Raw genomic sequence first — 144179 nt, 5'->3', positions numbered from 1 at the left:
GTATTCTAGCATCCTGAAGATGATTCCAGCATTAATTTCATCGTGCTTATGCTCATTTTGAAGATTTTGACATTTTCACCTAAAGTGCACAATCAGGCTGAAAACGCATTTAAAGCAATAAAAAGTTCATTTTGGCTCACACACCTAAAATAAACGTTGTAGACTCAAAATTTTTGCTGTATTTAGTGTATTCTAGCATCCTGAAGATGATTCTAGCATTAATTTCATTGTGCTTATGCTCATTTTTAAGATTTTGACATTTTCACTTTAGGTGTACAATCAGGGGCTGAAAACGCGTTTAAAGCAATAAAAAATTCATTTTGGCTCTCACACCTAAACTAAACGTTGTAGACTCAAAATTTTTGCTGTGTTGAGTGTATTCTAGCATCCTGAAGATGATTCCAGCATTAATTTCATTGTGCTTATGCTCATTTTTAAGATTTTGACATTTTCACCTAAAGTGCACAATCAGGCTGAAAACGCATTTCAAGCAATAAAAAGTTCATTTTGGCTCTCACACCTAAACTAAACGTTGTAGACTCAAAATTTTTGCTGTATTTAGTGTATTCTAGCATCCTGAAGATGATTCCAGCATTAATTTCATTGTGCTTATGCTCATTTTGAAGATTTTGACATTTTCACCTAAAGTGCACAATCAGGCTGAAAACGCATTTAAAGCAATAAAAAGTTCATTTTGGCTCTCACACCTAAACTAAACGTTGTAGACTCAAAATTTTTGCTGTATTTAGTGTATTCTAGCATCCTGAAGATGATTCCAGCATTAATTTCATTGTGCTTATGCTCATTTTGAAGATTTTGACATTTTCACCTTAAGTGTACAATCAGGGGCTGAAAACGCGTTTAAAGCAATAAAAAGTTCATTTTGGCTCTCACACCTAAACTAAACGTTGTAGACTCAAAATTTTTGCTGTATTTAGTGTATTCTAGCATCCTGAAGATGATTCCAGCATTAATTTCATTGTGCTTATGCTCATTTTTAAGATTTTGACATTTTCACCTAAAGTGCACAATCAGGCTGAAAACGCATTTCAAGCAATAAAAAGTTCATTTTGGCTCTCACACCTAAACTAAACGTTGTAGACTCAAAATTTTTGCTGTATTTAGTGTATTCTAGCATCCTGAAGATGATTCCAGCATTAATTTCATTGTGCTTATGCTCATTTTGAAGATTTTGACATTTTCACCTTAAGTGTACAATCAGGGGCTGAAAACGCGTTTAAAGCAATAAAAAGTTCATTTTGGCTCTCACACCTAAACTAAACGTTGTAGACTCAAAATTTTTGCTGTATTCAGTGTATTCTAGCATCCTGAAGATGATTCCAGCATTAATTTCATCGTGCTTATGCTCATTTTGAAGATTTTGACATTTTCACCTTAAGTGCACAATCAGGCTGAAAACGCATTTAAAGCAATAAAAAGTTCATTTTGGCTCTCACACCTAAACTAAACGTTGTAGACTCAAAATTTTTGCTGTATTTAGTGTATTCTAGCATCCTGAAGATGATTCCAGCATTAATTTCATTGTGCTTATGCTCTTTTTGAAGATTTTGACATTTTCACCTTAAGTGTACAATCAGGGGCTGAAAACTTGTTTAAAGCAATAAAAAGTTCATTTTGGCTCTCACACCTAAACTAAACGTTGTAGACTCAAAATTTTTGCTGTATTTAGTGTATTCTAGCATCCTGAAGATGATTCCAGCATTAATTTCATTGTGCTTATGCTCATTTTTAAGATTTTGACATTTTCACCTAAAGTGCACAATCAGGCTGAAAATTCATTTAAAGCAATAAAAAGTTAATTTTGGCTCTCACACCTAAACTAAACGTTGTAGACTCAAAATTTTGGCTGTATTTAGTGTATTTTAGCATCCTGAAGATGATTCCAGCATTAATTTCATTGTGCTTATGATCATTTTTAAGATTTTGACATTTTCACCTTAAGTGTACAATCAGGGGCTGAAAACGCGTTTAAAGCAATAAAAAGTTCATTTTGGCTCTCACACCTAAACTAAACGTTGTAGACTCAAAATTTTTGCTGTATTCAGTCTATTCTAGCATCCTGAAGATGATTTCAGCATTAATTTCATCGTGCTTATGCTCATTTTGAAGATTTTGACATTTTCACCTAAAGTGCACAATCAGGCTGAAAACGCATTTAAAGCAATAAAAAGTTCATTTTGGCTCACACACCTAAAATAAACGTTGTAGACTCAAAATTTTTGCTGTATTTAGCGTATTCTAGCATCCTGAAGATGATTCCAGCATTAATTTCATTGTGCTTATGCTCATTTTGAAGATTTTGACATTTTCACTTTAAGTGTACAATCAGGGGCTGAAAACGCGTTTAAAGCAATAAAAAGTTCATTTTGGCTCTCACACCTAAACTAAACGTTGTAGACTCAAAATTTTTGCTGTATTCAGTGTATTCTAGCATCCTGAAGATGATTCCAGCATTAATTTCATCGTGCTTATGCTCATTTTGAAGATTTTGACATTTTCACCTAAAGTGCACAATCAGGCTGAAAACGCATTTTAAGCAATAAAAAGTTCATTTTGGCTCACACACCTAAAATAAACGTTGTAGACTCAAAATTTTTGCTGTATTTAGTGTATTCTAGCATCCTGAAGATGATTCCAGCATTAATTTCATTGTGCTTATGCTCATTTTGAAGATTTTGACATTTTCACCTTAAGTGTACAATCAGGGGCTGAAAACGCGTTTAAAGCAATAAAAAGGTCATTTTGGCTCTCATACCTAAACTAAACGTTGTAGACTCAAAATTTTTGCTGTATTTAGTGTATTCTAGCATCCTGAAGATGATTCCAGCATTAATTTCATTGTGCTTATGCTCATTTTTAAGATTTTGACATTTTCACCTAAAGTGCACAATCAGGCTGAAAACGCATTTAAAGCAATAAAAAGTTCATTTTGGCTCTCACACCTAAACTAAACGTTGTAGACTCAAAATTTTTGCTGTATTTAGTGTATTCTAGCATCCTGAAGATGATTCCAGCATTAATTTCATTGTGCTTATGCTCATTTTGAAGATTTTGACATTTTCACCTTAAGTGTACAATCAGGGGCTGAAAACGCGTTTAAAGCAATAAAAAGTTCATTTTGGCTCTCACACCTAAACTAAACGTTGTAGACTCAAAATTTTTGCTGTATTTAGTGTATTCTAGCATCCTGAAGATGATTCCAGCATTAATTTCATTGTGCTTATGCTCATTTTTAAGATTTTGACATTTTCACCTAAAGTGCACAATCAGGCTGAAAACGCATTTAAAGCAATAAAAAGTTCATTTTGGCTCTCACACCTAAACTAAACGTTGTAGACTCAAAATTTTTGCTGTATTTAGTGTATTCTAGCATCCTGAAGATGATTCCAGCATTAATTTCATTGTGCTTATGCTCATTTTTAAGATTTTGACATTATCACCTAAAGTGCACAATCAGGCTGAAAACGCATTTAAAGCAATATAAAGTTCATTTTGGCTCTCACAACTAAACTAAACGTTGTAGACTCAAAATTTTTGCTGTATTTAGTGTATTTTAGCATCCTGAAGATGATTCCAGCATTAATTTCATTGTGCTTATGCTCATTTTTAAGATTTTGACATTTTCACCTTAAGTGTACAATCAGGGGCTGAAAACGCGTTTAAAGCAATAAAAAGTTCATTTTGGCTCTCACACCTAAACTAAACATTGTAGACTCAAAATTTTTGCTGTATTCAGTGTATTCTAGCATCCTGAAGATGATTCCAGCATTAATTTCATCGTGCTTATGCTCATTTTGAAGATTTTGACATTTTCACCTAAAGTGCACAATCAGGCTGAAAACGCATTTAAAGCAATAAAAAGTTCATTTTGGCTCACACACCTAAAATAAACGTTGTAGACACAAAATTTTTGCTGTATTTAGTGTATTCTAGCATCCTGAAGATGATTCTAGCATTTATTTCATTGTGCTTATGCTCATTTTGAAGATTTTGACATTTTCACTTTAAGTGTACAATCAGGGGCTGAAAACGCGTTTAAAGCAATAAAAAATTCATTTTGGCTCTCACACCTAAACTAAACGTTGTAGACTCAAAATTTTTGCTGTGTTTAGTGTATTCTAGCATCCTGAAGATGATTCCAGCATTAATTTCATTGTGCTTATGCTCATTTTTAAGATTTTGACATTTTCACCTAAAGTGCACAATCAGGCTGAAAACGCATTTCAAGCAATAAAAAGTTCATTTTGGCTCTCACACCTAAACTAAACGTTGTAGACTCAAAATTTTTGCTGTATTTAGTGTATTCTAGCATCCTGAAGATGATTCCAGCATTAATTTCATTGTGCTTATGCTCATTTTGAAGATTTTGACATTTTCACCTTAAGTGTACAATCAGGGGCTGAAAACGCGTTTAAAGCAATAAAAAGTTCATTTTGGCTCTCACACCTAAACTAAACGTTGTAGACTCAAAATTTTTGCTGTATTTAGTGTATTCTAGCATCCTGAAGATGATTCCAGCATTAATTTCATTGTGCTTATGCTCATTTTTAAGATTTTGACATTTTCACCTTAAGTGTACAATCAGGGGCTGAAAACGCGTTTAAAGCAATAAAAAGTTCATTTTGGCTCTCACACCTAAACTAAACATTGTAGACTCAAAATTTTTGCTGTATTCAGTGTATTCTAGCATCCTGAAGATGATTCCAGCATTTATTTCATCGTGCTTATGCTCATTTTGAAGATTTTGACATTTTCACCTAAAGTGCACAATCAGGCTGAAAACGCATTTAAAGCAATAAAAAGTTCATTTTGGCTCACACACCTAAAATAAACGTTGGAGACTCAAAATTTTTGCTGTATTTAGTGTATTCTAGCATCCTGAAGATGATTCCAGCATTAATTTCATTGTGCTTATGCTCATTTTGAAGATTTTGACATTTTCACCTTAAGTGTACAATCAGGGGCTGAAAACGCGTTTAAAGCAATAAAAAGTTCATTTTGGCTCTCACACCTAAACTAAACGTTGTAGACTCAAAATTTTTGCTGTATTCAGTCTATTCTAGCATCCTGAAGATGATTCCAGCATTAATTTCATCGTGCTTATGCTCATTTTGAAGATTTTGACATTTTCACCTAAAGTGCACAATCAGGCTGAAAACGCATTTTAAGCAATAAAAAGTTCATTTTGGCTCACACACCTAAAATAAACGTTGTAGACTCAAAATTTTTGCTGTATTTAGTGTATTCTAGCATCCTGAAGATGATTCCAGCATTAATTTCATTGTGCTTATGCTCATTTTGAAGATTTTGACATTTTCACCTTAAGTGTACAATCAGGGGCTGAAAACGCGTTTAAAGCAATAAAAAGTTCATTTTGGCTCTCACACCTAAACTAAACGTTGTAGACTCAAAATTTTTGCTGTATTCAGTGTATTCTAGCATCCTGAAGATGATTCCAGCATTAATTTCATCGTGCTTATGCTCATTTTGAAGATTTTGACATTTTCACCTAAAGTGCACAATCAGGCTGAAAACGCATTTAAAGCAATAAAAAGTTCATTTTGGCTCTCACACCTAAACTAAACGTTGTAGACTCAAAATTTTTGCTGTATTTAGTGTATTCTAGCATCCTGAAGATGATTCCAGCATTAATTTCATTGTGCTTATGCTCATTTTGAAGATTTTGACATTTTCACCTTAAGTGTACAATCAGGGGCTGAAAACTTGTTTAAAGCAATAAAAAGTTCATTTTGGCTCTCACACCTAAACTAAACGTTGTAGACTCAAAATTTTTGCTGTATTTAGTGTATTCTAGCATCCTGAAGATGATTCCAGCATTAATTTCATTGTGATTATGCTCATTTTTAAGATTTTGACATTTTCACCTAAAGTGCACAATCAGGCTGAAAACGCATTTAAAGCAATAAAAAGTTAATTTTGGCTCTCACACCTAAACTAAACATTGTAGACTCAAAATTTTGGCTGTATTTAGTGTATTTTAGCATCCTGAAGATGATTCCAGCATTAATTTCATTGTGCTTATGCTCATTTTTAAGATTTTGACATTTTCACCTTAAGTGTACAATCAGGGGCTGAAAACGCGTTTAAAGCAATAAAAAGTTCATTTTGGCTCTCACACCTAAACTAAACGTTGTAGACTCAAAATTTTTGCTGTATTCAGTGTATTCTAGCATCCTGAAGATGATTCCAGCATTAATTTCATCGTGCTTATGCTCATTTTGAAGATTTTGACATTTTCACCTAAAGTGCACAATCAGGCTGAAAACGCATTTAAAGCAATAAAAAGTTCATTTTGGCTCACACACCTAAAATAAACGTTGTAGACTCAAAATTTTTGCTGTATTTAGTGTATTCTAGCATCCTGAAGATGATTCCAGCATTAATTTCATTGTGCTTATGCTCATTTTTAAGATTTTGTCATTTTCACCTTAAGTGTACAATCAGGGGCTGAAAACGCGTTTAAAGCAATAAAAAGTTCATTTTGGCTCTCACACCTAAACTAAACGTTGTAGACTCAAAATTTTTGCTGTATTTAGTGTATTCTAGCATCCTGAAGATGATTCCAGCATTAATTTCATTGTGCTTATGCTCATTTTTAAGATTTTGACATTATCACCTAAAGTGCACAATCAGGCTGAAAACGCATTTAAAGCAATAAAAAGTTCATTTTGGCTCTCACAACTAAACTAAACGTTGTAGACTCAAAATTTTTGCTGTATTTAGTGTATTTTAGCATCCTGAAGATGATTCCAGCATTAATTTCATTGTGCTTATGCTCATTTTGAAGATTTTGACATTTTCACCTTAAGTGTACAATCAGGGGCTGAAAACGCGTTTAAAGCAATAAAAAGTTCATTTTGGCTCTCACACCTAAACTAAACGTTGTAGACTCAAAATTTTTGCTGTATTTAGTGTATTCTAGCATCCTGAAGATGATTCCAGCATTAATTTCATTGTGCTTATGCTCATTTTTAAGATTTTGACATTATCACCTAAAGTGCACAATCAGGCTGAAAACGCATTTAAAGCAATAAAAAGTTCATTTTGGCTCTCACAACTAAACTAAACGTTGTAGATTCAAAATTTTTGCTGTATTTAGTGTATTTTAGCATCCTGAAGATGATTCCAGCATTAATTTCATTGTGCTTATGCTCATTTTTAAGATTTTGACATTTTCACCTTAAGTGTACAATCAGGGGCTGAAAACGCGTTTAAAGCAATAAAAAGTTCATTTTGGCTCTCACACCTAAACTAAACGTTGTAGACTCCAAATTTTTGCTGTATTCAGTTGTATTCTAGCATCCTGAAGATGATTCCAGCATTAATTTCATCGTGCTTATGCTCATTTTGAAGATTTTGACATTTTCACCTAAAGTGCACAATCAGGCTAAAAACGCATTTAAAGCAATAAAAAGTTCATTTTGGCTCACACACCTAAAATAAACGTTGTAGACTCAAAATTTTTGCTGTATTTAGTGTATTCTAGCATCCTGAAGATGATTCCAGCATTAATTACATTGTGCTTATGCTCATTTTTAAGATTTTGACATTTTCACCTAAAGTGCACAATCAGGCTGAAAACGCATTTAAAGCAATAAAAAGTTTATTTTGGCTCTCACAACTAAACTAAACGTTGTAGACTCAAAATTTTTGCTGTATTCAGTGTATTCTAGCATCCTGAAGATGATTCCAGCATTAATTTTATTGTGCTTATGCTCATTTTGAAGATTTTGACATTTTCACCTTAAGTGTACAATCAGGGGCTGAAAACGCGTTTAAAGCAATAAAAAGTTCATTTTGGCTCTCAAACCTAAACTAAACGTTGTAGACTCAAATGTTTTGCTGTATTCAGTGTATTCCAGCATCCTGAAGATGATTCCAGCATTAATTTCATCGTGCTTATGCTCATTTTGAAGACTTTGACATTTTCACCTAAAGTGCACAATCAGGCTGAAAACGCATTTAAAGCAATAAAAAGTTCATTTTGGCTCACACACCTAAAATAAACTTTGTAGACTCAAAATTTTTGCTGTATTTAGTGTATTCTAGCATCCTGAAGATGATTCCAGCATTAATTTCATTGTGCTTATGCTCATTTTGAAGATTTTGACATTTTCACCTTAAGTGTACAATCAGGGGCTGAAAACGCGTTTAAAGCAATAAAAAGTTCATTTTGGCTCTCACACCTAAACTAAACGTTGTAGACTCAAAATTTTTGCTGTATTTAGTGTATTCTAGCATCCTGAAGATGATTCCAGCATTAATTTCATTGTGCTTATGCTCATTTTTAAGATTTTGACATTATCACCTAAAGTGCACAATCAGGCTGAAAACGCATTTAAAGCAATAAAAAGTTCATTTTGGCTCTCACAACTAAACTAAACGTTGTAGACTCAAAATTTTTGCTGTATTTAGTGTATTTTAGCATCCTGAAGATGATTCCAGCATTAATTTCATTGTGCTTATGCTCATTTTTAAGATTTTGACATTTTCACCTTAAGTGTACAATCAGGGGCTGAAAACGCGTTTAAAGCAATAAAAAGTTCATTTTGGCTCTCACACCTAAACTAAACATTGTAGACTCAAAATTTTTGCTGTATTCAGTGTATTCTAGCATCCTGAAGATGATTCCAGCATTAATTTCATCGTGCTTATGCTCATTTTGAAGATTTTGACATTTTCACCTAAAGTGCACAATCAGGCTGAAAACGCATTTAAAGCAATAAAAAGTTCATTTTGGCTCACACACCTAAAATAAACGTTGTAGACTCAAAATTTTTGCTGTATTTAGTGTATTCTAGCATCCTGAAGATGATTCCAGCATTAATTTCATTGTGCTTATGCTCATTTTGAAGATTTTGACATTTTCACTTTAAGTGTACAATCAGGGGCTGAAAACGCGTTTAAAGCAATAAAAATTTCATTTTGGCTCTCACACCTAAACTAAACGTTGTAGACTCAAAATTTTTGCTGTGTTTAGTGTATTCTAGCATCCTGAAGATGATTCCAGCATTAATTTCATTGTGCTTATGCTCATTTTTAAGATTTTGACATTTTCACCTAAAGTGCACAATCAGGCTGAAAACGCATTTCAAGCAATAAAAAGTTCATTTTGGCTCTCACACCTAAACTAAACGTTGTAGACTCAAAATTTTTGCTGTATTTAGTGTATTCTAGCATCCTGAAGATGATTCCAGCGTTAATTTCATTGTGCTTATGCTCATTTTGAAGATTTTGACATTTTCACCTTAAGTGTACAATCAGGGGCTGAAAACGCGTTTAAAGCAATAAAAAGTTAATTTTGGCTCTCACACCTAAACTAAACGTTGTAGACTCAAAATTTTTGCTGTATTCAGTGTATTCTAGCATCCTGAAGATGATTCCAGCATTAATTTCATCGTGCTTATGCTCATTTTGAAGATTTTGACATTTTCACCTAAAGTGCACAATCAGGCTGAAAACGCATTTAAAGCAATAAAAAGTTCATTTTGGCTCTCACACCTAAACTAAACGTTGTAGACTCAAAATTTTTGCTGTATTCAGTGTATTCTAGCATCCTGAAGATGATTCCAGCATTAATTTCATTGTGCTTATGCTCATTTTGAAGATTTTGACATTTTCACCTAAAGTATACAATCAGGCTGAAAACGCATTTAAAGCAATAAAAAGTTCATTTTGGCTCACACACCTAAAATAAACGTTGTAGACTCAAAATTTTTGCTGTATTTAGTGTATTCTAGCATCCTGAAGATGATTCCAGCATTAATTTCATTGTGCTTATGCTCATTTTTAAGATTTTGACATTTTCACCTTAAGTGTACAATCAGGGGCTGAAAACGCGTTTAAAGCAATAAAAAGTTCATTTTGGCTCTCACACCTAAACTAAACGTTGTAGACTCAAAATTTTTGCTGTATTCAGTCTATTCTAGCATCCTGAAGATGATTCCAGCATTAATTTCATCGTGCTTATGCTCATTTTGAAGATTTTGACATTTTCACCTAAAGTGCACAATCAGGCTGAAAACGCATTTAAAGCAATAAAAAGTTCATTTTGGCTCACACACCTAAAATAAACGTTGTAGACTCAAAATTTTTGCTGTATTTAGTGTATTCTAGCATCCTGAAGATGATTCCAGCATTAATTTCATTGTGCTTATGCTCATTTTTAAGATTTTGACATTTTCACCTAAAGTGCACAATCAGGCTGAAAATTCATTTAAAGCAATAAAAAGTTAATTTTGGCTCTCACACCTAAACTAAACGTTGTAGACTCAAAATTTTGGCTGTATTTAGTGTATTTTAGCATCCTGAAGATGATTCCAGCATTAATTTCATTGTGCTTATGATCATTTTTAAGATTTTGACATTTTCACCTTAAGTGTACAATCAGGGGCTGAAAACGCGTTTAAAGCAATAAAAAGTTCATTTTGGCTCTCACACCTAAACTAAACGTTGTAGACTCAAAATTTTTGCTGTATTCAGTCTATTCTAGCATCCTGAAGATGATTTCAGCATTAATTTCATCGTGCTTATGCTCATTTTGAAGATTTTGACATTTTCACCTAAAGTGCACAATCAGGCTGAAAACGCATTTAAAGCAATAAAAAGTTCATTTTGGCTCACACACCTAAAATAAACGTTGTAGACTCAAAATTTTTGCTGTATTTAGCGTATTCTAGCATCCTGAAGATGATTCCAGCATTAATTTCATTGTGCTTATGCTCATTTTGAAGATTTTGACATTTTCACTTTAAGTGTACAATCAGGGGCTGAAAACGCGTTTAAAGCAATAAAAAGTTCATTTTGGCTCTCACACCTAAACTAAACGTTGTAGACTCAAAATTTTTGCTGTATTCAGTGTATTCTAGCATCCTGAAGATGATTCCAGCATTAATTTCATCGTGCTTATGCTCATTTTGAAGATTTTGACATTTTCACCTAAAGTGCACAATCAGGCTGAAAACGCATTTTAAGCAATAAAAAGTTCATTTTGGCTCACACACCTAAAATAAACGTTGTAGACTCAAAATTTTTGCTGTATTTAGTGTATTCTAGCATCCTGAAGATGATTCCAGCATTAATTTCATTGTGCTTATGCTCATTTTGAAGATTTTGACATTTTCACCTTAAGTGTACAATCAGGGGCTGAAAACGCGTTTAAAGCAATAAAAAGGTCATTTTGGCTCTCATACCTAAACTAAACGTTGTAGACTCAAAATTTTTGCTGTATTTAGTGTATTCTAGCATCCTGAAGATGATTCCAGCATTAATTTCATTGTGCTTATGCTCATTTTTAAGATTTTGACATTTTCACCTAAAGTGCACAATCAGGCTGAAAACGCATTTAAAGCAATAAAAAGTTCATTTTGGCTCTCACACCTAAACTAAACGTTGTAGACTCAAAATTTTTGCTGTATTTAGTGTATTCTAGCATCCTGAAGATGATTCCAGCATTAATTTCATTGTGCTTATGCTCATTTTGAAGATTTTGACATTTTCACCTTAAGTGTACAATCAGGGGCTGAAAACGCGTTTAAAGCAATAAAAAGTTCATTTTGGCTCTCACACCTAAACTAAACGTTGTAGACTCAAAATTTTTGCTGTATTTAGTGTATTCTAGCATCCTGAAGATGATTCCAGCATTAATTTCATTGTGCTTATGCTCATTTTTAAGATTTTGACATTTTCACCTAAAGTGCACAATCAGGCTGAAAACGCATTTAAAGCAATAAAAAGTTCATTTTGGCTCTCACACCTAAACTAAACGTTGTAGACTCAAAATTTTTGCTGTATTTAGTGTATTCTAGCATCCTGAAGATGATTCCAGCATTAATTTCATTGTGCTTATGCTCATTTTTAAGATTTTGACATTATCACCTAAAGTGCACAATCAGGCTGAAAACGCATTTAAAGCAATATAAAGTTCATTTTGGCTCTCACAACTAAACTAAACGTTGTAGACTCAAAATTTTTGCTGTATTTAGTGTATTTTAGCATCCTGAAGATGATTCCAGCATTAATTTCATTGTGCTTATGCTCATTTTTAAGATTTTGACATTTTCACCTTAAGTGTACAATCAGGGGCTGAAAACGCGTTTAAAGCAATAAAAAGTTCATTTTGGCTCTCACACCTAAACTAAACATTGTAGACTCAAAATTTTTGCTGTATTCAGTGTATTCTAGCATCCTGAAGATGATTCCAGCATTAATTTCATCGTGCTTATGCTCATTTTGAAGATTTTGACATTTTCACCTAAAGTGCACAATCAGGCTGAAAACGCATTTAAAGCAATAAAAAGTTCATTTTGGCTCACACACCTAAAATAAACGTTGTAGACACAAAATTTTTGCTGTATTTAGTGTATTCTAGCATCCTGAAGATGATTCTAGCATTTATTTCATTGTGCTTATGCTCATTTTGAAGATTTTGACATTTTCACTTTAAGTGTACAATCAGGGGCTGAAAACGCGTTTAAAGCAATAAAAAATTCATTTTGGCTCTCACACCTAAACTAAACGTTGTAGACTCAAAATTTTTGCTGTGTTTAGTGTATTCTAGCATCCTGAAGATGATTCCAGCATTAATTTCATTGTGCTTATGCTCATTTTTAAGATTTTGACATTTTCACCTAAAGTGCACAATCAGGCTGAAAACGCATTTCAAGCAATAAAAAGTTCATTTTGGCTCTCACACCTAAACTAAACGTTGTAGACTCAAAATTTTTGCTGTATTTAGTGTATTCTAGCATCCTGAAGATGATTCCAGCATTAATTTCATTGTGCTTATGCTCATTTTGAAGATTTTGACATTTTCACCTTAAGTGTACAATCAGGGGCTGAAAACGCGTTTAAAGCAATAAAAAGTTCATTTTGGCTCTCACACCTAAACTAAACGTTGTAGACTCAAAATTTTTGCTGTATTTAGTGTATTCTAGCATCCTGAAGATGATTCCAGCATTAATTTCATTGTGCTTATGCTCATTTTTAAGATTTTGACATTTTCACCTTAAGTGTACAATCAGGGGCTGAAAACGCGTTTAAAGCAATAAAAAGTTCATTTTGGCTCTCACACCTAAACTAAATATTGTAGACTCAAAATTTTTGCTGTATTTAGTGTATTCTAGCATCCTGAAGATGATTCCAGCATTTATTTCATCGTGCTTATGCTCATTTTGAAGATTTTGACATTTTCACCTAAAGTGCACAATCAGGCTGAAAACGCATTTAAAGCAATAAAAAGTTCATTTTGGCTCACACACCTAAAATAAACGTTGGAGACTCAAAATTTTTGCTGTATTTAGTGTATTCTAGCATCCTGAAGATGATTCCAGCATTAATTTCATTGTGCTTATGCTCATTTTGAAGATTTTGACATTTTCACCTTAAGTGTACAATCAGGGGCTGAAAACGCGTTTAAAGCAATAAAAAGTTCATTTTGGCTCTCACACCTAAACTAAACGTTGTAGACTCAAAATTTTTGCTGTATTCAGTCTATTCTAGCATCCTGAAGATGATTCCAGCATTAATTTCATCGTGCTTATGCTCATTTTGAAGATTTTGACATTTTCACCTAAAGTGCACAATCAGGCTGAAAACGCATTTTAAGCAATAAAAAGTTCATTTTGGCTCACACACCTAAAATAAACGTTGTAGACTCAAAATTTTTGCTGTATTTAGTGTATTCTAGCATCCTGAAGATGATTCCAGCATTAATTTCATTGTGCTTATGCTCATTTTGAAGATTTTGACATTTTCACCTTAAGTGTACAATCAGGGGCTGAAAACGCGTTTAAAGCAATAAAAAGTTCATTTTGGCTCTCACACCTAAACTAAACGTTGTAGACTCAAAATTTTTGCTGTATTCAGTGTATTCTAGCATCCTGAAGATGATTCCAGCATTAATTTCATCGTGCTTATGCTCATTTTGAAGATTTTGACATTTTCACCTAAAGTGCACAATCAGGCTGAAAACGCATTTAAAGCAATAAAAAGTTCATTTTGGCTCTCACAACTAAACTAAACGTTGTAGACTCAAAATTTTTGCTGTATTTAGTGTATTCTAGCATCCTGAAGATGATTCCAGCATTAATTTCATTGTGCTTATGCTCATTTTGAAGATTTTGACATTTTCACCTTAAGTGTACAATCAGGGGCTGAAAACTTGTTTAAAGCAATAAAAAGTTCATTTTGGCTCTCACACCTAAACTAAACGTTGTAGACTCAAAATTTTTGCTGTATTTAGTGTATTCTAGCATCCTGAAGATGATTCCAGCATTAATTTCATTGTGCTTATGCTCATTTTTAAGATTTTGACATTTTCACCTAAAGTGCACAATCAGGCTGAAAACGCATTTAAAGCAATAAAAAGTTAATTTTGGCTCTCACACCTAAACTAAACATTGTAGACTCAAAATTTTGGCTGTATTTAGTGTATTTTAGCATCCTGAAGATGATTCCAGCATTAATTTCATTGTGCTTATGCTCATTTTTAAGATTTTGACATTTTCACCTTAAGTGTACAATCAGGGGCTGAAAACGCGTTTAAAGCAATAAAAAGTTCATTTTGGCTCTCACACCTAAACTAAACGTTGTAGACTCAAAATTTTTGCTGTATTCAGTGTATTCTAGCATCCTGAAGATGATTCCAGCATTAATTTCATCGTGCTTATGCTCATTTTGAAGATTTTGACATTTTCACCTAAAGTGCACAATCAGGCTGAAAACGCATTTAAAGCAATAAAAAGTTCATTTTGGCTCACACACCTAAAATAAACGTTGTAGACTCAAAATTTTTGCTGTATTTAGTGTATTCTAGCATCCTGAAGATGATTCCAGCATTAATTTCATTGTGCTTATGCTCATTTTTAAGATTTTGTCATTTTCACCTTAAGTGTACAATCAGGGGCTGAAAACGCGTTTAAAGCAATAAAAAGTTCATTTTGGCTCTCACACCTAAACTAAACGTTGTAGACTCAAAATTTTTGCTGTATTTAGTGTATTCTAGCATCCTGAAGATGATTCCAGCATTAATTTCATTGTGCTTATGCTCATTTTTAAGATTTTGACATTATCACCTAAAGTGCACAATCAGGCTGAAAACGCATTTAAAGCAATAAAAAGTTCATTTTGGCTCTCACAACTAAACTAAACGTTGTAGACTCAAAATTTTTGCTGTATTTAGTGTATTTTAGCATCCTGAAGATGATTCCAGCATTAATTTCATTGTGCTTATGCTCATTTTGAAGATTTTGACATTTTCACCTTAAGTGTACAATCAGGGGCTGAAAACGCGTTTAAAGCAATAAAAAGTTCATTTTGATTCTCACACCTAAACTAAACGTTGTAGACTCAAAATTTTTGCTGTATTTAGTGTATTCTAGCATCCTGAAGATGATTCCAGCATTAATTTCATTGTGCTTATGCTCATTTTTAAGATTTTGACATTATCACCTAAAGTGCACAATCAGGCTGAAAACGCATTTAAAGCAATAAAAAGTTCATTTTGGCTCTCACAACTAAACTAAACGTTGTAGATTCAAAATTTTTGCTGTATTTAGTGTATTTTAGCATCCTGAAGATGATTCCAGCATTAATTTCATTGTGCTTATGCTCATTTTTAAGATTTTGACATTTTCACCTTAAGTGTACAATCAGGGGCTGAAAACGCGTTTAAAGCAATAAAAAGTTCATTTTGGCTCTCACACCTAAACTAAACGTTGTAGACTCAAAATTTTTGCTGTATTCAGTTGTATTCTAGCATCCTGAAGATGATTCCAGCATTAATTTCATCGTGCTTATGCTCATTTTGAAGATTTTGACATTTTCACCTAAAGTGCACAATCAGGCTAAAAACGCATTTAAAGCAATAAAAAGTTCATTTTGGCTCACACACCTAAAATAAACGTTGTAGACTCAAAATTTTTGCTGTATTTAGTGTATTCTAGCATCCTGAAGATGATTCCAGCATTAATTACATTGTGCTTATGCTCATTTTTAAGATTTTGACATTTTCACCTAAAGTGCACAATCAGGCTGAAAACGCATTTAAAGCAATAAAAAGTTTATTTTGGCTCTCACAACTAAACTAAACGTTGTAGACTCAAAATTTTTGCTGTATTCAGTGTATTCTAGCATCCTGAAGATGATTCCAGCATTAATTTTATTGTGCTTATGCTCATTTTGAAGATTTTGACATTTTCACCTTAAGTGTACAATCAGGGGCTGAAAACGCGTTTAAAGCAATAAAAAGTTCATTTTGGCTCTCAAACCTAAACTAAACGTTGTAGACTCAAATGTTTTGCTGTATTCAGTGTATTCCAGCATCCTGAAGATGATTCCAGCATTAATTTCATCGTGCTTATGCTCATTTTGAAGACTTTGACATTTTCACCTAAAGTGCACAATCAGGCTGAAAACGCATTTAAAGCAATAAAAAGTTCATTTTGGCTCACACACCTAAAATAAACTTTGTAGACTCAAAATTTTTGCTGTATTTAGTGTATTCTAGCATCCTGAAGATGATTCCAGCATTAATTTCATTGTGCTTATGCTCATTTTGAAGATTTTGACATTTTCACCTTAAGTGTACAATCAGGGGCTGAAAACGCGTTTAAAGCAATAAAAAGTTCATTTTGGCTCTCACACCTAAACTAAACGTTGTAGACTCAAAATTTTTGCTGTATTTAGTGTATTAAAGCATCCTGAAGATGATTCCAGCATTAATTTCATTGTGCTTATGCTCATTTTTAAGATTTTGACATTATCACCTAAAGTGCACAATCAGGCTGAAAACGCATTTAAAGCAATAAAAAGTTCATTTTGGCTCTCACAACTAAACTAAACGTTGTAGACTCAAAATTTTTGCTGTATTTAGTGTATTTTAGCATCCTGAAGATGATTCCAGCATTAATTTCATTGTGCTTATGCTCATTTTTAAGATTTTGACATTTTCACCTTAAGTGTACAATCAGGGGCTGAAAACGCGTTTAAAGCAATAAAAAGTTCATTTTGGCTCTCACACCTAAACTAAACATTGTAGACTCAAAATTTTTGCTGTATTCAGTGTATTCTAGCATCCTGAAGATGATTCCAGCATTAATTTCATCGTGCTTATGCTCATTTTGAAGATTTTGACATTTTCACCTAAAGTGCACAATCAGGCTGAAAACGCATTTAAAGCAATAAAAAGTTCATTTTGGCTCACACACCTAAAATAAACGTTGTAGACTCAAAATTTTGGCTGTATTTAGTGTATTTTAGCATCCTGAAGATGATTCCAGCATTAATTTCATTGTGCTTATGCTCATTTTTAAGATTTTGACATTTTCACCTTAAGTGTACAATCAGGGGCTGAAAACGCGTTTAAAGCAATAAAAAGTTCATTTTGGCTCTCACACCTAAACTAAACGTTGTAGACTCAAAATTTTTGCTGTATTCAGTGTATTCTAGCATCCTGAAGATGATTCCAGCATTAATTTCATCGTGCTTATGCTCATTTTGAAGATTTTGACATTTTCACCTAAAGTGCACAATCAGGCTGAAAACGCATTTAAAGCAATAAAAAGTTCATTTTGGCTCACACACCTAAAATAAACGTTGTAGACTCAAAATTTTTGCTGTATTTAGTGTATTCTAGCATCCTGAAGATGATTCCAGCATTAATTTCATTGTGCTTATGCTCATTTTTAAGATTTTGTCATTTTCACCTTAAGTGTACAATCAGGGGCTGAAAACGCGTTTAAAGCAATAAAAAGTTCATTTTGGCTCTCACACCTAAACTAAACGTTGTAGACTCAAAATTTTTGCTGTATTTAGTGTATTCTAGCATCCTGAAGATGATTCCAGCATTAATTTCATTGTGCTTATGCTCATTTTTAAGATTTTGACATTATCACCTAAAGTGCACAATCAGGCTGAAAACGCATTTAAAGCAATAAAAAGTTCATTTTGGCTCTCACAACTAAACTAAACGTTGTAGACTCAAAATTTTTGCTGTATTTAGTGTATTTTAGCATCCTGAAGATGATTCCAGCATTAATTTCATTGTGCTTATGCTCATTTTGAAGATTTTGACATTTTCACCTTAAGTGTACAATCAGGGGCTGAAAACGCGTTTAAAGCAATAAAAAGTTCATTTTGGCTCTCACACCTAAACTAAACGTTGTAGACTCAAAATTTTTGCTGTATTTAGTGTATTCTAGCATCCTGAAGATGATTCCAGCATTAATTTCATTGTGCTTATGCTCATTTTTAAGATTTTGACATTATCACCTAAAGTGCACAATCAGGCTGAAAACGCATTTAAAGCAATAAAAAGTTCATTTTGGCTCTCACAACTAAACTAAACGTTGTAGATTCAAAATTTTTGCTGTATTTAGTGTATTTTAGCATCCTGAAGATGATTCCAGCATTAATTTCATTGTGCTTATGCTCATTTTTAAGATTTTGACATTTTCACCTTAAGTGTACAATCAGGGGCTGAAAACGCGTTTAAAGCAATAAAAAGTTCATTTTGGCTCTCACACCTAAACTAAACGTTGTAGACTCAAAATTTTTGCTGTATTCAGTTGTATTCTAGCATCCTGAAGATGATTCCAGCATTAATTTCATCGTGCTTATGCTCATTTTGAAGATTTTGACATTTTCACCTAAAGTGCACAATCAGGCTAAAAACGCATTTAAAGCAATAAAAAGTTCATTTTGGCTCACACACCTAAAATAAACGTTGTAGACTCAAAATTTTTGCTGTATTTAGTGTATTCTAGCATCCTGAAGATGATTCCAGCATTAATTACATTGTGCTTATGCTCATTTTTAAGATTTTGACATTTTCACCTAAAGTGCACAATCAGGCTGAAAACGCATTTAAAGCAATAAAAAGTTTATTTTGGCTCTCACAACTAAACTAAACGTTGTAGACTCAAAATTTTTGCTGTATTCAGTGTATTCTAGCATCCTGAAGATGATTCCAGCATTAATTTTATTGTGCTTATGCTCATTTTGAAGATTTTGACATTTTCACCTTAAGTGTACAATCAGGGGCTGAAAACGCGTTTAAAGCAATAAAAAGTTCATTTTGGCTCTCAAACCTAAACTAAACGTTGTAGACTCAAATGTTTTGCTGTATTCAGTGTATTCCAGCATCCTGAAGATGATTCCAGCATTAATTTCATCGTGCTTATGCTCATTTTGAAGACTTTGACATTTTCACCTAAAGTGCACAATCAGGCTGAAAACGCATTTAAAGCAATAAAAAGTTCATTTTGGCTCACACACCTAAAATAAACTTTGTAGACTCAAAATTTTTGCTGTATTTAGTGTATTCTAGCATCCTGAAGATGATTCCAGCATTAATTTCATTGTGCTTATGCTCATTTTGAAGATTTTGACATTTTCACCTTAAGTGTACAATCAGGGGCTGAAAACGCGTTTAAAGCAATAAAAAGTTCATTTTGGCTCTCACACCTAAACTAAACGTTGTAGACTCAAAATTTTTGCTGTATTTAGTGTATTCTAGCATCCTGAAGATGATTCCAGCATTAATTTCATTGTGCTTATGCTCATTTTTAAGATTTTGACATTATCACCTAAAGTGCACAATCAGGCTGAAAACGCATTTAAAGCAATAAAAAGTTCATTTTGGCTCTCACAACTAAACTAAACGTTGTAGACTCAAAATTTTTGCTGTATTTAGTGTATTTTAGCATCCTGAAGATGATTCCAGCATTAATTTCATTGTGCTTATGCTCATTTTTAAGATTTTGACATTTTCACCTTAAGTGTACAATCAGGGGCTGAAAACGCGTTTAAAGCAATAAAAAGTTCATTTTGGCTCTCACACCTAAACTAAACATTGTAGACTCAAAATTTTTGCTGTATTCAGTGTATTCTAGCATCCTGAAGATGATTCCAGCATTAATTTCATCGTGCTTATGCTCATTTTGAAGATTTTGACATTTTCACCTAAAGTGCACAATCAGGCTGAAAACGCATTTAAAGCAATAAAAAGTTCATTTTGGCTCACACACCTAAAATAAACGTTGTAGACTCAAAATTTTTGCTGTATTTAGTGTATTCTAGCATCCTGAAGATGATTCCAGCATTAATTTCATTGTGCTTATGCTCATTTTGAAGATTTTGACATTTTCACTTTAAGTGTACAATCAGGGGCTGAAAACGCGTTTAAAGCAATAAAAATTTCATTTTGGCTCTCACACCTAAACTAAACGTTGTAGACTCAAAATTTTTGCTGTGTTTAGTGTATTCTAGCATCCTGAAGATGATTCCAGCATTAATTTCATTGTGCTTATGCTCATTTTTAAGATTTTGACATTTTCACCTAAAGTGCACAATCAGGCTGAAAACGCATTTCAAGCAATAAAAAGTTCATTTTGGCTCTCACACCTAAACTAAACGTTGTAGACTCAAAATTTTTGCTGTATTTAGTGTATTCTAGCATCCTGAAGATGATTCCAGCGTTAATTTCATTGTGCTTATGCTCATTTTGAAGATTTTGACATTTTCACCTTAAGTGTACAATCAGGGGCTGAAAACGCGTTTAAAGCAATAAAAAGTTAATTTTGGCTCTCACACCTAAACTAAACGTTGTAGACTCAAAATTTTTGCTGTATTCAGTGTATTCTAGCATCCTGAAGATGATTCCAGCATTAATTTCATCGTGCTTATGCTCATTTTGAAGATTTTGACATTTTCACCTAAAGTGCACAATCAGGCTGAAAACGCATTTAAAGCAATAAAAAGTTCATTTTGGCTCTCACACCTAAACTAAACGTTGTAGACTCAAAATTTTTGCTGTATTCAGTGTATTCTAGCATCCTGAAGATGATTCCAGCATTAATTTCATTGTGCTTATGCTCATTTTGAAGATTTTGACATTTTCACCTAAAGTATACAATCAGGCTGAAAACGCATTTAAAGCAATAAAAAGTTCATTTTGGCTCACACACCTAAAATAAACGTTGTAGACTCAAAATTTTTGCTGTATTTAGTGTATTCTAGCATCCTGAAGATGATTCCAGCATTAATTTCATTGTGCTTATGCTCATTTTTAAGATTTTGACATTTTCACCTTAAGTGTACAATCAGGGGCTGAAAACGCGTTTAAAGCAATAAAAAGTTCATTTTGGCTCTCACACCTAAACTAAACGTTGTAGACTCAAAATTTTTGCTGTATTCAGTCTATTCTAGCATCCTGAAGATGATTCCAGCATTAATTTCATCGTGCTTATGCTCATTTTGAAGATTTTGACATTTTCACCTAAAGTGCACAATCAGGCTGAAAACGCATTTAAAGCAATAAAAAGTTCATTTTGGCTCACACACCTAAAATAAACGTTGTAGACTCAAAATTTTTGCTGTATTTAGTGTATTCTAGCATCCTGAAGATGATTCCAGCATTAATTTCATTGTGCTTATGCTCATTTTGAAGATTTTGACATTTTCACTTTAAGTGTACAATCAGGGGCTGAAAACGCGTTTAAAGCAATAAAAAGTTCATTTTGGCTCTCACACCTAAACTAAACGTTGTAGACTCAAAATTTTTGCTGTATTCAGTGTATTCTAGCATCCTGAAGATGATTCCAGCATTAATTTCATCGTGCTTATGCTCATTTTGAAGATTTTGACATTTTCACCTAAAGTGCACAATCAGGCTGAAAACGCATTTAAAGCAATAAAAAGTTCATTTTGGCTCTCACACCTAAACTAAACGTTGTAGACTCAAAATTTTTGCTGTATTTAGTGTATTCTAGCATCCTGAAGATGATTCCAGCATTAATTTCATTGTGCTTATGCTCATTTTTAAGATTTTGACATTATCACCTAAAGTGCACAATCAGGCTGAAAACGCATTTAAAGCAATATAAAGTTCATTTTGGCTCTCACAACTAAACTAAACGTTGTAGACTCAAAATTTTTGCTGTATTTAGTGTATTTTAGCATCCTGAAGATGATTCCAGCATTAATTTCATTGTGCTTATGCTCATTTTTAAGATTTTGACATTTTCACCTTAAGTGTACAATCAGGGGCTGAAAACGCGTTTAAAGCAATAAAAAGTTCATTTTGGCTCTCACACCTAAACTAAACATTGTAGACTCAAAATTTTTGCTGTATTCAGTGTATTCTAGCATCCTGAAGATGATTCCAGCATTAATTTCATCGTGCTTATGCTCATTTTGAAGATTTTGACATTTTCACCTTAAGTGCACAATCAGGCTGAAAACGCATTTAAAGCAATAAAAAGTTCATTTTGGCTCACACACCTAAAATAAACGTTGTAGACTCAAAATTTTTGCTGTATTTAGTGTATTCTAGCATCCTGAAGATGATTCTAGCATTAATTTCATTTTGCTTATGCTCATTTTGAAGATTTTGACATTTTCACTTTAAGTGTACAATCAGGGGCTGAAAACGCGTTTAAAGCAATAAAAAATTCATTTTGGCTCTCACACCTAAACTAAACGTTGTAGACTCAAAATTTTTGCTGTGTTTAGTGTATTCTAGCATCCTGAAGATGATTCCAGCATTAATTTCATTGTGCTTATGCTCATTTTTAAGATTTTGACATTTTCACCTAAAGTGCACAATCAGGCTGAAAACGCATTTCAAGCAATAAAAAGTTCATTTTGGCTCTCACACCTAAACTAAACGTTGTAGACTCAAAATTGTTGCTGTATTTAGTGTATTCTAGCATCCTGAAGATGATTCCAGCATTAATTTCATTGTGCTTATGCTCATTTTGAAGATTTTGACATTTTCACCTAAAGTGCACAATCAGGCTGAAAACGCATTTAAAGCAATAAAAAGTTCATTTTGGCTCTCACACCTAAACTAAACGTTGTAGACTCAAAATTTTTGCTGTATTTAGTGTATTCTAGCATCCTGAAGATGATTCCAGCATTAATTTCATTGTGCTTATGCTCATTTTGAAGATTTTGACATTTTCACCTTAAGTGTACAATCAGGGGCTGAAAACGCGTTTAAAGCAATAAAAAGTTCATTTTGGCTCTCACACCTAAACTAAACGTTGTAGACTCAAAATTTTTGCTGTATTTAGTGTATTCTAGCATCCTGAAGATGATTCCAGCATTAATTTCATTGTGCTTATGCTCATTTTTAAGATTTTGACATTATCACCTAAAGTGCACAATCAGGCTGAAAACGCATTTAAAGCAATAAAAAGTTCATTTTGGCTCTCACAACTAAACTAAACGTTGTAGATTCAAAATTTTTGCTGTATTTATTGATTTTAGCATCCTGAAGATGATTCCAGCATTAATTTCATTGTGCTTATGCTCATTTTTAAGATTTTGACATTTTCACCTTAAGTGTACAATCAGGGGCTGAAAACGCGTTTAAAGCAATAAAAAGTTCATTTTGGCTCTCACACCTAAACTAAACGTTGTAGACTCAAAATTTTTGCTGTATTCAGTGTATTCTAGCATCCTGAAGATGATTCCAGCATTAATTTCATCGTGCTTATGCTCATTTTGAAGATTTTGACATTTTCACCTAAAGTGCACAATCAGGCTGAAAACGCATTTAAAGCAATAAAAAGTTCATTTTGGCTCACACACCTAAAATAAACGTTGTAGACTCAAAATTTTTGCTGTATTTAGTGTATTCTAGCATCCTGAAGATGATTCCAGCATTAATTTCATTGTGCTTATGCTCATTTTTAAGATTTTGACATTTTCACCTTAAGTGTACAATCAGGGGCTGAAAACGCGTTTAAAGCAATAAAAAGTTCATTTTGGCTCTCACACCTAAACTAAACATTGTAGACTCAAAATTTTTGCTGTATTCAGTGTATTCTAGCATCCTGAAGATGATTCCAGCATTAATTTCATCGTGCTTATGCTCATTTTGAAGATTTTGACATTTTCACCTTAAGTGCACAATCAGGCTGAAAACGCATTTAAAGCAATAAAAAGTTCATTTTGGCTCACACACCTAAAATAAACGTTGTAGACTCAAAATTTTTGCTGTATTTAGTGTATTCTAGCATCCTGAAGATGATTCTAGCATTAATTTCATTTTGCTTATGCTCATTTTGAAGATTTTGACATTTTCACTTTAAGTGTACAATCAGGGGCTGAAAACGCGTTTAAAGCAATAAAAAATTCATTTTGGCTCTCACACCTAAACTAAACGTTGTAGACTCAAAATTTTTGCTGTGTTTAGTGTATTCTAGCATCCTGAAGATGATTCCAGCATTAATTTGATTGTGCTTATGCTCATTTTTAAGATTTTGACATTTTCACCTAAAGTGCACAATCAGGCTGAAAACGCATTTCAAGCAATAAAAAGTTCATTTTGGCTCTCACACCTAAACTAAACGTTGTAGACTCAAAATTGTTGCTGTATTTAGTGTATTCTAGCATCCTGAAGATGATTCCAGCATTAATTTCATTGTGCATATGCTCATTTTGAAGATTTTGACATTTTCACCTTTAGTGTACAATCAGGGGCTGAAAACGCGTTTAAAGCAATAAAAAGTTCATTTTGGCTTTCACACCTAAACTAAACGTTGTAGACTCAAAATTTTTGCTGTATTTAGTGTATTCTAGCATCCTGAAGATGATTCCAGCATTAATTTCATTGTGCTTATGCTCATTTTTAAGATTTTGACATTTTCACCTAAAGTGCACAATCAGGCTGAAAACGCATTTAAAGCAATAAAAAGTTCATTTTGGCTCTCACAACTAAACTAAACGTTGTAGATTCAAAATTTTTGCTGTATTTATTGATTTTAGCATCCTGAAGATGATTCCAGCATTAATTTCATTGTGCTTATGCTCATTTTTAAGATTTTGACATTTTCACCTTAAGTGTACAATCAGGGGCTGAAAACGCGTTTAAAGCAATAAAAAGTTCATTTTGGCTCTCACACCTAAACTAAACGTTGTAGACTCAAAATTTTTGCTGTATTCAGTGTATTCTAGCATCCTGAAGATGATTCCAGCATTAATTTCATCGTGCTTATGCTCATTTTGAAGATTTTGACATTTTCACCTAAAGTGCACAATCAGGCTGAAAACGCATTTAAAGCAATAAAAAGTTCATTTTGGCTCACACACCTAAAATAAACGTTGTAGACTCAAAATTTTTGCTGTATTTAGTGTATTCTAGCATCCTGAAGATGATTCCAGCATTAATTTCATTGTGCTTATGCTCATTTTGAAGATTTTGACATTTTCACTTTAAGTGTACAATCAGGGGCTGAAAACGCGTTTAAAGCAATAAAAAATTCATTTTGGCTCTCACACCTAAACTAAACGTTGTAGACTCAAAATTTTTGCTGTGTTTAGTGTATTCTAGCATCCTGAAGATGATTCCAGCATTAATTTCATTGTGCTTATGCTCATTTTTAAGATTTTGACATTTTCACCTAAAGTGCACAATCAGGCTGAAAACGCATTTCAAGCAATAAAAAGTTCATTTTGGCTCTCACACCTAAACTAAACGTTGTAGACTCAAAATTTTTGCTGTATTTAGTGTATTCTAGCATCCTGAAGATGATTCCAGCATTAATTTCATTGTGCTTATGCTCATTTTGAAGATTTTGACATTTTCACTTTAAGTGTACAATCAGGGGCTGAAAACGCGTTTAAAGCAATAAAAAGTTCATTTTGGCTCTCACACCTAAACTAAACGTTGTAGACTCAAAATTTTTGCTGTATTCAGTGTATTCTAGCATCCTGAAGATGATTCCAGCATTAATTTCATCGTGCTTATGCTCATTTTGAAGATTTTGACATTTTCACCTAAAGTGCACAATCAGGCTGAAAACGCATTTTAAGCAATAAAAAGTTCATTTTGGCTCACACACCTAAAATAAACGTTGTAGACTCAAAATTTTTGCTGTATTTAGTGTATTCTAGCATCCTGAAGATGACTCCAGCATTAATTTCATTGTGCTTATGCTCATTTTGAAGATTTTGACATTTTCACCTTAAGTGTACAATCAGGGGCTGAAAACGCGTTTAAAGCAATAAAAAGGTCATTTTGGCTCTCATACCTAAACTAAACGTTGTAGACTCAAAATTTTTGCTGTATTTAGTGTATTCTAGCATCCTGAAGATGATTCCAGCATTAATTTCATTGTGCTTATGCTCATTTTTAAGATTTTGACATTTTCACCTAAAGTGCACAATCAGGCTGAAAACGCATTTAAAGCAATAAAAAGTTCATTTTGGCTCTCACACCTAAACTAAACGTTGTAGACTCAAAATTTTTGCTGTATTTAGTGTATTCTAGCATCCTGAAGATGATTCCAGCATTAATTTCATTGTGCTTATGCTCATTTTGAAGATTTTGACATTTTCACCTTAAGTGTACAATCAGGGGCTGAAAACGCGTTTAAAGCAATAAAAAGTTCATTTTGGCTCTCACACCTAAACTAAACGTTGTAGACTCAAAATTTTTGCTGTATTTAGTGTATTCTAGCATCCTGAAGATGATTCCAGCATTAATTTCATTGTGCTTATGCTCATTTTTAAGATTTTGACATTTTCACCTAAAGTGCACAATCAGGCTGAAAACGCATTTAAAGCAATAAAAAGTTCATTTTGGCTCTCACACCTAAACTAAACGTTGTAGACTCAAAATTTTTGCTGTATTTAGTGTATTCTAGCATCCTGAAGATGATTCCAGCATTAATTTCATTGTGCTTATGCTCATTTTTAAGATTTTGACATTATCACCTAAAGTGCACAATCAGGCTGAAAACGCATTTAAAGCAATATAAAGTTCATTTTGGCTCTCACAACTAAACTAAACGTTGTAGACTCAAATTTTTTGCTGTATTTAGTGTATTTTAGCATCCTGAAGATGATTCCAGCATTAATTTCATCGTGCTTATGCTCATTTTTAAGATTTTGACATTTTCACCTTAAGTGTACAATCAGGGGCTGAAAACGCGTTTAAAGCAATAAAAAGTTCATTTTGGCTCTCACACCTAAACTAAACATTGTAGACTCAAAATTTTTGCTGTATTCAGTGTATTCTAGCATCCTGAAGATGATTCCAGCATTTATTTCATCGTGCTTATGCTCATTTTGAAGATTTTGACATTTTCACCTAAAGTGCACAATCAGGCTGAAAACGCATTTAAAGCAATAAAAAGTTCATTTTGGCTCACACACCTAAAATAAACGTTGGAGACTCAAAATTTTTGCTGTATTTAGTGTATTCTAGCATCCTGAAGATGATTCCAGCATTAATTTCATTGTGCTTATGCTCATTTTGAAGATTTTGACATTTTCACCTTAAGTGTACAATCAGGGGCTGAAAACGCGTTTAAAGCAATAAAAAGTTCATTTTGGCTCTCACACCTAAACTAAACGTTGTAGACTCAAAATTTTTGCTGTATTCAGTCTATTCTAGCATCCTGAAGATGATTCCAGCATTAATTTCATCGTGCTTATGCTCATTTTGAAGATTTTGACATTTTCACCTTAAGTGCACAATCAGGCTGAAAACGCATTTTAAGCAATAAAAAGTTCATTTTGGCTCACACACCTAAAATAAACGTTGTAGACTCAAAATTTTTGCTGTATTTAGTGTATTCTAGCATCCTGAAGATGATTCCAGCATTAATTTCATTGTGCTTATGCTCATTTTGAAGATTTTGACATTTTCACCTTAAGTGTACAATCAGGGGCTGAAAACGCGTTTAAAGCAATAAAAAGTTCATTTTGGCTCTCACACCTAAACTAAACGTTGTAGACTCAAAATTTTTGCTGTATTCAGTGTATTCTAGCATCCTGAAGATGATTCCAGCATTAATTTCATCGTGCTTATGCTCATTTTGAAGATTTTGACATTTTCACCTAAAGTGCACAATCAGGCTGAAAACGCATTTAAAGCAATAAAAAGTTCATTTTGGCTCTCACACCTAAACTAAACGTTGTAGACTCAAAATTTTTGCTGTATTTAGTGTATTCTAGCATCCTGAAGATGATTCCAGCATTAATTTCATTGTGCTTATGCTCATTTTGAAGATTTTGACATTTTCACCTTAAGTGTACAATCAGGGGCTGAAAACTTGTTTAAAGCAATAAAAAGTTCATTTTGGCTCTCACACCTAAACTAAACGTTGTAGACTCAAAATTTTTGCTGTATTTAGTGTATTCTAGCATCCTGAAGATGATTCCAGCATTAATTTCATTGTGCTTATGCTCATTTTTAAGATTTTGACATTTTCACCTAAAGTGCACAATCAGGCTGAAAACGCATTTAAAGCAATAAAAAGTTAATTTTGGCTCTCACACCTAAACTAAACATTGTAGACTCAAAATTTTGGCTGTATTTAGTGTATTTTAGCATCCTGAAGATGATTCCAGCATTAATTTCATTGTGCTTATGCTCATTTTTAAGATTTTGACATTTTCACCTTAAGTGTACAATCAGGGGCTGAAAACGCGTTTAAAGCAATAAAAAGTTCATTTTGGCTCTCACACCTAAACTAAACGTTGTAGACTCAAAATTTTTGCTGTATTCAGTGTATTCTAGCATCCTGAAGATGATTCCAGCATTAATTTCATCGTGCTTATGCTCATTTTGAAGATTTTGACATTTTCACCTAAAGTGCACAATCAGGCTGAAAACGCATTTAAAGCAATAAAAAGTTCATTTTGGCTCACACACCTAAAATAAACGTTGTAGACTCAAAATTTTTGCTGTATTTAGTGTATTCTAGCATCCTGAAGATGATTCCAGCATTAATTTCATTGTGCTTATGCTCATTTTGAAGATTTTGACATTTTCACCTTAAGTGTACAATCAGGGGCTGAAAACGCGTTTAAAGCAATAAAAAGTTCATTTTGGCTCTCACACCTAAACTAAACGTTGTAGACTCAAAATTTTTGCTGTATTCAGTCTATTCTAGCATCCTGAAGATGATTCCAGCATTAATTTCATCGTGCTTATGCTCATTTTGAAGATTTTGACATTTTCACCTAAAGTGCACAATCAGGCTGAAAACGCATTTAAAGCAATAAAAAGTTCATTTTGGCTCACACACCTAAAATAAACGTTGTAGACTCAAAATTTTTGCTGTATTTAGTGTATTCTAGCATCCTGAAGATGATTCCAGCATTAATTTCATTGTGCTTATGCTCATTTTTAAGATTTTGTCATTTTCACCTTAAGTGTACAATCAGGGGCTGAAAACGCGTTTAAAGCAATAAAAAGTTCATTTTGGCTCTCACACCTAAACTAAACGTTGTAGACTCAAAATTTTTGCTGTATTTAGTGTATTCTAGCATCCTGAAGATGATTCCAGCATTAATTTCATTGTGCTTATGCTCATTTTTAAGATTTTGACATTTTCACCAAAAGTGCACAATCAGGGGCTGAAAACGCGTTTAAAGCAATAAAAAGTTCATTTTGGCTCTCACACCTAAACTAAACGTTGTAGACTCAAAATTTTTGCTGTATTTAGTGTATTCTAGCATCCTGAAGATGATTCCAGCATTAATTTCATTGTGCTTATGCTCATTTTTAAGATTTTGACATTTTCACCTAAAGTGCACAATCAGGCTGAAAACGCATTTAAAGCAATAAAAAGTTCATTTTGGCTCTCACACCTAAACTCAACGTTGTAGACTCAAAATTTTTGCTGTATTTAGTGTATTCTAGCATCCTGAAGATGATTCCAGCATTAATTTCATTGTGCTTATGCTCATTTTGAAGATTTTGACATTTTCACCTTAAGTGTACAATCAGGGGCTGAAAACGCGTTTAAAGCAATAAAAAGTTCATTTTGGCTCTCACACCTAAACTAAACGTTGTAGACTCAAAATTTTTGCTGTATATAGTGTATTCTAGCATCCTGAAGATGATTCCAGCATTAATTTCATTGTGCTTATGCTCATTTTTAAGATTTTGACATTATCACCTAAAGTGCACAATCAGGCTGAAAACGCATTTAAAGCAATAAAAAGTTCATTTTGGCTCTCACAACTAAACTAAACGTTGTAGACTCAAAATTTTTGCTGTATTTAGTGTATTTTAGCATCCTGAAGATGATTCCAGCATTAATTTCATTGTGCTTATGCTCATTTTGAAGATTTTGACATTTTCACCTTAAGTGTACAATCAGGGGCTGAAAACGCGTTTAAAGCAATAAAAAGTTCATTTTGGCTCTCACACCTAAACTAAACATTGTAGACTCAAAAATTTTGCTGTATTCAGTGTATTCTAGCATCCTGAAGATGATTCCAGCATTAATTTCATCGTATTTATGCTCATTTTGAAGATTTTGACATTTTCACCTAAAGTGCACAATCAGGCTGAAAACGTTTTTAAAGCAATAAAAAGTTCATTTTGGCTCACACACCTAAAATAAACGTTGTAGACTCAAAATTTTTGCTGTATTTAGTGTATTCTAGCATCCTGAAGATGATTCTAGCATTAATTTCATTGTGCTTATGCTCATTTTGAAGATTTTGACATTTTCACTTTAAGTGTACAATCAGGGGCTGAAAACGCGTTTAAAGCAATAAAAAATTCATTTTGGCTCTCACACCTAAACTAAACGTTGTAGACTCAAAATTTTTGCTGTGTTTAGTGTATTCTAGCATCCTGAAGATGATTCCAGCATTAATTTCATTGTGCTTATGCTCATTTTTAAGATTTTGACATTTTCACCTAAAGTGCACAATCAGGCTGAAAACGCATTTCAAGCAATAAAAAGTTCATTTTGGCTCTCACACCTAAACTAAACGTTGTAGACTCAAAATTTTTGCTGTATTTAGTGTATTCTAGCATCCTGAAGATGATTCCAGCATTAATTTCATTGTGCTTATGCTCATTTTGAAGATTTTGACATTTTCACCTTAAGTGTACAATCAGGGGCTGAAAACGCGTTTAAAGCAATAAAAAGTTCATTTTGGCTCTCACACCTAAACTAAACGTTGTAGACTCAAAATTTTTGCTGTATTTAGTGTATTCTAGCATCCTGAAGATGATTCCAGCATTAATTTCATTGTGCTTATGCTCATTTTTAAGATTTTGACATTTTCACCTAAAGTGCACAATCAGGCTGAAAACGCATTTAAAGCAATAAAAAGTTCATTTTGGCTCTCACACCTAAACTCAACGTTGTAGACTCAAAATTTTTGCTGTATTTAGTGTATTCTAGCATCCTGAAGATGATTCCAGCATTAATTCCATTGTGCTTATGCTCATTTTGAAGATTTTGACATTTTCACCTTAAGTGTACAATCAGGGGCTGAAAACGCGTTTAAAGCAATAAAAAGTTCATTTTGGCTCTCACACCTAAACTAAACGTTGTAGACTCAAAATTTTTGCTGTATTTAGTGTATTCTAGCATCCTGAAGATGATTCCAGCATTAATTTCATTGTGCTTATGCTCATTTTTAAGATTTTGACATTATCACCTAAAGTGCACAATCAGGCTGAAAACGCATTTAAAGCAATAAAAAGTTCATTTTGGCTCTCACAACTAAACTAAACGTTGTAGACTCAAAATTTTTGCTGTATTTAGTGTATTTTAGCATCCTGAAGATGATTCCAGCATTAATTTCATTGTGCTTATGCTCATTTTGAAGATTTTGACATTTTCACCTTAAGTGTACAATCAGGGGCTGAAAACGCGTTTAAAGCAACAAAAAGTTCATTTTGGCTCTCACACCTAAACTAAACGTTGTAGACTCAAAATTTTTGCTGTATTTAGTGTATTCTAGCATCCTGAAGATGATTCCAGCATTAATTTCATTGTGCTTATGCTCATTTTTAAGATTTTGACATTATCACCTAAAGTGCACAATCAGGCTGAAAACGCATTTAAAGCAATAAAAAGTTCATTTTGGCTCTCACAACTAAACTAAACGTTGTAGATTCAAAATTTTTGCTGTATTTAGTGTATTTTAGCATCCTGAAGATGATTCCAGCATTAATTTCATTGTGCTTATGCTCATTTTTAAGATTTTGACATTTTCACCTTAAGGGTACAATCAGGGGCTGAAAACGCGTTTAAAGCAATAAAAAGTTCATTTTGGCTCTCACACCTAAACTAAACGTTGTAGACTCAAAATTTTTGCTGTATTCAGTGTATTCTAGCATCCTGAAGATGATTCCAGCATTAATTTCATTGTGCTTATGCTCATTTTTAAGATTTTGACATTTTCACCTAAAGTGCACAATCAGGCTGAAAACGCATTTCAAGCAATAAAAAGTTCATTTTGGCTCTCACACCTAAACTAAACGTTGTAGACTCAAAATTTTTGCTGTATTTAGTGTATTCTAGCATCCTGAAGATGATTCCAGCATTAATTTCATTGTGCTTATGCTCATTTTGAAGATTTTGACATTTTCACCTTAAGTGTACAATCAGGGGCTGAAAACGCGTTTAAAGCAATAAAAAGTTCATTTTGGCTCTCACACCTAAACTAAACGTTGTAGACTCAAAATTTTTGCTGTATTTAGTGTATTCTAGCATCCTGAAGATGATTCCAGCATTAATTTCATTGTGCTTATGCTCATTTTTAAGATTTTGACATTTTCACCTTAAGTGTACAATCAGGGGCTGAAAACGCGTTTAAAGCAATAAAAAGTTCATTTTGGCTCTCACACCTAAACTAAACGTTGTAGACTCAAAATTTTTGCTGTATTCAGTGTATTCTAGCATCCTGAAGATGATTCCAGCATTAATTTCATCGTGCTTATGCTCATTTTGAAGATTTTGACATTTTCACCTAAAGTGCACAATCAGGCTGAAAACGCATTTAAAGCAATAAAAAGTTCATTTTGGCTCACACACCTAAAATAAACGTTGTAGACTCAAAATTTTTGCTGTATTTAGTGTATTCTAGCATCCTGAAGATGATTCCAGCATTAATTTCATTGTGCTTATGCTCATTTTTAAGATTTTGACATTTTCACCTAAAGTGCACAATCAGGCTGAAAACGCATTTAAAGCAATAAAAAGTTCATTTTGGCTCTCACACCTAAACTAAACGTTGTAGACTCAAAATTTTTGCTGTATTCAGTGTATTCTAGCATCCTGAAGATGATTCCAGCATTAATTTCATTGTGCTTATGCTCATTTTGAAGATTTTGACATTTTCACCTTAAGTGTACAATCAGGGGCTGAAAACGCGTTTAAAGCAATAAAAAGTTCATTTTGGCTCTCAAACCTAAACTAAACGTTGTAGACTCAAATTTTTTGCTGTATTCAGTGTATTCCAGCATCCTGAAGATGATTCCAGCATTAATTTCATCGTGCTTATGCTCATTTTGAAGACTTTGACATTTTCACCTAAAGTGCACAATCAGGCTGAAAACGCATTTAAAGCAATAAAAATTTCATTTTGGCTCACACACCTAAAATAAACTTTGTAGACTCAAAATTTTTGCTGTATTTAGTGTATTCTAGCATCCTGAAGATGATTCCAGCATTAATTTCATTGTGCTTATGCTCATTTTGAAGATTTTGACATTTTCACCTTAAGTGTACAATCAGGGGCTGAAAACGCGTTTAAAGCAATAAAAAGTTCATTTTGGCTCTCACACCTAAACTAAACGTTGTAGACTCAAAATTTTTGCTGTATTTAGTGTATTCTAGCATCCTGAAGATGATTCCAGCATTAATTTCATTGTGCTTATGCTCATTTTTAAGATTTTGACATTATCACCTAAAGTGCACAATCAGGCTGAAAACGCATTTAAAGCAATAAAAAGTTCATTTTGGCTCTCACAACTAAACTAAACGTTGTAGACTCAAAATTTTTGCTGTATTTAGTGTATTTTAGCATCCTGAAGATGATTCCAGCATTAATTTCATTGTGCTTATGCTCATTTTTAAGATTTTGACATTTTCACCTTAAGTGTACAATCAGGGGCTGAAAACGCGTTTAAAGCAATAAAAAGTTCATTTTGGCTCTCACACCTAAACTAAACATTGTAGACTCAAAATTTTTGCTGTATTCAGTGTATTCTAGCATCCTGAAGATGATTCCAGCATTAATTTCATTGTGCTTATGCTCATTTTGAAGATTTTGACATTATCACCTAAAGTGCACAATCAGGCTGAAAACGCATTTAAAGCAATAAAAAGTTCATTTTGGCTCTCACAACTAAACTAAACGTTGTAGATTCAAAATTTTTGCTGTATTTAGTGTATTTTAGCATCCTGAAGATGATTCCAGCATTAATTTCATTGTGCTTATGCTCATTTTTAAGATTTTGACATTTTCACCTTAAGTGTACAATCAGGGGCTGAAAACGCGTTTAAAGCAATAAAAAGTTCATTTTGGCTCTCACATCTAAACTAAACGTTGTAGACTCAAAATTTTTGCTGTATTCAGTGTATTCTAGCATCCTGAAGATGATTCCAGCATTAATTTCATTGTGCTTATGCTCATTTTTAAGATTTTGACATTTTCACCTAAAGTGCACAATCAGGCTGAAAACGCATTTCAAGCAATAAAAAGTTCATTTTGGCTCTCACACCTAAACTAAACGTTGTAGACTCAAAATTTTTGCTGTATTTAGTGTATTCTAGCATCCTGAAGATGATTCCAGCATTAATTTCATTGTGCTTATGCTCATTTTGAAGATTTTGACATTTTCACCTTAAGTGTACAATCAGGGGCTGAAAACGCGTTTAAAGCAATAAAAAGTTCATTTTGGCTCTCACACCTAAACTAAACGTTGTAGACTCAAAATTTTTGCTGTATTTAGTGTATTCTAGCATCCTGAAGATGATTCCAGCATTAATTTCATTGTGCTTATGCTCATTTTTAAGATTTTGACATTTTCACCTTAAGTGTACAATCAGGGGCTGAAAACGCGTTTAAAGCAATAAAAAGTTCATTTTGGCTCTCACACCTAAACTAAACGTTGTAGACTCAAAATTTTTGCTGTATTCAGTGTATTCTAGCATCCTGAAGATGATTCCAGCATTAATTTCATCGTGCTTATGCTCATTTTGAAGATTTTGACATTTTCACCTAAAGTGCACAATCAGGCTGAAAACGCATTTAAAGCAATAAAAAGTTCATTTTGGCTCACACACCTAAAATAAACGTTGTAGACTCAAAATTTTTGCTGTATTTAGTGTATTCTAGCATCCTGAAGATGATTCCAGCATTAATTTCATTGTGCTTATGCTCATTTTTAAGATTTTGACATTTTCACCTAAAGTGCACAATCAGGCTGAAAACGCATTTAAAGCAATAAAAAGTTCATTTTGGCTCTCACACCTAAACTAAACGTTGTAGACTCAAAATTTTTGCTGTATTCAGTGTATTCTAGCATCCTGAAGATGATTCCAGCATTAATTTCATTGTGCTTATGCTCATTTTGAAGATTTTGACATTTTCACCTTAAGTGTACAATCAGGGGCTGAAAACGCGTTTAAAGCAATAAAAAGTTCATTTTGGCTCTCAAACCTAAACTAAACGTTGTAGACTCAAATTTTTTGCTGTATTCAGTGTATTCCAGCATCCTGAAGATGATTCCAGCATTAATTTCATCGTGCTTATGCTCATTTTGAAGACTTTGACATTTTCACCTAAAGTGCACAATCAGGCTGAAAACGCATTTAAAGCAATAAAAATTTCATTTTGGCTCACACACCTAAAATAAACTTTGTAGACTCAAAATTTTTGCTGTATTTAGTGTATTCTAGCATCCTGAAGATGATTCCAGCATTAATTTCATTGTGCTTATGCTCATTTTGAAGATTTTGACATTTTCACCTTAAGTGTACAATCAGGGGCTGAAAACGCGTTTAAAGCAATAAAAAGTTCATTTTGGCTCTCACACCTAAACTAAACGTTGTAGACTCAAAATTTTTGCTGTATTTAGTGTATTCTAGCATCCTGAAGATGATTCCAGCATTAATTTCATTGTGCTTATGCTCATTTTTAAGATTTTGACATTATCACCTAAAGTGCACAATCAGGCTGAAAACGCATTTAAAGCAATAAAAAGTTCATTTTGGCTCTCACAACTAAACTAAACGTTGTAGACTCAAAATTTTTGCTGTATTTAGTGTATTTTAGCATCCTGAAGATGATTCCAGCATTAATTTCATTGTGCTTATGCTCATTTTTAAGATTTTGACATTTTCACCTTAAGTGTACAATCAGGGGCTGAAAACGCGTTTAAAGCAATAAAAAGTTCATTTTGGCTCTCACACCTAAACTAAACATTGTAGACTCAAAATTTTTGCTGTATTCAGTGTATTCTAGCATCCTGAAGATGATTCCAGCATTAATTTCATTGTGCTTATGCTCATTTTGAAGATTTTGACATTTTCACCTAAAGTGCACAATCAGGCTGAAAACGCATTTAAAGCAATAAAAAGTTCATTTTGGCTCACACACCTAAAATAAACGTTGTAGACTCAAAATTTTTGCTGTATTTAGTGTATTCTAGCATCCTGAAGATGATTCCAGCATTAATTTCATTGTGCTTATGCTCATTTTGAAGATTTTGACATTTTCACTTTAAGTGTACAATCAGGGGCTGAAAACGCGTTTAAAGCAATAAAAAATTCATTTTGGCTCTCACACCTAAACTAAACGTTGTAGACTCATAATTTTTGCTGTGTTTAGTGTATTCTAGCATCCTGAAGATGATTCCAGCATTAATTTCATTGTGCTTATGCTCATTTTTAAGATTTTGACATTTTCACCTAAAGTGCACAATCAGGCTGAAAACGCATTTCAAGCAATAAAAAGTTCATTTTGGCTCTCACACCTAAACTAAACGTTGTAGACTCAAAATTTTTGCTGTATTTAGTGTATTCTAGCATCCTGAAGATGATTCCAGCATTAATTTCATTGTGCTTATGCTCATTTTGAAGATTTTGACATTTTCACCTTAAGTGTACAATCAGGGGCTGAAAACGCGTTTAAAGCAATAAAAAGTTCATTTTGGCTCTCACACCTAAACTAAACGTTGTAGACTCAAAATTTTTGCTGTATTTAGTGTATTCTAGCATCCTGAAGATGATTCCAGCATTAATTTCATTGTGCTTATGCTCATTTTTAAGATTTTGACATTTTCACCTAAAGTGCACAATCAGGCTGAAAACGCATTTAAAGCAATAAAAAGTTCATTTTGGCTCTCACACCTAAACTCAACGTTGTAGACTCAAAATTTTTGCTGTATTTAGTGTATTCTAGCATCCTGAAGATGATTCCAGCATTAATTTCATTGTGCTTATGCTCATTTTGAAGATTTTGAGATTTTCACCTTAAGTGTACAATCAGGGGCTGAAAACGCGTTTAAAGCAATAAAAAGTTCATTTTGGCTCTCACACCTAAACTAAACGTTGTAGACTCAAAATTTTTGCTGTATTTAGTGTATTCTAGCATCCTGAAGATGATTCCAGCATTAATTTCATTGTGCTTATGCTCATTTTTAAGATTTTGACATTATCACCTAAAGTGCACAATCAGGCTGAAAACGCATTTAAAGCAATAAAAAGTTCATTTTGGCTCTCACAACTAAACTAAACGTTGTAGATTCAAAATTTTTGCTGTATTTAGTGTATTTTAGCATCCTGAAGATGATTCCAGCATTAATTTCATTGTGCTTATGCTCATTTTTAAGATTTTGACATTTTCACCTTAAGTGTACAATCAGGGGCTGAAAACGCGTTTAAAGCAATAAAAAGTTCATTTTGGCTCTCACACCTAAACTAAACATTGTAGACTCAAAATTTTTGCTGTATTCAGTGTATTCTAGCATCCTGAAGATGATTCCAGCATTAATTTCATCGTATTTATGCTCATTTTGAAGATTTTGACATTTTCACCTAAAGTGCACAATCAGGCTGAAAACGTTTTTAAAGCAATAAAAAGTTCATTTTGGCTCACACACCTAAAATAAACGTTGTAGACTCAAAATTTTTGCTGTATTTAGTGTATTCTAGCATCCTGAAGATGATTCTAGCATTAATTTCATTGTGCTTATGCTCATTTTGAAGATTTTGACATTTTCACTTTAAGTGTACAATCAGGGGCTGAAAACGCGTTTAAAGCAATAAAAAATTCATTTTGGCTCTCACACCTAAACTAAACGTTGTAGACTCAAAATTTTTGCTGTGTTTAGTGTATTCTAGCATCCTGAAGATGATTCCAGCATTAATTTCATTGTGCTTATGCTCATTTTTAAGATTTTGACATTTTCACCTAAAGTGCACAATCAGGCTGAAAACGCATTTCAAGCAATAAAAAGTTCCTTTTGGCTCTCACACCTAAACTAAACGTTGTAGACTCAAAATTTTTGCTGTATTTAGTGTATTCTAGCATCCTGAAGATGATTCCAGCATTAATTTCATTGTGCTTATGCTCATTTTGAAGATTTTGACATTTTCACCTTAAGTGTACAATCAGGGGCTGAAAACGCGTTTAAAGCAATAAAAAGTTCATTTTGGCTCTCACACCTAAACTAAACGTTGTAGACTCAAAATTTTTGCTGTATTTAGTGTATTCTAGCATCCTGAAGATGATTCCAGCATTAATTTCATTGTGCTTATGCTCATTTTTAAGATTTTGACATTATCACCTTAAGTGTACAATCAGGGGCTGAAAACGCGTTTAAAGCAATAAAAAATTCATTTTGGCTCTCACACCTAAACTAAACGTTGTAGACTCAAAATTTTTGCTGTGTTTAGTGTATTCTAGCATCCTGAAGATGATTCCAGCATTAATTTGATTGTGCTTATGCTCATTTTTAAGATTTTGACATTTTCACCTAAAGTGCACAATCAGGCTGAAAACGCATTTCAAGCAATAAAAAGTTCATTTTGGCTCTCACACCTAAACTAAACGTTGTAGACTCAAAATTGTTGCTGTATTTAGTGTATTCTAGCATCCTGAAGATGATTCCAGCATTAATTTCATTGTGCATATGATCATTTTGAAGATTTTGACATTTTCACCTTTAGTGTACAATCAGGGGCTGAAAACGCGTTTAAAGCAATAAAAAGTTCATTTTGGCTTTCACACCTAAACTAAACGTTGTAGACTCAAAATTTTTGCTGTATTTAGTGTATTCTAGCATCCTGAAGATGATTCCAGCATTAATTTCATTGTGCTTATGCTCATTTTTAAGATTTTGACATTATCACCTAAAGTGCACAATCAGGCTGAAAACGCATTTAAAGCAATAAAAAGTTCATTTTGGCTCTCACAACTAAACTAAACGTTGTAGATTCAAAATTTTTGCTGTATTTATTGATTTTAGCATCCTGAAGATGATTCCAGCATTAATTTCATTGTGCTTATGCTCATTTTTAAGATTTTGACATTTTCACCTTAAGTGTACAATCAGGGGCTGAAAACGCGTTTAAAGCAATAAAAAGTTCATTTTGGCTCTCACACCTAAACTAAACGTTGTAGACTCAAAATTTTTGCTGTATTCAGTGTATTCTAGCATCCTGAAGATGATTCCAGCATTAATTTCATCGTGCTTATGCTCATTTTGAAGATTTTGACATTTTCACCTAAAGTGCACAATCAGGCTGAAAACGCATTTAAAGCAATAAAAAGTTCATTTTGGCTCACACACCTAAAATAAACGTTGTAGACTCAAAATTTTTGCTGTATTTAGTGTATTCTAGCATCCTGAAGATGATTCCAGCATTAATTTCATTGTGCTTATGCTCATTTTGAAGATTTTGACATTTTCACTTTAAGTGTACAATCAGGGGCTGAAAACGCGTTTAAAGCAATAAAAAATTCATTTTGGCTCTCACACCTAAACTAAACGTTGTAGACTCAAAATTTTTGCTGTGTTTAGTGTATTCTAGCATCCTGAAGATGATTCCAGCATTAATTTCATTGTGCTTATGCTCATTTTTAAGATTTTGACATTTTCACCTAAAGTGCACAATCAGGCTGAAAACGCATTTCAAGCAATAAAAAGTTCATTTTGGCTCTCACACCTAAACTAAACGTTGTAGACTCAAAATTTTTGCTGTATTTAGTGTATTCTAGCATCCTGAAGATGATTCCAGCATTAATTTCATTGTGCTTATGCTCATTTTGAAGATTTTGACATTTTCACTTTAAGTGTACAATCAGGGGCTGAAAACGCGTTTAAAGCAATAAAAAGTTCATTTTGGCTCTCACACCTAAACTAAACGTTGTAGACTCAAAATTTTTGCTGTATTCAGTGTATTCTAGCATCCTGAAGATGATTCCAGCATTAATTTCATCGTGCTTATGCTCATTTTGAAGATTTTGACATTTTCACCTAAAGTGCACAATCAGGCTGAAAACGCATTTTAAGCAATAAAAAGTTCATTTTGGCTCACACACCTAAAATAAACGTTGTAGACTCAAAATTTTTGCTGTATTTAGTGTATTCTAGCATCCTGAAGATGACTCCAGCATTAATTTCATTGTGCTTATGCTCATTTTGAAGATTTTGACATTTTCACCTTAAGTGTACAATCAGGGGCTGAAAACGCGTTTAAAGCAATAAAAAGGTCATTTTGGCTCTCATACCTAAACTAAACGTTGTAGACTCAAAATTTTTGCTGTATTTAGTGTATTCTAGCATCCTGAAGATGATTCCAGCATTAATTTCATTGTGCTTATGCTCATTTTTAAGATTTTGACATTTTCACCTAAAGTGCACAATCAGGCTGAAAACGCATTTAAAGCAATAAAAAGTTCATTTTGGCTCTCACACCTAAACTAAACGTTGTAGACTCAAAATTTTTGCTGTATTTAGTGTATTCTAGCATCCTGAAGATGATTCCAGCATTAATTTCATTGTGCTTATGCTCATTTTGAAGATTTTGACATTTTCACCTTAAGTGTACAATCAGGGGCTGAAAACGCGTTTAAAGCAATAAAAAGTTCATTTTGGCTCTCACACCTTAACTAAACGTTGTAGACTCAAAATTTTTGCTGTATTTAGTGTATTCTAGCATCCTGAAGATGATTCCAGCATTAATTTCATCGTGCTTATGCTCATTTTTAAGATTTTGACATTTTCACCTTAAGTGTACAATCAGGGGCTGAAAACGCGTTTAAAGCAATAAAAAGTTCATTTTGGCTCTCACACCTAAACTAAACATTGTAGACTCAAAATTTTTGCTGTATTCAGTGTATTCTAGCATCCTGAAGATGATTCCAGCATTTATTTCATCGTGCTTATGCTCATTTTGAAGATTTTGACATTTTCACCTAAAGTGCACAATCAGGCTGAAAACGCATTTAAAGCAATAAAAAGTTCATTTTGGCTCACACACCTAAAATAAACGTTGGAGACTCAAAATTTTTGCTGTATTTAGTGTATTCTAGCATCCTGAAGATGATTCCAGCATTAATTTCATTGTGCTTATGCTCATTTTGAAGATTTTGACATTTTCACCTTAAGTGTACAATCAGGGGCTGAAAACGCGTTTAAAGCAATAAAAAGTTCATTTTGGCTCTCACACCTAAACTAAACGTTGTAGACTCAAAATTTTTGCTGTATTCAGTCTATTCTAGCATCCTGAAGATGATTCCAGCATTAATTTCATCGTGCTTATGCTCATTTTGAAGATTTTGACATTTTCACCTAAAGTGCACAATCAGGCTGAAAACGCATTTTAAGCAATAAAAAGTTCATTTTGGCTCACACACCTAAAATAAACGTTGTAGACTCAAAATTTTTGCTGTATTTAGTGTATTCTAGCATCCTGAAGATGATTCCAGCATTAATTTCATTGTGCTTATGCTCATTTTGAAGATTTTGACATTTTCACCTTAAGTGTACAATCAGGGGCTGAAAACGCGTTTAAAGCAATAAAAAGTTCATTTTGGCTCTCACACCTAAACTAAACGTTGTAGACTCAAAATTTTTGCTGTATTCAGTGTATTCTAGCATCCTGAAGATGATTCCAGCATTAATTTCATCGTGCTTATGCTCATTTTGAAGATTTTGACATTTTCACCTAAAGTGCACAATCAGGCTGAAAACGCATTTAAAGCAATAAAAAGTTCATTTTGGCTCTCACACCTAAACTAAACGTTGTAGACTCAAAATTTTTGCTGTATTTAGTGTATTCTAGCATCCTGAAGATGATTCCAGCATTAATTTCATTGTGCTTATGCTCATTTTGAAGATTTTGACATTTTCACCTTAAGTGTACAATCAGGGGCTGAAAACTTGTTTAAAGCAATAAAAAGTTCATTTTGGCTCTCACACCTAAACTAAACGTTGTAGACTCAAAATTTTTGCTGTATTTAGTGTATTCTAGCATCCTGAAGATGATTCCAGCATTAATTTCATTGTGCTTATGCTCATTTTTAAGATTTTGACATTTTCACCTAAAGTGCACAATCAGGCTGAAAACGCATTTAAAGCAATAAAAAGTTAATTTTGGCTCTCACACCTAAACTAAACATTGTAGACTCAAAATTTTGGCTGTATTTAGTGTATTTTAGCATCCTGAAGATGATTCCAGCATTAATTTCATTGTGCTTATGCTCATTTTTAAGATTTTGACATTTTCACCTTAAGTGTACAATCAGGGGCTGAAAACGCGTTTAAAGCAATAAAAAGTTCATTTTGGCTCTCACACCTAAACTAAACGTTGTAGACTCAAAATTTTTGCTGTATTCAGTGTATTCTAGCATCCTGAAGATGATTCCAGCATTAATTTCATCGTGCTTATGCTCATTTTGAAGATTTTGACATTTTCACCTAAAGTGCACAATCAGGCTGAAAACGCATTTAAAGCAATAAAAAGTTCATTTTGGCTCACACACCTAAAATAAACGTTGTAGACTCAAAATTTTTGCTGTATTTAGTGTATTCTAGCATCCTGAAGATGATTCCAGCATTAATTTCATTGTGCTTATGCTCATTTTGAAGATTTTGACATTTTCACCTTAAGTGTACAATCAGGGGCTGAAAACGCGTTTAAAGCAATAAAAAGTTCATTTTGGCTCTCACACCTAAACTAAACGTTGTAGACTCAAAATTTTTGCTGTATTCAGTCTATTCTAGCATCCTGAAGATGATTCCAGCATTAATTTCATCGTGCTTATGCTCATTTTGAAGATTTTGACATTTTCACCTAAAGTGCACAATCAGGCTGAAAACGCATTTTAAGCAATAAAAAGTTCATTTTGGCTCACACACCTAAAATAAACGTTGTAGACTCAAAATTTTTGCTGTATTTAGTGTATTCTAGCATCCTGAAGATGATTCCAGCATTAATTTCATTGTGCTTATGCTCATTTTGAAGATTTTGACATTTTCACCTTAAGTGTACAATCAGGGGCTGAAAACGCGTTTAAAGCAATAAAAAGTTCATTTTGGCTCTCACACCTAAACTAAACGTTGTAGACTCAAAATTTTTGCTGTATTCAGTGTATTCTAGCATCCTGAAGATGATTCCAGCATTAATTTCATCGTGCTTATGCTCATTTTGAAGATTTTGACATTTTCACCTAAAGTGCACAATCAGGCTGAAAACGCATTTAAAGCAATAAAAAGTTCATTTTGGCTCTCACACCTAAACTAAACGTTGTAGACTCAAAATTTTTGCTGTATTTAGTGTATTCTAGCATCCTGAAGATGATTCCAGCATTAATTTCATTGTGCTTATGCTCATATTGAAGATTTTGACATTTTCACCTTAAGTGTACAATCAGGGGCTGAAAACTTGTTTAAAGCAATAAAAAGTTCATTTTGGCTCTCACACCTAAACTAAACGTTGTAGACTCAAAATTTTTGCTGTATTTAGTGTATTCTAGCATCCTGAAGATGATTCCAGCATTAATTTCATTGTACTTTTGCTCATTTTTAAGATTTTGACATTTTCACCTAAAGTGCACAATCAGGCTGAAAACGCATTTAAAGCAATAAAAAGTTAATTTTGGCTCTCACACCTAAACTAAACATTGTAGACTCAAAATTTTGGCTGTATTTAGTGTATTTTAGCATCCTGAAGATGATTCCAGCATTAATTTCATTGTGCTTATGCTCATTTTTAAGATTTTGACATTTTCACCTTAAGTGTACAATCAGGGGCTGAAAACGCGTTTAAAGCAATAAAAAGTTCATTTTGGCTCTCACACCTAAACTAAACGTTGTAGACTCAAAATTTTTGCTGTATTCAGTGTATTCTAGCATCCTGAAGATGATTCCAGCATTAATTTCATCGTGCTTATGCTCATTTTGAAGATTTTGACATTTTCACCTAAAGTGCACAATCAGGCTGAAAACGCATTTAAAGCAATAAAAAGTTCATTTTGGCTCACACACCTAAAATAAACGTTGTAGACTCAAAATTTTTGCTGTATTTAGTGTATTCTAGCATCCTGAAGATGATTCCAGCATTAATTTCATTGTGCTTATGCTCATTTTTAAGATTTTGTCATTTTCACCTTAAGTGTACAATCAGGGGCTGAAAACGCGTTTAAAGCAATAAAAAGTTCATTTTGGCTCTCACACCTAAACTAAACGTTGTAGACTCAAAATTTTTGCTGTATTTAGTGTATTCTAGCATCCTGAAGATGATTCCAGCATTAATTTCATTGTGCTTATGCTCATTTTTAAGATTTTGACATTTTCACCAAAAGTGCACAATCAGGGGCTGAAAACGCGTTTAAAGCAATAAAAAGTTCATTTTGGCTCTCACACCTAAACTAAACGTTGTAGACTCAAAATTTTTGCTGTATTTAGTGTATTCTAGCATCCTGAAGATGATTCCAGCATTAATTTCATTGTGCTTATGCTCATTTTTAAGATTTTGACATTTTCACCTAAAGTGCACAATCAGGCTGAAAACGCATTTAAAGCAATAAAAAGTTCATTTTGGCTCTCACACCTAAACTCAACGTTGTAGACTCAAAATTTTTGCTGTATTTAGTGTATTCTAGCATCCTGAAGATGATTCCAGCATTAATTCCATTGTGCTTATGCTCATTTTGAAGATTTTGACATTTTCACCTTAAGTGTACAATCAGGGGCTGAAAACGCGTTTAAAGCAATAAAAAGTTCATTTTGGCTCTCACACCTAAACTAAACGTTGTAGACTCAAAATTTTTGCTGTATTTAGTGTATTCTAGCATCCTGAAGATGATTCCAGCATTAATTTCATTGTGCTTATGCTCATTTTTAAGATTTTGACATTATCACCTAAAGTGCACAATCAGGCTGAAAACGCATTTAAAGCAATAAAAAGTTCATTTTGGCTCTCACAACTAAACTAAACGTTGTAGACTCAAAATTTTTGCTGTATTTAGTGTATTTTAGCATCCTGAAGATGATTCCAGCATTAATTTCATTGTGCTTATGCTCATTTTGAAGATTTTGACATTTTCACCTTAAGTGTACAATCAGGGGCTGAAAACGCGTTTAAAGCAACAAAAAGTTCATTTTGGCTCTCACACCTAAACTAAACGTTGTAGACTCAAAATTTTTGCTGTATTTAGTGTATTCTAGCATCCTGAAGATGATTCCAGCATTAATTTCATTGTGCTTATGCTCATTTTTAAGATTTTGACATTATCACCTAAAGTGCACAATCAGGCTGAAAACGCATTTAAAGCAATAAAAAGTTCATTTTGGCTCTCACAACTAAACTAAACGTTGTAGATTCAAAATTTTTGCTGTATTTAGTGTATTTTAGCATCCTGAAGATGATTCCAGCATTAATTTCATTGTGCTTATGCTCATTTTTAAGATTTTGACATTTTCACCTTAAGTGTACAATCAGGGGCTGAAAACGCGTTTAAAGCAATAAAAAGTTCATTTTGGCTCTCACACCTAAACTAAACGTTGTAGACTCAAAATTTTTGCTGTATTCAGTGTATTCTAGCATCCTGAAGATGATTCCAGCATTAATTTCATTGTGCTTATGCTCATTTTTAAGATTTTGACATTTTCACCTAAAGTGCACAATCAGGCTGAAAACGCATTTCAAGCAATAAAAAGTTCATTTTGGCTCTCACACCTAAACTAAACGTTGTAGACTCAAAATTTTTGCTGTATTTAGTGTATTCTAGCATCCTGAAGATGATTCCAGCATTAATTTCATTGTGCTTATGCTCATTTTGAAGATTTTGACATTTTCACCTTAAGTGTACAATCAGGGGCTGAAAACGCGTTTAAAGCAATAAAAAGTTCATTTTGGCTCTCACACCTAAACTAAACGTTGTAGACTCAAAATTTTTGCTGTATTTAGTGTATTCTAGCATCCTGAAGATGATTCCAGCATTAATTTCATTGTGCTTATGCTCATTTTTAAGATTTTGACATTTTCACCTTAAGTGTACAATCAGGGGCTGAAAACGCGTTTAAAGCAATAAAAAGTTCATTTTGGCTCTCACACCTAAACTAAACGTTGTAGACTCAAAATTTTTGCTGTATTCAGTGTATTCTAGCATCCTGAAGATGATTCCAGCATTAATTTCATCGTGCTTATGCTCATTTTGAAGATTTTGACATTTTCACCTAAAGTGCACAATCAGGCTGAAAACGCATTTAAAGCAATAAAAAGTTCATTTTGGCTCACACACCTAAAATAAACGTTGTAGACTCAAAATTTTTGCTGTATTTAGTGTATTCTAGCATCCTGAAGATGATTCCAGCATTAATTTCATTGTGCTTATGCTCATTTTTAAGATTTTGACATTTTCACCTAAAGTGCACAATCAGGCTGAAAACGCATTTAAAGCAATAAAAAGTTCATTTTGGCTCTCACAACTAAACTAAACGTTGTAGACTCAAAATTTTTGCTGTATTCAGTGTATTCTAGCATCCTGAAGATGATTCCAGCATTAATTTCATTGTGCTTATGCTCATTTTGAAGATTTTGACATTTTCACCTTAAGTGTACAATCAGGGGCTGAAAACGCGTTTAAAGCAATAAAAAGTTCATTTTGGCTCTCAAACCTAAACTAAACGTTGTAGACTCAAATTTTTTGCTGTATTCAGTGTATTCCAGCATCCTGAAGATGATTCCAGCATTAATTTCATCGTGCTTATGCTCATTTTGAAGACTTTGACATTTTCACCTAAAGTGCACAATCAGGCTGAAAACGCATTTAAAGCAATAAAAATTTCATTTTGGCTCACACACCTAAAATAAACTTTGTAGACTCAAAATTTTTGCTGTATTTAGTGTATTCTAGCATCCTGAAGATGATTCCAGCATTAATTTCATTGTGCTTATGCTCATTTTGAAGATTTTGACATTTTCACCTTAAGTGTACAATCAGGGGCTGAAAACGCGTTTAAAGCAATAAAAAGTTCATTTTGGCTCTCACACCTAAACTAAACGTTGTAGACTCAAAATTTTTGCTGTATTTAGTGTATTCTAGCATCCTGAAGATGATTCCAGCATTAATTTCATTGTGCTTATGCTCATTTTTAAGATTTTGACATTATCACCTAAAGTGCACAATCAGGCTGAAAACGCATTTAAAGCAATAAAAAGTTCATTTTGGCTCTCACAACTAAACTAAACGTTGTAGACTCAAAATTTTTGCTGTATTTAGTGTATTTTAGCATCCTGAAGATGATTCCAGCATTAATTTCATTGTGCTTATGCTCATTTTTAAGATTTTGACATTTTCACCTTAAGTGTACAATCAGGGGCTGAAAACGCGTTTAAAGCAATAAAAAGTTCATTTTGGCTCTCACACCTAAACTAAACATTGTAGACTCAAAATTTTTGCTGTATTCAGTGTATTCTAGCATCCTGAAGATGATTCCAGCATTAATTTCATTGTGCTTATGCTCATTTTGAAGATTTTGACATTTTCACCTAAAGTGCACAATCAGGCTGAAAACGCATTTAAAGCAATAAAAAGTTCATTTTGGCTCACACACCTAAAATAAACGTTGTAGACTCAAAATTTTTGCTGTATTTAGTGTATTCTAGCATCCTGAAGATGATTCCAGCATTAATTTCATTGTGCTTATGCTCATTTTGAAGATTTTGACATTTTCACTTTAAGTGTACAATCAGGGGCTGAAAACGCGTTTAAAGCAATAAAAAATTCATTTTGGCTCTCACACCTAAACTAAACGTTGTAGACTCATAATTTTTGCTGTGTTTAGTGTATTCTAGCATCCTGAAGATGATTCCAGCATTAATTTCATTGTGCTTATGCTCATTTTTAAGATTTTGACATTTTCACCTAAAGTGCACAATCAGGCTGAAAACGCATTTCAAGCAATAAAAAGTTCATTTTGGCTCTCACACCTAAACTAAACGTTGTAGACTCAAAATTTTTGCTGTATTTAGTGTATTCTAGCATCCTGAAGATGATTCCAGCATTAATTTCATTGTGCTTATGCTCATTTTGAAGATTTTGACATTTTCACCTTAAGTGTACAATCAGGGGCTGAAAACGCGTTTAAAGCAATAAAAAGTTCATTTTGGCTCTCACACCTAAACTAAACGTTGTAGACTCAAAATTTTTGCTGTATTTAGTGTATTCTAGCATCCTGAAGATGATTCCAGCATTAATTTCATTGTGCTTATGCTCATTTTTAAGATTTTGACATTTTCACCTAAAGTGCACAATCAGGCTGAAAACGCATTTAAAGCAATAAAAAGTTCATTTTGGCTCTCACACCTAAACTCAACGTTGTAGACTCAAAATTTTTGCTGTATTTAGTGTATTCTAGCATCCTGAAGATGATTCCAGCATTAATTTCATTGTGCTTATGCTCATTTTGAAGATTTTGAGATTTTCACCTTAAGTGTACAATCAGGGGCTGAAAACGCGTTTAAAGCAATAAAAAGTTCATTTTGGCTCTCACACCTAAACTAAACGTTGTAGACTCAAAATTTTTGCTGTATTTAGTGTATTCTAGCATCCTGAAGATGATTCCAGCATTAATTTCATTGTGCTTATGCTCATTTTTAAGATTTTGACATTATCACCTAAAGTGCACAATCAGGCTGAAAACGCATTTAAAGCAATAAAAAGTTCATTTTGGCTCTCACAACTAAACTAAACGTTGTAGATTCAAAATTTTTGCTGTATTTAGTGTATTTTAGCATCCTGAAGATGATTCCAGCATTAATTTCATTGTGCTTATGCTCATTTTTAAGATTTTGACATTTTCACCTTAAGTGTACAATCAGGGGCTGAAAACGCGTTTAAAGCAATAAAAAGTTCATTTTGGCTCTCACACCTAAACTAAACATTGTAGACTCAAAATTTTTGCTGTATTCAGTGTATTCTAGCATCCTGAAGATGATTCCAGCATTAATTTCATCGTATTTATGCTCATTTTGAAGATTTTGACATTTTCACCTAAAGTGCACAATCAGGCTGAAAACGTTTTTAAAGCAATAAAAAGTTCATTTTGGCTCACACACCTAAAATAAACGTTGTAGACTCAAAATTTTTGCTGTATTTAGTGTATTCTAGCATCCTGAAGATGATTCTAGCATTAATTTCATTGTGCTTATGCTCATTTTGAAGATTTTGACATTTTCACTTTAAGTGTACAATCAGGGGCTGAAAACGCGTTTAAAGCAATAAAAAATTCATTTTGGCTCTCACACCTAAACTAAACGTTGTAGACTCAAAATTTTTGCTGTGTTTAGTGTATTCTAGCATCCTGAAGATGATTCCAGCATTAATTTCATTGTGCTTATGCTCATTTTTAAGATTTTGACATTTTCACCTAAAGTGCACAATCAGGCTGAAAACGCATTTCAAGCAATAAAAAGTTCATTTTGGCTCTCACACCTAAACTAAACGTTGTAGACTCAAAATTTTTGCTGTATTTAGTGTATTCTAGCATCCTGAAGATGATTCCAGCATTAATTTCATTGTGCTTATGCTCATTTTGAAGATTTTGACATTTTCACCTTAAGTGTACAATCAGGGGCTGAAAACGCGTTTAAAGCAATAAAAAGTTCATTTTGGCTCTCACACCTAAACTAAACGTTGTAGACTCAAAATTTTTGCTGTATTTAGTGTATTCTAGCATCCTGAAGATGATTCCAGCATTAATTTCATTGTGCTTATGCTCATTTTTAAGATTTTGACATTATCACCTAAAGTGCACAATCAGGCTGAAAACGCATTTAAAGCAATAAAAAGTTCATTTTGGCTCTCACAACTAAACTAAACGTTGTAGACTCAAAATTTTTGCTGTATTTAGTGTATTTTAGCATCCTGAAGATGATTCCAGCATTAATTTCATTGTGCTTATGCTCATTTTGAAGATTTTGACATTTTCACCTTAAGTGTACAATCAGGGGCTGAAAACGCGTTTAAAGCAACAAAAAGTTCATTTTGGCTCTCACACCTAAACTAAACGTTGTAGACTCAAAATTTTTGCTGTATTTAGTGTATTCTAGCATCCTGAAGATGATTCCAGCATTAATTTCATTGTGCTTATGCTCATTTTTAAGATTTTGACATTATCACCTAAAGTGCACAATCAGGCTGAAAACGCATTTAAAGCAATAAAAAGTTCATTTTGGCTCTCACAACTAAACTAAACGTTGTAGATTCAAAATTTTTGCTGTATTTAGTGTATTTTAGCATCCTGAAGATGATTCCAGCATTAATTTCATTGTGCTTATGCTCATTTTTAAGATTTTGACATTTTCACCTTAAGTGTACAATCAGGGGCTGAAAACGCGTTTAAAGCAATAAAAAGTTCATTTTGGCTCTCACACCTAAACTAAACGTTGTAGACTCAAAATTTTTGCTGTATTCAGTGTATTCTAGCATCCTGAAGATGATTCCAGCATTAATTTCATTGTGCTTATGCTCATTTTTAAGATTTTGACATTTTCACCTAAAGTGCACAATCAGGCTGAAAACGCATTTCAAGCAATAAAAAGTTCATTTTGGCTCTCACACCTAAACTAAACGTTGTAGACTCAAAATTTTTGCTGTATTTAGTGTATTCTAGCATCCTGAAGATGATTCCAGCATTAATTTCATTGTGCTTATGCTCATTTTGAAGATTTTGACATTTTCACCTTAAGTGTACAATCAGGGGCTGAAAACGCGTTTAAAGCAATAAAAAGTTCATTTTGGCTCTCACACCTAAACTAAACGTTGTAGACTCAAAATTTTTGCTGTATTTAGTGTATTCTAGCATCCTGAAGATGATTCCAGCATTAATTTCATTGTGCTTATGCTCATTTTTAAGATTTTGACATTTTCACCTTAAGTGTACAATCAGGGGCTGAAAACGCGTTTAAAGCAATAAAAAGTTCATTTTGGCTCTCACACCTAAACTAAACGTTGTAGACTCAAAATTTTTGCTGTATTCAGTGTATTCTAGCATCCTGAAGATGATTCCAGCATTAATTTCATCGTGCTTATGCTCATTTTGAAGATTTTGACATTTTCACCTAAAGTGCACAATCAGGCTGAAAACGCATTTAAAGCAATAAAAAGTTCATTTTGGCTCACACACCTAAAATAAACGTTGTAGACTCAAAATTTTTGCTGTATTTAGTGTATTCTAGCATCCTGAAGATGATTCCAGCATTAATTGCATTGTGCTTATGCTCATTTTTAAGATTTTGACATTTTCACCTAAAGTGCACAATCAGGCTGAAAACGCATTTAAAGCAATAAAAAGTTCATTTTGGCTCTCACACCTAAACTAAACGTTGTAGACTCAAAATTTTTGCTGTATTCAGTGTATTCTAGCATCCTGAAGATGATTCCAGCATTAATTTCATTGTGCTTATGCTCATTTTGAATATTTTGACATTTTCACCTTAAGTGTACAATCAGGGGCTGAAAACGCGTTTAAAGCAATAAAAAGTTCATTTTGGCTCTCAAACCTAAACTAAACGTTGTAGACTCAAATTTTTTGCTGTATTCAGTGTATTCCAGCATCCTGAAGATGATTCCAGCATTAATTTCATCGTGCTTATGCTCATTTTGAAGACTTTGACATTTTCACCTAAAGTGCACAATCAGGCTGAAAACGCATTTAAAGCAATAAAAAGTTCATTTTGGCTCACACACCTAAAATAAACTTTGTAGACTCAAAATTTTTGCTGTATTTAGTGTATTCTAGCATCCTGAAGATGATTCCAGCATTAATTTCATTGTGCTTATGCTCATTTTGAAGATTTTGACATTTTCACCTTAAGTGTACAATCAGGGGCTGAAAACGCGTTTAAAGCAATAAAAAGTTCATTTTGGCTCTCACACCTAAACTAAACGTTGTAGACTCAAAATTTTTGCTGTATTTAGTGTATTCTAGCATCCTGAAGATGATTCCAGCATTAATTTCATTGTGCTTATGCTCATTTTTAAGATTTTGACATTATCACCTAAAGTGCACAATCAGGCTGAAAACGCATTTAAAGCAATAAAAAGTTCATTTTGGCTCTCACAACTAAACTAAACGTTGTAGACTCAAAATTTTTGCTGTATTTAGTGTATTTTAGCATCCTGAAGATGATTCCAGCATTAATTTCATTGTGCTTATGCTCATTTTTAAGATTTTGACATTTTCACCTTAAGTGTACAATCAGGGGCTGAAAACGCGTTTAAAGCAATAAAAAGTTCATTTTGGCTCTCACACCTAAACTAAACATTGTAGACTCAAAATTTTTGCTGTATTCAGTGTATTCTAGCATCCTGAAGATGATTCCAGCATTAATTTCATCGTGCTTATGCTCATTTTGAAGATTTTGACATTTTCACCTAAAGTGCACAATCAGGCTGAAAACGCATTTAAAGCAATAAAAAGTTCATTTTGGCTCACACACCTAAAATAAACGTTGTAGACTCAAAATTTTTGCTGTATTTAGTGTATTCTAGCATCCTGAAGATGATTCCAGCATTAATTTCATTGTGCTTATGCTCATTTTGAAGATTTTGACATTTTCACTTTAAGTGTACAATCAGGGGCTGAAAACGCGTTTAAAGCAATAAAAAATTCATTTTGGCTCTCACACCTAAACTAAACGTTGTAGACTCATAATTTTTGCTGTGTTTAGTGTATTCTAGCATCCTGAAGATGATTCCAGCATTAATTTCATTGTGCTTATGCTCATTTTTAAGATTTTGACATTTTCACCTAAAGTGCACAATCAGGCTGAAAACGCATTTCAAGCAATAAAAAGTTCATTTTGGCTCTCACACCTAAACTAAACGTTGTAGACTCAAAATTTTTGCTGTATTTAGTGTATTCTAGCATCCTGAAGATGATTCCAGCATTAATTTCATTGTGCTTATGCTCATTTTGAAGATTTTGACATTTTCACCTTAAGTGTACAATCAGGGGCTGAAAACGCGTTTAAAGCAATAAAAAGTTCATTTTGGCTCTCACACCTAAACTAAACGTTGTAGACTCAAAATTTTTGCTGTATTTAGTGTATTCTAGCATCCTGAAGATGATTCCAGCATTAATTTCATTGTGCTTATGCTCATTTTTAAGATTTTGACATTTTCACCTAAAGTGCACAATCAGGCTGAAAACGCATTTAAAGCAATAAAAAGTTCATTTTGGCTCTCACACCTAAACTAAACGTTGTAGACTCAAAATTTTTGCTGTATTTAGTGTATTCTAGCATCCTGAAGATGATTCCAGCATTAATTTCATTGTGCTTATGCTCATTTTGAAGATTTTGACATTTTCACCTTAAGTGTACAATCAGGAGCTGAAAACGCGTTTAAAGCAATAAAAAGTTCATTTTGGCTCTCACACCTAAACTAAACGTTGTAGACTCAAAATTTTTGCTGTATTTAGTGTATTTTAGCATCCTGAAGATGATTCCAGCATTAATTTCATTGTGCTTATGCTCATTTTGAAGATTTTGACATTTTCACCTTAAGTGTACAATCAGGGGCTGAAAACGCGTTTAAAGCAATAAAAAGTTCATTTTGGCTCTCACACCTAAACTAAACGTTGTAGATTCAAAATTTTTGCTGTATTTAGTGTATTCTAGCATCCTGAAGATGATTCCAGCATTAATTTCATTGTGCTTATGCTCATTTTTAAGATTTTGACATTATCACCTAAAGTGCACAATCAGGCTGAAAACGCATTTAAAGCAATAAAAAGTTCATTTTGGCTCTCACAACTAAACTAAACGTTGTAGACTCAAAATTTTTGCTGTATTTAGTGTATTTTAGCATCCTGAAGATGATTCCAGCATTAATTTCATTGTGCTTATGCTCATTTTTAAGATTTTGACATTTTCACCTTAAGTGTACAATCAGGGGCTGAAAACGCGTTTAAAGCAATAAAAAGTTCATTTTGGCTCTCACACCTAAACTAAACGTTGTAGACTCAAAATTTTTGCTGTATTCAGTGTATTCTAGCATCCTGAAGATGATTCCAGCATTAATTTCATCGTGCTTATGCTCATTTTGAAGATTTTGACATTTTCACCTAAAGTGCACAATCAGGCTGAAAACGCATTTAAAGCAATAAAAAGTTCATTTTGGCTCACACACCTAAAATAAACGTTGTAGACTCAAAATTTTTGCTGTATTTAGTGTATTCTAGCATCCTGAAGATGATTCCAGCATTAATTTCATTGTGCTAATGCTCATTTTGAAGATTTTGACATTTTCACCTTAAGTGTACAATCAGGGGCTGAAAACGCGTTTAAAGCAATAAAAAGTTCATTTTGGCTCTCACACCTAAACTAAACGTTGTAGACTCAAAATTGTTGCTGTATTTAGTGTATTCTAGCATCCTGAAGATGATTCCAGCATTAATTTCATTGTGCTTATGCTCATTTTTAAGATTTTGACATTATCACCTAAAGTGCACAATCAGGCTGAAAACGCATTTAAAGCAATAAAAAGTTCATTTTGGCTCTCACAACTAAACTAAACGTTGTAGACTCAAAATTTTTGCTGTATTTAGTGTATTTTAGCATCCTGAAGATGATTCCAGCATTAATTTCATTGTGCTTATGCTCATTTTGAAGATTTTGACATTTTCACCTTAAGTGTACAATCAGGGGCTGAAAACGCGTTTAAAGCAATAAAAAGTTCATTTTGGCTCTCACACCTAAACTAAACGTTGTAGACTCAAAATTTTTGCTGTATTTAGTGTATTCTAGCATCCTGAAGATGATTCCAGCATTAATTTCATTGTGCTTATGCTCATTTTTAAGATTTTGACATTATCACCTAAAGTGCACAATCAGGCTGAAAACGCATTTAAAGCAATAAAAAGTTCATTTTGGCTCACACACCTAAAATAAACGTTGTAGACTCAAAATTTTTGCTGTATTTAGTGTATTCTAGCATCCTGAAGATGATTCCAGCATTAATTTCATTGTGCTTATGCTCATTTTGAAGATTTTGACATTTTCACCTTAAGTGTACAATCAGGGGCTGAAAACGCGTTTAAAGCAATAAAAAGTTCATTTTGGCTCTCAAACCTAAACTAAACGTTGTAGACTCAAATTTTTTGCTGTATTCAGTGTATTCCAGCATCCTGAAGATGATTCCAGCATTAATTTCATCGTGCTTATGCTCATTTTGAAGACTTTGACATTTTCACCTAAAATGCACAATCAGGCTGAAAACGCATTTAAAGCAATAAAAAGTTCATTTTGGCTCACACACCTAAAATAAACTTTGTAGACTCAAAATTTTTGCTGTATTTAGTGTATTCTAGCATCCTGAAGATGATTCCAGCATTAATTTCATTGTGCTTATGCTCATTTTGAAGATTTTGACATTTTCACCTTAAGTGTACAATCAGGGGCTGAAAACGCGTTTAAAGCAATAAAAAGTTCATTTTGGCTCTCACACCTAAACTAAACGTTGTAGACTCAAAATTTTTGCTGTATTTAGTGTATTCTAGCATCCTGAAGATGATTCCAGCATTAATTTCATTGTGCTTATGCTCATTTTTAAGATTTTGACATTATCACCTAAAGTGCACAATCAGGCTGAAAACGCATTTAAAGCAATAAAAAGTTCATTTTGGCTCTCACAACTAAACTAAACGTTGTTGACTCAAAATTTTTGCTGTATTTAGTGTATTTTAGCATCCTGAAGATGATTCCAGCATTAATTTCATTGTGCTTATGCTCATTTTTAAGATTTTGACATTTTCACCTTAAGTGTACAATCAGGGGCTGAAAACGCGTTTAAAGCAATAAAAAGTTCATTTTGGCTCTCACACCTAAACTAAACATTGTAGACTCAAAATTTTTGCTGTATTCAGTGTATTCTAGCATCCTGAAGATGATTCCAGCATTAATTTCATCGTGCTTATGCTCATTTTGAAGATTTTGACATTTTCACCTAAAGTGCACAATCAGGCTGAAAACGCATTTAAAGCAATAAAAAGTTCATTTTGGCTCACACACCTAAAATAAACGTTGTAGACTCAAAATATTTGCTGTATTTAGTGTATTCTAGCATCCTGAAGATGATTCCAGCATTAATTTCATTGTGCTTATGCTCATTTTGAAGATTTTGACATTTTCACTTTAAGTGTACAATCAGGGGCTGAAAACGCGTTTAAAGCAATAAAAAATTCATTTTGGCTCTCACACCTAAACTAAACGTTGTAGACTCAAAATTTTTGCTGTGTTTAGTGTATTCTAGCATCCTGAAGATGATTCCAGCATTAATTTCATTGTGCTTATGCTCATATTTAAGATTTTGACATTTTCACCTAAAGTGCACAATCAGGCTGAAAACGCATTTCAAGCAATAAAAAGTTCATTTTGGCTCTCACACCTAAACTAAACGTTGTAGACTCAAAATTTTTGCTGTATTTAGTGTATTTTAGCATCCTGAAGATGATTCCAGCATTAATTTCATTGTGCTTATGCTCATTTTTAAGATTTTGACATTTTCACCTTAAGTGTACAATCAGGGGCTGAAAACGCGTTTAAAGCAATAAAAAGTTCATTTTGGCTCTCACACCTAAACTAAACGTTGTAGACTCAAAATTTTTGCTGTATTCAGTGTATTCTAGCATCCTGAAGATGATTCCAGCATTAATTTCATCGTGCTTATGCTCATTTTGAAGATTTTGACATTTTCACCTAAAGTGCACAATCAGGCTGAAAACACATTTAAAGCAATAAAAAGTTCATTTTGGCTCACACACCTAAAATAAACGTTGTAGACTCAAAATTTTTGCTGTATTTAGTGTATTCTAGCATCCTGAAGATGATTCCAGCATTAATTTCATTGTGCTTATGCTCATTTTTAAGATTTTGACATTTTCACCTAAAGTGCACAATCAGGCTGAAAACGCATTTAAAGCAATAAAAAGTTCATTTTGGCTCTCACACCTAAACTAAACGTTGTAGACTCAAAATTTTTGCTGTATTCAGTGTATTCTAGCATCCTGAAGATGATTCCAGCATTAATTTCATTGTGCTTATGCTCATTTTGAAGATTTTGACATTTTCACCTTAAGTGTACAATCAGGGGCTGAAAACGCGTTTAAAGCAATAAAAAGTTCATTTTGGCTCTCAAACCTAAACTAAACGTTGTAGACTCAAATTTTTTGCTGTATTCAGTGTATTCCAGCATCCTGAAGATGATTCCAGCATTAATTTCATCGTGCTTATGCTCATTTTGAAGACTTGGACATTTTCACCTAAAGTGCACAATCAGGCTGAAAACGCATTTAAAGCAATAAAAAGTTCATTTTGGCTCTCACACCTAAAATAAACTTTGTAGACTCAAAATTTTTGCTGTATTTAGTGTATTCTAGCATCCTGAAGATGATTCCAGCATTAATTTCATTGTGCTTATGCTCATTTTGAAGATTTTGACATTTTCACCTTAAGTGTACAATCAGGAGCTGAAAACGCGTTTAAAGCAATAAAAAGTTCATTTTGGCTCTCACACCTAAACTAAACGTTGTAGACTCAAAATTTTTGCTGTATTTAGTGTATTTTAGCATCCTGAAGATGATTCCAGCATTAATTTCATTGTGCTTATGCTCATTTTTAAGATTTTGACATTATCACCTAAAGTGCACAATCAGGCTGAAAACGCATTTAAAGCAATAAAAAGTTCATTTTGGCTCTCACAACTAAACTAAACGTTGTAGACTCAAAATTGTTGCTGTATTTAGTGTATTCTAGCATCCTGAAGATGATTCCAGCATTAATTTCATTGTGCTTATGCTCATTTTTAAGATTTTGACATTATCACCTAAAGTGCACAATCAGGCTGAAAACGCATTTAAAGCAATAAAAAGTTCATTTTGGCTCTCACAACTAAACTAAACGTTGTAGACTCAAAATTTTTGCTGTATTTAGTGTATTTTAGCATCCTGAAGATGATTCCAGCATTAATTTCATTGTGCTTATGCTCATTTTGAAGATTTTGACATTTTCACCTTAAGTGTACAATCAGGGGCTGAAAACGCGTTTAAAGCAATAAAAAGTTCATTTTGGCTCTCACACCTAAACTAAACGTTGTAGACTCAAAATTTTTGCTGTATTTAGTGTATTCTAGCATCCTGAAGATGATTCCAGCATTAATTTCATTGTGCTTATGCTCATTTTTAAGATTTTGACATTATCACCTAAAGTGCACAATCAGGCTGAAAACGCATTTAAAGCAATAAAAAGTTCATTTTGGCTCACACACCTAAAATAAACGTTGTAGACTCAAAATTTTTGCTGTATTTAGTGTATTCTAGCATCCTGAAGATGATTCCAGCATTAATTTCATTGTGCTTATGCTCATTTTGAAGATTTTGACATTTTCACCTTAAGTGTACAATCAGGGGCTGAAAACGCGTTTAAAGCAATAAAAAGTTCATTTTGGCTCTCAAACCTAAACTAAACGTTGTAGACTCAAATTTTTTGCTGTATTCAGTGTATTCCAGCATCCTGAAGATGATTCCAGCATTAATTTCATCGTGCTTATGCTCATTTTGAAGACTTTGACATTTTCACCTAAAGTGCACAATCAGGCTGAAAACGCATTTAAAGCAATAAAAAGTTCATTTTGGCTCACACACCTAAAATAAACTTTGTAGACTCAAAATTTTTGCTGTATTTAGTGTATTCTAGCATCCTGAAGATGATTCCAGCATTAATTTCATTGTGCTTATGCTCATTTTGAAGATTTTGACATTTTCACCTTAAGTGTACAATCAGGGGCTGAAAACGCGTTTAAAGCAATAAAAAGTTCATTTTGGCTCTCACACCTAAACTAAACGTTGTAGACTCAAAATTTTTGCTGTATTTAGTGTATTCTAGCATCCTGAAGATGATTCCAGCATTAATTTCATTGTGCTTATGCTCATTTTTAAGATTTTGACATTATCACCTAAAGTGCACAATCAGGCTGAAAACGTATTTAAAGCAATAGAAAGTTCATTTTGGCTCTCACAACTAAACTAAACGTTGTTGACTCAAAATTTTTGCTGTATTTAGTGTATTTTAGCATCCTGAAGATGATTCCAGCATTAATTTCATTGTGCTTATGCTCATTTTTAAGATTTTGACATTTTCACCTTAAGTGTACAATCAGGGGCTGAAAACGCGTTTAAAGCAATAAAAAGTTCATTTTGGCTCTCACACCTAAACTAAACATTGTAGACTCAAAATTTTTGCTGTATTCAGTGTATTCTAGCATCCTGAAGATGATTCCAGCATTAATTTCATCGTGCTTATGCTCATTTTGAAGATTTTGACATTTTCACCTAAAGTGCACAATCAGGCTGAAAACGCATTTAAAGCAATAAAAAGTTCATTTTGGCTCACACACCTAAAATAAACGTTGTAGACTCAAAATATTTGCTGTATTTAGTGTATTCTAGCATCCTGAAGATGATTCCAGCATTAATTTCATTGTGCTTATGCTCATTTTGAAGATTTTGACATTTTCACTTTAAGTGTACAATCAGGGGCTGAAAACGCGTTTAAAGCAATAAAAAATTCATTTTGGCTCTCACACCTAAACTAAACGTTGTAGACTCAAAATTTTTGCTGTGTTTAGTGTATTCTAGCATCCTGAAGATGATTCCAGCATTAATTTCATTGTGCTTATGCTCATTTTTAAGATTTTGACATTTTCACCTAAAGTGCACAATCAGGCTGAAAACGCATTTCAAGCAATAAAAAGTTCATTTTGGCTCTCACACCTAAACTAAACGTTGTAGACTCAAAATGTTTGCTGTATTTAGTGTATTCTAGCATCCTGAAGATGATTCCAGCATTAATTTCATTGTGCTTATGCTCATTTTGAAGATTTTGACATTTTCACCTTAAGTGTACAATCAGGGGCTGAAAACGCGTTTAAAGCAATAAAAAGTTCATTTTGGCTCTCACACCTAAACTAAACGTTGTAGACTCAAAATTTTTGCTGTATTTAGTGTATTCTAGCATCCTGAAGATGATTCCAGCATTAATTTCATTGTGCTTATGCTCATTTTTAAGATTTTGACATTTTCACCTAAAGTGCACAATCAGGCTGAAAACGCATTTAAAGCAATAAAAAGTTCATTTTGGCTCTCACACCTAAACTAAACGTTGTAGACTCAAAATTTTTGCTGTATTTAGTGTATTCTAGCATCCTGAAGATGATTCCAGCATTAATTTCATTGTGCTTATGCTCATTTTGAAGATTTTGACATTTTCACCTTAAGTGTACAATCAGGGGCTGAAAACGCGTTTAAAGCAATAAAAAGTTCATTTTGGCTCTCACACCTAAACTAAACGTTGTAGACTCAAAATTTTTGCTGTATTTAGTGTATTTTAGCATCCTGAAGATGATTCCAGCATTAATTTCATTGTGCTTATGCTCATTTTGAAGATTTTGACATTTTGACCTTAAGTGTACAATCAGGGGCTGAAAACGCGTTTAAAGCAATAAAAAGTTCATTTTGGCTCTCACACCTAAACTAAACGTTGTAGACTCAAAATTTTTGCTGTATTTAGTGTATTCTAGCATCCTGAAGATGATTCCAGCATTAATTTCATTGTGCTTATGCTCATTTTTAAGATTTTGACATTATCACCTAAAGTGCACAATCAGGCTGAAAACGCATTTAAAGCAATAAAAAGTTCATTTTGGCTCTCACAACTAAACTAAACGTTGTAGACTCAAAATTTTTGCTGTATTTAGTGTATTTTAGCATCCTGAAGATGATTCCAGCATTAATTTCATTGTGCTTATGCTCATTTTTAAGATTTTGACATTTTCACCTTAAGTGTACAATCAGGGGCTGAAAACGCGTTTAAAGCAATAAAAAGTTCATTTTGGCTCTCACACCTAAACTAAACGTTGTAGACTCAAAATTTTTGCTGTATTCAGTGTATTCCAGCATCCTGAAGATGATTCCAGCATTAATTTCATCGTGCTTAAGCTCATTTTGAAGACTTTGACATTTTCACCTAAAGTGCACAATCAGGCTGAAAACGCATTTAAAGCAATAAAAAGTTCATTTTGGCTCTCACACCTAAACTAAACGTTGTAGACTCAAAATTTTAGCTGTATTTAGTGTATTCTAGCATCCTGAAGATGATTCCAGCATTAATTTCATTGTGCTTATGCTCATTTTGAAGATTTTGACATTTTCACCTTAGGTGTACAATCAGGGGCTGAAAACGCGTTTAAAGCAATAAAAAGTTCATTTTGGCTCTCACACCTAAACTAAACGTTGTAGACTCAAAATTTTTGCTGTATTTAGTGTATTTTAGCATCCTGAAGATGATTCCAGCATTAATTTCATCGTGCTTATGCTCATTTTGAAGATTTTGACATTTTCACCTAAAGTGCACAATCAGGCTGAAAACGCATTTAAAGCAATAAAAAGTTCATTTTGGCTCTCACAACTAAACTAAACGTTGTAGACTCAAAATTTTTGCTGTATTTAGTGTATTTTAGCATCCTGAAGATGATTCCAGCATTAATTTCATTGTGCTTATGCTCATTTTGAAGATTTTGACATTTTCACCTTAAGTGTACAATCAGGGGCTGAAAACGCGTTTAAAGCAATAAAAAGTTCATTTTGGCTCTCACACCTAAACTAAACGTTGTAGACTCAAAATTTTTGCTGTATTTAGTGTATTCTAGCATCCTGAAGATGATTCCAGCATTAATTTCATTGTGCTTATGCTCATTTTAAAGATTTTGACATTATCACCTAAAGTGCACAATCAGGCTGAAAACGCATTTAAAGCAATAAAAAGTTCATTTTGGCTCTCACAACTAAACTAAACGTTGTAGATTCAAAATTTTTGCTGTATTTAGTGTATTTTAGCATCCTGAAGATGATTCCAGCATTAATTTCATTGTGCTTATGCTCATTTTTAAGATTTTGACATTTTCACCTTAAGTGTACAATCAGGGGCTGAAAACGCGTTTAAAGCAATAAAAAGTTCATTTTGGCTCTCACACCTAAACTAAACGTTGTAGACTCAAAATTTTTGCTGTATTCAGTGTATTCTAGCATCCTGAAGATGATTCCAGCATTAATTTCATCGTGCTTATGCTCATTTTGAAGATTTTGACATTTTCACCTAAAGTGCACAATCAGGCTGAAAACACATTTAAAGCAATAAAAAGTTCATTTTGGCTCACACACCTAAAATAAACGTTGTAGACTCAAAATTTTTGCTGTATTTAGTGTATTCTAGCATCCTGAAGATGATTCCAGCATTAATTTCATTGTGCTTATGCTCATTTTTAAGATTTTGACATTTTCACCTAAAGTGCACAATCAGGCTGAAAACGCATTTAAAGCAATAAAAAGTTCATTTTGGCTCTCACACCTAAACTAAACGTTGTAGACTCAAAATTTTTGCTGTATTCAGTGTATTCTAGCATCCTGAAGATGATTCCAGCATTAATTTCATTGTGCTTATGCTCATTTTGAAGATTTTGACATTTTCACCTTAAGTGTACAATCAGGGGCTGAAAACGCGTTTAAAGCAATAAAAAGTTCATTTTGGCTCTCAAACCTAAACTAAACGTTGTAGACTCAAATTTTTTGCTGTATTCAGTGTATTCCAGCATCCTGAAGATGATTCCAGCATTAATTTCATCGTGCTTATGCTCATTTTGAAGACTTGGACATTTTCACCTAAAGTGCACAATCAGGCTGAAAACGCATTTAAAGCAATAAAAAGTTCATTTTGGCTCACACACCTAAAATAAACTTTGTAGACTCAAAATTTTTGCTGTATTTAGTGTATTCTAGCATCCTGAAGATGATTCCAGCATTAATTTCATTGTGCTTATGCTCATTTTGAAGATTTTGACATTTTCACCTTAAGTGTACAATCAGGGGCTGAAAACGCGTTTAAAGCAATAAAAAGTTCATTTTGGCTCTCACACCTAAACTAAACGTTGTAGACTCAAAATTTTTGCTGTATTTAGTGTATTCTAGCATCCTGAAGATGATTCCAGCATTAATTTCATTGTGCTTATGCTCATTTTTAAGATTTTGACATTATCACCTAAAGTGCACAATCAGGCTGAAAACGCATTTAAAGCAATAAAAAGTTCATTTTGGCTCTCACAACTAAACTAAACGTTGTAGACTCAAAATTTTTGCTGTATTTAGTGTATTTTAGCATCCTGAAGATGATTCCAGCATTAATTTCATTGTGCTTATGCTCATTTTTAAGATTTTGACATTTTCACCTTAAGTGTACAATCAGGGGCTGAAAACGCGTTTAAAGCAATAAAAAGTTCATTTTGGCTCTCACACCTAAACTAAACATTGTAGACTCAAAATTTTTGCTGTATTCAGTGTATTCTAGCATCCTGAAGATGATTCCAGCATTAATTTCATCGTGCTTATGCTCATTTTGAAGATTTTGACATTTTCACCTAAAGTGCACAATCAGGCTGAAAACGCATTTAAAGCAATAAAAAGTTCATTTTGGCTCACACACCTAAAATAAACGTTGTAGACTCAAAATTGTTGCTGTATTTAGTGTATTCTAGCATCCTGAAGATGATTCCAGCATTAATTTCATTGTGCTTATGCTCATTTTGAAGATTTTGACATTTTCACTTTAAGTGTACAATCAGGGGCTGAAAACGCGTTTAAAGCAATAAAAAATTCATTTTGGCTCTCACACCTAAACTAAACGTTGTAGACTCAAAATTTTTGCTGTGTTTAGTGTATTCTAGCATCCTGAAGATGATTCCAGCATTAATTTCATTGTGCTTATGCTCATTTTTAAGATTTTGACATTTTCACCTAAAGTGCACAATCAGGCTGAAAACGCATTTCAAGCAATAAAAAGTTCATTTTGGCTCTCACACCTAAACTAAACGTTGTAGACTCAAAATTTTTGCTGTATTTAGTGTATTCTAGCATCCTGAAGATGATTCCAGCATTAATTTCATTGTGCTTATGCTCATTTTGAAGATTTTGACATTTTCACCTTAAGTGTACAATCAGGGGCTGAAAACGCGTTTAAAGCAATAAAAAGTTCATTTTGGCTCTCACACCTAAACTAAACGTTGTAGACTCAAAATTTTTGCTGTATTTAGTGTATTCTAGCATCCTGAAGATGATTCCAGCATTAATTTCATTGTGCTTATGCTCATTTTTAAGATTTTGACATTTTCACCTAAAGTGCACAATCAGGCTGAAAACGCATTTAAAGCAATAAAAAGTTCATTTTGGCTCTCACACCTAAACTAAACGTTGTAGACTCAAAATTTTTGCTGTATTTAGTGTATTCTAGCATCCTGAAGATGATTCCAGCATTAATTTCATTGTGCTTATGCTCATTTTGAAGATTTTGACATTTTCACCTTAGGTGTACAATCAGGGGCTGAAAACGCGTTTAAAGCAATAAAAAGTTCATTTTGGCTCTCACACCTAAACTAAACGTTGTAGACTCAAAATTTTTGCTGTATTTAGTGTATTTTAGCATCCTGAAGATGATTCCAGCATTAATTTCATCGTGCTTATGCTCATTTTGAAGATTTTGACATTTTCACCTAAAGTGCACAATCAGGCTGAAAACGCATTTAAAGCAATAAAAAGTTCATTTTGGCTCTCACAACTAAACTAAACGTTGTAGACTCAAAATTTTTGCTGTATTTAGTGTATTTTAGCATCCTGAAGATGATTCCAGCATTAATTTCATTGTGCTTATGCTCATTTTGAAGATTTTGACATTTTCACCTTAAGTGTACAATCAGGGGCTGAAAACGCGTTTAAAGCAATAAAAAGTTCATTTTGGCTCTCACACCTAAACTAAACGTTGTAGACTCAAAATTTTTGCTGTATTTAGTGTATTCTAGCATCCTGAAGATGATTCCAGCATTAATTTCATTGTGCTTATGCTCATTTTAAAGATTTTGACATTATCACCTAAAGTGCACAATCAGGCTGAAAACGCATTTAAAGCAATAAAAAGTTCATTTTGGCTCTCACAACTAAACTAAACGTTGTAGATTCAAAATTTTTGCTGTATTTAGTGTATTTTAGCATCCTGAAGATGATTCCAGCATTAATTTCATTGTGCTTATGCTCATTTTTAAGATTTTGACATTTTCACCTTAAGTGTACAATCAGGGGCTGAAAACGCGTTTAAAGCAATAAAAAGTTCATTTTGGCTCTCACACCTAAACTAAACGTTGTAGACTCAAAATTTTTGCTGTATTCAGTGTATTCTAGCATCCTGAAGATGATTCCAGCATTAATTTCATCGTGCTTATGCTCATTTTGAAGATTTTGACATTTTCACCTAAAGTGCACAATCAGGCTGAAAACACATTTAAAGCAATAAAAAGTTCATTTTGGCTCACACACCTAAAATAAACGTTGTAGACTCAAAATTTTTGCTGTATTTAGTGTATTCTAGCATCCTGAAGATGATTCCAGCATTAATTTCATTGTGCTTATGCTCATTTTTAAGATTTTGACATTTTCACCTAAAGTGCACAATCAGGCTGAAAACGCATTTAAAGCAATAAAAAGTTCATTTTGGCTCTCACACCTAAACTAAACGTTGTAGACTCAAAATTTTTGCTGTATTCAGTGTATTCTAGCATCCTGAAGATGATTCCAGCATTAATTTCATTGTGCTTATGCTCATTTTGAAGATTTTGACATTTTCACCTTAAGTGTACAATCAGGGGCTGAAAACGCGTTTAAAGCAATAAAAAGTTCATTTTGGCTCTCAAACCTAAACTAAACGTTGTAGACTCAAATTTTTTGCTGTATTCAGTGTATTCCAGCATCCTGAAGATGATTCCAGCATTAATTTCATCGTGCTTATGCTCATTTTGAAGACTTGGACATTTTCACCTAAAGTGCACAATCAGGCTGAAAACGCATTTAAAGCAATAAAAAGTTCATTTTGGCTCACACACCTAAAATAAACTTTGTAGACTCAAAATTTTTGCTGTATTTAGTGTATTCTAGCATCCTGAAGATGATTCCAGCATTAATTTCATTGTGCTTATGCTCATTTTGAAGATTTTGACATTTTCACCTTAAGTGTACAATCAGGGGCTGAAAACGCGTTTAAAGCAATAAAAAGTTCATTTTGGCTCTCACACCTAAACTAAACGTTGTAGACTCAAAATTTTTGCTGTATTTAGTGTATTCTAGCATCCTGAAGATGATTCCAGCATTAATTTCATTGTGCTTATGCTCATTTTTAAGATTTTGACATTATCACCTAAAGTGCACAATCAGGCTGAAAACGCATTTAAAGCAATAAAAAGTTCATTTTGGCTCTCACAACTAAACTAAACGTTGTAGACTCAAAATTTTTGCTGTATTTAGTGTATTTTAGCATCCTGAAGATGATTCCAGCATTAATTTCATTGTGCTTATGCTCATTTTTAAGATTTTGACATTTTCACCTTAAGTGTACAATCAGGGGCTGAAAACGCGTTTAAAGCAATAAAAAGTTCATTTTGGCTCTCACACCTAAACTAAACATTGTAGACTCAAAATTTTTGCTGTATTCAGTGTATTCTAGCATCCTGAAGATGATTCCAGCATTAATTTCATCGTGCTTATGCTCATTTTGAAGATTTTGACATTTTCACCTAAAGTGCACAATCAGGCTGAAAACGCATTTAAAGCAATAAAAAGTTCATTTTGGCTCACACACCTAAAATAAACGTTGTAGACTCAAAATTGTTGCTGTATTTAGTGTATTCTAGCATCCTGAAGATGATTCCAGCATTAATTTCATTGTGCTTATGCTCATTTTGAAGATTTTGACATTTTCACTTTAAGTGTACAATCAGGGGCTGAAAACGCGTTTAAAGCAATAAAAAATTCATTTTGGCTCTCACACCTAAACTAAACGTTGTAGACTCAAAATTTTTGCTGTGTTTAGTGTATTCTAGCATCCTGAAGATGATTCCAGCATTAATTTCATTGTGCTTATGCTCATTTTTAAGATTTTGACATTTTCACCTAAAGTGCACAATCAGGCTGAAAACGCATTTCAAGCAATAAAAAGTTCATTTTGGCTCTCACACCTAAACTAAACGTTGTAGACTCAAAATTTTTGCTGTATTTAGTGTATTCTAGCATCCTGAAGATGATTCCAGCATTAATTTCATTGTGCTTATGCTCATTTTGAAGATTTTGACATTTTCACCTTAAGTGTACAATCAGGGGCTGAAAACGCGTTTAAAGCAATAAAAAGTTCATTTTGGCTCTCACACCTAAACTAAACGTTGTAGACTCAAAATTTTTGCTGTATTTAGTGTATTCTAGCATCCTGAAGATGATTCCAGCATTAATTTCATTGTGCTTATGCTCATTTTTAAGATTTTGACATTTTCACCTAAAGTGCACAATCAGGCTGAAAACGCATTTAAAGCAATAAAAAGTTCATTTTGGCTCTCACACCTAAACTAAACGTTTTAGACTCAAAATTTTTGCTGTATTTAGTGTATTCTAGCATCCTGAAGATGATTCCAGCATTAATTTCATTGTGCTTATGCTCATTTTGAAGATTTTGACATTTTCACCTTAGGTGTACAATCAGGGGCTGAAAACGCGTTTAAAGCAATAAAAAGTTCATTTTGGCTCTCACACCTAAACTAAACGTTGTAGACTCAAAATTTTTGCTGTATTTAGTGTATTTTAGCATCCTGAAGATGATTCCAGCATTAATTTCATCGTGCTTATGCTCATTTTGAAGATTTTGACATTTTCACCTAAAGTGCACAATCAGGCTGAAAACGCATTTAAAGCAATAAAAAGTTCATTTTGGCTCTCACAACTAAACTAAACGTTGTAGACTCAAAATTTTTGCTGTATTTAGTGTATTTTAGCATCCTGAAGATGATTCCAGCATTAATTTCATTGTGCTTATGCTCATTTTGAAGATTTTGACATTTTCACCTTAAGTGTACAATCAGGGGCTGAAAACGCGTTTAAAGCAATAAAAAGTTCATTTTGGCTCTCACACCTAAACTAAACGTTGTAGACTCAAAATTTTTGCTGTATTTAGTGTATTCTAGCATCCTGAAGATGATTCCAGCATTAATTTCATTGTGCTTATGCTCATTTTAAAGATTTTGACATTATCACCTAAAGTGCACAATCAGGCTGAAAACGCATTTAAAGCAATAAAAAGTTCATTTTGGCTCTCACAACTAAACTAAACGTTGTAGATTCAAAATTTTTGCTGTATTTAGTGTATTTTAGCATCCTGAAGATGATTCCAGCATTAATTTCATTGTGCTTATGCTCATTTTTAAGATTTTGACATTTTCACCTTAAGTGTACAATCAGGGGCTGAAAACGCGTTTAAAGCAATAAAAAGTTCATTTTGGCTCTCACACCTAAACTAAACGTTGTAGACTCAAAATTTTTGCTGTATTCAGTGTATTCTAGCATCCTGAAGATGATTCCAGCATTAATTTCATCGTGCTTATGCTCATTTTGAAGATTTTGACATTTTCACCTAAAGTGCACAATCAGGCTGAAAACACATTTAAAGCAATAAAAAGTTCATTTTGGCTCACACACCTAAAATAAACGTTGTAGACTCAAATTTTTTGCTGTATTTAGTGTATTCTAGCATCCTGAAGATGATTCCAGCATTAATTTCATTGTGCTTATGCTCATTTTTAAGATTTTGACATTTTCACCTAAAGTGCACAATCAGGCTGAAAACGCATTTAAAGCAATAAAAAGTTCATTTTGGCTCTCACACCTAAACTAAACGTTGTAGACTCAAAATTTTTGCTGTATTCAGTGTATTCTAGCATCCTGAAGATGATTCCAGCATTAATTTCATTGTGCTTATGCTCATTTTGAAGATTTTGACATTTTCACCTTAAGTGTACAATCAGGGGCTGAAAACGCGTTTAAAGCAATAAAAAGTTCATTTTGGCTCTCAAACCTAAACTAAACGTTGTAGACTCAAATTTTTTGCTGTATTCAGTGTATTCCAGCATCCTGAAGATGATTCCAGCATTAATTTCATCGTGCTTATGCTCATTTTGAAGACTTGGACATTTTCACCTAAAGTGCACAATCAGGCTGAAAACGCATTTAAAGCAATAAAAAGTTCATTTTGGCTCACACACCTAAAATAAACTTTGTAGACTCAAAATTTTTGCTGTATTTAGTGTATTCTAGCATCCTGAAGATGATTCCAGCATTAATTTCATTGTGCTTATGCTCATTTTGAAGATTTTGACATTTTCACCTTAAGTGTACAATCAGGGGCTGAAAACGCGTTTAAAGCAATAAAAAGTTCATTTTGGCTCTCACACCTAAACTAAACGTTGTAGACTCAAAATTTTTGCTGTATTTAGTGTATTCTAGCATCCTGAAGATGATTCCAGCATTAATTTCATTGTGCTTATGCTCATTTTTAAGATTTTGACATTATCACCTAAAGTGCACAATCAGGCTGAAAACGCATTTAAAGCAATAAAAAGTTCATTTTGGCTCTCACAACTAAACTAAACGTTGTAGACTCAAAATTTTTGCTGTATTTAGTGTATTTTAGCATCCTGAAGATGATTCCAGCATTAATTTCATTGTGCTTATGCTCATTTTTAAGATTTTGACATTTTCACCTTAAGTGTACAATCAGGGGCTGAAAACGCGTTTAAAGCAATAAAAAGTTCATTTTGGCTCTCACACCTAAACTAAACATTGTAGACTCAAAATTTTTGCTGTATTCAGTGTATTCTAGCATCCTGAAGATGATTCCAGCATTAATTTCATCGTGCTTATGCTCATTTTGAAGATTTTGACATTTTCACCTAAAGTGCACAATCAGGCTGAAAACGCATTTAAAGCAATAAAAAGTTCATTTTGGCTCACACACCTAAAATAAACGTTGTAGACTCAAAATTGTTGCTGTATTTAGTGTATTCTAGCATCCTGAAGATGATTCCAGCATTAATTTCATTGTGCTTATGCTCATTTTGAAGATTTTGACATTTTCACTTTAAGTGTACAATCAGGGGCTGAAAACGCGTTTAAAGCAATAAAAAATTCATTTTGGCTCTCACACCTAAACTAAACGTTGTAGACTCAAAATTTTTGCTGTGTTTAGTGTATTCTAGCATCCTGAAGATGATTCCAGCATTAATTTCATTGTGCTTATGCTCATTTTTAAGATTTTGACATTTTCACCTAAAGTGCACAATCAGGCTGAAAACGCATTTCAAGCAATAAAAAGTTCATTTTGGCTCTCACACCTAAACTAAACGTTGTAGACTCAAAATTTTTGCTGTATTTAGTGTATTCTAGCATCCTGAAGATGATTCCAGCATTAATTTCATTGTGCTTATGCTCATTTTGAAGATTTTGACATTTTCACCTTAAGTGTACAATCAGGGGCTGAAAACGCGTTTAAAGCAATAAAAAGTTCATTTTGGCTCTCACACCTAAACTAAACATTGTAGACTCAAAATTTTTGCTGTATTCAGTGTATTCTAGCATCCTGAAGATGATTCCAGCATTAATTTCATCGTGCTTATGCTCATTTTGAAGATTTTGACATTTTCACCTAAAGTGCACAATCAGGCTGAAAACGCATTTAAAGCAATAAAAAGTTCATTTTGGCTCACACACCTAAAATAAACGTTGTAGACTCAAAATTGTTGCTGTATTTAGTGTATTCTAGCATCCTGAAGATGATTCCAGCATTAATTTCATTGTGCTTATGCTCATTTTGAAGATTTTGACATTTTCACTTTAAGTGTACAATCAGGGGCTGAAAACGCGTTTAAAGCAATAAAAAATTCATTTTGGCTCTCACACCTAAACTAAACGTTGTAGACTCAAAATTTTTGCTGTGTTTAGTGTATTCTAGCATCCTGAAGATGATTCCAGCATTAATTTCATTGTGCTTATGCTCATTTTTAAGATTTTGACATTTTCACCTAAAGTGCACAATCAGGCTGAAAACGCATTTCAAGCAATAAAAAGTTCATTTTGGCTCTCACACCTAAACTAAACGTTGTAGACTCAAAATTTTTGCTGTATTTAGTGTATTCTAGCATCCTGAAGATGATTCCAGCATTAATTTCATTGTGCTTATGCTCATTTTGAAGATTTTGACATTTTCACCTTAAGTGTACAATCAGGGGCTGAAAACGCGTTTAAAGCAATAAAAAGTTCATTTTGGCTCTCACACCTAAACTAAACGTTGTAGACTCAAAATTTTTGCTGTATTTAGTGTATTCTAGCATCCTGAAGATGATTCCAGCATTAATTTCATTGTGCTTATGCTCATTTTTAAGATTTTGACATTTTCACCTAAAGTGCACAATCAGGCTGAAAACGCATTTAAAGCAATAAAAAGTTCATTTTGGCTCTCACACCTAAACTAAACGTTGTAGACTCAAAATTTTTGCTGTATTTAGTGTATTCTAGCATCCTGAAGATGATTCCAGCATTAATTTCATTGTGCTTATGCTCATTTTGAAGATTTTGACATTTTCACCTTAAGTGTACAATCAGGGGCTGAAAACGCGTTTAAAGCAATAAAAAGTTCATTTTGGCTCTCACACCTAAACTAAACGTTGTAGACTCAAAATTTTTGCTGTATTTAGTGTATTTTAGCATCCTGAAGATGATTCCAGCATTAATTTCATTGTGCTTATGCTCATTTTGAAGATTTTGACATTTTCACCTTAAGTGTACAATCAGGGGCTGAAAACGCGTTTAAAGCAATAAAAAGTTCATTTTGGCTCTCACACCTAAACTAAACGTTGTAGACTCAAAATTTTTGCTGTATTCAGTGTATTCTAGCATCCTGAAGATGATTCCAGCATTAATTTCATCGTGCTTATGCTCATTTTGAAGATTTTGACATTTTCACCTAAAGTGCACAATCAGGCTGAAAACGCATTTAAAGCAATAAAAAGTTCATTTTGGCTCACACACCTAAAATAAACGTTGTAGACTCAAAATTTTTGCTGTATTTAGTGTATTCTAGCATCCTGAAGATGATTCCAGCATTAATTTCATTGTGCTTATGCTCATTTTTAAGATTTTGACATTTTCACCTTAAGTGTACAATCAGGGGCTGAAAACGCGTTTAAAGCAATAAAAAGTTCATTTTGGCTCTCACACCTAAACTAAACGTTGTAGACTCAAAATTTTTGCTGTATTTAGTGTATTCTAGCATCCTGAAGATGATTCCAGCATTAATTTTATTGTGCTTATGCTCATTTTTAAGATTTTGACATTTTCACCTTAAGTGTACAATCAGGGGCTGAAAACGCGTTTAAAGCAATAAAAAGTTCATTTTGGCTCTCAAACCTAAACTAAACTGTAGACTCAAATTTTTTGCTGTATTCAGTGTATTCCAGCATCCTGAAGATGATTCCAGCATTAATTTCATCGTGCTTATGCTCATTTTGAAGATTTTGACATTTTCACCTAAAGTGCACAATCAGGCTGAAAACGCATTTAAAGCAATAAAAAGTTCATTTTGGCTCACACACCTAAAATAAACGTTGTAGACTCAAAATTTTTGCTGTATTTAGTGTATTCTAGCATCCTGAAGATGATTCCAGCATTAATTTCATTGTGCTTATGCTCATTTTGAAGATTTTGACATTTTCACCTTAAGTGTACAATCAGGGGCTGAAAACGCGTTTAAAGCAATAAAAAGTTCATTTTGGCTCTCACACCTAAACTAAACGTTGTAGACTCAAAATTTTTGCTGTATTCAGTCTATTCTAGCATCCTGAAGATGATTCCAGCATTAATTTCATCGTGCTTATGCTCATTTTGAAGATTTTGACATTTTCACCTAAAGTGCACAATCAGGCTGAAAACGCATTTTAAGCAATAAAAAGTTCATTTTGGCTCACACACCTAAAATAAACGTTGTAGACTCAAAATTTTTGCTGTATTTAGTGTATTCTAGCATCCTGAAGATGATTCCAGCATTAATTTCATTGTGCTTATGCTCATTTTGAAGATTTTGACATTTTCACCTTAAGTGTACAATCAGGGGCTGAAAACGCGTTTAAAGCAATAAAAAGTTCATTTTGGCTCTCACACCTAAACTAAACGTTGTAGACTCAAAATTTTTGCTGTATTCAGTGTATTCTAGCATCCTGAAGATGATTCCAGCATTAATTTCATCGTGCTTATGCTCATTTTGAAGATTTTGACATTTTCACCTAAAGTGCACAATCAGGCTGAAAACGCATTTAAAGCAATAAAAAGTTCATTTTGGCTCTCACACCTAAACTAAACGTTGTAGACTCAAAATTTTTGCTGTATTTAGTGTATTCTAGCATCCTGAAGATGATTCCAGCATTAATTTCATTGTGCTTATGCTCATATTGAAGATTTTGACATTTTCACCTTAAGTGTACAATCAGGGGCTGAAAACTTGTTTAAAGCAATAAAAAGTTCATTTTGGCTCTCACACCTAAACTAAACGTTGTAGACTCAAAATTTTTGCTGTATTTAGTGTATTCTAGCATCCTGAAGATGATTCCAGCATTAATTTCATTGTGCTTATGCTCATTTTTAAGATTTTGACATTTTCACCTAAAGTGCACAATCAGGCTGAAAACGCATTTAAAGCAATAAAAAGTTAATTTTGGCTCTCACACCTAAACTAAACATTGTAGACTCAAAATTTTGGCTGTATTTAGTGTATTTTAGCATCCTGAAGATGATTCCAGCATTAATTTCATTGTGCTTATGCTCATTTTTAAGATTTTGACATTTTCACCTTAAGTGTACAATCAGGGGCTGAAAACGCGTTTAAAGCAATAAAAAGTTCATTTTGGCTCTCACACCTAAACTAAACGTTGTAGACTCAAAATTTTTGCTGTATTCAGTGTATTCTAGCATCCTGAAGATGATTCCAGCATTAATTTCATCGTGCTTATGCTCATTTTGAAGATTTTGACATTTTCACCTAAAGTGCACAATCAGGCTGAAAACGCATTTAAAGCAATAAAAAGTTCATTTTGGCTCTCACACCTAAACTAAACGTTGTAGACTCAAAATTTTTGCTGTATTTAGTGTATTCTAGCATCCTAAAGATGATTCCAGCATTAATTTCATTGTGCTTATGCTCATTTTTAAGATTTTGACATTATCACCTAAAGTGCACAATCAGGCTGAAAACGCATTTAAAGCAATATAAAGTTCATTTTGGCTCTCACAACTAAACTAAACGTTGTAGACTCAAAATTTTTGCTGTATTTAGTGTATTTTAGCATCCTGAAGATGATTCCAGCATTAATTTCATTGTGCTTATGCTCATTTTTAAGATTTTGACATTTTCACCTTAAGTGTACAATCAGGGGCTGAAAACGCGTTTAAAGCAATAAAAAGTTCATTTTGGCTCTCACACCTAAACTAAACATTGTAGACTCAAAATTTTTGCTGTATTCAGTGTATTCTAGCATCCTGAAGATGATTCCAGCATTAATTTCATCGTATTTATGCTCATTTTGAAGATTTTGACATTTTCACCTAAAGTGCACAATCAGGCTGAAAACGTTTTTAAAGCAATAAAAAGTTCATTTTGGCTCACACACCTAAAATAAACGTTGTAGACTCAAAATTTTTGCTGTATTTAGTGTATTCTAGCATCCTGAAGATGATTCTAGCATTAATTTCATTGTGCTTATGCTCATTTTGAAGATTTTGACATTTTCACTTTAAGTGTACAATCAGGGGCTGAAAACGCGTTTAAAGCAATAAAAAATTCATTTTGGCTCTCACACCTAAACTAAACGTTGTAGACTCAAAATTTTTGCTGTGTTTAGTGTATTCTAGCATCCTGAAGATGATTCCAGCATTAATTTCATTGTGCTTATGCTCATTTTTAAGATTTTGACATTTTCACCTAAAGTGCACAATCAGGCTGAAAACGCATTTCAAGCAATAAAAAGTTCATTTTGGCTCTCACACCTAAACTAAACGTTGTAGACTCAAAATTTTTGCTGTATTTAGTGTATTCTAGCATCCTGAAGATGATTCCAGCATTAATTTCATTGTGCTTATGCTCATTTTGAAGATTTTGACATTTTCACCTTAAGTGTACAATCAGGGGCTGAAAACGCGTTTAAAGCAATAAAAAGTTCATTTTGGCTCTCACACCTAAACTAAACGTTGTAGACTCAAAATTTTTGCTGTATTTAGTGTATTCTAGCATCCTGAAGATGATTCCAGCATTAATTTCATTGTGCTTATGCTCATTTTTAAGATTTTGACATTTTCACCTAAAGTGCACAATCAGGCTGAAAACGCATTTAAAGCAATAAAAAGTTCATTTTGGCTCTCACACCTAAACTCAACGTTGTAGACTCAAAATTTTTGCTGTATTTAGTGTATTCTAGCATCCTGAAGATGATTCCAGCATTAATTTCATTGTGCTTATGCTCATTTTGAAGATTTTGACATTTTCACCTTAAGTGTACAATCAGGGGCTGAAAACGCGTTTAAAGCAATAAAAAGTTCATTTTGGCTCTCACACCTAAACTAAACGTTGTAGACTCAAAATTTTTGCTGTATTTAGTGTATTCTAGCATCCTGAAGATGATTCCAGCATTAATTTCATTGTGCTTATGCTCATTTTTAAGATTTTGACATTATCACCTAAAGTGCACAATCAGGCTGAAAACGCATTTAAAGCAATAAAAAGTTCATTTTGGCTCTCACAACTAAACTAAACGTTGTAGACTCAAAATTTTTGCTGTATTTAGTGTATTTTAGCATCCTGAAGATGATTCCAGCATTAATTTCATTGTGCTTATGCTCATTTTGAAGATTTTGACATTTTCACCTTAAGTGTACAATCAGGGGCTGAAAACGCGTTTAAAGCAATAAAAAGTTCATTTTGGCTCTCACACCTAAACTAAACGTTGTAGACTCAAAATTTTTGCTGTATTTAGTGTATTCTAGCATCCTGAAGATGATTCCAGCATTAATTTCATTGTGCTTATGCTCATTTTTAAGATTTTGACATTATCACCTAAAGTGCACAATCAGGCTGAAAACGCATTTAAAGCAATAAAAAGTTCATTTTGGCTCTCACAACTAAACTAAACGTTGTAGATTCAAAATTTTTGCTGTATTTAGTGTATTTTAGCATCCTGAAGATGATTCCAGCATTAATTTCATTGTGCTTATGCTCATTTTTAAGATTTTGACATTTTCACCTTAAGTGTACAATCAGGGGCTGAAAACGCGTTTAAAGCAATAAAAAGTTCATTTTGGCTCTCACACCTAAACTAAACATTGTAGACTCAAAATTTTTGCTGTATTCAGTGTATTCTAGCATCCTGAAGATGATTCCAGCATTAATTTCATCGTATTTATGCTCATTTTGAAGATTTTGACATTTTCACTTTAAGTGTACAATCAGGGGCTGAAAACGCGTTTAAAGCAATAAAAAATTCATTTTGGCTCTCACACCTAAACTAAACGTTGTAGACTCAAAATTTTTGCTGTGTTTAGTGTATTCTAGCATCCTGAAGATGATTCCAGCATTAATTTCATTGTGCTTATGCTCATTTTTAAGATTTTGACATTTTCACCTAAAGTGCACAATCAGGCTGAAAACGCATTTCAAGCAATAAAAAGTTCATTTTGGCTCTCACACCTAAACTAAACGTTGTAGACTCAAAATTTTTGCTGTATTTAGTGTATTTTAGCATCCTGAAGATGATTCCAGCATTAATTTCATTGTGCTTATGCTCATTTTTAAGATTTTGACATTTTCACCTTAAGTGTACAATCAGGGGCTGAAAACGCGTTTAAAGCAATAAAAAGTTCATTTTGGCTCTCACACCTAAACTAAACGTTGTAGACTCAAAATTTTTGCTGTATTCAGTGTATTCTAGCATCCTGAAGATGATTCCAGCATTAATTTCATCGTGCTTATGCTCATTTTGAAGATTTTGACATTTTCACCTAAAGTGCACAATCAGGCTGAAAACACATTTAAAGCAATAAAAAGTTCATTTTGGCTCACACACCTAAAATAAACGTTGTAGACTCAAAATTTTTGCTGTATTTAGTGTATTCTAGCATCCTGAAGATGATTCCAGCATTAATTTCATTGTGCTTATGCTCATTTTTAAGATTTTGACATTTTCACCTAAAGTGCACAATCAGGCTGAAAACGCATTTAAAGCAATAAAAAGTTCATTTTGGCTCTCACACCTAAACTAAACGTTGTAGACTCAAAATTTTTGCTGTATTCAGTGTATTCTAGCATCCTGAAGATGATTCCAGCATTAATTTCATTGTGCTTATGCTCATTTTGAAGATTTTGACATTTTCACCTTAAGTGTACAATCAGGGGCTGAAAACGCGTTTAAAGCAATAAAAAGTTCATTTTGGCTCTCAAACCTAAACTAAACGTTGTAGACTCAAATTTTTTGCTGTATTCAGTGTATTCCAGCATCCTGAAGATGATTCCAGCATTAATTTCATCGTGCTTATGCTCATTTTGAAGACTTGGACATTTTCACCTAAAGTGCACAATCAGGCTGAAAACGCATTTAAAGCAATAAAAAGTTCATTTTGGCTCTCACACCTAAAATAAACTTTGTAGACTCAAAATTTTTGCTGTATTTAGTGTATTCTAGCATCCTGAAGATGATTCCAGCATTAATTTCATTGTGCTTATGCTCATTTTGAAGATTTTGACATTTTCACCTTAAGTGTACAATCAGGAGCTGAAAACGCGTTTAAAGCAATAAAAAGTTCATTTTGGCTCTCACACCTAAACTAAACGTTGTAGACTCAAAATTTTTGCTGTATTTAGTGTATTTTAGCATCCTGAAGATGATTCCAGCATTAATTTCATTGTGCTTATGCTCATTTTGAAGATTTTGACATTTTCACCTTAAGTGTACAATCAGGGGCTGAAAACGCGTTTAAAGCAATAAAAAGTTCATTTTGGCTCTCACACCTAAACTAAACGTTGTAGACTCAAAATTTTTGCTGTATTTAGTGTATTCTAGCATCCTGAAGATGATTCCAGCATTAATTTCATTGTGCTTATGCTCATTTTTAAGATTTTGACATTATCACCTAAAGTGCACAATCAGGCTGAAAACGCATTTAAAGCAATAAAAAGTTCATTTTGGCTCTCACAACTAAACTAAACGTTGTAGACTCAAAATTGTTGCTGTATTTAGTGTATTCTAGCATCCTGAAGATGATTCCAGCATTAATTTCATTGTGCTTATGCTCATTTTTAAGATTTTGACATTATCACCTAAAGTGCACAATCAGGCTGAAAACGCATTTAAAGCAATAAAAAGTTCATTTTGGCTCTCACAACTAAACTAAACGTTGTAGACTCAAAATTTTTGCTGTATTTAGTGTATTTTAGCATCCTGAAGATGATTCCAGCATTAATTTCATTGTGCTTATGCTCATTTTGAAGATTTTGACATTTTCACCTTAAGTGTACAATCAGGGGCTGAAAACGCGTTTAAAGCAATAAAAAGTTCATTTTGGCTCTCACACCTAAACTAAACGTTGTAGACTCAAAATTTTTGCTGTATTTAGTGTATTCTAGCATCCTGAAGATGATTCCAGCATTAATTTCATTGTGCTTATGCTCATTTTTAAGATTTTGACATTATCACCTAAAGTGCACAATCAGGCTGAAAACGCATTTAAAGCAATAAAAAGTTCATTTTGGCTCACACACCTAAAATAAACGTTGTAGACTCAAAATTTTTGCTGTATTTAGTGTATTCTAGCATCCTGAAGATGATTCCAGCATTAATTTCATTGTGCTTATGCTCATTTTGAAGATTTTGACATTTTCACCTTAAGTGTACAATCAGGGGCTGAAAACGCGTTTAAAGCAATAAAAAGTTCATTTTGGCTCTCAAACCTAAACTAAACGTTGTAGACTCAAATTTTTTGCTGTATTCAGTGTATTCCAGCATCCTGAAGATGATTCCAGCATTAATTTCATCGTGCTTATGCTCATTTTGAAGACTTTGACATTTTCACCTAAAGTGCACAATCAGGCTGAAAACGCATTTAAAGCAATAAAAAGTTCATTTTGGCTCACACACCTAAAATAAACTTTGTAGACTCAAAATTTTTGCTGTATTTAGTGTATTCTAGCATCCTGAAGATGATTCCAGCATTAATTTCATTGTGCTTATGCTCATTTTGAAGATTTTGACATTTTCACCTTAAGTGTACAATCAGGGGCTGAAAACGCGTTTAAAGCAATAAAAAGTTCATTTTGGCTCTCACACCTAAACTAAACGTTGTAGACTCAAAATTTTTGCTATATTTAGTGTATTCTAGCATCCTGAAGATGATTCCAGCATTAATTTCATTGTGCTTATGCTCATTTTTAAGATTTTGACATTATCACCTAAAGTGCACAATCAGGCTGAAAACGTATTTAAAGCAATAGAAAGTTCATTTTGGCTCTCACAACTAAACTAAACGTTGTTGACTCAAAATTTTTGCTGTATTTAGTGTATTTTAGCATCCTGAAGATGATTCCAGCATTAATTTCATTGTGCTTATGCTCATTTTTAAGATTTTGACATTTTCACCTTAAGTGTACAATCAGGGGCTGAAAACGCGTTTAAAGCAATAAAAAGTTCATTTTGGCTCTCACACCTAAACTAAACATTGTAGACTCAAAATTTTTGCTGTATTCAGTGTATTCTAGCATCCTGAAGATGATTCCAGCATTAATTTCATCGTGCTTATGCTCATTTTGAAGATTTTGACATTTTCACCTAAAGTGCACAATCAGGCTGAAAACGCATTTAAAGCAATAAAAAGTTCATTTTGGCTCACACACCTAAAATAAACGTTGTAGACTCAAAATATTTGCTGTATTTAGTGTATTCTAGCATCCTGAAGATGATTCCAGCATTAATTTCATTGTGCTTATGCTCATTTTGAAGATTTTGACATTTTCACTTTAAGTGTACAATCAGGGGCTGAAAACGCGTTTAAAGCAATAAAAAATTCATTTTGGCTCTCACACCTAAACTAAACGTTGTAGACTCAAAATTTTTGCTGTGTTTAGTGTATTCTAGCATCCTGAAGATGATTCCAGCATTAATTTCATTGTGCTTATGCTCATTTTTAAGATTTTGACATTTTCACCTAAAGTGCACAATCAGGCTGAAAACGCATTTCAAGCAATAAAAAGTTCATTTTGGCTCTCACACCTAAACTAAACGTTGTAGACTCAAAATTTTTGCTGTATTTAGTGTATTCTAGCATCCTGAAGATGATTCCAGCATTAATTTCATTGTGCTTATGCTCATTTTGAAGATTTTGACATTTTCACCTTAAGTGTACAATCAGGGGCTGAAAACGCGTTTAAAGCAATAAAAAGTTCATTTTGGCTCTCACACCTAAACTAAACGTTGTAGACTCAAAATTTTTGCTGTATTTAGTGTATTCTAGCATCCTGAAGATGATTCCAGCATTAATTTCATTGTGCTTATGCTCATTTTTAAGATTTTGACATTTTCACCTAAAGTGCACAATCAGGCTGAAAACGCATTTAAAGCAATAAAAAGTTCATTTTGGCTCTCACACCTAAACTAAACGTTGTAGACTCAAAATTTTTGCTGTATTTAGTGTATTCTAGCATCCTGAAGATGATTCCAGCATTAATTTCATTGTGCTTATGCTCATTTTGAAGATTTTGACATTTTCACCTTAAGTGTACAATCAGGGGCTGAAAACGCGTTTAAAGCAATAAAAAGTTCATTTTGGCTCTCACACCTAAACTAAACGTTGTAGACTCAAAATTTTTGCTGTATTTAGTGTATTTTAGCATCCTGAAGATGATTCCAGCATTAATTTCATTGTGCTTATGCTCATTTTGAAGATTTTGACATTTTCACCTTAAGTGTACAATCAGGGGCTGAAAACGCGTTTAAAGCAATAAAAAGTTCATTTTGGCTCTCACACCTAAACTAAACGTTGTAGACTCAAAATTTTTGCTGTATTTAGTGTATTCTAGCATCCTGAAGATGATTCCAGCATTAATTTCATTGTGCTTATGCTCATTTTTAAGATTTTGACATTATCACCTAAAGTGCACAATCAGGCTGAAAACGCATTTAAAGCAATAAAAAGTTCATTTTGGCTCTCACAACTAAACTAAACGTTGTAGACTCAAAATTTTTGCTGTATTTAGTGTATTTTAGCATCCTGAAGATGATTCCAGCATTAATTTCATTGTGCTTATGCTCATTTTTAAGATTTTGACATTTTCACCTTAAGTGTACAATCAGGGGCTGAAAACGCGTTTAAAGCAATAAAAAGTTCATTTTGGCTCTCACACCTAAACTAAACGTTGTAGACTCAAAATTTTTGCTGTATTCAGTGTATTCCAGCATCCTGAAGATGATTCCAGCATTAATTTCATCGTGCTTATGCTCATTTTGAAGACTTTGACATTTTCACCTAAAGTGCACAATCAGGCTGAAAACGCATTTAAAGCAATAAAAAGTTCATTTTGGCTCTCACACCTAAACTAAACGTTGTAGACTCAAAATTTTAGCTGTATTTAGTGTATTCTAGCATCCTGAAGATGATTCCAGCATTAATTTCATTGTGCTTATGCTCATTTTGAAGATTTTGACATTTTCACCTTAGGTGTACAATCAGGGGCTGAAAACGCGTTTAAAGCAATAAAAAGTTCATTTTGGCTCTCACACCTAAACTAAACGTTGTAGACTCAAAATTTTTGCTCTATTTAGTGTATTTTAGCATCCTGAAGATGATTCCAGCATTAATTTCATCGTGCTTATGCTCATTTTGAAGATTTTGACATTTTCACCTAAAGTGCACAATCAGGCTGAAAACGCATTTAAAGCAATAAAAAGTTCATTTTTTCTCTCACAACTAAACTAAACGTTGTAGACTCAAAATTTTTGCTGTATTTAGTGTATTTTAGCATCCTGAAGATGATTCCAGCATTAATTTCATTGTGCTTATGCTCATTTTGAAGATTTTGACATTTTCACCTTAAGTGTACAATCAGGGGCTGAAAACGCGTTTAAAGCAATAAAAAGTTCATTTTGGCTCTCACACCTAAACTAAACGTTGTAGACTCAAAATTTTTGCTGTATTTAGTGTATTCTAGCATCCTGAAGATGATTCCAGCATTAATTTCATTGTGCTTATGCTCATTTTAAAGATTTTGACATTATCACCTAAAGTGCACAATCAGGCTGAAAACGCATTTAAAGCAATAAAAAGTTCATTTTGGCTCTCACAACTAAACTAAACGTTGTAGATTCAAAATTTTTGCTGTATTTAGTGTATTTTAGCATCCTGAAGATGATTCCAGCATTAATTTCATTGTGCTTATGCTCATTTTTAAGATTTTGACATTTTCACCTTAAGTGTACAATCAGGGGCTGAAAACGCGTTTAAAGCAATAAAAAGTTCATTTTGGCTCTCACACCTAAACTAAACGTTGTAGACTCAAAATTTTTGCTGTATTCAGTGTATTCTAGCATCCTGAAGATGATTCCAGCATTAATTTCATCGTGCTTATGCTCATTTTGAAGATTTTGACATTTTCACCTAAAGTGCACAATCAGGCTGAAAACACATTTAAAGCAATAAAAAGTTCATTTTGGCTCACACACCTAAAATAAACGTTGTAGACTCAAAATTTTTGCTGTATTTAGTGTATTCTAGCATCCTGAAGATGATTCCAGCATTAATTTCATTGTGCTTATGCTCATTTTTAAGATTTTGACATTTTCACCTAAAGTGCACAATCAGGCTGAAAACGCATTTAAAGCAATAAAAAGTTCATTTTGGCTCTCACACCTAAACTAAACGTTGTAGACTCAAAATTTTTGCTGTATTCAGTGTATTCTAGCATCCTGAAGATGATTCCAGCATTAATTTCATTGTGCTTATGCTCATTTTGAAGATTTTGACATTTTCACCTTAAGTGTACAATCAGGGGCTGAAAACGCGTTTAAAGCAATAAAAAGTTCATTTTGGCTCTCAAACCTAAACTAAACGTTGTAGACTCAAATTTTTTGCTGTATTCAGTGTATTCCAGCATCCTGAAGATGATTCCAGCATTAATTTCATCGTGCTTATGCTCATTTTGAAGACTTGGACATTTTCACCTAAAGTGCACAATCAGGCTGAAAACGCATTTAAAGCAATAAAAAGTTCATTTTGGCTCACACACCTAAAATAAACTTTGTAGACTCAAAATTTTTGCTGTATTTAGTGTATTCTAGCATCCTGAAGATGATTCCAGCATTAATTTCATTGTGCTTATGCTCATTTTGAAGATTTTGACATTTTCACCTTAAGTGTACAATCAGGGGCTGAAAACGCGTTTAAAGCAATAAAAAGTTCATTTTGGCTCTCACACCTAAACTAAACGTTGTAGACTCAAAATTTTTGCTGTATTTAGTGTATTCTAGCATCCTGAAGATGATTCCAGCATTAATTTCATTGTGCTTATGCTCATTTTTAAGATTTTGACATTATCACCTAAAGTGCACAATCAGGCTGAAAACGCATTTAAAGCAATAAAAAGTTCATTTTGGCTCTCACAACTAAACTAAACGTTGTAGACTCAAAATTTTTGCTGTATTTAGTGTATTTTAGCATCCTGAAGATGATTCCAGCATTAATTTCATTGTGCTTATGCTCATTTTTAAGATTTTGACATTTTCACCTTAAGTGTACAATCAGGGGCTGAAAACGCGTTTAAAGCAATAAAAAGTTCATTTTGGCTCTCACACCTAAACTAAACATTGTAGACTCAAAATTTTTGCTGTATTCAGTGTATTCTAGCATCCTGAAGATGATTCCAGCATTAATTTCATCGTGCTTATGCTCATTTTGAAGATTTTGACATTTTCACCTAAAGTGCACAATCAGGCTGAAAACGCATTTAAAGCAATAAAAAGTTCATTTTGGCTCACACACCTAAAATAAACGTTGTAGACTCAAAATTGTTGCTGTATTTAGTGTATTCTAGCATCCTGGAGATGATTCCAGCATTAATTTCATTGTGCTTATGCTCATTTTGAAGATTTTGACATTTTCACTTTAAGTGTACAATCAGGGGCTGAAAACGCGTTTAAAGCAATAAAAAATTCATTTTGGCTCTCACACCTAAACTAAACGTTGTAGACTCAAAATTTTTGCTGTGTTTAGTGTATTCTAGCATCCTGAAGATGATTCCAGCATTAATTTCATTGTGCTTATGCTCATTTTTAAGATTTTGACATTTTCACCTAAAGTGCACAATCAGGCTGAAAACGCATTTCAAGCAATAAAAAGTTCATTTTGGCTCTCACACCTAAACTAAACGTTGTAGACTCAAAATTTTTGCTGTATTTAGTGTATTCTAGCATCCTGAAGATGATTCCAGCATTAATTTCATTGTGCTTATGCTCATTTTGAAGATTTTGACATTTTCACCTTAAGTGTACAATCAGGGGCTGAAAACGCGTTTAAAGCAATAAAAAGTTCATTTTGGCTCTCACACCTAAACTAAACGTTGTAGACTCAAAATTTTTGCTGTATTTAGTGTATTCTAGCATCCTGAAGATGATTCCAGCATTAATTTCATTGTGCTTATGCTCATTTTGAAGATTTTGACATTTTCACCTTAGGTGTACAATCAGGGGCTGAAAACGCGTTTAAAGCAATAAAAAGTTCATTTTGGCTCTCACACCTAAACTAAACGTTGTAGACTCAAAATTTTTGCTCTATTTAGTGTATTTTAGCATCCTGAAGATGATTCCAGCATTAATTTCATCGTGCTTATGCTCATTTTGAAGATTTTGACATTTTCACCTAAAGTGCACAATCAGGCTGAAAACGCATTTAAAGCAATAAAAAGTTCATTTTTTCTCTCACAACTAAACTAAACGTTGTAGACTCAAAATTTTTGCTGTATTTAGTGTATTTTAGCATCCTGAAGATGATTCCAGCATTAATTTCATTGTGCTTATGCTCATTTTGAAGATTTTGACATTTTCACCTTAAGTGTACAATCAGGGGCTGAAAACGCGTTTAAAGCAATAAAAAGTTCATTTTGGCTCTCACACCTAAACTAAACGTTGTAGACTCAAAATTTTTGCTGTATTTAGTGTATTCTAGCATCCTGAAGATGATTCCAGCATTAATTTCATTGTGCTTATGCTCATTTTAAAGATTTTGACATTATCACCTAAAGTGCACAATCAGGCTGAAAACGCATTTAAAGCAATAAAAAGTTCATTTTGGCTCTCACAACTAAACTAAACGTTGTAGATTCAAAATTTTTGCTGTATTTAGTGTATTTTAGCATCCTGAAGATGATTCCAGCATTAATTTCATTGTGCTTATGCTCATTTTTAAGATTTTGACATTTTCACCTTAAGTGTACAATCAGGGGCTGAAAACGCGTTTAAAGCAATAAAAAGTTCATTTTGGCTCTCACACCTAAACTAAACGTTGTAGACTCAAAATTTTTGCTGTATTCAGTGTATTCTAGCATCCTGAAGATGATTCCAGCATTAATTTCATCGTGCTTATGCTCATTTTGAAGATTTTGACATTTTCACCTAAAGTGCACAATCAGGCTGAAAACACATTTAAAGCAATAAAAAGTTCATTTTGGCTCACACACCTAAAATAAACGTTGTAGACTCAAAATTTTTGCTGTATTTAGTGTATTCTAGCATCCTGAAGATGATTCCAGCATTAATTTCATTGTGCTTATGCTCATTTTTAAGATTTTGACATTTTCACCTAAAGTGCACAATCAGGCTGAAAACGCATTTAAAGCAATAAAAAGTTCATTTTGGCTCTCACACCTAAACTAAACGTTGTAGACTCAAAATTTTTGCTGTATTCAGTGTATTCTAGCATCCTGAAGATGATTCCAGCATTAATTTCATTGTGCTTATGCTCATTTTGAAGATTTTGACATTTTCACCTTAAGTGTACAATCAGGGGCTGAAAACGCGTTTAAAGCAATAAAAAGTTCATTTTGGCTCTCAAACCTAAACTAAACGTTGTAGACTCAAATTTTTTGCTGTATTCAGTGTATTCCAGCATCCTGAAGATGATTCCAGCATTAATTTCATCGTGCTTATGCTCATTTTGAAGACTTGGACATTTTCACCTAAAGTGCACAATCAGGCTGAAAACGCATTTAAAGCAATAAAAAGTTCATTTTGGCTCACACACCTAAAATAAACTTTGTAGACTCAAAATTTTTGCTGTATTTAGTGTATTCTAGCATCCTGAAGATGATTCCAGCATTAATTTCATTGTGCTTATGCTCATTTTGAAGATTTTGACATTTTCACCTTAAGTGTACAATCAGGGGCTGAAAACGCGTTTAAAGCAATAAAAAGTTCATTTTGGCTCTCACACCTAAACTAAACGTTGTAGACTCAAAATTTTTGCTGTATTTAGTGTATTCTAGCATCCTGAAGATGATTCCAGCATTAATTTCATTGTGCTTATGCTCATTTTTAAGATTTTGACATTATCACCTAAAGTGCACAATCAGGCTGAAAACGCATTTAAAGCAATAAAAAGTTCATTTTGGCTCTCACAACTAAACTAAACGTTGTAGACTCAAAATTTTTGCTGTATTTAGTGTATTTTAGCATCCTGAAGATGATTCCAGCATTAATTTCATTGTGCTTATGCTCATTTTTAAGATTTTGACATTTTCACCTTAAGTGTACAATCAGGGGCTGAAAACGCGTTTAAAGCAATAAAAAGTTCATTTTGGCTCTCACACCTAAACTAAACATTGTAGACTCAAAATTTTTGCTGTATTCAGTGTATTCTAGCATCCTGAAGATGATTCCAGCATTAATTTCATCGTGCTTATGCTCATTTTGAAGATTTTGACATTTTCACCTAAAGTGCACAATCAGGCTGAAAACGCATTTAAAGCAATAAAAAGTTCATTTTGGCTCACACACCTAAAATAAACGTTGTAGACTCAAAATTGTTGCTGTATTTAGTGTATTCTAGCATCCTGGAGATGATTCCAGCATTAATTTCATTGTGCTTATGCTCATTTTGAAGATTTTGACATTTTCACTTTAAGTGTACAATCAGGGGCTGAAAACGCGTTTAAAGCAATAAAAAATTCATTTTGGCTCTCACACCTAAACTAAACGTTGTAGACTCAAAATTTTTGCTGTGTTTAGTGTATTCTAGCATCCTGAAGATGATTCCAGCATTAATTTCATTGTGCTTATGCTCATTTTTAAGATTTTGACATTTTCACCTAAAGTGCACAATCAGGCTGAAAACGCATTTCAAGCAATAAAAAGTTCATTTTGGCTCTCACACCTAAACTAAACGTTGTAGACTCAAAATTTTTGCTGTATTTAGTGTATTCTAGCATCCTGAAGATGATTCCAGCATTAATTTCATTGTGCTTATGCTCATTTTGAAGATTTTGACATTTTCACCTTAAGTGTACAATCAGGGGCTGAAAACGCGTTTAAAGCAATAAAAAGTTCATTTTGGCTCTCACACCTAAACTAAACGTTGTAGACTCAAAATTTTTGCTGTATTTAGTGTATTCTAGCATCCTGAAGATGATTCCAGCATTAATTTCATTGTGCTTATGCTCATTTTTAAGATTTTGACATTTTCACCTAAAGTGCACAATCAGGCTGAAAACGCATTTAAAGCAATAAAAAGTTCATTTTGGCTCTCACACCTAAACTAAACGTTGTAGACTCAAAATTTTTGCTGTATTTAGTGTATTCTAGCATCCTGAAGATGATTCCAGCATTAATTTCATTGTGCTTATGCTCATTTTGAAGATTTTGACATTTTCACCTTAGGTGTACAATCAGGGGCTGAAAACGCGTTTAAAGCAATAAAAAGTTCATTTTGGCTCTCACACCTAAACTAAACGTTGTAGACTCAAAATTTTTGCTGTATTTAGTGTATTTTAGCATCCTGAAGATGATTCCAGCATTAATTTCATCGTGCTTATGCTCATTTTGAAGATTTTGACATTTTCACCTAAAGTGCACAATCAGGCTGAAAACGCATTTAAAGCAATAAAAAGTTCATTTTGGCTCTCACAACTAAACTAAACGTTGTAGACTCAAAATTTTTGCTGTATTTAGTGTATTTTAGCATCCTGAAGATGATTCCAGCATTAATTTCATTGTGCTTATGCTCATTTTGAAGATTTTGACATTTTCACCTTAAGTGTACAATCAGGGGCTGAAAACGCGTTTAAAGCAATAAAAAGTTCATTTTGGCTCTCACACCTAAACTAAACGTTGTAGACTCAAAATTTTTGCTGTATTTAGTGTATTCTAGCATCCTGAAGATGATTCCAGCATTAATTTCATTGTGCTTATGCTCATTTTAAAGATTTTGACATTATCACCTAAAGTGCACAATCAGGCTGAAAACGCATTTAAAGCAATAAAAAGTTCATTTTGGCTCTCACAACTAAACTAAACGTTGTAGATTCAAAATTTTTGCTGTATTTAGTGTATTTTAGCATCCTGAAGATGATTCCAGCATTAATTTCATTGTGCTTATGCTCATTTTTAAGATTTTGACATTTTCACCTTAAGTGTACAATCAGGGGCTGAAAACGCGTTTAAAGCAATAAAAAGTTCATTTTGGCTCTCACACCTAAACTAAACGTTGTAGACTCAAAATTTTTGCTGTATTCAGTGTATTCTAGCATCCTGAAGATGATTCCAGCATTAATTTCATCGTGCTTATGCTCATTTTGAAGATTTTGACATTTTCACCTAAAGTGCACAATCAGGCTGAAAACACATTTAAAGCAATAAAAAGTTCATTTTGGCTCACACACCTAAAATAAACGTTGTAGACTCAAAATTTTTGCTGTATTTAGTGTATTCTAGCATCCTGAAGATGATTCCAGCATTAATTTCATTGTGCTTATGCTCATTTTTAAGATTTTGACATTTTCACCTAAAGTGCACAATCAGGCTGAAAACGCATTTAAAGCAATAAAAAGTTCATTTTGGCTCTCACACCTAAACTAAACGTTGTAGACTCAAAATTTTTGCTGTATTCAGTGTATTCTAGCATCCTGAAGATGATTCCAGCATTAATTTCATTGTGCTTATGCTCATTTTGAAGATTTTGACATTTTCACCTTAAGTGTACAATCAGGGGCTGAAAACGCGTTTAAAGCAATAAAAAGTTCATTTTGGCTCTCAAACCTAAACTAAACGTTGTAGACTCAAATTTTTTGCTGTATTCAGTGTATTCCAGCATCCTGAAGATGATTCCAGCATTAATTTCATCGTGCTTATGCTCATTTTGAAGACTTGGACATTTTCACCTAAAGTGCACAATCAGGCTGAAAACGCATTTAAAGCAATAAAAAGTTCATTTTGGCTCACACACCTAAAATAAACTTTGTAGACTCAAAATTTTTGCTGTATTTAGTGTATTCTAGCATCCTGAAGATGATTCCAGCATTAATTTCATTGTGCTTATGCTCATTTTGAAGATTTTGACATTTTCACCTTAAGTGTACAATCAGGGGCTGAAAACGCGTTTAAAGCAATAAAAAGTTCATTTTGGCTCTCACACCTAAACTAAACGTTGTAGACTCAAAATTTTTGCTGTATTTAGTGTATTCTAGCATCCTGAAGATGATTCCAGCATTAATTTCATTGTGCTTATGCTCATTTTTAAGATTTTGACATTATCACCTAAAGTGCACAATCAGGCTGAAAACGCATTTAAAGCAATAAAAAGTTCATTTTGGCTCTCACAACTAAACTAAACGTTGTAGACTCAAAATTTTTGCTGTATTTAGTGTATTTTAGCATCCTGAAGATGATTCCAGCATTAATTTCATTGTGCTTATGCTCATTTTTAAGATTTTGACATTTTCACCTTAAGTGTACAATCAGGGGCTGAAAACGCGTTTAAAGCAATAAAAAGTTCATTTTGGCTCTCACACCTAAACTAAACATTGTAGACTCAAAATTTTTGCTGTATTCAGTGTATTCTAGCATCCTGAAGATGATTCCAGCATTAATTTCATCGTGCTTATGCTCATTTTGAAGATTTTGACATTTTCACCTAAAGTGCACAATCAGGCTGAAAACGCATTTAAAGCAATAAAAAGTTCATTTTGGCTCACACACCTAAAATAAACGTTGTAGACTCAAAATTGTTGCTGTATTTAGTGTATTCTAGCATCCTGAAGATGATTCCAGCATTAATTTCATTGTGCTTATGCTCATTTTGAAGATTTTGACATTTTCACTTTAAGTGTACAATCAGGGGCTGAAAACGCGTTTAAAGCAATAAAAAATTCATTTTGGCTCTCACACCTAAACTAAACGTTGTAGACTCAAAATTTTTGCTGTGTTTAGTGTATTCTAGCATCCTGAAGATGATTCCAGCATTAATTTCATTGTGCTTATGCTCATTTTTAAGATTTTGACATTTTCACCTAAAGTGCACAATCAGGCTGAAAACGCATTTCAAGCAATAAAAAGTTCATTTTGGCTCTCACACCTAAACTAAACGTTGTAGACTCAAAATTTTTGCTGTATTTAGTGTATTCTAGCATCCTGAAGATGATTCCAGCATTAATTTCATTGTGCTTATGCTCATTTTGAAGATTTTGACATTTTCACCTTAAGTGTACAATCAGGGGCTGAAAACGCGTTTAAAGCAATAAAAAGTTCATTTTGGCTCTCACACCTAAACTAAACGTTGTAGACTCAAAATTTTTGCTGTATTTAGTGTATTCTAGCATCCTGAAGATGATTCCAGCATTAATTTCATTGTGCTTATGCTCATTTTTAAGATTTTGACATTTTCACCTAAAGTGCACAATCAGGCTGAAAACGCATTTAAAGCAATAAAAAGTTCATTTTGGCTCTCACACCTAAACTAAACGTTGTAGACTCAAAATTTTTGCTGTATTTAGTGTATTCTAGCATCCTGAAGATGATTCCAGCATTAATTTCATTGTGCTTATGCTCATTTTGAAGATTTTGACATTTTCACCTTAAGTGTACAATCAGGGGCTGAAAACGCGTTTAAAGCAATAAAAAGTTCATTTTGGCTCTCACACCTAAACTAAACGTTGTAGACTCAAAATTTTTGCTGTATTTAGTGTATTTTAGCATCCTGAAGATGATTCCAGCATTAATTTCATTGTGCTTATGCTCATTTTGAAGATTTTGACATTTTCACCTTAAGTGTACAATCAGGGGCTGAAAACGCGTTTAAAGCAATAAAAAGTTCATTTTGGCTCTCACACCTAAACTAAACGTTGTAGACTCAAAATTTTTGCTGTATTCAGTGTATTCTAGCATCCTGAAGATGATTCCAGCATTAATTTCATCGTGCTTATGCTCATTTTGAAGATTTTGACATTTTCACCTAAAGTGCACAATCAGGCTGAAAACGCATTTAAAGCAATAAAAAGTTCATTTTGGCTCACACACCTAAAATAAACGTTGTAGACTCAAAATTTTTGCTGTATTTAGTGTATTCTAGCATCCTGAAGATGATTCCAGCATTAATTTCATTGTGCTTATGCTCATTTTTAAGATTTTGACATTTTCACCTTAAGTGTACAATCAGGGGCTGAAAACGCGTTTAAAGCAATAAAAAGTTCATTTTGGCTCTCACACCTAAACTAAACGTTGTAGACTCAAAATTTTTGCTGTATTTAGTGTATTCTAGCATCCTGAAGATGATTCCAGCATTAATTTTATTGTGCTTATGCTCATTTTTAAGATTTTGACATTTTCACCTTAAGTGTACAATCAGGGGCTGAAAACGCGTTTAAAGCAATAAAAAGTTCATTTTGGCTCTCAAACCTAAACTAAACTGTAGACTCAAATTTTTTGCTGTATTCAGTGTATTCCAGCATCCTGAAGATGATTCCAGCATTAATTTCATCGTGCTTATGCTCATTTTGAAGATTTTGACATTTTCACCTAAAGTGCACAATCAGGCTGAAAACGCATTTAAAGCAATAAAAAGTTCATTTTGGCTCACACACCTAAAATAAACGTTGTAGACTCAAAATTTTTGCTGTATTTAGTGTATTCTAGCATCCTGAAGATGATTCCAGCATTAATTTCATTGTGCTTATGCTCATTTTGAAGATTTTGACATTTTCACCTTAAGTGTACAATCAGGGGCTGAAAACGCGTTTAAAGCAATAAAAAGTTCATTTTGGCTCTCACACCTAAACTAAACGTTGTAGACTCAAAATTTTTGCTGTATTCAGTCTATTCTAGCATCCTGAAGATGATTCCAGCATTAATTTCATCGTGCTTATGCTCATTTTGAAGATTTTGACATTTTCACCTAAAGTGCACAATCAGGCTGAAAACGCATTTTAAGCAATAAAAAGTTCATTTTGGCTCACACACCTAAAATAAACGTTGTAGACTCAAAATTTTTGCTGTATTTAGTGTATTCTAGCATCCTGAAGATGATTCCAGCATTAATTTCATTGTGCTTATGCTCATTTTGAAGATTTTGACATTTTCACCTTAAGTGTACAATCAGGGGCTGAAAACGCGTTTAAAGCAATAAAAAGTTCATTTTGGCTCTCACACCTAAACTAAACGTTGTAGACTCAAAATTTTTGCTGTATTCAGTGTATTCTAGCATCCTGAAGATGATTCCAGCATTAATTTCATCGTGCTTATGCTCATTTTGAAGATTTTGACATTTTCACCTAAAGTGCACAATCAGGCTGAAAACGCATTTAAACCAATAAAAAGTTCATTTTGGCTCTCACACCTAAACTAAACGTTGTAGACTCAAAATTTTTGCTGTATTTAGTGTATTCTAGCATCCTGAAGATGATTCCAGCATTAATTTCATTGTGCTTATGCTCATATTGAAGATTTTGACATTTTCACCTTAAGTGTACAATCAGGGGCTGAAAACTTGTTTAAAGCAATAAAAAGTTCATTTTGGCTCTCACACCTAAACTAAACGTTGTAGACTCAAAATTTTTGCTGTATTTAGTGTATTCTAGCATCCTGAAGATGATTCCAGCATTAATTTCATTGTGCTTATGCTCATTTTTAAGATTTTGACATTTTCACCTAAAGTGCACAATCAGGCTGAAAACGCATTTAAAGCAATAAAAAGTTAATTTTGGCTCTCACACCTAAACTAAACATTGTAGACTCAAAATTTTGGCTGTATTTAGTGTATTTTAGCATCCTGAAGATGATTCCAGCATTAATTTCATTGTGCTTATGCTCATTTTTAAGATTTTGACATTTTCACCTTAAGTGTACAATCAGGGGCTGAAAACGCGTTTAAAGCAATAAAAAGTTCATTTTGGCTCTCACACCTAAACTAAACGTTGTAGACTCAAAATTTTTGCTGTATTCAGTGTATTCTAGCATCCTGAAGATGATTCCAGCATTAATTTCATCGTGCTTATGCTCATTTTGAAGATTTTGACATTTTCACCTAAAGTGCACAATCAGGCTGAAAACGCATTTAAAGCAATAAAAAGTTCATTTTGGCTCACACACCTAAAATAAACGTTGTAGACTCAAAATTTTTGCTGTATTTAGTGTATTCTAGCATCCTGAAGATGATTCCAGCATTAATTTCATTGTGCTTATGCTCATTTTTAAGATTTTGTCATTTTCACCTTAAGTGTACAATCAGGGGCTGAAAACGCGTTTAAAGCAATAAAAAGTTCATTTTGGCTCTCACACCTAAACTAAACGTTGTAGACTCAAAATTTTTGCTGTATTTAGTGTATTCTAGCATCCTGAAGATGATTCCAGCATTAATTTCATTGTGCTTATGCTCATTTTTAAGATTTTGACATTTTCACCTAAAGTGCACAATCAGGCTGAAAACGCATTTAAAGCAATAAAAAGTTCATTTTGGCTCTCACACCTAAACTAAACGTTGTAGACTCAAAATTTTTGCTGTATTTAGTGTATTCTAGCATCCTGAAGATGATTCCAGCATTAATTTCATTGTGCTTATGCTCATTTTGAAGATTTTGACATTTTCACCTTAAGTGTACAATCAGGGGCTGAAAACGCGTTTAAAGCAATAAAAAGTTCATTTTGGCTCTCACACCTAAACTAAACGTTGTAGACTCAAAATTTTTGCTGTATTTAGTGTATTCTAGCATCCTGAAGATGATTCCAGCATTAATTTCATTGTGCTTATGCTCATTTTTAAGATTTTGACATTTTCACCTAAAGTGCACAATCAGGCTGAAAACGCATTTAAAGCAATAAAAAGTTCATTTTGGCTCTCACACCTAAACTAAACGTTGTAGACTCAAAATTTTTGCTGTATTTAGTGTATTCTAGCATCCTAAAGATGATTCCAGCATTAATTTCATTGTGCTTATGCTCATTTTTAAGATTTTGACATTATCACCTAAAGTGCACAATCAGGCTGAAAACGCATTTAAAGCAATATAAAGTTCATTTTGGCTCTCACAACTAAACTAAACGTTGTAGACTCAAAATTTTTGCTGTATTTAGTGTATTTTAGCATCCTGAAGATGATTCCAGCATTAATTTCATTGTGCTTATGCTCATTTTTAAGATTTTGACATTTTCACCTTAAGTGTACAATCAGGGGCTGAAAACGCGTTTAAAGCAATAAAAAGTTCATTTTGGCTCTCACACCTAAACTAAACATTGTAGACTCAAAATTGTTGCTGTATTCAGTGTATTCTAGCATCCTGAAGATGATTCCAGCATTAATTTCATCGTATTTATGCTCATTTTGAAGATTTTGACATTTTCACCTAAAGTGCACAATCAGGCTGAAAACGTTTTTAAAGCAATAAAAAGTTCATTTTGGCTCACACACCTAAAATAAACGTTGTAGACTCAAAATTTTTGCTGTATTTAGTGTATTCTAGCATCCTGAAGATGATTCTAGCATTAATTTCATTGTGCTTATGCTCATTTTGAAGATTTTGACATTTTCACTTTAAGTGTACAATCAGGGGCTGAAAACGCGTTTAAAGCAATAAAAAATTCATTTTGGCTCTCACACCTAAACTAAACGTTGTAGACTCAAAATTTTTGCTGTGTTTAGTGTATTCTAGCATCCTGAAGATGATTCCAGCATTAATTTCATTGTGCTTATGCTCATTTTTAAGATTTTGACATTTTCACCTAAAGTGCACAATCAGGCTGAAAACGCATTTCAAGCAATAAAAAGTTCATTTTGGCTCTCACACCTAAACTAAACGTTGTAGACTCAAAATTTTTGCTGTATTTAGTGTATTCTAGCATCCTGAAGATGATTCCAGCATTAATTTCATTGTGCTTATGCTCATTTTGAAGATTTTGACATTTTCACCTTAAGTGTACAATCAGGGGCTGAAAACGCGTTTAAAGCAATAAAAAGTTCATTTTGGCTCTCACACCTAAACTAAACGTTGTAGACTCAAATTTTTTGCTGTATTTAGTGTATTCTAGCATCCTGAAGATGATTCCAGCATTAATTTCATTGTGCTTATGCTCATTTTTAAGATTTTGACATTTTCACCTAAAGTGCACAATCAGGCTGAAAACGCATTTAAAGCAATAAAAAGTTCATTTTGGCTCTCACACCTAAACTCAACGTTGTAGACTCAAAATTTTTGCTGTATTTAGTGTATTCTAGCATCCTGAAGATGATTCCAGCATTAATTTCATTGTGCTTATGCTCATTTTGAAGATTTTGACATTTTCACCTTAAGTGTACAATCAGGGGCTGAAAACGCGTTTAAAGCAATAAAAAGTTCATTTTGGCTCTCACACCTAAACTAAACGTTGTAGACTCAAAATTTTTGCTGTATTTAGTGTATTCTAGCATCCTGAAGATGATTCCAGCATTAATTTCATTGTGCTTATGCTCATTTTTAAGATTTTGACATTATCACCTAAAGTGCACAATCAGGCTGAAAACGCATTTAAAGCAATAAAAAGTTCATTTTGGCTCTCACAACTAAACTAAACGTTGTAGACTCAAAATTTTTGCTGTATTTAGTGTATTTTAGCATCCTGAAGATGATTCCAGCATTAATTTCATTGTGCTTATGCTCATTTTGAAGATTTTGACATTTTCACCTTAAGTGTACAATCAGGGGCTGAAAACGCGTTTAAAGCAATAAAAAGTTCATTTTGGCTCTCACACCTAAACTAAACGTTGTAGACTCAAAATTTTTGCTGTATTTAGTGTATTCTAGCATCCTGAAGATGATTCCAGCATTAATTTCATTGTGCTTATGCTCATTTTTAAGATTTTGACATTATCACCTAAAGTGCACAATCAGGCTGAAAACGCATTTAAAGCAATAAAAAGTTCATTTTGGCTCTCACAACTAAACTAAACGTTGTAGATTCAAAATTTTTGCTGTATTTAGTGTATTTTAGCATCCTGAAGATGATTCCAGCATTAATTTCATTGTGCTTATGCTCATTTTTAAGATTTTGACATTTTCACCTTAAGTGTACAATCAGGGGCTGAAAACGCGTTTAAAGCAATAAAAAGTTCATTTTGGCTCTCACACCTAAACTAAACGTTGTAGACTCAAAATTTTTGCTGTATTCAGTGTATTCTAGCATCCTGAAGATGATTCCAGCATTAATTTCATCGTGCTTATGCTCATTTTGAAGATTTTGACATTTTCACCTAAAGTGCACAATCAGGCTGAAAACGCATTTAAAGCAATAAAAAGTTCATTTTGGCTCACACACCTAAAATAAACGTTGTAGACTCAAAATTTTTGCTGTATTTAGTGTATTCTAGCATCCTGAAGATGATTCCAGCATTAATTTCATTGTGCTTATGCTCATTTTTAAGATTTTGACATTTTCACCTAAAGTGCACAATCAGGCTGAAAACGCATTTAAAGCAATAAAAAGTTCATTTTGGCTCTCACACCTAAACTAAACGTTGTAGACTCAAAATTTTTGCTGTATTCAGTGTATTCTAGCATCCTGAAGATGATTCCAGCATTAATTTCATTGTGCTTATGCTCATTTTGAAGATTTTGACATTTTCACCTTAAGTGTACAATCAGGGGCTGAAAACGCGTTTAAAGCAATAAAAAGTTCATTTTGGCTCTCACACCTAAACTAAACATTGTAGACTCAAAATTTTTGCTGTATTCAGTGTATTCTAGCATCCTGAAGATGATTCCAGCATTAATTTCATCGTATTTATGCTCATTTTGAAGATTTTGACATTTTCACCTAAAGTGCACAATCAGGCTGAAAACGTTTTTAAAGCAATAAAAAGTTCATTTTGGCTCACACACCTAAAATAAACGTTGTAGACTCAAAATTTTTGCTGTATTTAGTGTATTCTAGCATCCTGAAGATGATTCTAGCATTAATTTCATTGTGCTTATGCTCATTTTGAAGATTTTGACATTTTCACTTTAAGTGTACAATCAGGGGCTGAAAACGCGTTTAAAGCAATAAAAAATTCATTTTGGCTCTCACACCTAAACTAAACGTTGTAGACTCAAAATTTTTGCTGTGTTTAGTGTATTCTAGCATCCTGAAGATGATTCCAGCATTAATTTCATTGTGCTTATGCTCATTTTTAAGATTTTGACATTTTCACCTAAAGTGCACAATCAGGCTGAAAACGCATTTCAAGCAATAAAAAGTTCATTTTGGCTCTCACACCTAAACTAAACGTTGTAGACTCAAAATTTTTGCTGTATTTAGTGTATTCTAGCATCCTGAAGATGATTCCAGCATTAATTTCATTGTGCTTATGCTCATTTTGAAGATTTTGACATTTTCACCTTAAGTGTACAATCAGGGGCTGAAAACGCGTTTAAAGCAATAAAAAGTTCATTTTGGCTCTCACACCTAAACTAAACGTTGTAGACTCAAAATTTTTGCTGTATTTAGTGTATTCTAGCATCCTGAAGATGATTCCAGCATTAATTTCATTGTGCTTATGCTCATTTTTAAGATTTTGACATTTTCACCTAAAGTGCACAATCAGGCTGAAAACGCATTTAAAGCAATAAAAAGTTCATTTTGGCTCTCACACCTAAACTCAACGTTGTAGACTCAAAATTTTTGCTGTATTTAGTGTATTCTAGCATCCTGAAGATGATTCCAGCATTAATTTCATTGTGCTTATGCTCATTTTGAAGATTTTGACATTTTCACCTTAAGTGTACAATCAGGGGCTGAAAACGCGTTTAAAGCAATAAAAAGTTCATTTTGGCTCTCACACCTAAACTAAACGTTGTAGACTCAAAATTTTTGCTGTATTCAGTCTATTCTAGCATCCTGAAGATGATTCCAGCATTAATTTCATCGTGCTTATGCTCATTTTGAAGATTTTGACATTTTCACCTAAAGTGCACAATCAGGCTGAAAACGCATTTTAAGCAATAAAAAGTTCATTTTGGCTCACACACCTAAAATAAACGTTGTAGACTCAAAATTTTTGCTGTATTTAGTGTATTCTAGCATCCTGAAGATGATTCCAGCATTAATTTCATTGTGCTTATGCTCATTTTGAAGATTTTGACATTTTCACCTTAAGTGTACAATCAGGGGCTGAAAACGCGTTTAAAGCAATAAAAAGTTCATTTTGGCTCTCACACCTAAACTAAACGTTGTAGACTCAAAATTTTTGCTGTATTCAGTGTATTCTAGCATCCTGAAGATGATTCCAGCATTAATTTCATCGTGCTTATGCTCATTTTGAAGATTTTGACATTTTCACCTAAAGTGCACAATCAGGCTGAAAACGCATTTAAAGCAATAAAAAGTTCATTTTGGCTCTCACACCTAAACTAAACGTTGTAGACTCAAAATTTTTGCTGTATTTAGTGTATTCTAGCATCCTGAAGATGATTCCAGCATTAATTTCATTGTGCTTATGCTCATATTGAAGATTTTGACATTTTCACCTTAAGTGTACAATCAGGGGCTGAAAACTTGTTTAAAGCAATAAAAAGTTCATTTTGGCTCTCACACCTAAACTAAACGTTGTAGACTCAAAATTTTTGCTGTATTTAGTGTATTCTAGCATCCTGAAGATGATTCCAGCATTAATTTCATTGTGCTTATGCTCATTTTTAAGATTTTGACATTTTCACCTAAAGTGCACAATCAGGCTGAAAACGCATTTAAAGCAATAAAAAGTTAATTTTGGCTCTCACACCTAAACTAAACATTGTAGACTCAAAATTTTGGCTGTATTTAGTGTATTTTAGCATCCTGAAGATGATTCCAGCATTAATTTCATTGTGCTTATGCTCATTTTTAAGATTTTGACATTTTCACCTTAAGTGTACAATCAGGGGCTGAAAACGCGTTTAAAGCAATAAAAAGTTCATTTTGGCTCTCACACCTAAACTAAACGTTGTAGACTCAAAATTTTTGCTGTATTCAGTGTATTCTAGCATCCTGAAGATGATTCCAGCATTAATTTCATCGTGCTTATGCTCATTTTGAAGATTTTGACATTTTCACCTAAAGTGCACAATCAGGCTGAAAACGCATTTAAAGCAATAAAAAGTTCATTTTGGCTCACACACCTAAAATAAACGTTGTAGACTCAAAATTTTTGCTGTATTTAGTGTATTCTAGCATCCTGAAGATGATTCCAGCATTAATTTCATTGTGCTTATGCTCATTTTTAAGATTTTGTCATTTTCACCTTAAGTGTACAATCAGGGGCTGAAAACGCGTTTAAAGCAATAAAAAGTTCATTTTGGCTCTCACACCTAAACTAAACGTTGTAGACTCAACATTTTTGCTGTATTTAGTGTATTCTAGCATCCTGAAGATGATTCCAGCATTAATTTCATTGTGCTTATGCTCATTTTTAAGATTTTGACATTTTCACCTAAAGTGCACAATCAGGCTGAAAACGCATTTAAAGCAATAAAAAGTTCATTTTGGCTCTCACACCTAAACTAAACGTTGTAGACTCAAAATTTTTGCTGTATTTAGTGTATTCTAGCATCCTGAAGATGATTCCAGCATTAATTTCATTGTGCTTATGCTCATTTTGAAGATTTTGACATTTTCACCTTAAGTGTACAATCAGGGGCTGAAAACGCGTTTAAAGCAATAAAAAGTTCATTTTGGCTCTCACACCTAAACTAAACGTTGTAGACTCAAAATTTTTGCTGTATTTAGTGTATTCTAGCATCCTGAAGATGATTCCAGCATTAATTTCATTGTGCTTATGCTCATTTTTAAGATTTTGACATTTTCACCTAAAGTGCACAATCAGGCTGAAAACGCATTTAAAGCAATAAAAAGTTCATTTTGGCTCTCACACCTAAACTAAACGTTGTAGACTCAAAATTTTTGCTGTATTTAGTGTATTCTAGCATCCTAAAGATGATTCCAGCATTAATTTCATTGTGCTTATGCTCATTTTTAAGATTTTGACATTATCACCTAAAGTGCACAATCAGGCTGAAAACGCATTTAAAGCAATATAAAGTTCATTTTGGCTCTCACAACTAAACTAAACGTTGTAGACTCAAAATTTTTGCTGTATTTAGTGTATTTTAGCATCCTGAAGATGATTCCAGCATTAATTTCATTGTGCTTATGCTCATTTTTAAGATTTTGACATTTTCACCTTAAGTGTACAATCAGGGGCTGAAAACGCGTTTAAAGCAATAAAAAGTTCATTTTGGCTCTCACACCTAAACTAAACATTGTAGACTCAAAATTTTTGCTGTATTCAGTGTATTCTAGCATCCTGAAGATGATTCCAGCATTAATTTCATCGTATTTATGCTCATTTTGAAGATTTTGACATTTTCACCTAAAGTGCACAATCAGGCTGAAAACGTTTTTAAAGCAATAAAAAGTTCATTTTGGCTCACACACCTAAAATAAACGTTGTAGACTCAAAATTTTTGCTGTATTTAGTGTATTCTAGCATCCTGAAGATGATTCTAGCATTAATTTCATTGTGCTTATGCTCATTTTGAAGATTTTGACATTTTCACTTTAAGTGTACAATCAGGGGCTGAAAACGCGTTTAAAGCAATAAAAAATTCATTTTGGCTCTCACACCTAAACTAAACGTTGTAGACTCAAAATTTTTGCTGTGTTTAGTGTATTCTAGCATCCTGAAGATGATTCCAGCATTAATTTCATTGTGCTTATGCTCATTTTTAAGATTTTGACATTTTCACCTAAAGTGCACAATCAGGCTGAAAACGCATTTCAAGCAATAAAAAGTTCATTTTGGCTCTCACACCTAAACTAAACGTTGTAGACTCAAAATTTTTGCTGTATTTAGTGTATTCTAGCATCCTGAAGATGATTCCAGCATTAATTTCATTGTGCTTATGCTCATTTTGAAGATTTTGACATTTTCACCTTAAGTGTACAATCAGGGGCTGAAAACGCGTTTAAAGCAATAAAAAGTTCATTTTGGCTCTCACACCTAAACTCAACGTTGTAGACTCAAAATTTTTGCTGTATTTAGTGTATTCTAGCATCCTGAAGATGATTCCAGCATTAATTTCATTGTGCTTATGCTCATTTTGAAGATTTTGACATTTTCACCTTAAGTGTACAATCAGGGGCTGAAAACGCGTTTAAAGCAATAAAAAGTTCATTTTGGCTCTCACACCTAAACTAAACGTTGTAGACTCAAAATTTTTGCTGTATTTAGTGTATTCTAGCATCCTGAAGATGATTCCAGCATTAATTTCATTGTGCTTATGCTCATTTTTAAGATTTTGACATTATCACCTAAAGTGCACAATCAGGCTGAAAACGCATTTCAAGCAATAAAAAGTTCATTTTGGCTCTCACACCTAAACTAAACGTTGTAGACTCAAAATTTTTGCTGTATTTAGTGTATTCTAGCATCCTGAAGATGATTCCAGCATTAATTTCATTGTGCTTATGCTCATTTTTAAGATTTTGACATTTTCACCTAAAGTGCACAATCAGGCTGAAAACGCATTTCAAGCAATAAAAAGTTCATTTTGGCTCTCACACCTAAACTAAACGTTGTAGACTCAAAATTTTTGCTGTATTTAGTGTATTCTAGCATCCTGAAGATGATTCCAGCATTAATTTCATTGTGCTTATGCTCATTTTGAAGATTTTGACATTTTCACCTTAAGTGTACAATCAGGGGCTGAAAACGCGTTTAAAGCAATAAAAAGTTCATTTTGGCTCTCACACCTAAACTAAATGTTGTAGACTCAAAATTTTTGCTGTATTTAGTGTATTCTAGCATCCTGAAGATGATTCCAGCATTAATTTCATTGTGCTTATGCTCATTTTTAAGATTTTGACATTATCACCTAAAGTGCACAATCAGGCTGAAAACGCATTTAAAGCAATAAAAAGTTCATTTTGGCTCTCACAACTAAACTAAACGTTGTAGACTCAAAATTTTTGCTGTATTTAGTGTATTTTAGCATCCTGAAGATGATTCCAGCATTAATTTCATTGTGCTTATGCTCATTTTTAAGATTTTGACATTTTCACCTTAAGTGTACAATCAGGGGCTGAAAACGCGTTTAAAGCAATAAAAAGTTCATTTTGGCTCTCACACCTAAACTAAACATTGTAGACTCAAAATTTTTGCTGTATTCAGTGTATTCTAGCATCCTGAAGATGATTCCAGCATTAATTTCATCGTGCTTATGCTCATTTTGAAGATTTTGACATTTTCACCTAAAGTGCACAATCAGGCTGAAAACGCATTTAAAGCAATAAAAAGTTCATTTTGGCTCACACACCTAAAATAAACGTTGTAGACTCAAAATTGTTGCTGTATTTAGTGTATTCTAGCATCCTGAAGATGATTCCAGCATTAATTTCATTGTGCTTATGCTCATTTTGAAGATTTTGACATTTTCACTTTAAGTGTACAATCAGGGGCTGAAAACGCGTTTAAAGCAATAAAAAATTCATTTTGGCTCTCACACCTAAACTAAACGTTGTAGACTCAAAATTTTTGCTGTGTTTAGTGTATTCTAGCATCCTGAAGATGATTCCAGCATTAATTTCATTGTGCTTATGCTCATTTTTAAGATTTTGACATTTTCACCTAAAGTGCACAATCAGGCTGAAAACGCATTTCAAGCAATAAAAAGTTCATTTTGGCTCTCACACCTAAACTAAACGTTGTAGACTCAAAATTTTTGCTGTATTTAGTGTATTCTAGCATCCTGAAGATGATTCCAGCATTAATTTCATTGTGCTTATGCTCATTTTGAAGATTTTGACATTTTCACCTTAAGTGTACAATCAGGGGCTGAAAACGCGTTTAAAGCAATAAAAAGTTCATTTTGGCTCTCACACCTAAACTAAACGTTGTAGACTCAAAATTTTTGCTGTATTTAGTGTATTCTAGCATCCTGAAGATGATTCCAGCATTAATTTCATTGTGCTTATGCTCATTTTTAAGATTTTGACATTTTCACCTAAAGTGCACAATCAGGCTGAAAACGCATTTAAAGCAATAAAAAGTTCATTTTGGCTCTCACACCTAAACTAAACGTTGTAGACTCAAAATTTTTGCTGTATTTAGTGTATTCTAGCATCCTGAAGATGATTCCAGCATTAATTTCATTGTGCTTATGCTCATTTTGAAGATTTTGACATTTTCACCTTAAGTGTACAATCAGGGGCTGAAAACGCGTTTAAAGCAATAAAAAGTTCATTTTGGCTCTCACACCTAAACTAAACGTTGTAGACTCAAAATTTTTGCTGTATTTAGTGTATTTTAGCATCCTGAAGATGATTCCAGCATTAATTTCATTGTGCTTATGCTCATTTTGAAGATTTTGACATTTTCACCTTAAGTGTACAATCAGGGGCTGAAAACGCGTTTAAAGCAATAAAAAGTTCATTTTGGCTCTCACACCTAAACTAAACGTTGTAGACTCAAAATTTTTGCTGTATTCAGTGTATTCTAGCATCCTGAAGATGATTCCAGCATTAATTTCATCGTGCTTATGCTCATTTTGAAGATTTTGACATTTTCACCTAAAGTGCACAATCAGGCTGAAAACGCATTTAAAGCAATAAAAAGTTCATTTTGGCTCACACACCTAAAATAAACGTTGTAGACTCAAAATTTTTGCTGTATTTAGTGTATTCTAGCATCCTGAAGATGATTCCAGCATTAATTTCATTGTGCTTATGCTCATTTTTAAGATTTTGACATTTTCACCTTAAGTGTACAATCAGGGGCTGAAAACGCGTTTAAAGCAATAAAAAGTTCATTTTGGCTCTCACACCTAAACTAAACGTTGTAGACTCAAAATTTTTGCTGTATTTAGTGTATTCTAGCATCCTGAAGATGATTCCAGCATTAATTTTATTGTGCTTATGCTCATTTTTAAGATTTTGACATTTTCACCTTAAGTGTACAATCAGGGGCTGAAAACGCGTTTAAAGCAATAAAAAGTTCATTTTGGCTCTCAAACCTAAACTAAACTGTAGACTCAAATTTTTTGCTGTATTCAGTGTATTCCAGCATCCTGAAGATGATTCCAGCATTAATTTCATCGTGCTTATGCTCATTTTGAAGATTTTGACATTTTCACCTAAAGTGCACAATCAGGCTGAAAACGCATTTAAAGCAATAAAAAGTTCATTTTGGCTCACACACCTAAAATAAACGTTGTAGACTCAAAATTTTTGCTGTATTTAGTGTATTCTAGCATCCTGAAGATGATTCCAGCATTAATTTCATTGTGCTTATGCTCATTTTGAAGATTTTGACATTTTCACCTTAAGTGTACAATCAGGGGCTGAAAACGCGTTTAAAGCAATAAAAAGTTCATTTTGGCTCTCACACCTAAACTAAACGTTGTAGACTCAAAATTTTTGCTGTATTCAGTCTATTCTAGCATCCTGAAGATGATTCCAGCATTAATTTCATCGTGCTTATGCTCATTTTGAAGATTTTGACATTTTCACCTAAAGTGCACAATCAGGCTGAAAACGCATTTTAAGCAATAAAAAGTTCATTTTGGCTCACACACCTAAAATAAACGTTGTAGACTCAAAATTTTTGCTGTATTTAGTGTATTCTAGCATCCTGAAGATGATTCCAGCATTAATTTCATTGTGCTTATGCTCATTTTGAAGATTTTGACATTTTCACCTTAAGTGTACAATCAGGGGCTGAAAACGCGTTTAAAGCAATAAAAAGTTCATTTTGGCTCTCACACCTAAACTAAACGTTGTAGACTCAAAATTTTTGCTGTATTCAGTGTATTCTAGCATCCTGAAGATGATTCCAGCATTAATTTCATCGTGCTTATGCTCATTTTGAAGATTTTGACATTTTCACCTAAAGTGCACAATCAGGCTGAAAACGCATTTAAAGCAATAAAAAGTTCATTTTGGCTCTCACACCTAAACTAAACGTTGTAGACTCAAAATTTTTGCTGTATTTAGTGTATTCTAGCATCCTGAAGATGATTCCAGCATTAATTTCATTGTGCTTATGCTCATATTGAAGATTTTGACATTTTCACCTTAAGTGTACAATCAGGGGCTGAAAACTTGTTTAAAGCAATAAAAAGTTCATTTTGGCTCTCACACCTAAACTAAACGTTGTAGACTCAAAATTTTTGCTGTATTTAGTGTATTCTAGCATCCTGAAGATGATTCCAGCATTAATTTCATTGTGCTTATGCTCATTTTTAAGATTTTGACATTTTCACCTAAAGTGCACAATCAGGCTGAAAACGCATTTAAAGCAATAAAAAGTTAATTTTGGCTCTCACACCTAAACTAAACATTGTAGACTCAAAATTTTGGCTGTATTTAGTGTATTTTAGCATCCTGAAGATGATTCCAGCATTAATTTCATTGTGCTTATGCTCATTTTTAAGATTTTGACATTTTCACCTTAAGTGTACAATCAGGGGCTGAAAACGCGTTTAAAGCAATAAAAAGTTCATTTTGGCTCTCACACCTAAACTAAACGTTGTAGACTCAAAATTTTTGCTGTATTCAGTGTATTCTAGCATCCTGAAGATGATTCCAGCATTAATTTCATCGTGCTTATGCTCATTTTGAAGATTTTGACATTTTCACCTAAAGTGCACAATCAGGCTGAAAACGCATTTAAAGCAATAAAAAGTTCATTTTGGCTCACACACCTAAAATAAACGTTGTAGACTCAAAATTTTTGCTGTATTTAGTGTATTCTAGCATCCTGAAGATGATTCCAGCATTAATTTCATTGTGCTTATGCTCATTTTTAAGATTTTGTCATTTTCACCTTAAGTGTACAATCAGGGGCTGAAAACGCGTTTAAAGCAATAAAAAGTTCATTTTGGCTCTCACACCTAAACTAAACGTTGTAGACTCAAAATTTTTGCTGTATTTAGTGTATTCTAGCATCCTGAAGATGATTCCAGCATTAATTTCATTGTGCTTATGCTCATTTTTAAGATTTTGACATTTTCACCTAAAGTGCACAATCAGGCTGAAAACGCATTTAAAGCAATAAAAAGTTCATTTTGGCTCTCACACCTAAACTAAACGTTGTAGACTCAAAATTTTTGCTGTATTTAGTGTATTCTAGCATCCTGAAGATGATTCCAGCATTAATTTCATTGTGCTTATGCTCATTTTGAAGATTTTGACATTTTCACCTTAAGTGTACAATCAGGGGCTGAAAACGCGTTTAAAGCAATAAAAAGTTCATTTTGGCTCTCACACCTAAACTAAACGTTGTAGACTCAAAATTTTTGCTGTATTTAGTGTATTCTAGCATCCTGAAGATGATTCCAGCATTAATTTCATTGTGCTTATGCTCATTTTTAAGATTTTGACATTTTCACCTAAAGTGCACAATCAGGCTGAAAACGCATTTAAAGCAATAAAAAGTTCATTTTGGCTCTCACACCTAAACTAAACGTTGTAGACTCAAAATTTTTGCTGTATTTAGTGTATTCTAGCATCCTAAAGATGATTCCAGCATTAATTTCATTGTGCTTATGCTCATTTTTAAGATTTTGACATTATCACCTTAAGTGCACAATCAGGCTGAAAACGCATTTAAAGCAATATAAAGTTCATTTTGGCTCTCACAACTAAACTAAACGTTGTAGACTCAAAATTTTTGCTGTATTTAGTGTATTTTAGCATCCTGAAGATGATTCCAGCATTAATTTCATTGTGCTTATGCTCATTTTTAAGATTTTGACATTTTCACCTTAAGTGTACAATCAGGGGCTGAAAACGCGTTTAAAGCAATAAAAAGTTCATTTTGGCTCTCACACCTAAACTAAACATTGTAGACTCAAAATTGTTGCTGTATTCAGTGTATTCTAGCATCCTGAAGATGATTCCAGCATTAATTTCATCGTATTTATGCTCATTTTGAAGATTTTGACATTTTCACCTAAAGTGCACAATCAGGCTGAAAACGTTTTTAAAGCAATAAAAAGTTCATTTTGGCTCACACACCTAAAATAAACGTTGTAGACTCAAAATTTTTGCTGTATTTAGTGTATTCTAGCATCCTGAAGATGATTCTAGCATTAATTTCATTGTGCTTATGCTCATTTTGAAGATTTTGACATTTTCACTTTAAGTGTACAATCAGGGGCTGAAAACGCGTTTAAAGCAATAAAAAATTCATTTTGGCTCTCACACCTAAACTAAACGTTGTAGACTCAAAATTTTTGCTGTGTTTAGTGTATTCTAGCATCCTGAAGATGATTCCAGCATTAATTTCATTGTGCTTATGCTCATTTTTAAGATTTTGACATTTTCACCTAAAGTGCACAATCAGGCTGAAAACGCATTTCAAGCAATAAAAAGTTCATTTTGGCTCTCACACCTAAACTAAACGTTGTAGACTCAAAATTTTTGCTGTATTTAGTGTACTCTAGCATCCTGAAGATGATTCCAGCATTAATTTCATTGTGCTTATGCTCATTTTGAAGATTTTGACATTTTCACCTTAAGTGTACAATCAGGGGCTGAAAACGCGTTTAAAGCAATAAAAAGTTCATTTTGGCTCTCACACCTAAACTAAACGTTGTAGACTCAAATTTTTTGCTGTATTTAGTGTATTCTAGCATCCTGAAGATGATTCCAGCATTAATTTCATTGTGCTTATGCTCATTTTTAAGATTTTGACATTTTCACCTAAAGTGCACAATCAGGCTGAAAACGCATTTAAAGCAATAAAAAGTTCATTTTGGCTCTCACACCTAAACTCAACGTTGTAGACTCAAAATTTTTGCTGTATTTAGTGTATTCTAGCATCCTGAAGATGATTCCAGCATTAATTTCATTGTGCTTATGCTCATTTTGAAGATTTTGACATTTTCACCTTAAGTGTACAATCAGGGGCTGAAAACGCGTTTAAAGCAATAAAAAGTTCATTTTGGCTCTCACACCTAAACTAAACGTTGTAGACTCAAAATTTTTGCTGTATTTAGTGTATTCTAGCATCCTGAAGATGATTCCAGCATTAATTTCATTGTGCTTATGCTCATTTTTAAGATTTTGACATTATCACCTAAAGTGCACAATCAGGCTGAAAACGCATTTAAAGCAATAAAAAGTTCATTTTGGCTCTCACAACTAAACTAAACGTTGTAGACTCAAAATTTTTGCTGTATTTAGTGTATTTTAGCATCCTGAAGATGATTCCAGCATTAATTTCATTGTGCTTATGCTCATTTTGAAGATTTTGACATTTTCACCTTAAGTGTACAATCAGGGGCTGAAAACGCGTTTAAAGCAATAAAAAGTTCATTTTGGCTCTCACACCTAAACTAAACGTTGTAGACTCAAAATTTTTGCTGTATTTAGTGTATTCTAGCATCCTGAAGATGATTCCAGCATTAATTTCATTGTGCTTATGCTCATTTTTAAGATTTTGACATTATCACCTAAAGTGCACAATCAGGCTGAAAACGCATTTAAAGCAATAAAAAGTTCATTTTGGCTCTCACAACTAAACTAAACGTTGTAGATTCAAAATTTTTGCTGTATTTAGTGTATTTTAGCATCCTGAAGATGATTCCAGCATTAATTTCATTGTGCTTATGCTCATTTTTAAGATTTTGACATTTTCACCTTAAGTGTACAATCAGGGGCTGAAAACGCGTTTAAAGCAATAAAAAGTTCATTTTGGCTCTCACACCTAAACTAAACGTTGTAGACTCAAAATTTTTGCTGTATTCAGTGTATTCTAGCATCCTGAAGATGATTCCAGCATTAATTTCATCGTGCTTATGCTCATTTTGAAGATTTTGACATTTTCACCTAAAGTGCACAATCAGGCTGAAAACGCATTTAAAGCAATAAAAAGTTCATTTTGGCTCACACACCTAAAATAAACGTTGTAGACTCAAAATTTTTGCTGTATTTAGTGTATTCTAGCATCCTGAAGATGATTCCAGCATTAATTTCATTGTGCTTATGCTCATTTTTAAGATTTTGACATTTTCACCTAAAGTGCACAATCAGGCTGAAAACGCATTTAAAGCAATAAAAAGTTCATTTTGGCTCTCACACCTAAACTAAACGTTGTAGACTCAAAATTTTTGCTGTATTCAGTGTATTCTAGCATCCTGAAGATGATTCCAGCATTAATTTCATTGTGCTTATGCTCATTTTGAAGATTTTGACATTTTCACCTTAAGTGTACAATCAGGGGCTGAAAACGCGTTTAAAGCAATAAAAAGTTCATTTTGGCTCTCACACCTAAACTAAACATTGTAGACTCAAAATTTTTGCTGTATTCAGTGTATTCTAGCATCCTGAAGATGATTCCAGCATTAATTTCATCGTATTTATGCTCATTTTGAAGATTTTGACATTTTCACCTAAAGTGCACAATCAGGCTGAAAACGTTTTTAAAGCAATAAAAAGTTCATTTTGGCTCACACACCTAAAATAAACGTTGTAGACTCAAAATTTTTGCTGTATTTAGTGTATTCTAGCATCCTGAAGATGATTCTAGCATTAATTTCATTGTGCTTATGCTCATTTTGAAGATTTTGACATTTTCACTTTAAGTGTACAATCAGGGGCTGAAAACGCGTTTAAAGCAATAAAAAATTCATTTTGGCTCTCACACCTAAACTAAACGTTGTAGACTCAAAATTTTTGCTGTGTTTAGTGTATTCTAGCATCCTGAAGATGATTCCAGCATTAATTTCATTGTGCTTATGCTCATTTTTAAGATTTTGACATTTTCACCTAAAGTGCACAATCAGGCTGAAAACGCATTTCAAGCAATAAAAAGTTCATTTTGGCTCTCACACCTAAACTAAACGTTGTAGACTCAAAATTTTTGCTGTATTTAGTGTATTCTAGCATCCTGAAGATGATTCCAGCATTAATTTCATTGTGCTTATGCTCATTTTGAAGATTTTGACATTTTCACCTTAAGTGTACAATCAGGGGCTGAAAACGCGTTTAAAGCAATAAAAAGTTCATTTTGGCTCTCACACCTAAACTAAACGTTGTAGACTCAAAATTTTTGCTGTATTTAGTGTATTCTAGCATCCTGAAGATGATTCCAGCATTAATTTCATTGTGCTTATGCTCATTTTTAAGATTTTGACATTTTCACCTAAAGTGCACAATCAGGCTGAAAACGCATTTAAAGCAATAAAAAGTTCATTTTGGCTCTCACACCTAAACTCAACGTTGTAGACTCAAAATTTTTGCTGTATTTAGTGTATTCTAGCATCCTGAAGATGATTCCAGCATTAATTTCATTGTGCTTATGCTCATTTTGAAGATTTTGACATTTTCACCTTAAGTGTACAATCAGGGGCTGAAAACGCGTTTAAAGCAATAAAAAGTTCATTTTGGCTCTCACACCTAAACTAAACGTTGTAGACTCAAAATTTTTGCTGTATTCAGTCTATTCTAGCATCCTGAAGATGATTCCAGCATTAATTTCATCGTGCTTATGCTCATTTTGAAGATTTTGACATTTTCACCTAAAGTGCACAATCAGGCTGAAAACGCATTTTAAGCAATAAAAAGTTCATTTTGGCTCACACACCTAAAATAAACGTTGTAGACTCAAAATTTTTGCTGTATTTAGTGTATTCTAGCATCCTGAAGATGATTCCAGCATTAATTTCATTGTGCTTATGCTCATTTTGAAGATTTTGACATTTTCACCTTAAGTGTACAATCAGGGGCTGAAAACGCGTTTAAAGCAATAAAAAGTTCATTTTGGCTCTCACACCTAAACTAAACGTTGTAGACTCAAAATTTTTGCTGTATTCAGTGTATTCTAGCATCCTGAAGATGATTCCAGCATTAATTTCATCGTGCTTATGCTCATTTTGAAGATTTTGACATTTTCACCTAAAGTGCACAATCAGGCTGAAAACGCATTTAAAGCAATAAAAAGTTCATTTTGGCTCTCACACCTAAACTAAACGTTGTAGACTCAAAATTTTTGCTGTATTTAGTGTATTCTAGCATCCTGAAGATGATTCCAGCATTAATTTCATTGTGCTTATGCTCATATTGAAGATTTTGACATTTTCACCTTAAGTGTACAATCAGGGGCTGAAAACTTGTTTAAAGCAATAAAAAGTTCATTTTGGCTCTCACACCTAAACTAAACGTTGTAGACTCAAAATTTTTGCTGTATTTAGTGTATTCTAGCATCCTGAAGATGATTCCAGCATTAATTTCATTGTGCTTATGCTCATTTTTAAGATTTTGACATTTTCACCTAAAGTGCACAATCAGGCTGAAAACGCATTTAAAGCAATAAAAAGTTAATTTTGGCTCTCACACCTAAACTAAACATTGTAGACTCAAAATTTTGGCTGTATTTAGTGTATTTTAGCATCCTGAAGATGATTCCAGCATTAATTTCATTGTGCTTATGCTCATTTTTAAGATTTTGACATTTTCACCTTAAGTGTACAATCAGGGGCTGAAAACGCGTTTAAAGCAATAAAAAGTTCATTTTGGCTCTCACACCTAAACTAAACGTTGTAGACTCAAAATTTTTGCTGTATTCAGTGTATTCTAGCATCCTGAAGATGATTCCAGCATTAATTTCATCGTGCTTATGCTCATTTTGAAGATTTTGACATTTTCACCTAAAGTGCACAATCAGGCTGAAAACGCATTTAAAGCAATAAAAAGTTCATTTTGGCTCACACACCTAAAATAAACGTTGTAGACTCAAAATTTTTGCTGTATTTAGTGTATTCTAGCATCCTGAAGATGATTCCAGCATTAATTTCATTGTGCTTATGCTCATTTTTAAGATTTTGTCATTTTCACCTTAAGTGTACAATCAGGGGCTGAAAACGCGTTTAAAGCAATAAAAAGTTCATTTTGGCTCTCACACCTAAACTAAACGTTGTAGACTCAACATTTTTGCTGTATTTAGTGTATTCTAGCATCCTGAAGATGATTCCAGCATTAATTTCATTGTGCTTATGCTCATTTTTAAGATTTTGACATTTTCACCTAAAGTGCACAATCAGGCTGAAAACGCATTTAAAGCAATAAAAAGTTCATTTTGGCTCTCACACCTAAACTAAACGTTGTAGACTCAAAATTTTTGCTGTATTTAGTGTATTCTAGCATCCTGAAGATGATTCCAGCATTAATTTCATTGTGCTTATGCTCATTTTGAAGATTTTGACATTTTCACCTTAAGTGTACAATCAGGGGCTGAAAACGCGTTTAAAGCAATAAAAAGTTCATTTTGGCTCTCACACCTAAACTAAACGTTGTAGACTCAAAATTTTTGCTGTATTTAGTGTATTCTAGCATCCTGAAGATGATTCCAGCATTAATTTCATTGTGCTTATGCTCATTTTTAAGATTTTGACATTTTCACCTAAAGTGCACAATCAGGCTGAAAACGCATTTAAAGCAATAAAAAGTTCATTTTGGCTCTCACACCTAAACTAAACGTTGTAGACTCAAAATTTTTGCTGTATTTAGTGTATTCTAGCATCCTAAAGATGATTCCAGCATTAATTTCATTGTGCTTATGCTCATTTTTAAGATTTTGACATTATCACCTAAAGTGCACAATCAGGCTGAAAACGCATTTAAAGCAATATAAAGTTCATTTTGGCTCTCACAACTAAACTAAACGTTGTAGACTCAAAATTTTTGCTGTATTTAGTGTATTTTAGCATCCTGAAGATGATTCCAGCATTAATTTCATTGTGCTTATGCTCATTTTTAAGATTTTGACATTTTCACCTTAAGTGTACAATCAGGGGCTGAAAACGCGTTTAAAGCAATAAAAAGTTCATTTTGGCTCTCACACCTAAACTAAACATTGTAGACTCAAAATTTTTGCTGTATTCAGTGTATTCTAGCATCCTGAAGATGATTCCAGCATTAATTTCATCGTATTTATGCTCATTTTGAAGATTTTGACATTTTCACCTAAAGTGCACAATCAGGCTGAAAACGTTTTTAAAGCAATAAAAAGTTCATTTTGGCTCACACACCTAAAATAAACGTTGTAGACTCAAAATTTTTGCTGTATTTAGTGTATTCTAGCATCCTGAAGATGATTCTAGCATTAATTTCATTGTGCTTATGCTCATTTTGAAGATTTTGACATTTTCACTTTAAGTGTACAATCAGGGGCTGAAAACGCGTTTAAAGCAATAAAAAATTCATTTTGGCTCTCACACCTAAACTAAACGTTGTAGACTCAAAATTTTTGCTGTGTTTAGTGTATTCTAGCATCCTGAAGATGATTCCAGCATTAATTTCATTGTGCTTATGCTCATTTTTAAGATTTTGACATTTTCACCTAAAGTGCACAATCAGGCTGAAAACGCATTTCAAGCAATAAAAAGTTCATTTTGGCTCTCACACCTAAACTAAACGTTGTAGACTCAAAATTTTTGCTGTATTTAGTGTATTCTAGCATCCTGAAGATGATTCCAGCATTAATTTCATTGTGCTTATGCTCATTTTGAAGATTTTGACATTTTCACCTTAAGTGTACAATCAGGGGCTGAAAACGCGTTTAAAGCAATAAAAAGTTCATTTTGGCTCTCACACCTAAACTCAACGTTGTAGACTCAAAATTTTTGCTGTATTTAGTGTATTCTAGCATCCTGAAGATGATTCCAGCATTAATTTCATTGTGCTTATGCTCATTTTGAAGATTTTGACATTTTCACCTTAAGTGTACAATCAGGGGCTGAAAACGCGTTTAAAGCAATAAAAAGTTCATTTTGGCTCTCACACCTAAACTAAACGTTGTAGACTCAAAATTTTTGCTGTATTTAGTGTATTCTAGCATCCTGAAGATGATTCCAGCATTAATTTCATTGTGCTTATGCTCATTTTTAAGATTTTGACATTATCACCTAAAGTGCACAATCAGGCTGAAAACGCATTTAAAGCAATAAAAAGTTCATTTTGGCTCTCACAACTAAACTAAACGTTGTAGACTCAAAATTTTTGCTGTATTTAGTGTATTTTAGCATCCTGAAGATGATTCCAGCATTAATTTCATTGTGCTTATGCTCATTTTGAAGATTTTGACATTTTCACCTTAAGTGTACAATCAGGGGCTGAAAACGCGTTTAAAGCAATAAAAAGTTCATTTTGGCTCTCACACCTAAACTAAACGTTGTAGACTCAAAATTTTTGCTGTATTTAGTGTATTCTAGCATCCTGAAGATGATTCCAGCATTAATTTCATTGTGCTTATGCTCATTTTTAAGATTTTGACATTATCACCTAAAGTGCACAATCAGGCTGAAAACGCATTTAAAGCAATAAAAAGTTCATTTTGGCTCTCACAACTAAACTAAACGTTGTAGATTCAAAATTTTTGCTGTATTTAGTGTATTTTAGCATCCTGAAGATGATTCCAGCATTAATTTCATTGTGCTTATGCTCATTTTTAAGATTTTGACATTTTCACCTTAAGTGTACAATCAGGGGCTGAAAACGCGTTTAAAGCAATAAAAAGTTCATTTTGGCTCTCACACCTAAACTAAACATTGTAGACTCAAAATTTTTGCTGTATTCAGTGTATTCTAGCATCCTGAAGATGATTCCAGCATTAATTTCATCGTATTTATGCTCATTTTGAAGATTTTGACATTTTCACCTAAAGTGCACAATCAGGCTGAAAACGTTTTTAAAGCAATAAAAAGTTCATTTTGGCTCACACACCTAAAATAAACATTGTAGACTCAAAATTTTTGCTGTATTTAGTGTATTCTAGCATCCTGAAGATGATTCTAGCATTAATTTCATTGTGCTTATGCTCATTTTGAAGATTTTGACATTTTCACTTTAAGTGTACAATCAGGGGCTGAAAACGCGTTTAAAGCAATAAAAAATTCATTTTGGCTCTCACACCTAAACTAAACGTTGTAGACTCAAAATTTTTGCTGTGTTTAGTGTATTCTAGCATCCTGAAGATGATTCCAGCATTAATTTCATTGTGCTTATGCTCATTTTTAAGATTTTGACATTTTCACCTAAAGTGCACAATCAGGCTGAAAACGCATTTCAAGCAATAAAAAGTTCATTTTGGCTCTCACACCTAAACTAAACGTTGTAGACTCAAAATTTTTGCTGTATTTAGTGTATTCTAGCATCCTGAAGATGATTCCAGCATTAATTTCATTGTGCTTATGCTCATTTTGAAGATTTTGACATTTTCACCTTAAGTGTACAATCAGGGGCTGAAAACGCGTTTAAAGCAATAAAAAGTTCATTTTGGCTCTCACACCTAAACTAAACGTTGTAGACTCAAAATTTTTGCTGTATTTAGTGTATTCTAGCATCCTGAAGATGATTCCAGCATTAATTTCATTGTGCTTATGCTCATTTTTAAGATTTTGACATTTTCACCTAAAGTGCACAATCAGGCTGAAAACGCATTTAAAGCAATAAAAAGTTCATTTTGGCTCTCACACCTAAACTCAACGTTGTAGACTCAAAATTTTTGCTGTATTTAGTGTATTCTAGCATCCTGAAGATGATTCCAGCATTAATTCCATTGTGCTTATGCTCATTTTGAAGAATTTGACATTTTCACCTTAAGTGTACAATCAGGGGCTGAAAACGCGTTTAAAGCAATAAAAAGTTCATTTTGGCTCTCACACCTAAACTAAACGTTGTAGACTCAAAATTTTTGCTGTATTTAGTGTATTCTAGCATCCTGAAGATGATTCCAGCATTAATTTCATTGTGCTTATGCTCATTTTTAAGATTTTGACATTATCACCTAAAGTGCACAATCAGGCTGAAAACGCATTTAAAGCAATAAAAAGTTCATTTTGGCTCTCACAACTAAACTAAACGTTGTAGACTCAAAATTTTTGCTGTATTTAGTGTATTTTAGCATCCTGAAGATGATTCCAGCATTAATTTCATTGTGCTTATGCTCATTTTGAAGATTTTGACATTTTCACCTTAAGTGTACAATCAGGGGCTGAAAACGCGTTTAAAGCAACAAAAAGTTCATTTTGGCTCTCACACCTAAACTAAACGTTGTAGACTCAAAATTTTTGCTGTATTTAGTGTATTCTAGCATCCTGAAGATGATTCCAGCATTAATTTCATTGTGCTTATGCTCATTTTTAAGATTTTGACATTATCACCTAAAGTGCACAATCAGGCTGAAAACGCATTTAAAGCAATAAAAAGTTCATTTTGGCTCTCACAACTAAACTAAACGTTGTAGATTCAAAATTTTTGCTGTATTTAGTGTATTTTAGCATCCTGAAGATGATTCCAGCATTAATTTCATTGTGCTTATGCTAATTTTGAAGATTTTGACATTTTCACCTTAAGTGTACAATCAGGGGCTGAAAACGCGTTTAAAGCAATAAAAAGTTCATTTTGGCTCTCACACCTAAACTAAACGTTGTAGACTCAAAATTTTTGCTGTATTCAGTGTATTCTAGCATCCTGAAGATGATTCCAGCATTAATTTCATTGTGCTTATGCTCATTTTTAAGATTTTGACATTTTCACCTAAAGTGCACAATCAGGCTGAAAACGCATTTCAAGCAATAAAAAGTTCATTTTGGCTCTCACACCTAAACTAAACGTTGTAGACTCAAAATTTTTGCTGTATTTAGTGTATTCTAGCATCCTGAAGATGATTCCAGCATTAATTTCATTGTGCTTATGCTCATTTTGAAGATTTTGACATTTTCACCTTAAGTGTACAATCAGGGGCTGAAAACGCGTTTAAAGCAATAAAAAGTTCATTTTGGCTCTCACACCTAAACTAAACGTTGTAGACTCAAAATTTTTGCTGTATTTAGTGTATTCTAGCATCCTGAAGATGATTCCAGCATTAATTTCATTGTGCTTATGCTCATTTTTAAGATTTTGACATTTTCACCTTAAGTGTACAATCAGGGGCTGAAAACGCGTTTAAAGCAATAAAAAGTTCATTTTGGCTCTCACACCTAAACTAAACGTTGTAGACTCAAAATTTTTGCTGTATTCAGTGTATTCTAGCATCCTGAAGATGATTCCAGCATTAATTTCATCGTGCTTATGCTCATTTTGAAGATTTTGACATTTTCACCTAAAGTGCACAATCAGGCTGAAAACGCATTTAAAGCAATAAAAAGTTCATTTTGGCTCACACACCTAAAATAAACGTTGTAGACTCAAAATTTTTGCTGTATTTAGTGTATTCTAGCATCCTGAAGATGATTCCAGCATTAATTTCATTGTGCTTATGCTCATTTTTAAGATTTTGACATTTTCACCTAAAGTGCACAATCAGGCTGAAAACGCATTTAAAGCAATAAAAAGTTCATTTTGGCTCTCACACCTAAACTAAACGTTGTAGACTCAAAATTTTTGCTGTATTCAGTGTATTCTAGCATCCTGAAGATGATTCCAGCATTAATTTCATTGTGCTTATGCTCATTTTGAAGATTTTGACATTTTCACCTTAAGTGTACAATCAGGGGCTGAAAACGCGTTTAAAGCAATAAAATGTTCATTTTGGCTCTCACACCTAAACTAAACATTGTAGACTCAAAATTTTTGCTGTATTCAGTGTATTCTAGCATCCTGAAGATGATTCCAGCATTAATTTCATCGTATTTATGCTCATTTTGAAGATTTTGACATTTTCACCTAAAGTGCACAATCAGGCTGAAAACGTTTTTAAAGCAATAAAAAGTTCATTTTGGCTCACACACCTAAAATAAACGTTGTAGACTCAAAATTTTTGCTGTATTTAGTGTATTCTAGCATCCTGAAGATGATTCTAGCATTAATTTCATTGTGCTTATGCTCATTTTGAAGATTTTGACATTTTCACTTTAAGTGTACAATCAGGGGCTGAAAACGCGTTTAAAGCAATAAAAAATTCATTTTGGCTCTCACACCTAAACTAAACGTTGTAGACTCAAAATTTTTGCTGTGTTTAGTGTATTCTAGCATCCTGAAGATGATTCCAGCATTAATTTCATTGTGCTTATGCTCATTTTTAAGATTTTGACATTTTCACCTAAAGTGCACAATCAGGCTGAAAACGCATTTCAAGCAATAAAAAGTTTATTTTGGCTCTCACACCTAAACTAAACGTTGTAGACTCAAAATTTTTGCTGTTTTTAGTGTATTCTAGCATCCTGAAGATGATTCCAGCATTAATTTCATTGTGCTTATGCTCATTTTGAAGATTTTGACATTTTCACCTTAAGTGTACAATCAGGGGCTGAAAACGCGTTTAAAGCAATAAAAAGTTCATTTTGGCTCTCACACCTAAACTAAACGTTGTAGACTCAAAATTTTTGCTGTATTTAGTGTATTCTAGCATCCTGAAGATGATTCCAGCATTAATTTCATTGTGCTTATGCTCATTTTTAAGATTTTGACATTTTCACCTAAAGTGCACAATCAGGCTGAAAACGCATTTAAAGCAATAAAAAGTTCATTTTGGCTCTCACACCTAAACTCAACGTTGTAGACTCAAAATTTTTGCTGTATTTAGTGTATTCTAGCATCCTGAAGATGATTCCAGCATTAATTTCATTGTGCTTATGCTCATTTTGAAGATTTTGACATTTTCACCTTAAGTGTACAATCAGGGGCTGAAAACGCGTTTAAAGCAATAAAAAGTTCATTTTGGCTCTCACACCTAAACTAAACGTTGTAGACTCAAAATTTTTGCTGTATTTAGTGTATTCTAGCATCCTGAAGATGATTCCAGCATTAATTTCATTGTGCTTATGCTCATTTTTAAGATTTTGACATTATCACCTAAAGTGCACAATCAGGCTGAAAACGCATTTAAAGCAATAAAAAGTTCATTTTGGCTCTCACAACTAAACTAAACGTTGTAGACTCAAAATTTTTGCTGTATTTAGTGTATTTTAGCATCCTGAAGATGATTCCAGCATTAATTTCATTGTGCTTATGCTCATTTTGAAGATTTTGACATTTTCACCTTAAGTGTACAATCAGGGGCTGAAAACGCGTTTAAAGCAATAAAAAGTTCATTTTGGCTCTCACACCTAAACTAAACGTTGTAGACTCAAAATTTTTGCTGTATTTAGTGTATTCTAGCATCCTGAAGATGATTCCAGCATTAATTTCATTGTGCTTATGCTCATTTTTAAGATTTTGACATTTTCACCTAAAGTGCACAATCAGGCTGAAAACGCATTTAAAGCAATAAAAAGTTCATTTTGGCTCTCACACCTAAACTAAACGTTGTAGACTCAAAATTTTTGCTGTATTTAGTGTATTCTAGCATCCTGAAGATGATTCCAGCATTAATTTCATTGTGCTTATGCTCATTTTGAAGATTTTGACATTTTCACCTTAAGTGTACAATCAGGGGCTGAAAACGCGTTTAAAGCAATAAAAAGTTCATTTTGGCTCTCACACCTAAACTAAACGTTGTAGACTCAAAATTTTTGCTGTATTTAGTGTATTCTAGCATCCTGAAGATGATTCCAGCATTAATTTCATTGTGCTTATGCTCATTTTTAAGATTTTGACATTTTCACCTAAAGTGCACAATCAGGCTGAAAACGCATTTAAAGCAATAAAAAGTTCATTTTGGCTCTCACACCTAAACTAAACGTTGTAGACTCAAAATTTTTGCTGTATTTAGTGTATTCTAGCATCCTAAAGATGATTCCAGCATTAATTTCATTGTGCTTATGCTCATTTTTAAGATTTTGACATTATCACCTAAAGTGCACAATCAGGCTGAAAACGCATTTAAAGCAATATAAAGTTCATTTTGGCTCTCACAACTAAACTAAACGTTGTAGACTCAAAATTTTTGCTGTATTTAGTGTATTTTAGCATCCTGAAGATGATTCCAGCATTATTTTCATTGTGCTTATGCTCATTTTTAAGATTTTGACATTTTCACCTTAAGTGTACAATCAGGGGCTGAAAACGCGTTTAAAGCAATAAAAAGTTCATTTTGGCTCTCACACCTAAACTAAACATTGTAGACTCAAAATTTTTGCTGTATTCAGTGCATTCTAGCATCCTGAAGATGATTCCAGCATTAATTTCATCGTATTTATGCTCATTTTGAAGATTTTGACATTTTCACCTAAAGTGCACAATCAGGCTGAAAACGTTTTTAAAGCAATAAAAAGTTCATTTTGGCTCACACACCTAAAATAAACGTTGTAGACTCAAAATTTTTGCTGTATTTAGTGTATTCTAGCATCCTGAAGATGATTCTAGCATTAATTTCATTGTGCTTATGCTCATTTTGAAGATTTTGACATTTTCACTTTAAGTGTACAATCAGGGGCTGAAAACGCGTTTAAAGCAATAAAAAATTCATTTTGGCTCTCACACCTAAACTAAACGTTGTAGACTCAAAATTTTTGCTGTGTTTAGTGTATTCTAGCATCCTGAAGATGATTCCAGCATTAATTTCATTGTGCTTATGCTCATTTTTAAGATTTTGACATTTTCACCTAAAGTGCACAATCAGGCTGAAAACGCATTTCAAGCAATAAAAAGTTCATTTTGGCTCTCACACCTAAACTAAACGTTGTAGACTCAAAATTTTTGCTGTATTTAGTGTATTCTAGCATCCTGAAGATGATTCCAGCATTAATTTCATTGTGCTTATGCTCATTTTGAAGATTTTGACATTTTCACCTTAAGTGTACAATCAGGGGCTGAAAACGCGTTTAAAGCAATAAAAAGTTCATTTTGGCTCTCACACCTAAACTAAACGTTGTAGACTCAAAATTTTTGCTGTATTTAGTGTATTCTAGCATCCTGAAGATGATTCCAGCATTAATTTCATTGTGCTTATGCTCATTTTTAAGATTTTGACATTTTCACCTAAAGTGCACAATCAGGCTGAAAACGCATTTAAAGCAATAAAAAGTTCATTTTGGCTCTCACACCTAAACTCAACGTTGTAGACTCAAAATTTTTGCTGTATTTAGTGTATTCTAGCATCCTGAAGATGATTCCAGCATTAATTTCATTGTGCTTATGCTCATTTTGAAGATTTTGACATTTTCACCTTAAGTGTACAATCAGGGGCTGAAAACGCGTTTAAAGCAATAAAAAGTTCATTTTGGCTCTCACACCTAAACTAAACGTTGTAGACTCAAAATTTTTGCTGTATTTAGTGTATTCTAGCATCCTGAAGATGATTCCAGCATTAATTTCATTGTGCTTATGCTCATTTTTAAGATTTTGACATTATCACCTAAAGTGCACAATCAGGCTGAAAACGCATTTAAAGCAATAAAAAGTTCATTTTGGCTCTCACAACTAAACTAAACGTTGTAGACTCAAAATTTTTGCTGTATTTAGTGTATTTTAGCATCCTGAAGATGATTCCAGCATTAATTTCATTGTGCTTATGCTCATTTTGAAGATTTTGACATTTTCACCTTAAGTGTACAATCAGGGGCTGAAAACGCGTTTAAAGCAATAAAAAGTTCATTTTGGCTCTCACACCTAAACTAAACGTTGTAGACTCAAAATTTTTGCTGTATTTAGTGTATTCTAGCATCCTGAAGATGATTCCAGCATTAATTTCATTGTGCTTATGCTCATTTTTAAGATTTTGACATTATCACCTAAAGTGCACAATCAGGCTGAAAACGCATTTAAAGCAATAAAAAGTTCATTTTGGCTCTCACAACTAAACTAAACGTTGTAGATTCAAAATTTTTGCTGTATTTAGTGTATTTTAGCATCCTGAAGATGATTCCAGCATTAATTTCATTGTGCTTATGCTCATTTTTAAGATTTTGACATTTTCACCTTAAGTGTACAATCAGGGGCTGAAAACGCGTTTAAAGCAATAAAAAGTTCATTTTGGCTCTCACACCTAAACTAAACATTGTAGACTCAAAATTTTTGCTGTATTCAGTGTATTCTAGCATCCTGAAGATGATTCCAGCATTAATTTCATCGTATTTATGCTCATTTTGAAGATTTTGACATTTTCACCTAAAGTGCACAATCAGGCTGAAAACGTTTTTAAAGCAATAAAAAGTTCATTTTGGCTCACACACCTAAAATAAACATTGTAGACTCAAAATTTTTGCTGTATTTAGTGTATTCTAGCATCCTGAAGATGATTCTAGCATTAATTTCATTGTGCTTATGCTCATTTTGAAGATTTTGACATTTTCACTTTAAGTGTACAATCAGGGGCTGAAAACGCGTTTAAAGCAATAAAAAATTCATTTTGGCTCTCACACCTAAACTAAACGTTGTAGACTCAAAATTTTTGCTGTGTTTAGTGTATTCTAGCATCCTGAAGATGATTCCAGCATTAATTTCATTGTGCTTATGCTCATTTTTAAGATTTTGACATTTTCACCTAAAGTGCACAATCAGGCTGAAAACGCATTTCAAGCAATAAAAAGTTCATTTTGGCTCTCACACCTAAACTAAACGTTGTAGACTCAAAATTTTTGCTGTATTTAGTGTATTCTAGCATCCTGAAGATGATTCCAGCATTAATTTCATTGTGCTTATGCTCATTTTGAAGATTTTGACATTTTCACCTTAAGTGTACAATCAGGGGCTGAAAACGCGTTTAAAGCAATAAAAAGTTCATTTTGGCTCTCACACCTAAACTAAACGTTGTAGACTCAAAATTTTTGCTGTATTTAGTGTATTCTAGCATCCTGAAGATGATTCCAGCATTAATTTCATTGTGCTTATGCTCATTTTTAAGATTTTGACATTTTCACCTAAAGTGCACAATCAGGCTGAAAACGCATTTAAAGCAATAAAAAGTTCATTTTGGCTCTCACACCTAAACTAAACGTTGTAGACTCAAAATTTTTGCTGTATTTAGTGTATTCTAGCATCCTGAAGATGATTCCAGCATTAATTCCATTGTGCTTATGCTCATTTTGAAGAATTTGACATTTTCACCTTAAGTGTACAATCAGGGGCTGAAAACGCGTTTAAAGCAATAAAAAGTTCATTTTGGCTCTCACACCTAAACTAAACGTTGTAGACTCAAAATTTTTGCTGTATTTAGTGTATTCTAGCATCCTGAAGATGATTCCAGCATTAATTTCATTGTGCTTATGCTCATTTTTAAGATTTTGACATTATCACCTAAAGTGCACAATCAGGCTGAAAACGCATTTAAAGCAATAAAAAGTTCATTTTGGCTCTCACAACTAAACTAAACGTTGTAGACTCAAAATTTTTGCTGTATTTAGTGTATTTTAGCATCCTGAAGATGATTCCAGCATTAATTTCATTGTGCTTATGCTCATTTTGAAGATTTTGACATTTTCACCTTAAGTGTACAATCAGGGGCTGAAAACGCGTTTAAAGCAATAAAAAGTTCATTTTGGCTCACACACCTAAAATAAACGTTGTAGACTCAAAATTTTTGCTGTATTTAGTGTATTCTAGCATCCTGAAGATGATTCTAGCATTAATTTCATTGTGCTTATGCTCATTTTGAAGATTTTGACATTTTCACTTTAAGTGTACAATCAGGGGCTGAAAACGCGTTTAAAGCAATAAAAAATTCATTTTGGCTCTCACACCTAAACTAAACGTTGTAGACTCAAAATTTTTGCTGTGTTTAGTGTATTCTAGCATCCTGAAGATGATTCCAGCATTAATTTCATTGTGCTTATGCTCATTTTGAAGATTTTGACATTTTCACCTTAAGTGTACAATCAGGGGCTGAAAACGCGTTTAAAGCAATAAAAAGTTCATTTTGGCTCTCACACCTAAACTAAACGTTGTAGACTCAAAATTTTTGCTGTATTTAGTGTATTCTAGCATCCTGAAGATGATTCCAGCATTAATTTCATTGTGCTTATGCTCATTTTTAAGATTTTGACATTTTCACCTAAAGTGCACAATCAGGCTGAAAACGCATTTAAAGCAATAAAAAGTTCATTTTGGCTCTCACACCTAAACTAAACGTTGTAGACTCAAAATTTTTGCTGTATTTAGTGTATTCTAGCATCCTGAAGATGATTCCAGCATTAATTTCATTGTGCTTATGCTCATTTTGAAGATTTTGACATTTTCACCTTAAGTGTACAATCAGGGGCTGAAAACGCGTTTAAAGCAATAAAAAGTTCATTTTGGCTCTCACACCTAAACTAAACGTTGTAGACTCAAAATTTTTGCTGTATTTAGTGTATTCTAGCATCCTGAAGATGATTCCAGCATTAATTTCATTGTGCTTATGCTCATTTTTAAGATTTTGACATTTTCACCTAAAGTGCACAATCAGGCTGAAAACGCATTTAAAGCAATAAAAAGTTCATTTTGGCTCTCACACCTAAACTAAACGTTGTAGACTCAAAATTTTTGCTGTATTTAGTGTATTCTAGCATCCTAAAGATGATTCCAGCATTAATTTCATTGTGCTTATGCTCATTTTTAAGATTTTGACATTATCACCTAAAGTGCACAATCAGGCTGAAAACGCATTTAAAGCAATATAAAGTTCATTTTGGCTCTCACAACTAAACTAAACGTTGTAGACTCAAAATTTTTGCTGTATTTAGTGTATTTTAGCATCCTGAAGATGATTCCAGCATTATTTTCATTGTGCTTATGCTCATTTTTAAGATTTTGACATTTTCACCTTAAGTGTACAATCAGGGGCTGAAAACGCGTTTAAAGCAATAAAAAGTTCATTTTGGCTCTCACACCTAAACTAAACATTGTAGACTCAAAATTTTTGCTGTATTCAGTGCATTCTAGCATCCTGAAGATGATTCCAGCATTAATTTCATCGTATTTATGCTCATTTTGAAGATTTTGACATTTTCACCTAAAGTGCACAATCAGGCTGAAAACGTTTTTAAAGCAATAAAAAGTTCATTTTGGCTCACACACCTAAAATAAACGTTGTAGACTCAAAATTTTTGCTGTATTTAGTGTATTCTAGCATCCTGAAGATGATTCTAGCATTAATTTCATTGTGCTTATGCTCATTTTGAAGATTTTGACATTTTCACTTTAAGTGTACAATCAGGGGCTGAAAACGCGTTTAAAGCAATAAAAAATTCATTTTGGCTCTCACACCTAAACTAAACGTTGTAGACTCAAAATTTTTGCTGTGTTTAGTGTATTCTAGCATCCTGAAGATGATTCCAGCATTAATTTCATTGTGCTTATGCTCATTTTTAAGATTTTGACATTTTCACCTAAAGTGCACAATCAGGCTGAAAACGCATTTCAAGCAATAAAAAGTTCATTTTGGCTCTCACACCTAAACTAAACGTTGTAGACTCAAAATTTTTGCTGTATTTAGTGTATTCTAGCATCCTGAAGATGATTCCAGCATTAATTTCATTGTGCTTATGCTCATTTTGAAGATTTTGACATTTTCACCTTAAGTGTACAATCAGGGGCTGAAAACGCGTTTAAAGCAATAAAAAGTTCATTTTGGCTCTCACACCTAAACTAAACGTTGTAGACTCAAAATTTTTGCTGTATTTAGTGTATTCTAGCATCCTGAAGATGATTCCAGCATTAATTTCATTGTGCTTATGCTCATTTTTAAGATTTTGACATTTTCACCTAAAGTGCACAATCAGGCTGAAAACGCATTTAAAGCAATAAAAAGTTCATTTTGGCTCTCACACCTAAACTCAACGTTGTAGACTCAAAATTTTTGCTGTATTTAGTGTATTCTAGCATCCTGAAGATGATTCCAGCATTAATTTCATTGTGCTTATGCTCATTTTGAAGATTTTGACATTTTCACCTTAAGTGTACAATCAGGGGCTGAAAACGCGTTTAAAGCAATAAAAAGTTCATTTTGGCTCTCACACCTAAACTAAACGTTGTAGACTCAAAATTTTGGCTGTATTTAGTGTATTCTAGCATCCTGAAGATGATTCCAGCATTAATTTCATTGTGCTTATGCTCATTTTTAAGATTTTGACATTATCACCTAAAGTGCACAATCAGGCTGAAAACGCATTTAAAGCAATAAAAAGTTCATTTTGGCTCTCACAACTAAACTAAACGTTGTAGACTCAAAATTTTTGCTGTATTTAGTGTATTTTAGCATCCTGAAGATGATTCCAGCATTAATTTCATTGTGCTTATGCTCATTTTGAAGATTTTGACATTTTCACCTTAAGTGTACAATCAGGGGCTGAAAACGCGTTTAAAGCAATAAAAAGTTCATTTTGGCTCTCACACCTAAACTAAACGTTGTAGACTCAAAATTTTTGCTGTATTTAGTGTATTCTAGCATCCTGAAGATGATTCCAGCATTAATTTCATTGTGCTTATGCTCATTTTTAAGATTTTGACATTATCACCTAAAGTGCACAATCAGGCTGAAAACGCATTTAAAGCAATAAAAAGTTCATTTTGGCTCTCACAACTAAACTAAACGTTGTAGATTCAAAATTTTTGCTGTATTTAGTGTATTTTAGCATCCTGAAGATGATTCCAGCATTAATTTCATTGTGCTTATGCTCATTTTTAAGATTTTGACATTTTCACCTTAAGTGTACAATCAGGGGCTGAAAACGCGTTTAAAGCAATAAAAAGTTCATTTTGGCTCTCACACCTAAACTAAACATTGTAGACTCAAAATTTTTGCTGTATTCAGTGTATTCTAGCATCCTGAAGATGATTCCAGCATTAATTTCATCGTATTTATGCTCATTTTGAAGATTTTGACATTTTCACCTAAAGTGCACAATCAGGCTGAAAACGTTTTTAAAGCAATAAAAAGTTCATTTTGGCTCACACACCTAAAATAAACATTGTAGACTCAAAATTTTTGCTGTATTTAGTGTATTCTAGCATCCTGAAGATGATTCTAGCATTAATTTCATTGTGCTTATGCTCATTTTGAAGATTTTGACATTTTCACTTTAAGTGTACAATCAGGGGCTGAAAACGCGTTTAAAGCAATAAAAAATTCATTTTGGCTCTCACACCTAAACTAAACGTTGTAGACTCAAAATTTTTGCTGTGTTTAGTGTATTCTAGCATCCTGAAGATGATTCCAGCATTAATTTCATTGTGCTTATGCTCATTTTTAAGATTTTGACATTTTCACCTAAAGTGCACAATCAGGCTGAAAACGCATTTCAAGCAATAAAAAGTTCATTTTGGCTCTCACACCTAAACTAAACGTTGTAGACTCAAAATTTTTGCTGTATTTAGTGTATTCTAGCATCCTGAAGATGATTCCAGCATTAATTTCATTGTGCTTATGCTCATTTTGAAGATTTTGACATTTTCACCTTAAGTGTACAATCAGGGGCTGAAAACGCGTTTAAAGCAATAAAAAGTTCATTTTGGCTCTCACACCTAAACTAAACGTTGTAGACTCAAAATTTTTGCTGTATTTAGTGTATTCTAGCATCCTGAAGATGATTCCAGCATTAATTTCATTGTGCTTATGCTCATTTTTAAGATTTTGACATTTTCACCTAAAGTGCACAATCAGGCTGAAAACGCATTTAAAGCAATAAAAAGTTCATTTTGGCTCTCACACCTAAACTAAACGTTGTAGACTCAAAATTTTTGCTGTATTTAGTGTATTCTAGCATCCTGAAGATGATTCCAGCATTAATTCCATTGTGCTTATGCTCATTTTGAAGAATTTGACATTTTCACCTTAAGTGTACAATCAGGGGCTGAAAACGCGTTTAAAGCAATAAAAAGTTCATTTTGGCTCTCACACCTAAACTAAACGTTGTAGACTCAAAATTTTTGCTGTATTTAGTGTATTCTAGCATCCTGAAGATGATTCCAGCATTAATTTCATTGTGCTTATGCTCATTTTTAAGATTTTGACATTATCACCTAAAGTGCACAATCAGGCTGAAAACGCATTTAAAGCAATAAAAAGTTCATTTTGGCTCTCACAACTAAACTAAACGTTGTAGACTCAAAATTTTTGCTGTATTTAGTGTATTTTAGCATCCTGAAGATGATTCCAGCATTAATTTCATTGTGCTTATGCTCATTTTGAAGATTTTGACATTTTCACCTTAAGTGTACAATCAGGGGCTGAAAACGCGTTTAAAGCAATAAAAAGTTCATTTTGGCTCACACACCTAAAATAAACGTTGTAGACTCAAAATTTTTGCTGTATTTAGTGTATTCTAGCATCCTGAAGATGATTCTAGCATTAATTTCATTGTGCTTATGCTCATTTTGAAGATTTTGACATTTTCACTTTAAGTGTACAATCAGGGGCTGAAAACGCGTTTAAAGCAATAAAAAATTCATTTTGGCTCTCACACCTAAACTAAACGTTGTAGACTCAAAATTTTTGCTGTGTTTAGTGTATTCTAGCATCCTGAAGATGATTCCAGCATTAATTTCATTGTGCTTATGCTCATTTTTAAGATTTTGACATTTTCACCTAAAGTGCACAATCAGGCTGAAAACGCATTTCAAGCAATAAAAAGTTCATTTTGGCTCTCACACCTAAACTAAACGTTGTAGACTCAAAATTTTTGCTGTATTTAGTGTATTCTAGCATCCTGAAGATGATTCCAGCATTAATTTCATTGTGCTTATGCTCATTTTGAAGATTTTGACATTTTCACCTTAAGTGTACAATCAGGGGCTGAAAACGCGTTTAAAGCAATAAAAAGTTCATTTTGGCTCTCACACCTAAACTAAACGTTGTAGACTCAAAATTTTTGCTGTATTTAGTGTATTCTAGCATCCTGAAGATGATTCCAGCATTAATTTAATTGTGCTTATGCTCATTTTTAAGATTTTGACATTTTCACCTAAAGTGCACAATCAGGCTGAAAACGCATTTAAAGCAATAAAAAGTTCATTTTGGCTCTCACACCTAAACTCAACGTTGTAGACTCAAAATTTTTGCTGTATTTAGTGTATTCTAGCATCCTGAAGATGATTCCAGCATTAATTTCATTGTGCTTATGCTCATTTTGAAGATTTTGACATTTTCACCTTAAGTGTACAATCAGGGGCTGAAAACGCGTTTAAAGCAATAAAAAGTTCATTTTGGCTCTCACACCTAAACTAAACGTTGTAGACTCAAAATTTTTGCTGTATTTAGTGTATTCTAGCATCCTGAAGATGATTCCAGCATTAATTTCATTGTGCTTATGCTCATTTTTAAGATTTTGACATTATCACCTAAAGTGCACAATCAGGCTGAAAACGCATTTAAAGCAATAAAAAGTTCATTTTGGCTCTCACAACTAAACTAAACGTTGTAGACTCAAAATTTTTGCTGTATTTAGTGTATTTTAGCATCCTGAAGATGATTCCAGCATTAATTTCATTGTGCTTATGCTCATTTTGAAGATTTTGACATTTTCACCTTAAGTGTACAATCAGGGGCTGAAAACGCGTTTAAAGCAATAAAAAGTTCATTTTGGCTCTCACACCTAAACTAAACGTTGTAGACTCAAAATTTTTGCTGTATTTAGTGTATTCTAGCATCCTGAAGATGATTCCAGCATTAATTTCATTGTGCTTATGCTCATTTTTAAGATTTTGACATTTTCACCTAAAGTGCACAATCAGGCTGAAAACGCATTTCAAGCAATAAAAAGTTCATTTTGGCTCTCACACCTAAACTAAACGTTGTAGACTCAAAATTTTTGCTGTATTTAGTGTATTCTAGCATCCTGAAGATGATTCCAGCATTAATTTCATTGTGCTTATGCTCATTTTGAAGATTTTGACATTTTCACCTTAAGTGTACAATCAGGGGCTGAAAACGCGTTTAAAGCAATAAAAAGTTCATTTTGGCTCTCACACCTAAACTAAACGTTGTAGACTCAAAATTTTTGCTGTATTTAGTGTATTCTAGCATCCTGAAGATGATTCCAGCATTAATTTAATTGTGCTTATGCTCATTTTTAAGATTTTGACATTTTCACCTAAAGTGCACAATCAGGCTGAAAACGCATTTAAAGCAATAAAAAGTTCATTTTGGCTCTCACACCTAAACTCAACGTTGTAGACTCAAAATTTTTGCTGTATTTAGTGTATTCTAGCATCCTGAAGATGATTCCAGCATTAATTTCATTGTGCTTATGCTCATTTTGAAGATTTTGACATTTTCACCTTAAGTGTACAATCAGGGGCTGAAAACGCGTTTAAAGCAATAAAAAGTTCATTTTGGCTCTCACACCTAAACTAAACGTTGTAGACTCAAAATTTTTGCTGTATTTAGTGTATTCTAGCATCCTGAAGATGATTCCAGCATTAATTTCATTGTGCTTATGCTCATTTTTAAGATTTTGACATTATCACCTAAAGTGCACAATCAGGCTGAAAACGCATTTAAAGCAATAAAAAGTTCATTTTGGCTCTCACAACTAAACTAAACGTTGTAGACTCAAAATTTTTGCTGTATTTAGTGTATTTTAGCATCCTGAAGATGATTCCAGCATTAATTTCATTGTGCTTATGCTCATTTTGAAGATTTTGACATTTTCACCTTAAGTGTACAATCAGGGGCTGAAAACGCGTTTAAAGCAATAAAAAGTTCATTTTGGCTCTCACACCTAAACTAAACGTTGTAGACTCAAAATTTTTGCTGTATTTAGTGTATTCTAGCATCCTGAAGATGATTCCAGCATTAATTTCATTGTGCTTATGCTCATTTTTAAGATTTTGACATTATCACCTAAAGTGCACAATCAGGCTGAAAACGCATTTAAAGCAATAAAAAGTTCATTTTGGCTCTCACAACTAAACTAAACGTTGTAGATTCAAAATTTTTGCTGTATTTAGTGTATTTTAGCATCCTGAAGATGATTCCAGCATTAATTTCATTGTGCTTATGCTCATTTTTAAGATTTTGACATTTTCACCTTAAGTGTACAATCAGGGGCTGAAAACGCGTTTAAAGCAATAAAAAGTTCATTTTGGCTCTCACACCTAAACTAAACATTGTAGACTCAAAATTTTGGCTGTATTCAGTGTATTCTAGCATCCTGAAGATGATTCCAGCATTAATTTCATCGTATTTATGCTCATTTTGAAGATTTTGACATTTTCACCTAAAGTGCACAATCAGGCTGAAAACGTTTTTAAAGCAATAAAAAGTTCATTTTGGCTCACACACCTAAAATAAACATTGTAGACTCAAAATTTTTGCTGTATTTAGTGTATTCTAGCATCCTGAAGATGATTCTAGCATTAATTTCATTGTGCTTATGCTCATTTTGAAGATTTTGACATTTTCACTTTAAGTGTACAATCAGGGGCTGAAAACGCGTTTAAAGCAATAAAAAATTCATTTTGGCTCTCACACCTAAACTAAACGTTGTAGACTCAAAATTTTTGCTGTGTTTAGTGTATTCTAGCATCCTGAAGATGATTCCAGCATTAATTTCATTGTGCTTATGCTCATTTTTAAGATTTTGACATTTTCACCTAAAGTGCACAATCAGGCTGAAAACGCATTTCAAGCAATAAAAAGTTCATTTTGGCTCTCACACCTAAACTCAACGTTGTAGACTCAAAATTTTTGCTGTATTTAGTGTATTCTAGCATCCTGAAGATGATTCCAGCATTAATTCCATTGTGCTTATGCTCATTTTGAAGAATTTGACATTTTCACCTTAAGTGTACAATCAGGGGCTGAAAACGCGTTTAAAGCAATAAAAAGTTCATTTTGGCTCTCACACCTAAACTAAACGTTGTAGACTCAAAATTTTTGCTGTATTTAGTGTATTCTAGCATCCTGAAGATGATTCCAGCATTAATTTCATTGTGCTTATGCTCATTTTTAAGATTTTGACATTATCACCTAAAGTGCACAATCAGGCTGAAAACGCATTTAAAGCAATAAAAAGTTCATTTTGGCTCTCACAACTAAACTAAACGTTGTAGACTCAAAATTTTTGCTGTATTTAGTGTATTTTAGCATCCTGAAGATGATTCCAGCATTAATTTCATTGTGCTTATGCTCATTTTGAAGATTTTGACATTTTCACCTTAAGTGTACAATCAGGGGCTGAAAACGCGTTTAAAGCAACAAAAAGTTCATTTTGGCTCTCACACCTAAACTAAACGTTGTAGACTCAAAATTTTTGCTGTATTTAGTGTATTCTAGCATCCTGAAGATGATTCCAGCATTAATTTCATTGTGCTTATGCTCATTTTTAAGATTTTGACATTATCACCTAAAGTGCACAATCAGGCTGAAAACGCATTTAAAGCAATAAAAAGTTCATTTTGGCTCTCACAACTAAACTAAACGTTGTAGATTCAAAATTTTTGCTGTATTTAGTGTATTTTAGCATCCTGAAGATGATTCCAGCATTAATTTCATTGTGCTTATGCTCATTTTTAAGATTTTGACATTTTCACCTTAAGTGTACAATCAGGGGCTGAAAACGCGTTTAAAGCAATAAAAAGTTCATTTTGGCTCTCACACCTAAACTAAACGTTGTAGACTCAAAATTTTTGCTGTATTCAGTGAATTCTAGCATCCTGAAGATGATTCCAGCATTAATTTCATTGTGCTTATGCTCATTTTTAAGATTTTGACATTTTCACCTAAAGTGCACAATCAGGCTGAAAACGCATTTCAAGCAATAAAAAGTTCATTTTGGCTCTCACACCTAAACTAAACGTTGTAGACTCAAAATTTTTGCTGTATTTAGTGTATTCTAGCATCCTGAAGATGATTCCAGCATTAATTTCATTGTGCTTATGCTCATTTTGAAGATTTTGACATTTTCACCTTAAGTGTACAATCAGGGGCTGAAAACGCGTTTAAAGCAATAAAAAGTTCATTTTGGCTCTCACACCTAAACTAAACGTTGTAGACTCAAAATTTTTGCTGTATTTAGTGTATTCTAGCATCCTGAAGATGATTCCAGCATTAATTTCATTGTGCTTATGCTCATTTTTAAGATTTTGACATTTTCACCTTAAGTGTACAATCAGGGGCTGAAAACGCGTTTAAAGCAATAAAAAGTTCATTTTGGCTCTCACACCTAAACTAAACGTTGTAGACTCAAAATTTTTGCTGTATTCAGTGTATTCTAGCATCCTGAAGATGATTCCAGCATTAATTTCATCGTGCTTATGCTCATTTTGAAGATTTTGACATTTTCACCTAAAGTGCACAATCAGGCTGAAAACGCATTTAAAGCAAAAAAAATTCATTTTGGCTCACACACCTAAAATAAACGTTGTAGACTCAAAATTTTTGCTGTATTTAGTGTATTCTAGCATCCTGAAGATGATTCCAGCATTAATTTCATTGTGCTTATGCTCATTTTTAAGATTTTGACATTTTCACCTAAAGTGCACAATCAGGCTGAAAACGCATTTAAAGCAATAAAAAGTTCATTTTGGCTCTCACACCTAAACTAAACGTTGTAGACTCAAAATTTTTGCTGTATTCAGTGTATTCTAGCATCCTGAAGATGATTCCAGCATTAATTTCATTGTGCTTATGCTCATTTTGAAGATTTTGACATTTTCACCTTAAGTGTACAATCAGGGGCTGAAAACGCGTTTAAAGCAATAAAAAGTTCATTTTGGCTCTCACACCTAAACTAAACATTGTAGACTCAAAATTTTTGCTGTATTCAGTGTATTCTAGCATCCTGAAGATGATTCCAGCATTAATTTCATCGTATTTATGCTCATTTTGAAGATTTTGACATTTTCACCTAAAGTGCACAATCAGGCTGAAAACGTTTTTAAAGCAATAAAAAGTTCATTTTGGCTCACACACCTAAAATAAACGTTGTAGACTCAAAATTTTTGCTGTATTTAGTGTATTCTAGCATCCTGAAGATGATTCTAGCATTAATTTCATTGTGCTTATGCTCATTTTGAAGATTTTGACATTTTCACTTTAAGTGTACAATCAGGGGCTGAAAACGCGTTTAAAGCAATAAAAAATTCATTTTGGCTCTCACACCTAAACTAAACGTTGTAGACTCAAAATTTTTGCTGTGTTTAGTGTATTCTAGCATCCTGAAGATGATTCCAGCATTAATTTCATTGTGCTTATGCTCATTTTTAAGATTTTGACATTTTCACCTAAAGTGCACAATCAGGCTGAAAACGCATTTCAAGCAATAAAAAGTTCATTTTGGCTCTCACACCTAAACTAAACGTTGTAGACTCAAAATTTTTGCTGTATTTAGTGTATTCTAGCATCCTGAAGATGATTCCAGCATTAATTTCATTGTGCTTATGCTCATTTTGAAGATTTTGACATTTTCACCTTAAGTGTACAATCAGGGGCTGAAAACGCGTTTAAAGCAATAAAAAGTTCATTTTGGCTCTCACACCTAAACTAAACGTTGTAGACTCAAAATTTTTGCTGTATTTAGTGTATTCTAGCATCCTGAAGATGATTCCAGCATTAATTTCATTGTGCTTATGCTCATTTTTAAGATTTTGACATTTTCACCTAAAGTGCACAATCAGGCTGAAAACGCATTTAAAGCAATAAAAAGTTCATTTTGGCTCTCACACCTAAACTCAACGTTGTAGACTCAAAATTTTTGCTGTATTTAGTGTATTCTAGCATCCTGAAGATGATTCCAGCATTAATTTCATTGTGCTTATGCTCATTTTGAAGATTTTGACATTTTCACCTTAAGTGTACAATCAGGGGCTGAAAACGCGTTTAAAGCAATAAAAAGTTCATTTTGGCTCTCACACCTAAACTAAACGTTGTAGACTCAAAATTTTTGCTGTATTTAGTGTATTCTAGCATCCTGAAGATGATTCCAGCATTAATTTCATTGTGCTTATGCTCATTTTTAAGATTTTGACATTATCACCTAAAGTGCACAATCAGGCTGAAAACGCATTTAAAGCAATAAAAAGTTCATTTTGGCTCTCACAACTAAACTAAACGTTGTAGACTCAAAATTTTTGCTGTATTTAGTGTATTCTAGCATCCTGAAGATGATTCCAGCATTAATTTCATTGTGCTTATGCTCATTTTTAAGATTTTGACATTTTCACCTAAAGTGCACAATCAGGCTGAAAACGCATTTAAAGCAATAAAAAGTTCATTTTGGCTCTCACACCTAAACTAAACGTTGTAGACTCAAAATTTTTGCTGTATTTAGTGTATTCTAGCATCCTGAAGATGATTCCAGCATTCATTTCATTGTGCTTATGCTCATTTTTAAGATTTTGACATTTTCACCTAAAGTGCACAATCAGGCTGAAAACGCATTTAAAGCAATAAAAAGTTCATTTTGGCTCTCACACCTAAACTAAACGTTGTAGACTCAAAATTTTTGCTGTATTTAGTGTATTCTAGCATCCTAAAGATGATTCCAGCATTAATTTCATTGTGCTTATGCTCATTTTTAAGATTTTGACATTATCACCTAAAGTGCACAATCAGGCTGAAAACGCATTTAAAGCAATATAAAGTTCATTTTGGCTCTCACAACTAAACTAAACGTTGTAGACTCAAAATTTTTGCTGTATTTAGTGTATTTTAGCATCCTGAAGATGATTCCAGCATTAATTTCATTGTGCTTATGCTCATTTTTAAGATTTTGACATTTTCACCTTAAGTGTACAATCAGGGGCTGAAAACGCGTTTAAAGCAATAAAAAGTTCATTTTGGCTCTCACACCTAAACTAAACATTGTAGACTCAAAATTTTTGCTGTATTCAGTGTATTCTAGCATCCTGAAGATGATTCCAGCATTAATTTAATCGTATTTATGCTCATTTTGAAGATTTTGACATTTTCACCTAAAGTGCACAATCAGGCTGAAAACGTTTTTAAAGCAATAAAAAGTTCATTTTGGCTCACACACCTAAAATAAACGTTGTAGACTCAAAATTTTTGCTGTATTTAGTGTATTCTAGCATCCTGAAGATGATTCTAGCATTAATTTCATTGTGCTTATGCTCATTTTGAAGATTTTGACATTTTCACTTTAAGTGTACAATCAGGGGCTGAAAACGCGTTTAAAGCAATAAAAAATTCATTTTGGCTCTCACACCTAAACTAAACGTTGTAGACTCAAAATTTTTGCTGTGTTTAGTGTATTCTAGCATCCTGAAGATGATTCCAGCATTAATTTCATTGTGCTTATGCTCATTTTTAAGATTTTGACATTTTCACCTAAAGTGCACAATCAGGCTGAAAACGCATTTCAAGCAATAAAAAGTTCATTTTGGCTCTCACACCTAAACTAAACGTTGTAGACTCAAAATTTTTGCTGTATTTAGTGTATTCTAGCATCCTGAAGATGATTCCAGCATTAATTTCATTGTGCTTATGCTCATTTTGAAGATTTTGACATTTTCACCTTAAGTGTACAATCAGGGGCTGAAAACGCGTTTAAAGCAATAAAAAGTTCATTTTGGCTCTCACACCTAAACTAAACGTTGTAGACTCAAAATTTTTGCTGTATTTAGTGTATTCTAGCATCCTGAAGATGATTCCAGCATTAATTTCATTGTGCTTATGCTCATTTTTAAGATTTTGACATTTTCACCTAAAGTGCACAATCAGGCTGAAAACGCATTTAAAGCAATAAAAAGTTCATTTTGGCTCTCACACCTAAACTCAACGTTGTAGACTCAAAATTTTTGCTGTATTTAGTGTATTCTAGCATCCTGAAGATGATTCCAGCATTAATTTCATTGTGCTTATGCTCATTTTTAAGATTTTGACATTTTCACCTTAAGTGTACAATCAGGGGCTGAAAACGCGTTTAAAGCAATAAAAAGTTCATTTTGGCTCTCACACCTAAACTAAACATTGTAGACTCAAAATTTTGGCTGTATTCAGTGTATTCTAGCATCCTGAAGATGATTCCAGCATTAATTTCATCGTATTTATGCTCATTTTGAAGATTTTGACATTTTCACCTAAAGTGCACAATCAGGCTGAAAACGTTTTTAAAGCAATAAAAAGTTCATTTTGGCTCACACACCTAAAATAAACATTGTAGACTCAAAATTTTTGCTGTATTTAGTGTATTCTAGCATCCTGAAGATGATTCTAGCATTAATTTCATTGTGCTTATGCTCATTTTGAAGATTTTGACATTTTCACTTTAAGTGTACAATCAGGGGCTGAAAACGCGTTTAAAGCAATAAAAAATTCATTTTGGCTCTCACACCTAAACTAAACGTTGTAGACTCAAAATTTTTGCTGTGTTTAGTGTATTCTAGCATCCTGAAGATGATTCCAGCATTAATTTCATTGTGCTTATGCTCATTTTTAAGATTTTGACATTTTCACCTAAAGTGCACAATCAGGCTGAAAACGCATTTCAAGCAATAAAAAGTTCATTTTGGCTCTCACACCTAAACTAAACGTTGTAGACTCAAAATTTTTGCTGTATTTAGTGTATTCTAGCATCCTGAAGATGATTCCAGCATTAATTTCATTGTGCTTATGCTCATTTTGAAGATTTTGACATTTTCACCTTAAGTGTACAATCAGGGGCTGAAAACGCGTTTAAAGCAATAAAAAGTTCATTTTGGCTCTCACACCTAAACTAAACGTTGTAGACTCAAAATTTTTGCTGTATTTAGTGTATTCTAGCATCCTGAAGATGATTCCAGCATTAATTTCATTGTGCTTATGCTCATTTTTAAGATTTTGACATTTTCACCTAAAGTGCACAATCAGGCTGAAAACGCATTTAAAGCAATAAAAAGTTCATTTTGGCTCTCACACCTAAACTCAACGTTGTAGACTCAAAATTTTTGCTGTATTTAGTGTATTCTAGCATCCTGAAGATGATTCCAGCATTAATTCCATTGTGCTTATGCTCATTTTGAAGAATTTGACATTTTCACCTTAAGTGTACAATCAGGGGCTGAAAACGCGTTTAAAGCAATAAAAAGTTCATTTTGGCTCTCACACCTAAACTAAACGTTGTAGACTCAAAATTTTTGCTGTATTTAGTGTATTCTAGCATCCTGAAGATGATTCCAGCATTAATTTCATTGTGCTTATGCTCATTTTTAAGATTTTGACATTATCACCTAAAGTGCACAATCAGGCTGAAAACGCATTTAAAGCAATAAAAAGTTCATTTTGGCTCTCACAACTAAACTAAACGTTGTAGACTCAAAATTTTTGCTGTATTTAGTGTATTTTAGCATCCTGAAGATGATTCCAGCATTAATTTCATTGTGCTTATGCTCATTTTGAAGATTTTGACATTTTCACCTTAAGTGTACAATCAGGGGCTGAAAACGCGTTTAAAGCAACAAAAAGTTCATTTTGGCTCTCACACCTAAACTAAACGTTGTAGACTCAAAATTTTTGCTGTATTTAGTGTATTCTAGCATCCTGAAGATGATTCCAGCATTAATTTCATTGTGCTTATGCTCATTTTTAAGATTTTGACATTATCACCTAAAGTGCACAATCAGGCTGAAAACGCATTTAAAGCAATAAAAAGTTCATTTTGGCTCTCACAACTAAACTAAACGTTGTAGATTCAAAATTTTTGCTGTATTTAGTGTATTTTAGCATCCTGAAGATGATTCCAGCATTAATTTCATTGTGCTTATGCTCATTTTTAAGATTTTGACATTTTCACCTTAAGTGTACAATCAGGGGCTGAAAACGCGTTTAAAGCAATAAAAAGTTCATTTTGGCTCTCACACCTAAACTAAACGTTGTAGACTCAAAATTTTTGCTGTATTCAGTGTATTCTAGCATCCTGAAGATGATTCCAGCATTAATTTCATTGTGCTTATGCTCATTTTTAAGATTTTGACATTTTCACCTAAAGTGCACAATCAGGCTGAAAACGCATTTCAAGCAATAAAAAGTTCATTTTGGCTCTCACACCTAAACTAAACGTTGTAGACTCAAAATTTTTGCTGTATTTAGTGTATTCTAGCATCCTGAAGATGATTCCAGCATTAATTTCATTGTGCTTATGCTCATTTTGAAGATTTTGACATTTTCACCTTAAGTGTACAATCAGGGGCTGAAAACGCGTTTAAAGCAATAAAAAGTTCATTTTGGCTCTCACACCTAAACTAAACGTTGTAGACTCAAAATTTTTGCTGTATTTAGTGTATTCTAGCATCCTGAAGATGATTCCAGCATTAATTTCATTGTGCTTATGCTCATTTTTAAGATTTTGACATTTTCACCTTAAGTGTACAATCAGGGGCTGAAAACGCGTTTAAAGCAATAAAAAGTTCATTTTGGCTCTCACACCTAAACTAAACGTTGTAGACTCAAAATTTTTGCTGTATTCAGTGTATTCTAGCATCCTGAAGATGATTCCAGCATTAATTTCATCGTGCTTATGCTCATTTTGAAGATTTTGACATTTTCACCTAAAGTGCACAATCAGGCTGAAAACGCATTTAAAGCAATAAAAAGTTCATTTTGGCTCACACACCTAAAATAAACGTTGTAGACTCAAAATTTTTGCTGTATTTAGTGTATTCTAGCATCCTGAAGATGATTCCAGCATTAATTTCATTGTGCTTATGCTCATTTTTAAGATTTTGACATTTTCACCTAAAGTGCACAATCAGGCTGAAAACGCATTTAAAGCAATAAAAAGTTCATTTTGGCTCTCACACCTAAACTAAACGTTGTAGACTCAAAATTTTTGCTGTATTCAGTGTATTCTAGCATCCTGAAGATGATTCCAGCATTAATTTCATTGTGCTTATGCTCATTTTGAAGATTTTGACATTTTCACCTTAAGTGTACAATCAGGGGCTGAAAACGCGTTTAAAGCAATAAAAAGTTCATTTTGGCTCTCACACCTAAACTAAACATTGTAGACTCAAAATTTTTGCTGTATTCAGTGTATTCTAGCATCCTGAAGATGATTCCAGCATTAATTTCATCGTATTTATGCTCATTTTGAAGATTTTGACATTTTCACCTAAAGTGCACAATCAGGCTGAAAACGTTTTTAAAGCAATAAAAAGTTCATTTTGGCTCACACACCTAAAATAAACGTTGTAGACTCAAAATTTTTGCTGTATTTAGTGTATTCTAGCATCCTGAAGATGATTCTAGCATTAATTTCATTGTGCTTATGCTCATTTTGAAGATTTTGACATTTTCACTTTAAGTGTACAATCAGGGGCTGAAAACGCGTTTAAAGCAATAAAAAATTCATTTTGGCTCTCACACCTAAACTAAACGTTGTAGACTCAAAATTTTTTGCTGTGTTTAGTGTATTCTAGCATCCTGAAGATGATTCCAGCATTAATTTCATTGTGCTTATGCTCATTTTTAAGATTTTGACATTTTCACCTAAAGTGCACAATCAGGCTGAAAACGCATTTCAAGCAATAAAAAGTTCATTTTGGCTCTCACACCTAAACTAAACGTTGTAGACTCAAAATTTTTGCTGTATTTAGTGTATTCTAGCATCCTGAAGATGATTCCAGCATTAATTTCATTGTGCTTATGCTCATTTTGAAGATTTTGACATTTTCACCTTAAGTGTACAATCAGGGGCTGAAAACGCGTTTAAAGCAATAAAAAGTTCATTTTGGCTCTCACACCTAAACTAAACGTTGTAGACTCAAAATTTTTGCTGTATTTAGTGTATTCTAGCATCCTGAAGATGATTCCAGCATTAATTTCATTGTGCTTATGCTCATTTTTAAGATTTTGACATTTTCACCTAAAGTGCACAATCAGGCTGAAAACGCATTTAAAGCAATAAAAAGTTCATTTTGGCTCTCACACCTAAACTCAACGTTGTAGACTCAAAATCTTTGCTGTATTTAGTGTATTCTAGCATCCTGAAGATGATTCCAGCATTAATTTCATTGTGCTTATGCTCATTTTGAAGATTTTGACATTTTCACCTTAAGTGTACAATCAGGGGCTGAAAACGCGTTTAAAGCAATAAAAAGTTCATTTTGGCTCTCACACCTAAACTAAACGTTGTAGACTCAAAATTTTTGCTGTATTTAGTGTATTCTAGCATCCTGAAGATGATTCCAGCATTAATTTCATTGTGCTTATGCTCATTTTTAAGATTTTGACATTATCACCTAAAGTGCACAATCAGGCTGAAAACGCATTTAAAGCAATAAAAAGTTCATTTTGGCTCTCACAACTAAACTAAACGTTGTAGACTCAAAATTTTTGCTGTATTTAGTGTATTTTAGCATCCTGAAGATGATTCCAGCATTAATTTCATTGTGCTTATGCTCATTTTGAAGATTTTGACATTTTCACCTTAAGTGTACAATCAGGGGCTGAAAACGCGTTTAAAGCAATAAAAAGTTCATTTTGGCTCTCACACCTAAACTAAACGTTGTAGACTCAAAATTTTTGCTGTATTTAGTGTATTCTAGCATCCTGAAGATGATTCCAGCATTAATTTCATTGTGCTTATGCTCATTTTTAAGATTTTGACATTTTCACCTAAAGTGCACAATCAGGCTGAAAACGCATTTAAAGCAATAAAAAGTTCATTTTGGCTCTCACACCTAAACTAAACGTTGTAGACTCAAAATTTTTGCTGTATTTAGTGTATTCTAGCATCCTGAAGATGATTCCAGCATTAATTTCATTGTGCTTATGCTCATTTTGAAGATTTTGACATTTTCACCTTAAGTGTACAATCAGGGGCTGAAAACACGTTTAAAGCAATAAAAAGTTCATTTTGGCTCTCACACCTAAACTAAACGTTGTAGACTCAAAATTTTTGCTGTATTTAGTGTATTCTAGCATCCTGAAGATGATTCCAGCATTCATTTCATTGTGCTTATGCTCATTTTTAAGATTTTGACATTTTCACCTAAAGTGCACAATCAGGCTGAAAACGCATTTAAAGCAATAAAAAGTTCATTTTGGCTCTCACACCTAAACTAAACGTTGTAGACTCAAAATTTTTGCTGTATTTAGTGTATTCTAGCATCCTAAAGATGATTCCAGCATTAATTTCATTGTGCTTATGCTCATTTTTAAGATTTTGACATTATCACCTAAAGTGCACAATCAGGCTGAAAACGCATTTAAAGCAATATAAAGTTCATTTTGGCTCTCACAACTAAACTAAACGTTGTAGACTCAAAATTTTTGCTGTATTTAGTGTATTTTAGCATCCTGAAGATGATTCCAGCATTAATTTCATTGTGCTTATGCTCATTTTTAAGATTTTGACATTTTCACCTTAAGTGTACAATCAGGGGCTGAAAACGCGTTTAAAGCAATAAAAAGTTCATTTTGGCTCTCACACCTAAACTAAACATTGTAGACTCAAAATTTTTGCTGTATTCAGTGTATTCTAGCATCCTGAAGATGATTCCAGCATTAATTTCATCGTATTTATGCTCATTTTGAAGATTTTGACATTTTCACCTAAAGTGCACAATCAGGCTGAAAACGTTTTTAAAGCAATAAAAAGTTCATTTTGGCTCACACACCTAAAATAAACGTTGTAGACTCAAAATTTTTGCTGTATTTAGTGTATTCTAGCATCCTGAAGATGATTCTAGCATTAATTTCATTGTGCTTATGCTCATTTTGAAGATTTTGACATTTTCACTTTAAGTGTACAATCAGGGGCTGAAAACGCGTTTAAAGCAATAAAAAATTCATTTTGGCTCTCACACCTAAACTAAACGTTGTAGACTCAAAATTTTTGCTGTGTTTAGTGTATTCTAGCATCCTGAAGATGATTCCAGCATTAATTTCATTGTGCTTATGCTCATTTTTAAGATTTTGACATTTTCACCTAAAGTGCACAATCAGGCTGAAAACGCATTTCAAGCAATAAAAAGTTCATTTTGGCTCTCACACCTAAACTAAACGTTGTAGACTCAAAATTTTTGCTGTATTTAGTGTATTCTAGCATCCTGAAGATGATTCCAGCATTAATTTCATTGTGCTTATGCTCATTTTGAAGATTTTGACATTTTCACCTTAAGTGTACAATCAGGGGCTGAAAACGCGTTTAAAGCAATAAAAAGTTCATTTTGGCTCTCACACCTAAACTAAACGTTGTAGACTCAAAATTTTTGCTGTATTTAGTGTATTCTAGCATCCTGAAGATGATTCCAGCATTAATTTCATTGTGCTTATGCTCATTTTTAAGATTTTGACATTTTCACCTAAAGTGCACAATCAGGCTGAAAACGCATTTAAAGCAATAAAAAGTTCATTTTGGCTCTCACACCTAAACTCAACGTTGTAGACTCAAAATTTTTGCTGTATTTAGTGTATTCTAGCATCCTGAAGATGATTCCAGCATTAATTTCATTGTGCTTATGCTCATTTTGAAGATTTTGACATTTTCACCTTAAGTGTACAATCAGGGGCTGAAAACGCGTTTAAAGCAATAAAAAGTTCATTTTGGCTCTCACACCTAAACTAAACGTTGTAGACTCAAAATTTTTGCTGTATTTAGTGT

This window comes from Vanacampus margaritifer, chromosome 12 (genome assembly GCF_051991255.1).
Source record: "Vanacampus margaritifer isolate UIUO_Vmar chromosome 12, RoL_Vmar_1.0, whole genome shotgun sequence".
Classification (NCBI taxonomy): domain Eukaryota; kingdom Metazoa; phylum Chordata; class Actinopteri; order Syngnathiformes; family Syngnathidae; genus Vanacampus; species Vanacampus margaritifer.
Note: the sequence above shows the minus strand (reverse complement) of the source record.